This window comes from Lampetra planeri, chromosome 31, assembly GCF_965212315.1.
Source record: "Lampetra planeri chromosome 31, kcLamPlan1.2.h2, whole genome shotgun sequence".
NCBI classification, from domain to species: domain Eukaryota; kingdom Metazoa; phylum Chordata; class Hyperoartia; order Petromyzontiformes; family Petromyzontidae; genus Lampetra; species Lampetra planeri.
In genome coordinates, this window is record NC_136137.1 from 1,741,127 (window position 1) to 1,882,619 (window position 141,493).

The window sequence follows — 141,493 nt, forward strand, 5'->3', positions numbered from 1 at the left end:
CGAGGCGTGATCGGCTTCAAGAGACGGCACGGGGCTGGCAGAACGCGAGTGCCGCGGATCACCCCTCTGCACGTGCACAACGCCGGCGTGCGTGTCTCGCTGCGTTCCTGCTGTTTCCCGTGCGCACCTATATATTCTAATTAATTGTATTGATCATGTATAGTGCAGGCTTCCCCACACTCCAATCCTCGCGACCACGCTTGCTTCGTCTCTCCGCGTTCACCGATTCACTCCCCATTCAAATCACAAATTAACTCGTTCCACGCTGCACGCGCCTGACGATTTACGCCGGCTGCGTCCCGTGTGTGCACGCGTTGGACACGCGTTGGACACGTGTACACACGGAACCCTGAGATCTCACTTTGAATCGTCTCTTATTCACACAGATAACACGCGAGGGGGTGGCCAGCACCACGCCAGGCCGCCTTTGTCTCCCTAGCGGTGATGTCAACACACCGCAGCGGGTACTAATTTGAGGCTGAGTCGACCCAGAGGAAGCCCAATACAGTACCGATTCATATAATCGTCACTAATGTTGGCCGTGAACGAGAATCGATATCGGCTCCCCACAAAGACCCCCCGTATAGCCTTAACAGACTGTTGGGGCAAGTGCTGTTAGCGAGCACCTATGAAGGCCGGCACGGTACACGAGGGGGTGGGTAACCAGCACCACGCCCGGCCGCCTTTGTCTCCTTAGTGGCGATGTCAACACACCGCACCAGGTACTCATTTGAGGCTGAGTATACCTAGGGGAAGCCCAGGACCGGTTCAAATAATCGCCACTGATGTTGGCCGTGAGCGAGAATTGAACTCGGATCCACACGTGCATACGGAAATGTATGAATCATCATTCACAAAAAAAAAACCACACACAAATTTCCCCCCTGCAGCCAAACAAAGTGCTATTAGCGAGCGCCTATTAAGATGAGATTCATCTGTTATATAACTACAGATACAAAGACATTCACACACTTAACACGCACGAGGGAATGCCACGGGACAGGTAAGGCGAGTTGCGTCGTGGCGGCGGATCGGATTACCAATCGCTTCGCTCCGACGCGGGGGGTTCACCAGTGACTCTCTGTGTGTGAATTGAGTCAGTGCCTCTCTCTCCGTGTGTGTGTGTGCGCATTCACTCGTACATTATTTTATTTCTCCTTTTCACTCGATAGCCACTACGCGCCGCGTTCACACACGCACACTCAACAAGGACTAAGATTGTCCACCCAACCACCCACACGAGGGGGTGGGTGGCCAGCTCCACGCCCGGCCGCTTTCGCTTCCCGTGGGGCGATGTTCACGTACCGCACCAGCTACTCATTTGAAGCCGAGTCAAACTCCGGTAGGCCCGGGACCGGTTCAGATACTCGTCACCGGTGTTGGCCGTGAGCGGGAATCGAACCCGGGTCGCCAGGTTCGTAGCGCAGCGCGCTACCAACTGCGCCACCAACTGCGCCACCACTCCCCCCACACACGCGCCGGTTCGCGCTGCGCTACGAACCTGGCGACCCGAGTTCGATTCCCGCTCACGGCCAACACCGGTGACGATTATCTGAACCGGTGCTGGGTCTCCCCTAGGTCTACCCGGCCTCAAGTACCTGGTGCGGTGTGTAAACATCGCCACTCGGGAGACAAAGGCGGCCGGGCGTCGTGCTGGCAACCCACCCCCTCGTGTGTCGTTCCTGCCTTCATAGGTGCTCGCTGTTGGCACTCGCCCCACCAGTCTGTTATGACTATATGGGGAGGGGGGGGTCTTTGTCTTTGCTGTCGTTGTCATAACAACGTTAGAACGACGCCTTAATTTACCCCCTAAAGCCCGAGTCTCGAGACGCCCTTCCAGGGAGGCGCTGGGATGTTTTGGCCAATTCCATTCATTCACGAAATTTTGACTTCGCGTGCGAGCAGACCAGAGAACCCGGAGACAACCCATCACGCACCGGGGGGGAGGTGACGCTCAGTCCCGCCATCTGTGGACCCACGCGACGCAGCCTCGTGCCGACAGCACCTGGCAGGTCGTCACCTGGCAAGTCGTCACCCATCCAGGGACCAGGCTCAAACCTGCTGCGCTTAACCCGAGACGAGCTCTGACGTGTTCAGGGTGACTTGGTTGCACATTTGCGCGAATGGTATTGGTGGTGGTGGTGATGATGAGAGAGATGTAAATGATGATGATGATTGATGATGATGATGGTAGTGGTGGTGCCAGTGGTGATGAGCTCACATCGTCACCGCGATCAAACGAGACGGGGATCTGCCGCTCAGGGAGTCCGTGACGCTCCGTTAGGAGCGACCCCCTAACCCCTTCCACCGGCTTCGTCTCCCCCAGGGACGTTCGCGGTAATTCAATTACGCGGACACGGCATCGCCCGCTCGTGTCTTCACGCGCTTGCTTCAACCTCTTGTTGTTTGCGGGTTATAGAGATATCGAGGCTTATGTTTGTGCTGCTCCAGCAAACGTTTCGCTATCGTCATCACCGGCAGCAGTGGTCTATCCACTGCTGGATGAAGGCCTCCCCAAGTCGCCGTCATCTCGCACGTGATGCGATGATCCAACTCGCTCCTGCACGCGAGCCGGTGTCGTCGCTTTATCTTAGCTTTGTTCGACGAGATTTAAACAGCGCCTTAGTCCAATGCGCTTTACAACAACTACAATAGTTAAATTTCGATTTAAAGCTTTCGTGACTGCAGGGATTCATCTTCTTGGTTCTTTCGGTAAAGTCACGTAGAATGGAAACAATAAAAATAATAAAATAAAACATAATAAAATAATTCTCACGACGTTTCGGCCACAACGCAAGCAGCCGTCATCAGGTGAAGACCGGGTCTGTCGGGGAGACGGCGTCTATAATAGTCTACGTGAGATGATAGTGGTCGATGTTAAGAGTGGGGTTAGAGAGTAGGTTACATCCACGCGATGATTCTTCTCTCGGACGCGTTCCCTTTCTTTATTCTGGAGGAGGAATCCGATGAGCTATAACGCTCTTTGTAACACGTCCAGGAGGGGGCGGGTCAGAAAGTTGCAACAACGAACAATACAAAGACACGAAAGGAGTGCAAATTATACGAGAGGCAAGGACATCTCTAGCACAATTAAAATAAACTATCTTCAGCCTACCAGGAAAAGCCCTCTGAGCTATTGGCTTGTTTTTCATAAGCGAACTGGCTATCAAAAACCATAGCCAAACAGTCAAGTTTCAAGTTTAATTTATTAGGTATAGCCCTGTGAGCCATGCAGCTCTTGAGTCGGGTGCAACCGCAACAAACAAAATATGAACGGAGAACATCTTAAAGCGACGACGCGCAACAGAAACATCCTGGATAAACCAGCAAATCTTCCGAAAAAAAACCCCGCTGTGTGCAAAAATCCCAGTGTGATGCAAGTCAAACAATAACAACCATACTACAATTTAGATTACCCATATGGTTTCGAAATCACCAAAATAACGCCATGAAAACAATGTGACAACAGTAATCATAGGGACAAGGTGGTGATGTCTCCACCTTGGTGCGCTCTCTAATCCGTGTGTTCTACTGTCTCTCTCGGTTGAATGTATAAATGTTTAGACAATTATTGTTTATCCCACCGCCCGTTACTAAAACGCCGACGTACATGTTGTGCACACAGAGACAAAGTTCGCCCGTATAGTCTCCACAGGCTGCTGGGGCAAGTGCTTGTCAGTAAGCTGCTATGAGCGCGCACGAAGTGGTGGTGTGGCCATGCTGCCTTTGTCTCCCCACTGCTGATGTTTACACGACATACCGGATGCTCATTTTCAGGTGAATCGATCTGGGAGAGAGGCCCAGTGCCGTTCACATGTCGCTCGCCACTGATGTTCGCCGTGTCAGGAAATCAAACTCGGGCTCGACGGGTTCGTAGCAGAACGCGCTAACGACTGAGACACACAAACTGATACAAACACATAACCCCAGTGTAGCCTTTTATACGATATTGGAGCAAGTGCTCAGACGGAGACAAAAGTCCCCCGTATTGCCTTGACAGGCTGATGGGGCAAGTACTGTTAGCGAGCGCCTATGAAGGCCGACACGGCGCACGACGAGGCCAGCACCACGCCCGGTCGCATTTGTTTCCCCAGTGGCGGTGTTTACACATCGCACAAGGTACTAATTTGAGGCTGAGTCGACTTAAGGGAGGCGTAGGACCGGTTCAGATACTCGTCATTGGTGTTGGCCGTGAGCGGGAATCGATCTGGGTCTCTACCCAGATTCGTAGTGCAGCGCGCTAACCGTTGCGCAATCGCTCAGACACACACACAAAGACAAAGATCCCCCGTATAGTCTAAACAGACTATAGGAGCAAGTGCTGTTAATGAAGGCCGGCACACACAGAGACACACACACACAGGCAGACAACAGCAGACCACGTCACAGACACGCATACACGCAGACAGTGATCCAAGCTCTCGCTGGGATTGGGGATAAACTCCCCCTAATCCGAAGATTGCCTCCCCGCCCCGGACCCACAGACCCCGCGCCCTTCGTGTCCCTCCTCGGCTCCTTGCCCCGGGCTACAAGAAGAGCGGCTCCTGCATGGAACACGACGGCAACATTCTGGCTGATATGCGTTCGTGCATTCATTCATTCATTCAATAATTCGCGGTCATTCGCTCACTCGTTAATTAGTTAACTATGTAAAGACCAATTCATTTACTAATCGATTGGCTAATTTGTCAACAGTTTATTCGCGCATTCATTAATTCATTCATTTAAACTCTCATTCACTCTTCATTAGTTAACCATTTAATCGTCCATTTATTTTAAACAATTCACTAATTCATTCATTAAACGTGTATCCGTCGATGTGTGCAATCGTTCAGGCTAATTCACCCACTGATTAAACAACCATCCATGCATCATTTCGCGAATTCACACACACGCGATAATTCACTATTTATTCACGACTTCATTATTTCCATAATCCATTGGCTCAGTCGCACACCCTCGCCGCTGGGAACAGGACTCAGGAAGCCGGGTTCGAAGCGCAGTTTTCTGAACCGTCATTCATTCAGCAGTATATTCAAGTCTTTGTTTGTCCACTGCTGGATGAAGCCCCTCCCCCCCACGTCGTCGGTCATGGGGGTGGTACCACCATACCTCACCACTTCGTCAATGCCGGTTGGTGACCGATCAGTGTTCGCCGCGGACGGGAAGAGAACTCGGGTTACCGAGGTCAACAGCGCAGTCCGCTAACCACTGCACCGCCACTCCATCCCACCCAGTTGAATGTCACTTGTGTGTTTGTGTATATGTGGTTGACGATTATCTGAACCGGTCCTGGGCCTCCCCTAGGTCGACTCAGCCTCAAATGCGTACCTGGTGCGGTGTGTAAACATCGCCATTGGGGAGACAAAGGCGGCCGGGCGTGATGCTGGTCACCCACCCCCTCGTGTGCCGTGCCGGCCTTCATAGGTGCTCGCTAACAGCACTTGCCCCTAAAGTCTGTTAGAGGTTATACAGGGGATCTTTGTAATTGTGTGTGTGTGAAAACCGTGAATGCATACTGGGTTGCAGTGACGTGCAGAGCTATCCGTGTGCAGAGTGAGCGTTATATTCAACCAGGGCTGCTAGAGGGATACATTCACAGAGGTAAATAATGTCTAATACACACATACACACATACACCCTTTAGCTGTCGTGTTCATCTCGCTAGCCTCATGACGCGTGTAATGCGAAGGCATTGCACGCATACATACATACATACATGCATACACTCACACTTGCATTTACATATATATGTACAAAAACAAATAATCCCCGTATAGCCTTAACATACTTTTGGGGCAAGTGCTGTTCGCCAGCACCCATAAAGGCCGGCACGGCACACGAGGTTGTGGGTTACATTTATCTCCCGAGTGGCGATGTTTACACACCGCATCAGCTACTTGTTAATGTGAGCCTGAGTTGACCTAGGGGAGGCCCAGGACATGATGATGATGGTGATATTCGTGATCGTGTTGATGATGGTACCGTGTGGTCACGCGTTTTTTTCTGTTCAAACGAGCAAATGGGGCAACGCCAGTCGCCAGTGGAGGTCTTGAGCAATTCGCGACAATTCCACATTACTTTGTCGGCAGGCGAGTCTCTGTACGGAGAGGATGAGCACTGTTGATTCTCCACAAAAGCGGTGCTCAATTTATTGACTGTTGCCCACGAAGTAGCCGACGGCTTTTAAAAAAAAAACACCAATTTGTTAGACCGCACTTCTATGCTCCCGGGTCCGTAGTCTACTTCATCACGTTGGTCAGTGCCGCTTTGGTGAAGGGACTCGTCACCGGTTGAGCTGCAGTAGCATTCGCCACTGATGCTAGCCGTGACCGGGAATCCAAGTCAGGCGCTTTATTCGGTCTGACAACACAGTGCCCCCAAATGCTGCGCCACCGCTCCCCGCCTCGCATCAGGAAACACGATGGCTCTGTCGTACGCATGCATTGCATGCGTACGACCCAGCCGCCCAAGTTCGATTCCAAGCCACGGCCACCAACACACCACTGACGATATTTTCAACAAGTCGTGGGCTTCCTCTAGGTAGACTCAGCCTCTTAATTAGTAACCTTTGTGGTGTGTAAACATCAACACTGGGGGAGACAAAGGCGGCCTTGCTTCACGGGTGTTTGCCAAGCGGTGCTTGCCCCCCCCACAGCCCGTGACGCAGGGCTGCACGACGCGGGTGGTGTCCTTGCGGATGAACGCGAACACGTGGCGACGTAAAATGAGATTTATTGGACGCGTGGGGGGAGCCGAGTCAATTGCACCGGCGGCGGAGGAGCGCGCCCGGCGGCTTTTAGGAGTAAAAACCCCGCTGCAAATAATGACAACAACAACAACAGCAGCAACAACAACAGAGACACCGCTACGACGATCACCACGTGCGCGTGCGCCGCCGATCTGGAAGCGACGGCCGATGGTGATGATGGTGGCACGCGCGATTGTGGCACCTCGTGGCGTGAGGTTTCATCGCCTTGTAGCAAAACCGCGGTGAGAGCCGCAGCATCGCAGCGACGGCGATGTTCGAGATGCTCGAACGCGGCAGTCGCTTTTGCTCTTTTGTTTTGGCTTGCCACGAACCACACGGGTTTGTTCTGACAGTCTTCCTGATGTCGGGGCTGACCGTCCACGGATCTTCCGCGCTTGCATTGTGCGTGCGTCTGGAATGCAGCCATATAGGTTAATGCGAGGACAAAGATCCCCGTGTAGCCAGATTGTTGGGGCAAGTGCTGTGAGCCAGCACCTACGAAGGGCGTTACGGCACACGAAGAGGGTGGGTGGCCAGCACCACGCCCGGCCGCCTTTGTCTTCCTCGTGGCGATGTTTACACACCGCACTAGGTACGCATTTGAGGCTGAGCCGACCTAGGGGTGGCCCAGAACCGGTTCCGTTAAGCGTCATTGGTGTTGGCGGGTCACTCGCTGCACTCTCGCTCCCCGTAAACACACGTACACACACACGTACACACACACGTACACACGTACACACGTACACACGTACACACAGACACACCTGTGCAAAGTGAAATAACCTTGGTATAGCCACACATTAATACGTGCTTGCTGCTAGCGAGCACGCATTAATGCATCCATATCACCACACACCTGCATGCATACATACCCATGTGTGTGATTACATGCTCATAGATATGTACATATAGAAGCACACACATTCATACGTATCTGTGTGTATTAATCCACTAAGACAAAGATCCCCAATATTGTGTAGGCATAACGGACGTTTTACGGCAACTACCGCCTTTGTCTCCCTTGTGGGGTTGTTTACACACCGCACCAGGTACTCATTTGAGGCTGAGTCAACCTCGGGGAGGGCCGGGACTGGTTCAGATAAACGTCACTGGTGCTGGCCGTGAGCGGGAATCGGACGAGCACAGACACACACACAGATACGTATCAGCAAATATGTAGGCAATGCACACACCTTTATATATAGACATATACGTATAAATGTATTCCTACACGGACAATACCATCACACATATACAAAAGCATACACAATACACCCACATACTGTTAATACACACACACATACATATACAACTTACAAATGCAGTGCATACTCACTTGCCATAAATATATAGACTTACACAATACAACACAAACACATACATATATGTGTGTATATATATATGTGTGTTATGTGGGATTATTGCGTGCACAATATGTATTAAAACATAAACATACAGACAAAGACCCCCCGTATAGCCTTAACAGACTGTTGGGACAAGTGCTGTTAGCGAGCACCTATGAAGGCCGGCACGGCTCACGAGGGGGTGGGTGGCCAGAACCACACTCGACCGCCTTTGTCTCCCCAGTGGCGATGTTTACACATGTTACCAGGTACTCATTTGAGGCTGAGTCGACTTAGGGGAGGCCTAAGGCCGATCTTGGTGTCAAGACCGCTACACACGCACATGCACACCCACGCACATGCACGCACGCACACACGCACATGCACACGCACATCCACACACGCGCACGCACACACACGCACACACGTGTCGTCATTCTGTAAAGGCACGTGAGGGTTAACACCTATTTAATTTGCCCGACCAGAGAGGAAAAAATAAATCAACCTTAATCGCATAAAAAATATATAATACTGTACAAAACAATCAGGGAGACTGCATGGGGCATCATGCACACACACACGCACACACATGCACACACACACGCGCACACGCACACACACGCGCACACGCACACACGCACGCACACGCACACACACGCGCACTCGCGCCTACACAAGAGGGACTGCAATGTCACCAACAGTATCAACGTTCGAGTCAAAGTCAATAGGTAGAATTCGTCTTGCAATCGTTTACGTGATAAAACTAAGTTTGAGTTGGATCCACATTAACAATATGTATATACACAGTTTGGACACAACCACAATTCATTTTGTAGAAGTAAATGGCTCTCCTGGCGTATTGAAGTTTGGCTTTGATATATGTTGATAGATGGTTCTCGCTATTAGCCAAGCCTGTATTTAATGTATACACTTGTGTATAATAGAGACGAAATAATCATCATCAGGATAACTCACTGTCATTTCTCAATCCATTGCTGGCTATGGAGTTTGTTTGACCATACTTCACCACGCCGGTCAGTGCAGGTCTTGTCATGCTACTACAATAATTCATGATGAGTTACAGTCTGTTGTTAATCCACTGCTGGATGAAGGCATCACACCACGCTGCGTGGGTCATGTTTGGCCATACTTCACTACGCTAGACGGCATGGTTGGATTGGTCTAGGAATCTGGACAGATATTACTCACCGAGATTGTTAGTTCGTGTCGGGAATCGAACCAGTTCATAACGCAGTGCGCTCATAATCACAGTTCCATCGCTCTGCGTGATTAAATATATTGCATCCATACTGACACACAAAGACAAATATCCCCGTATAGCCATGAGCAGACTGTTGGAGCAAGTGCTGTTAGCGAGCACCTAATGAAGGCTGGCACGTCACGCGAGTGTGTGGGTAGCCACCACCACGCCCTGCCGCCTTTGTCTCCCCAACGCTGATGCCTACACGCCGCGACAGGTACTCGTGTAAGGCTGAGTCGACCTCGGGAAGACCCGGGGCTGGTTCAGCCACGTGCCACCTGTGTTGGCCGTGAGCGGGAATCGAACTCGGGTCGCCGGGTTTCGTAAGCGCAGTGCGCTCACCACAGCGCCACCGCTCCCCGTGTTGACACACACGCACGCGCACACGCACCTGTGTGTACGCTCGTGCACTCGCGCAGTGGAGGCGCGAGCGGTGGGGTAGAACCCCGTGGATTTATCGACGCCCGCGTCGCGTTTTTTGAGTCTCGGTATCATTTGTAATTCAAATGTAATAAGCGAATAGGAGAGCGTCTCTTTCTCTCTCTTTCCGAGACCATCATTTCCCTTCCATTTCTCGCGCTCTCTCTCTCTCGCCTACTCCCATCTCCATCCTTCTCTCTCGCTCTCTCCGCGCATTTAATATGAACCGCGGGACAAATGCGATCTCGCATTTTTGTTGTTGTTGTTGTTGTAAATGTACCGGACCTGCTCGTTCCGTGCGCGAGTGTGGGTTGCTCTTCAGCGCAGAAGTGGGCGAGCGGGTGGCGTGCGGGATCAGCGCACTGGCGCCACCAACCCCCTGGCGACACTCCAGTTGTATTCCCGCTCACGGCTATAGCGTCACATCTGCACCGGTCCCGGGCCTCCCATAGGTTGACTCAGCCCTAAATAATTACCTGCCGCGGTGTGCGAGCGTTGGGGGAAGACGGAGGCGACCGGGCGTGAATTCTCTTCTGTCGTGCGCCGTTGCTGTCTTGATAGGCGCTCGCCAACACCGCCACTTGGCCCAACAGTTTACACGCACGCCCCAAGGATCTTTGTGTTTGCCTTGATTTAGTACACGTGCAATGACAGTGTGACACCTGCTGGCCTGGGAGGGGAATCGCGGGTACGGGCACGGTTAAGTAACAACCAATCAGAGAAGGAAATGTATCCTGGGGCAAAGGTAAAAGGCGGGGCTAGCCGAGGTACTCCGGGGACCTGCTCGAAGGTTCTACGAGAGGACGTGGCCGGAGGCGGGGCCTAGCCTGGGGGGATATAAGGGGGAGCGGACCCGGAGCTCGGGGCTGGTGTGGGGTCGTGGGTCCTGGCGGCGTCGCTGCTCGCCGCCATCTCTCTCCGTCGTCTGACCACGTGGGAGATATCCTGCGTGGCTTCCATTGCCGTCATCGTCACGCCAGCCAGTCAGCGGCGTGGCCGAGTGCGGGCGGTGGGACCACGTCGAGTGATGGGCTGTGTGTAGCCAGTAGAGGCGTTAACATCTCGTGTTGTACTCCGTGTGAGAAGGAATAAGTGTTGGCCTGTGCTGTGCCTAGTGTGAGTAATAAAGAAGAAGTACCCTCGACACGACGTGTCGCGGAAGTCGCTCGTTACACACGTATGCACACGCCTATATAAGTCCTGTATACACACCACATGTTCTCGTGTGTTCTCTCAGTACACACACACACACAGATTTTAAATTTGTAAACGGTCCAATCGTCGTCGGTCATGCTCAGTTCACTGCTAGATTAAGGCCTACCTCCAATCAGTGGCCATCATCTTCGATGCGAAAATCCACCGTATAGCTCGTGCACATGCGCTGACTGCGTCGCTCCATCTCCTCATAGTCGTGGTGAGTCTCAACCACAGAGCTCCACCCTCGTAGTCGTGGTGAGTCTCAACCACAGAGCTCCATCCCTCATAGTCGTGGTGAGTCTCAACTACAGAGCTCCATCCCTCATAGTCGTGGTGAGTCTCAACTACAGAGCTCCATCCCTCATAGTCGTGGTGAGTCTCAACCACAAAGCTCCACCTTCATAGCCGTGGTGCGTCTCAACCACAGAGCTCCATCGCTCATAGTCGTGGTGAGTCTCAACCACAAAGCTCCATCCCTCATAGCCGTGGTGAGTCTCAACCAGAGAGCTCCATCTCCTCATAGTCGTGGTGAGTCTCAACCACAGAGCTCCATCTCCTCATAGTCGTGGTGAGTCTCAACCACAGAGCTCCACCCTCATAGTCGTGGTGAGTCTCAACCACAGAGCTCCATCCCTCATAGTCGTGGTGAGTCTCAACCACAAAGCTCCACCCTCATAGCCGTGGTGCGTCTCAACCACAGAGCTCCATCTCCTCAGTCGTGGTGAGTCTCAACCACAGAGCTCCATCCCTCATAGTCGTGGTGAGTCTCAACCACAGAGCTCCATCCTCATAGTCGTGGTGAGTCTCAATCACAGAGCTCCATCTCCTCGTAGCCGTGCTGAGTCTCAACCACAGAGGGCTCCATCTCTCATAGTCGTGGTGAGTCTCAACCACAGAGCTCCATCCCTCAGTCGTGGTGAGTCTCAACCACAGAGGGCTCCATCTCTCATCGCCGTGGTGAGTCTCGAACAGAGGGCACAAATCCCTTTAGCCGTGACGCTTCCTGCCCAAGCCCCACTCCACTCGTCATGTTGATCTGTAGTTTATTATGAATAACAAGATGGGGTTCATGTCATTAATATTTTTCAGAATCCAGTTGGCATAAACGTGCGCCTCTGTATAGATGATGATGATGTGGGAGCGGCGGCCTACGAACACACCGATGTGAGCTCGATTCGCCCTGGCCACAGCCACCACGATATCTGAACCGGTCCTGGGCTCTCCCCTCCTCCTACACGCACTGACCGGCGTGGTGAAGTATGGTTAAAGAAAAACGCACGCCACACATGGCGTGGAGTAGCCCTTCAACCAGTAGTGTATAATTATCAAAGGACTACTCTGCACACACACACACACCAAATAATGCATTTATTTTAAATGTCTATTGATTCAAGTGGGCTGGGCAGATGACGTACGCGTTCTTAATTAGGGTTGGGATTATTAATCGGCAACACGATGGATATGTTTCATAATCAACGTTTTTGGGTTTAGATCGCGTTATTTATAAATGTGTCGTAACCCTCCACCACCCGACACGGCTAATCAGTAAAAAGTGTCACGTTGACAAAAGACAAATAGTTCACTGCTTTAGCCCACCGGTGTGTTGAAGCGTGAAACCACAACATTTACATTTTTTGAGTTGTACGACGTTTCGCTGGTAATTGCATCCAGCATCATCGGGCAATTCGCCAGAATTCAAAAATTGTAAATGTTGTGGTTTCACGCTTCAACACACCGGTAAGTTAAAGCAGTGAACTATGTGTCTTTTGTCAACGTGACACTTTTTTACTGATTGGACGTGTCGGGTGGTGGAGGGTTACGACACATTTATAAATAACGCGATCTAACCCAAAAAAACGTTGATTATGAATAATATTGGTCGCAAAAGCCTACGTGTTAAACGATGGATATGTGTTTGTTTAAGACGTGTTTAAACGCGATACAATACAGCGACAAACAAAACGAACCCCGACGGGCTCCGTTGTTCAATATCAATGTTAAATATCACAACTCGAGACGTTCATGGCGCTGCGCGATGTTCACGGCGAGGGACGTGGCTCACGAGCCGCTCGTTCCGTCTGTGCCACGTGGTGCCACGTCTCAATTTACATGTCAACCAACACACACGACGCGCTAGCGAGCGAGTGACAATGCCCCTTGTTGCGTCTCTGGTAAATGCACCACCACCACCACCACTTTATATTCATGCTCTCACTGCGGCGCTATCCCCATCACCCGGAGTGGTCCACATCACGTGCGCAATTAACACACACACACACACACGCACGTGAGCATACATAGATTCATATCTTATATCTAAATGTGTGTGTGTCTGTTGATTGTGTCATGTTTTTGTTGTATGGCGTGCACATGTTTCGTGTTTATTGGTGCTCGTGTTAATGACGTTGGCTTTCGTGTGTCCATTGTATACAGTCTATCCATTGATGTCAGAGTGTTTATGACTTCTCCGATACATTTGTGTAAATCCGTGAAAATGACCGCTTCAGATTTACGGGGGGCACCGAGGACCATGGTCCAATGTCCCTCGGCAGGCACGCGAGCCGTGGCCAGGACACGAGAGTGATTACCCACGGAGACAACTAGGGCACCCAGCAAAGGAACGTGGAATTGACACGACTCGCTCCGGGTAGGTGTTCGTCTAAGAACTGGTGCTGAGCGGGGCTCCGCCTTGACTGTTACAAGCAATAACTAGACGCACGCCAACGCACTGACCAGAGTGGGGAAGTATGGCCAAATAACGTCCACGACCCGTCCAGCGTGGAGTGGGGAGAGTGTGGGAGAGTGGTACGTGTGTGGGTATCATCGGAGAGTGAGAGAGTGGTACGTGTGTGGGTATCATCGGCGCGTGTGAGTGAGAGAGTGGTACGTGTGTGGGTATCATCGGAGCGTGTGAGTGAGAGAGTGGTACGTGTGTGGGTATCATCGGAGAGTGAGAGTGTGGTACGTGTGTGTGTGGGTATCATCGGAGCGTGTGAGTGAGAGAGTGGTACGTGTGTGGGTATCATCGGAGAATGTGAGTGAGAGAGTGGTACGTGTGTGTGTGGGTATCATGGGAGAGTGTGAGTGAGAGTGAGAGAGTGGTACGTGTGTGGGTATCATCGGAGAGTGTGAGTGAGAGAGTGGTACGTGTGTGGGTATCATCGGCGCGTGTGAGTGAGAGAGTGGTACGTGTGTGGGTATCATCGGAGAGTGAGAGTGAGAGAGTGGTACGTGTGTGGGTATCATCGGAGAGTGAGAGTGAGAGAGTGGTACGTGTGTGGGTATCATCAGAGAGTGTGAGTGGGAGAGTGGTACGTGTGTGTGTGGGTATCATCGGAGAGTGTGAGTGAGAGAGTGGTACGTGTGTAGGTATCATCGGAGAGTGTGAGTGGGAGAGTGGTACGTGTGTGCGTATTATCAAGTGTTCGTAAAAAAACGTCTGTATGTTTCACCATTACGTGTGTATATAAATACGAGCTTTATACATTAACGGTATGTATTATCAGCTTGCATTCACAGTATGTATATGTACGTTTGGATAGTATGTGTGGACAGTACGTGTGTGTGTGTATTACGCACGTGTGAACAGTGTGTCTATAGGAATGAGGGCACGTGTATGCATCTGTGAAAAGTACGTGCCTATGAAATGCATACGCGTGAGAATGATGTGGCTCTTAACCGCGTGTGTGCATGGACATTCTGTACAAATAACAGTAACAGGTGTGATATAAACGTGTTGTGTGCACGCATACGTGAACAGCACGTGTCGTGAACATTGTTTCGTATTGTACATAGTGAACATGCGGACATTGCGAATGTGTAGGCACCGTGTGTCTCATAATCGCGCGTGTGTGGAAATAATGTGTGCAAAAAATGCTGCGAGTGTTTAAATATAGCCAAGGAAACAAGCCATACTCACTGTGTACTATGAAGAAGGGCCATCGCCCGAAACGTCGCCTGTACGTGTGTGTGTGTGTGTGAGCAATACAGACGTGCTACCGGCATGCGAGTGCATGTACTTAAACGTGCAGTGTGTGTGTGCGAAGCCTTTTGCTGTTTCTGTGTCGTTTCATGTCTGAATTATATACATTTTATATATATACACACACACACACGTACTTTACACGTGCACAAGCGTGAGCAGTGGGGCATTCCACTGAGTTCGACTCCTGACCACGTGCTAGAAGCATGCCGGTGCTCATCGACGGCCCTCAGCAAAATGCACTACTGACCAGCGTGGTGAAGTATGGTCAACCAGGCCCCCGTGACCGACACGGCGTGGGGAAGGCCTTCATCCAGCAGTGCATAGACAAAAGGGCTATTACATGATGACGACGATGATGATTATTGTCATACCATGCACACATGTACTGTATGAACAGTATGTATTTTAAATGTATGCACGCATATACCAGCTGCATGTCAAATGTGTACGCACGCGATTGTACGAACGCGCCTCTGTGCGTGTAGGTGCAACGGTGCACACGCAGTCAGCCGCGTGCGCGCGTGCGAACGTGCACGCGCGCTGAACGCAGGTAAACATGTTGGTCCAGGTGCACGCTTAAGCGCTGTCGATGCAACGTGTTTGTGCGGCGTGTGCACGCTTGTGTCTGCACGCACCTTCGCCTTCGTGTACCGCCCGCTCGTGCAGTGTGCCCTACCTGGCCGCTGCTGCGTGTGTCGCTGGCGTCTGTCGCGACACGGTGGCGCACGGGACGAGGGAGCGACGCCCGATTCCGGCTCATCCACCGAAACTGCCCGGGCGCGTGAGGACGCGGGGCAGAGCATGAAATCGGCGTGACGCCACGGTCACCACCACCACCACCACGGTCACCACCACCACGGTTACCACCACCACCACCACGGTCACCACCACCACCACCACGGTCACCACCACCACCAGCAGCGGCTGCTGCTGCTGCTGACAACTCCATGCACCCGCCTTTGTCTCCGATGCGATGACAATTTACAGTTGTGCACATCGCCTTGCACATGTCTATCTTTGCATGCAGGTATGTAGAAACAGGCTCTCTTCTTTATCGATACGACGGGGGGAGGGAGGAGGGGGAGGGGAGGAGGTTGTTGTCGTAATGTGAAAGGTGTTGCGGAATGTATTGAACAAAGTTGACTGCTGATGAGACTCAGAATGTCGAAACCGCTCCAGCGTCTTCTTGCTTCAACAAATGCGTGACCACGTTGGCCTGCGTCTCACTGCCAGCAGTCAGGTCTGGAAATGTTGCTCTTTCAGCAAAATCAACATTAGTTTAACATTCAATGTATAAACAGGTAAAAATTACGTGGTTTATTTATGTATTAATAATATACAGCACTTTGTCACTCCACTGCTGGACGAAGCTACTGAAATCCTGGGGAAGGATATTGGCCCGAAACGTTGATGTGTTTTTTTTCTCCTGTAGATTTGGACAAAATAACTTACGCAAGGAGTTGTTTTGCTTAAATTACATTTGTGCCTTTGAACATCATAGTTAACACCGTATTGCCTGGACTATAAGACGCTCCGAATTGTAAGATGGACCCCAAACTTGTGCCCGGTGTCAATAAAGTGTTGTACAAGTCTGCTCGTTCCACACACACACACAACTACCGGATGATAAGACGTACTCCCAACATTTGTTGTAAACTGAAGGGGGAAATCGTGCGTCTTATAAACATAATCCGCAGAATACGGCATTACATTATCTATTATTTATTACATTATTTATTAATGTAATAGTGAACCGGGGCAAAACACGAGATGCATCTAAAAATAATATATGGCATGAATAATAAACGAATATTATTTTTCATCGAGAAACTAATCAACAATAAAATGAAATAACAACTTTGGCTCTTTGGACTTCCAGACCAAATGTTATTCCAGTCGGCTTTGTTACTGGATCTACATACCCCACGGATCGGTTTCGACTACGCAGTCTCATCAGCAAGGCGATGGCCTGTTTTGTCTGACGCCACAGCCGAGAATCCTTCACGAAGAAAGGCGCCAAGAGGCACCGGTGGTGCCTTTAAAGGTGGGCGTAACAAACAAAGAATAGCATTAGCCAATGGGACAAGCTGTACTTGTCACTGTGTGCTATGAAGAAGGACCTTTGCCCGAAACGTCGCCTAATTATATGTTTATTTTATTACGTTAATTGTGCTCGTGCACTTTTGCCAACGCAGCAGCGTCACCAAATATTGTGTCCACTTCGCTTGAATCGCTCACACACAATACCCACGTATCATCATCATCATCATCATCGTAAGCCATGCTCTATCCACTGCTGGCTGAAGGTTTCCTTACTCAAACCGTCGCCGTTCTTCACCCTTACATACACATCCATGCAAATAAATGCATACGCAATCCATACATACACAGATATACATGTATCATTAACGTGTAAACGAATATATATATACACACACGCACGCAAAGATCAACACGTTTTGCCGTAAAATCTGTAGGAGCGAGTGTGTCCGCGAGCACCTATTAAGGCCCGCAGAGCACCAGGTGTGTGAAAGGTGGAACGTGACGGTATTGTGCGAAGGGATGGTGTGCGCTACGAACCCGGCGACCAGAGTTCGATTCCCGCTCACGGCCAACACCAGTGACGATTATCTGAACCGGTCCTACACCCTCCCGGGATTAGGTCGACTCAGCCTCAAATGAGTACCTGGTGCGGTGTGTAAACATCGCCATTCAGGAGACAAAGGCGGCCGGGCGTGGTGCTGGCCACCCATTCAAACGTGTGCCGTGCGGGCGTTCATAGGTGCTCGCTAACAGCACTTGCGCCAACAGTCTGTTAAGGCTATACGGGGGGTCTTTGTCTTTGAGAGGATGATTTTAACTGTTTTGTTTATGGAGCACGGCTCTCGTCAGTGGCTCCCAGGAACGCAATGCTGCTCAATAAACCGGCTCGATCAGCGCAGTAACCACGTGTTAATCCCTCCACTGCCGCGCGTGAGTGTGAGAGACATCGCGTGCACGCGTGTGTGTGCTGTGTGTCTAACGTGCACGCGTGTGTGTGCTGTGTGTCTAACGTGCACGCGTGTGTGTGCTGTGTATCTAACGTGCACGCGCGTGTGTGCTGTGTGTCTAACGTGCGCGCGTGTGTGTGCTGTGTGTCTAACGTGCACGCGCGTGTGTGCTGTGTGTCTAACGTGCGCGCGCACGTGTGTGCGCAAACGCACCCGCTTCATTGCAAACGCAACGCAGAAGGCACGCGCACAGCGCCACGCGTTCGCAGACAAACACAAATACACGCACGGACACAACCACGCAGAGGCACACCGCCACACACGCACAGACGGCACAACAAGGACGCACACGCGCACACGACAACACGCACGGCCAGCTCGACGCTGGGTTGCTGCTATCAGCCAAGTTTAAGTTGCATCGACCCCACGCATCGATTTGTTTTAACACTGACGGAGTGGGACCATGGGCAGTCGTGCTGGGGCGGGGGGGGATCTTCGCAACACAACGACAAAGATCCCCCTTATAGCCTTTAACAGGTGTTCGGGGCAAGTGCTCCCAGCGAGCACATATTAAGATCGGAAAGGCACGCTGTAGCCAGCACCACGTCGCGGTCGCGTGCTCGTTAAGGAAAGGCCGAGTTAACCTAGGGGAGTCCCAGGACCGGTGCGCTCGCCGCCTACGATGTTGCCGTGACCGAGTGTCGAACCCATGATTGCCGGCTACGTAGCGCCGTACGCTAACCACTGCCCCACCGCTCCCTACTCACGATAAATAACCCAGCCTCTGCGCTCTCTCCTGACCACCGCGGTCGTGCTGCCCCCCCCCCCACCTTCGAGCCCCTGATCCCCGCTGATGGATGTCTCGTTAGGGGAAGGCGCCTCTTTAATTACTGGTCTCGCATTAGAGCCTTATCGTGTCATCATTTGTCACGCTTTTATGTCATGAAACCAGAGTTTTAATTTCCCACTCGATATTTTCCGGAAAGCTGCTAGGCTGGCTTGGAGCAGAGAATAACGGTATAAGGCACTACAACTAGAATACAAGGCATGACTATACATCATAATCCTATATTAATGTACCCTATATTTGTATAATCCTATTAAGAGGTTTATAATATATACACTGTATTCGGTAAAAAATAATGTGAGATGGATGTGGCATGCCAATATTATCCCAGGAACAGCGTTCCAGACGGACTGTTCCAGCCTAAATAAAGCTCTGGGCGTTAGTGCCGATAAGCGGGGTATCTGTGTGGTCACCCGAGTATGTGCACATAGCCTGGCACAAACGCCGTGGTGACGTCACAGCCACTTAGTGGCGAACGGCGGTTGTTTTGTGTGAGTAATTTGGGAGTGGTAACGTAGAGGTTTAGCGCACCGTGCTACGAACCTGGCGACCCGAGTTCTATTCCCGATCACAGTTAACATCAGAAGCGAATATCTGAACCGGCTCTTGGCCTCCCCTAGGTCAACTCGGCCTTAAACGATTGTGTATCCATTAGCACTGGGGAGACAAAGGTGGTCGGGCGTAGTTCTGGCCACACCACCCCTCTCCAGTGCAGTGGCGGCCTTCATCGGTGCTGGCGAAGAACATGTTCCCCAAAAGCTTATACAGGATACACGGAAAATCTTTGTCCAGTATTTAGACATCAGTCAGTTCATGTGTGTAAAGTGTAACAGTAAAATAGTGGATTCCTGAATCATCTATCTGTGCGGAGCTGTGAGCTTAGTGTGCGTGGTGGATTTTCTCTGGACTCCACAGGCACCCGCATTCTTTGTTAACCGTCGCGCCAGGCATTTCAATATCGCAGGACTCGCCTAAACTTGGCCAGATGATACTCGGTGAGGCTATTGTGGGTTATGGGCATATTGTCATGATTTTTGCCTTCCTAAAAACAAGTATATCATTTTAAAAGATGATGCGTGTGTTTTCTGAATGAATTAGCCCAAGATGCAGTGAACGAGGATTCCATTTTTTGTTTGCATCATTTGACCATGCATTTGATGTGGACAATTGTAGAAATTATGCGCGAGAGCTTTCCTTCACCCAGACAAAATTATTCAACTCGGCACGTTCGTCACTATTATAGAAATTCTTTATTATATATAATAGGTGACGTTTCGGGCAATGGTTTTTCTTCACAGCACGTAAACACAGGGACTAGAGCAGGGGTCGGCAACCTGCGGGTCGGAAGCCGCATGCGGCTCTTTAATGACTGCTGCTTCGTGGCATCATTCACGTGCATTGCGCATCTTGAATACGGAGTTTATTTTTTTACCGAATAAAAAAAAATGCCTCTTTGCTCTTTTGGTTGCGTATTCCTGGTCTAGAGGGTTAGAGTGGAGCCCAGTGCAGGATTCTCCTAGAGGCAAAAGTCGCTACAAATGTAGCCACGGGCCCCGCACTTTCAAGGGCCCCGCGCGCTAAATGCTTTCAAGCTATCAATTCCGGTTCAGTGATTCTGCACTTGCTCTATTACCATAGTACTATACTGCCTTCAACTTTAATGAACGACTGGGTGTTTAAGGCTGTGTAGCAAATGAAAAAATACAATTATTTTACTATGCAAGTTAAAAATGTGTTTCTTTTTTATTCAGGGCTCCTTCATAACATATGCCACAGGCACCACACGAGCTTAATCCGGCACTGGTGGAGACGAGTTGGAGACTGTCCTTTACACAATAGGGCCCGAGAAGAATTACATTTAAAACATGTTTGCTGATAAACATTTTTTTTCATCTGCCTAGGAACAGTTACCACCTATTAGTCCCTGGTGAGTTCAGTAGACAGACCGTGGCTGACTGTTAGTCGAGCGCGGTGGCTTGCGTCAGCGATCCCGCGATTTGGAGGCGAGGGTTTGTGCCTCGGACTTTTGAAGAATCGCCGCACCTTGCTGGCGCTGCGCTACGAATCTGGCGACCCGAGTTCGATTCCCGCTCACGGCCAACGCCAGTGACCATTATTTGAACCGGTCCTGGACCTCCTCAAATGAATACCTGGTGCGTAAGAAAACATCGCCACTGGGGAGACAAAGGCGACTGGGCGTGGCGCTGGCCACCCACCCCCTCGTGTGCCGTGCCGGCCTTCTTAGGTGCTCGCTAACAACACTTGCCCCAACAGTCTGTTAAGGCTATACGGGGGATCTTTGTCTTTGCCCTCCCCCCCCACGTGAAATTAGGCAATCGTCCCAATATCGGTATCAGAATCTTTGTTGAGACTGGAGGGGAAATCCGATGACCTATGAAGCTCTTTTTCACAGAGATAGAGAGACGCAAACTCCAAATCTACAGCAGCAGGCGTCAGGGTCGGGATCGAACCCACGACCTCCTGCACACCAGGCGAGGTAGTTAACATCTCCCAGCCACCGCGATGATGATGATGAGAGAGAGACGCAAACTCCAAATCTACAGCAGCAGACATCGTCAGGGTCGGGATCGAACCCACGACCTCCTGCACACCAGGCGAAGTAGTTAACATCTCCTAGCCACTGTGATGATGATGAGAGAGAGAGACACGCAAACTCCAAATATACAGCAGCAGGCGTCTGGGTCGGGATCGAACCCACGACCTCCTGCACACCAGGCGAGGTAGTTAACATTTCATAGCCACTGTGATGATGATGATGAGAGATACACGTAAACTCCAAATACACAGCAGCAGGCGTCAGGGTCTGGATCCAACCCACGACCTCCTGCACATCAGGCGAGGTAGTTAACATCTCACAGCCACCGCAGTGGCGTGGCACGCGACAAGCAGTTGCAGAGCTGCGCCTTTGGCTGGGAGCACGTGGCGCAAACCCCACGTGGCCGCCACCGTTGCCACCGCCCCCTTTGCAAACGCGCCCGCGACGTCACCGCGCGTCACACCCCCCCCCCCTGCCGGTCACGTGTCCCTCCAGCAGCGCGCATCAGAGGGCTCCGGGCACCCGCAGGTATTGGAGCGGCTTCCCCGCGTCTCCTCGGGTACCTCCCGGGCCCCCCTCGGGTCCCCCCTCGGGCCCCCGTTGCTCCAGCTGGGTTCCCTTGACCCCCCCCCCTCCACTACGGCCCAAGGGTCGGCGTGGGGCCTCCCCCTTGCTCGCCCGTGGTGTGCCGGACGGGGCGGCGAGGCCTTGCTAGTCGAGCGGGGAGTGAGGGCACGTGGGCGTATGGTGGCCTTTATTTAACCATTGGGGATGCGTGCTTTATTTAGCCATTCATTGAAAGTGTCTTTTATTTAGCAAATTCATTGATGGTGTCTGTTATTTAGCCCAGCGTTGATAATGTCCTTTATTCAACCATTTCTTCGGAGTGTCCTTTATTTAACCATTCATTGCGTGTGTCATTTAGCCATTCATTGATAGCGGCCTTTATATAACCATTGATGTATTCCTTGGCCGCCTTTATTTAACCAATATGGTGTGGTGTACTTAAACCATTGACATGATTTATTCAAGCATGTATTCAAAGTGGCCTTTATTTAACCATGCATTGGCAGTGTTCCTTTTTATTAAACCATGCATTCAGTGTCAATGTAACTATTCATTGCTCGTGCCATTTAGTCATTCATTGAAAGCGTCCTTTATATGACCACGATTTGACAATTTCCTTTATTTAACAACGCATCCCAAGTCTCCGTTAAGAATGCATTGGTAGTCTTACAGCGTTCATTGGCCGTACCCTTTAACCATTCATTGACGGTGCCTTTTAAACCATTGGCACTGTCCTTTATTTAACCATTGGCAGTGTCATTTAGCCATTTATTAATATTGCTAATATAAGCCAAGAATGTGTATCCCGCGCGTGACGTACCACCAAATGCCGCACCCCTCATTAATAATCATTAGCGGGTGACGTCACTCCACATGGGGCACCCCCCTCATCAATAATTATGGTGTGATGACGTCACTCGTGTGGACCCGGCCCCCACCCCTCATTAATAATCATGAGCGGGTAATTATTTTCGATTGAATATTTCAGATTAATTGCAATATATACACCCGTCCTTAGACGTGCTATTGGCTAGTTGCTAATAATGTAACCATTTATGTATGAAGTGGTGCCACTTTAATTAACCATTGAGGTGTCCAGTGATTTCCTTTATTTAACAAACAATTTATAGCCTTTATTTAATCATTGAGAATGTGCGGTAGTGTCTGTTATTTAACTATTGATGTATGCAGTTATGTACTTTATTTAACCATTGAAGTGGCACATGGACATTCACGGTACAGACAGAATCCTGTAACCATTGCCATGTAGGAAAGTGGAATTTATTTTGATGTGTCAGGAAACCTGCACACACATAAGGGGTTAACATTTGAATGTCCACGCAGTTGGGTGAGAAACTCAAGTGCTCTACTGTCGTTTAAATGGGGCACCTTTCAGCCCAAGCAGATCTTGAGAATCTCAGGGCACAGATGAAACCATGAAAATGGTGTGATCCCCACCATCCTTTTACGTACAAATCTCTGGTCTGCATGCACATGCCAATCGAGTCAGTGTTCTAGTTAGATTATGCTTGGTGATTATTGTTTTTTTCTCAACAGAATTGTTTACAGAATCGATTATTGTAACCAAACGCCATGAAATTGACAATCAAATCCGGTTAAATTTTAGTAACGGAACTCGATTGCAACGCAAACGTTCAAACCACAAGGAAACGTTCAGATGTGGTGGTTTGTCGCGCAACGACCCTTTGCGCACAAGATAGGGTAACAACCGACAGATCATTCATTGTCAGTCCGTTGCAAGATGAAGTTCTCAACAAAGATGTGTCGGTCATGGATCTTGTTTGACCTTACTTCACCACGCTGGTCAGTGCAGGTTGGTGAAGTTTGGTTTAATGATTACACTGTGTAACACAATTTTTGTTCCAAATTATCAAATGTTCATAACTTTTTAACACGTGATTATCGACGACACTCAAACCCATTAGCAGCAACCCTAAGAAGGATATTAAACACTTGATACTGCGTTGGCACTGGTGGTCCACACAAACTCAACACATACATCAATAACACTGCCCTAAAAGGAAAAATTTACATATATAACAGGTGATGTTTCAGGCAATAGCCCTTCTTGATAGTAGAGATTGAGGCCAGAGTAGTTGAGTGGTTAATAGTTGTAGACTGCACTTTGCACCATATACACCGTGGGTTCCTGATAGAAGTAGAATGTTTCTCAATCGGCATTGGAAAAAAAAAGTCAACTTGTTTTCCTGCTTAAATGAGCATTGACGCAGCATCATTCATCTACTGTGGTGGAAACTCCGCATCCCTATGGTTGAAAATTACAAATGTCTATCTATACATATGCTAACCGCTTCGGACTTGCCCACAAGGTGATCCTGATTTATTGACCCCAGAGAAGAGATGGGCTGAACAATTACCCATTGGTAGATGTTGCACACGCTAAATTTGCCGGTTCTGTTGATTTACGGTCGTTTGCGTTCTTTCAGAGACCATGGCACCAAAGAAAGCTGAAGACAAACCCATGCCCATCATCGGGCGCTTTGGGACGTCGCTAAAGATCGGAATCGTCGGCTTGCCGAACGTCGGGTAAATACTCATTTGTTCTACATTTTTGTTGTTTTGTTATGAAATAAAAAAGACCGTCTTCCATTGAAATTTGCGTTTGTGACTAAGCGATATTTGATTTGAATTTCCAGCTGACCTAGTTGTACGATATTTGTATGACATCATATGCAGTTGTCAACAGCATACGGCTGACTATAAAAACTTGTGTGAATATATTAGGCTTGCAACTATTGATAATTCTATTAAAATCACCTATTATGCTCACAATACATGCATGGAATTTGTTTCTCTAAGCGTCAGCTATTTACACTGAATGCAAATGATGGGTGCATCATTGGTGCATTGGGTTAGCATTCTATGCAATGAACCCGGGCAACCTGAGTTTAATTCCCGGCCACTTCACTCACCCAAAATGACCAGCATGGTGAACTATGGTTAACTCAACCCGCTCAACCAACCTGGCGAGGGGAGGTGTTCATCCATTTGTGGATTAGCATGGTTGGCTACGTACGGTGCGAAATAAGTTCTATATACATACATTGGCAAAGGACTGTAAATTGTTATTTGAATTATATTCTTTAATTTCACTCAAGGCTGATATATCAAATGAGACTGAAAAATGAGACGTATACCTTATTCCCTACGTTATAAGATGCACTTTTTGCCACTGTATTTTAAAGCCAAAGTTGGCGATGTGTCCTAAATTCCAGAGAATGTATTATCTTCTGAAATACTTGTTTTAATACAATTTTTACGAGTCCACTTGTGGGAAATGACTCTCCATCGCCATGCCATCAGCCGTGCAGAATCATCTTCCAGAAGGCACCGTTCCCCATTGGAAAGCAGCGCGTCCATAGCCATCTTCTGGAAGATGGCTCTCCCTCGCTCCGCATTCTCCAGATTTATCAAACACATTTTTTCAAAAATGACCCCAGAGTTTGGGGTGCGTTTTAATTTTCTGAGCATCTTATAATCCGAAGTATACGATCACACAAATGTGAGAGGTGTGAACGAGATAAAAGTAAAGCTCTTAAGCTCCAAATGAACCTTGTGGCGGGACCCTGGGGTCCCGAATAAACGGAAGTCATAATCGTAATTAATTTATTTTTGGCAACTGTCCCACCGCGCACATAATCGCCGCGACCCACCTGGCGCGGATCATTCTGTTTTCATGTCATCCAAGCGCAGCGAGGACGAATGCGCAGAAGAAACAAAACTTTGAAACTCTTATTAGCGCATCGTGTAGAGCTCGTCTAGAAGGATAGATTGCCGTATCGTTCGCCTTTAACAGACGTAAAATGACGTCGCAACGCAGTTTCTGCGAGAGCCGGGGGCTTATGGGACCCCGGGGTCCCGCCATGAGGTTCAAATCATAATATGCCTACGATGCACCACTTTATCACGAATGTAAGAATAAATCGATGGCAATGCATATATATTTTTTATACTATATTAATGTGAATGAAAATTCTTCCAGTGTAATGAGCACGGGTGGAAATGCTTGACTTTATTTATTTTGGGCGAGCCATGGTGATGCCTTGGGGTGGGGCAGTACCCAAAAGGAAGCTCTGTGTAGGACTGCAAAGTTCGCTGTAAAAAAAAGTGGGAAGCTATTTATACAAACAGCTGCTGCTGCTCCACACGTTTGGCCCAGTGCGCTCTAGTATTGCTCATAAGACCTCCGTTGTGCTCATTTATAGCGACGGTGTATTTAAAGCGCAGCGTCCCGAGACCGTCACTCAAAGTGACGATGGCTGGTGGCCGCGACGAACAACGGAGTGGCAGTCAAAGGAGGCAACAGGGTCGAGATAATTCCCACCACGGATATGGAGCATATACATCGTATCAAATGTAGGAGCTCGGCAATATTGTTGCAACGCCAGACTTTTGGGGATGGCCACAGCTTCGGGGAGGCCTTCATCCAGGAATGGTTAGAGCATGGCTGATAATGTCCATTTTTCACATGTGACTTCATTGAACATTTTCGTGTCTTACAGTGATTACGGCATCTGAACTTGCTTTCCTGCTGGCAGTAACGTGCAATAAATGCACATACAAACACTTCTGAGTGTCGTTATTGGCCAATTAATTTAGTTGTATGAGTCGATGCAATTGACCCGGCCTATTATCTATCTGGGGTGGATAAAATGGCAAACATTTTGTGGGAAGGCAATGGGAATTTATAATTTCCACCAATGACTGGGCGGCCAATGCAAGTAAGTGGCACAACAATGCCCATTGGAGCAAGGAGCCGAGTGCTTGAATGTGGCAGTTCTCACGTCGTGATGTATTATACTAGACTGCATTTTATCACTCCACCGCTAGATGGTCTCCCCACATCTATTGGTCATAGCAGTTGTTTGGCCATACTTCATCACGCTGCTCAGCGCAGTTTGGCGAAGGGGGGCATGCCCAGGACCGGTTCAAATATCTCTCGCCGTGGCCAGGGGTGCCAGGTTTACAGCACGACACGCTAACCACTACCGCGCTGGTCCACCCCCTCTCGGTGCCCTTCGCTGAATCAAATTAAATGTATTTAATTAAATGGCTGATGGGTTTTTTTTCCTTCCGCAGCAAGTCGACGTTCTTCAACGTGCTGACGAAGAGCCAAGCGTCGGCCGAGAACTTTCCGTTCTGCACCATCGACCCAAACGAGAGCCGCGTGCCGATTCCCGACCCGAGATACGACTTCCTGTGCCAGTACCACAAGCCGCTCAGGTGAGCCCTCGCGTACGGGTGGTACGCACGCTCACCGGTAACACTCGCCCTTAACACTCGCCGTTAACACTTAACCGTTAACACTGACCGTTAATACTAATTGTTAACACTGACCATTAACACTGACCGTTAAGACTCACCCTGAACACGAACCGTTAACACTCACCCTGAACACTAACTGTTAACATTAACCCTTAACACTGTTAACACTCACCATTAACACTAACTGTTAACACTCGCCGTCACGATGTGAAAGACGAACCATTATCACCCCCCTCCCGCCAACGCCTCCCTCCCCCGCACAATGGAGTATTATTTAATTTTATTATTAGTCACCCCCCCCTGCTGTCGGCGTGCCCACTGGCCGTCTGGCGTCACGTGACGGCTGCAGAGCCGGGTCGCTTCTGAGAAATAAAGTGAAAGCCCAGTGGGCTTGAGCTGGTGAAAACACATTCCTGCGGAGGGAGCTGGTAGGAACGTTGGGTTGCTCGGTCAATGGCTAGGGTCAACGGCGGCGTGGTGTATTCCGCAAATATGGTCGACTGTGAGGGCGGGCACAAGCCGGCGTGAGTAGGTTAAACGTTGAGTTTTATAAGGGCACCACGGGGTGACCAGCCCCTCCCCACCCAGCTCCACCCCTCCCACCCCCCACCCAGCCCCACGCTCCCCACCCAGCCCCTCCCCACCCTCTCCACCCAGCCCCTCCCCTCTCCATCCAGCCCGACCCGTCCCATTTTTGGAAGCACGACGGACGGACACAATAATCCCCTGTGGGCTTGTGGAACCAGGTGGTTCCTACCAGTATAAACGTAGATTTGTTTTATTTGTATGTTTACTGATTTGTTTACCTTTCCTGTACTTGCACTCCTATCGTGTGTTTTTGTATTGTTTGTTGTTGTAACGTTATGACCCCGTGCCCCTCCTGGACATCTGTGAAAAAGAGCTTTGTGGCTCATCGGATTCCTCCAGAAAAAAATCTAGATTCTGATTCTGCGTGTCGAACGATGGGAGTGTAATGGGGAGGGACGTACGGTGGCGTGGCGTGATGTAGCCTAATGCGAAGTGATTTAGGGTAATGTGTGCTGTAGTGTGATGTAGTGTAATGTCGTGTGATGGGATGAAGTGTGGTTGATTGTGGTGGAGTGTAATTCACGGTGATGGAACATGATGGTGCATGCTGTGGCATCATAGAACATGATGCAGATGATATAATGTGATGTGGGGTGGTGTGGAGGTGACGTAGCATGATGCAGAGTAATGCAGCATGCTGATAAAGGGTGCAGTAGAGACTGGTGGCCTGTAATTCAGGCTAGTTGAACAGGATTGCTCCTTGTAGCGTGAAACTGCATGATGTAGTGTAACAAGGTGTGGTACCCTGTGATGTAGTGTGGCGTGGTAATGAAGTGTAATGCAGTGTGCAATAGTGTAATGCAGTGTAATGTAGCGTGGTGGAGCATGGCGCAAGGTAATTGAATGTGACGGTGCGTGATAGTGCGCCGTAACGTGCGATGTGCCCTGATGTAACGTAATGCACTGTGACGGATTGTGATAGATCATGATCGTCTGTGATGTCACGTGGTGCCCCGTGATTGAGTGTGACGGATCGCGATGGAGTGCGACTGTCGCGTGATGTCGCTTGATGTCGCGTGATGTCGCTTGATGCCGTGTGATGGAGCGTGATGGATCGTGGCGGAGCAGCGCGGAGCATGCCGGAGCACGTGGCTCTCGCTCTGCATCCCGCCAGCCGCCCGTGCCGCCGGCGCGCTGCTGATTAGCGTGACCCGCCGAGACGTCCGCCCCGTGTAATTAGAGCCGGGCCGTACGCATCCATCTCCGCTAATTTAATCTTCTCCCGCCTGGGCCATCTCCAGCGTCACCGCCCGGCGGCGGGGAGTGGCCGCGGCCGTTAAAGCAAACCTTTGTTCCGCACTCGAGTAGGAAAACAAATAAACAAACACCGGGTTTGTGTGTGTGTGTGTTTACCTGCCTGTCTGTGTGGAGAGCGGTAGTGTAGCGGTTAGCGCTCTGTGCTACAAACCCGGGGACCCGAGTGCGATTCCCGCTCACGGCCAACACAAGTGACGGTTATCTGCACCGGTCCTGGGCCTCTCCCAGGTCGACTCGGCCTGAAATGAGTACTTGGTGCGGTGTGTAAATATCACCACTTGGGAGACAAAGGCTGCCAGGCGTGGTGTTGGTCACCCACCCCCGCTTACAGCACTTACTCCAACAGTCCGTTAAGGTTATACAGGGGATTTATTTGTTCATGTTATTTTCTCTGTGCGTGTACACAGTAAGGTGCCGGCGTTCCTGAACGTGGTGGACATCGCGGGGCTGGTGAAGGGTGCCCACGCCGGCCAGGGCCTCGGCAACGCCTTCTTGTCCCACATCAGCGCCTGCGACAGCATCTTCCACATGACACGTGCGTATGCGCCGTGGGGACACACGGACACGCGCACGCACATGGACACAGTTTGCCAGAGCCCTTGAGCCGAGGGGATTGGTTGATTACCACCTGGGGTGGCAAATGCTACCAATGTGCACCATGGGCAGTGTCCACCGTGGACGGAAAGCTTATACGTATTTGTCATCTAGAGATTAAATGCTTCAAGAAAATCATTGTTCATATTTGCCACTCTGGGTGGTACCGATAAGCCAGTTTTAGGCCAATAGCTCACGGAGCACGGGGTTGGCGGGGATCTCAGCAGTTGTGTTTAAAAAATAATGCACAATTCTACACAAGCGGCAGGTCTGCCGACGGCGACTGCTGAGCGCGAGACGTGCGTTGCCATGATGACGCGCTTCCTTCTCACGTCTCGTCCGTCGCTCGTTTGGCGGACTGTGCAAGCGATAATTTGGAGCGTAGCTGCTGTGACGGATGGTTAATGGCATCGGAACGGGTCGACAGAGGGCGAAACAAACGCAATCGCCAAATATAGAATCAGAATCTTTATTTAGACTCCAGAAGGAATCCGATGAGCTTCGAAGCGTTTTTTAACAGATGTCAAGTATGAGCGGGTCAGTAAGTTACAGCAACAACACAACGTCGCCGTTCAGCTACCGAGCGAGCTTGATACAAACGCGGACCCCAAGCAACTCGCCGCAATTGCCTTCCGGCTCATTGTTCGTGCAACCTCCGCCTCTGCCAACGCGAGTCCATTACATTTCACGCACAGTTCAAATGATTTAATCGCTCGGTGCCGTCGCGAGCAAAGACCGTCGCACGCGCGCGAGGCCGGTGCCGTGCAATCGATGAAGCGGCGTTCCCGCGCGCAATTTGTTTGCCGCGGCAAAATCTCGGTGAGCGGCTGCGGCGGCAACGGCGGCTCCCAATTAGGAGGCGAGCGCGACCCTGGCGGGCTCGAGCCGGGTTCGTTAAACAGGGGGAGCGTAATTTGTTTGCGAACGGGACCCGCTCACCCTGTCACAATCAATCAGCGCCGATAAAAAGCCCTGAATTTAATCTTCCCCCGCTCGGTGTTATTGTGGCGGACGAGTTGCCAATCAGGCCGGCACCCAGCCACCCACCCCGGTTAAACCGCACCTCCCCCCCCCCCCACTCCACCTCCTCCACCGGTGCTCTTCCCCTGGCCGCTCGCCCGTTCGTCCTCGTGGTTGCACGCACGCTTGTGCGTGTGTGTGTGCGTGTGCGCCGACCACCTCCCGATTGTTCCGATTGACTTGTTTTCCATTGGAGATTCGTGCACGGAGCCCGCGACCGATAAGGCGAGAGTGCAAGGCAACGGGATCGATGCGGAGACGCGGAGGATAAAGCAGGCAGCACAAAAACACCCACACACCAACCCCCCCCTGCTGCTGCGCGCCAACGCACACACACACGTGGACACACAAAGACAAAGATCCCCCGTATTGCCTGTAACAGACTGTTGGGGCAGGTGCTGTTAGCGAGCACCTATTGAGGACTGGCACGGTACACGAGGGGGTGGGTGGCCAACACCGTGCCTCGCCGCGTTTGTCTCCCCAGTGGCGATATTTACACACTGTACTAGGTACTCATTTGTGCCTGAGTCGACCTAGGGGAGTCCCAGGACTTGTTCAGATAATTGTTGCTGGTTAGTCGTGACTGGGAATCGAACTCGTGTCGCCAGATTTGTAGCGCAGCGCACTAACCGCTATACTACCTCTCACCATCACAGACAAAGACACGCACACACACGCACACTGAGAGGAGGGGGGGGGTGGCTGAGAGGAGGCAAGCGAGAGAGAGAGAGATGGGCATGCGAGCAGGCAGGGCCAGAGGGGGGAAGTGTGGGGAATTAATACAAACTGCCTTTAAACGGCTGCTTTGTTTAACAAATCCTGATTGCCGCCCGGGCTCATTAAAACAGCGAACCAGTTAATTACTTCTGCCTGATTCGCTGCGGCCCGATTGAGACACTTGGAGGGGGACTTAATGAACGCTAAGCGGCAGGCTGCTCAATAGTGCCGTTTTAATTGGCGCAGAAGCGGGGTTGATGGGACTGGTTAAAAAAAAAAAAATGTTGGGGCGCGTGCCCGGGGCTTTTAAACACGTGGCAGGTTTGTCACTTTCACTAAAAAGCGCTGCCAGGCCTCGAGCCTTCCCAAACCCCGAGCACCAGCGAGCCTTGCGTGACAGCTGGCGAAATAAAGAGCGCCAATCTCCGAGCGAACTGCTGCAATTTGTAAACGCCGTGACGGCTTCGACGGACAGCGCTGGATCTCGCGCCCTGTGTGTAATCGTCACTTTTTATCGAGCTGGAAAAAGCTGAAGAACTCCACCCAACCCAATCGGGCGCTCGCTAGGACTGCAATCGTAAATGACGGCAAAAACAGCTGTCGTGCAGTTGGTTTGCTGGTCCGTCCGAACTATAAATCCGGTGGCCGTGGCGTGAGTTTTAATTGCCGTACTTGGCTGCTCACGCATTCAATTTGGACTTTTCCAGCCTGCGCATCGTCCGACAACCTTCGGTGCCTGAACAGCGCGCGGCGTTCTCGAATGTTGCCTCGATCCTCCGTTCCGCAATTTTCTTAAACGCTAATATTAATGTCGTGGTGCAGTTGACGTAAAAAAAACTTTTGAAAAAGGACACATTTCACGTAATAACGACGCCGACGTTACCAAATTGCCGCTATTACGTGATGGACGGCCAGTGGGCGGGTGACTGCAGAAGGCGAGTTTTAATAAAAGTAGTTTTTATTTCTTCTTGTTTTCTCGTGCACGTTCGCGGGCTGACGCTGCCAGGTCGCCAGCCCGTTGAACGATTCCGTGATTTACACCGAAGAAGTGAGGTTCCTCCTCCTCTTCCTCTGCCCTCCCCTCTCTTGACGTAACAATGTTGCAGAGTTACAGCTCGTCCTGGAGGGGGGGGGGCTGAGAAATATGATTACTTTAAGGAAATGACTGCACGGAGTGAGTGATGTTAATGGGCTTAGCGTTTGTCACGAGTTATGCAACTTAGCAGACGTTAATAAGAGTGACACTGATGGTGCAGGAATGTGATCCTGATGTAATTTAAACGAGAAACTTAGCTCCGAGGGTTCGTCTTAATTAAATCTGCGAGTCCGATCTAATTATTTTGATGTTGTTTTAAGAGTAATAAACCGATAATGATTTCGCTTGCAGTTAATTTCAGTGTAATTTGAAATTTCATTGTACCGCATTTAGCCAGCGAATGATTTGCCTAATGATAATAATAAGTGCTCTAAATTGGAACAAATATTCCAAAGTACCAAAGTATATAACGACGTATTAATCTTTTTAACGGTCTTGTTTTAACGGCTTTGCTGAAGTGTACGTGTGAGTGTAGTCAGGTGACGCTCGTGCGCTTATAGAGCCGGCCCCTGCCATAGGTCCACTATGGTGGCGAGATATACAGGAGGTCGTGGGGTCGATCCCGACTCTGACGCCTGTATATTTGGAGTTTGCATGTTCTCCCTGTAATCGTGTGGATTTTTCTCAAGGTCCTCCGGTTTCTGCTTCCACAATTAGAAAGATGTGCGTTCGAGTATTTGTCTCTAAACACATTTCCGCGTGATAAGCCACTTAATTTGTGGCCAAGTCGCTTCTGAAAAAGAGCCATGTAGCTCAGTTGGCTTTACCTGGTAAAATAAAAATAGTTTAAAATAGTTTTATAATTAATAACGTTGACGTTTGTGCTGTAAGGCTCACCCACGTATTCTCGCGTTGCACCGCGTGCCGCTCGGCACGAAGCTCCCTTCACGGGTCGCGAAATGTCGGACATCGTTCCACGCAACACGCGCTACGACCTCTAAACCACGCCAGAAAGAGCGATCGTATTATGCACGGATGATCGCGCGCAAGGAGGGGTGAGGTGGGGGAGAGCGGGGGAGGTGCGCCCGAAGTTTCCTCTCGTAATCGCTCGTTAGGCCTGCCGCCCGCGCCGGCCCCCCTTTGCGTGGGGGTCTTCGTCGCGGGATTTAGCCGCTGTCCGCTCGGCCGAGCATCGGCGCGAGCCGCGTCTCCGGCGCGACCTCGCGTCGCAATTACCGCCACCGGAGGCCATCGCGCGCCGCCAACGCTCGCGCGGGGGTCACGCGGGGGGAGGGGCCGGCGGCTCGGTGAGGCGCGGTGCGAAGGTTGGGACGAGCGCGCGTGGAGGGCGCGACGTGACACCATGGTGCGGCGGGGGTAGGTGGGAGGTGTGATGGGGGGGGGGTTGGTGGCTTCACACGCCCAGCGCATGTTCCTTTTAATCGGAGCTGAGCTGATTTCCCCTGCGACCGTCCGCGCCAGATAACGCGAGCTGGTGCTTTTGTCGGGGACGCTGCGGCTTGGAGCGGAGTGGGGGGTGGCAGCCGTAGTGGTGGTGGTGGTGGCGGTTGTGGGAGAAAGGAGGTTGGGGGTTGGCGGGGCCGACTCCCGGAGGGCCGCTCGCTTGGGAGAGAGCGAGGGGGGAAGTGAGTGCCTGCGCTTGGGGTGAAGCCACGGGGGGATGTTCCCCCATCTGCCCCTCGCTCTCTCTCTCTGCGTCTGGACGACGTCGAGGGTGGAGAGCGCAGCAGCGTCCGGCTCCCACAAGCGCTCGCCCTTGTCTCTCCATTCAGGGGCGGGGGGGGTCGTGATTCCGGAGTCGTGATTCCATTCAAGATTAAAATACTTTTGTTTGTTTGTTATGATACATTGTAGTGCCTTTATTGGCTGCAGGGGTCACAATAGCTAATTACTTACAACATATCATCGTTCACGTACGAATCAACAAAACATTGATTACATTGTAGTAATTTCAATGGAAGGCATCAAAGAAATCCACTACACATCAGCTAATGCCATTCCCTGACTAAGCTCATCTGGACAAAGACAAAGATCTCCCGTGTAGCCTGAACAGACTTTTGAAGTAAGTGCTTTCGCGAGCACTGATGAAGGCCGATACGGCACACGAGAGGGTGGGTGGCCAGCACCACGCCTTTGTCCCTTGCTAGTGGCGATGTTTACACACCGCACCAGGTATTCATTTGAGGCCGAGTCGACCTAGGGGAGACCTTGTACCGCTTCAAATAATCGTCACTGGGGTCGCACGGCTCGTCGCGCAGCGTGCTAACCGCTGCACCTCCGCTCTCCCTGGACACCCACACACCTATAGACGCTGCTCTTTATTCAGCCACGTGCAAGGAGGGGGGGGGGGGGTGTCTCCCGCATGGGCGTGGCGCAGCGAGGGGGAGAGTTGTACCTGGCGCCCTCCGCCCCATCTGTCTCACCGACACGTCACCCGCGAGCGGTTTGACTCTCGCCGCGATTACGCGGCGGCTCATGCTCGTTCGCAAGTAAATTGGCGGATGGGTGTGCTTGTGGACGTGTGTGTTCGCATTTTGAGCCTCTTTCGCGCCGTACGTAGCCAACCGTGCTGAGCGGAGGTGTGGGGGAAGGACATCAAACTAAATATAAAAAGCAGTTCTAAAGATATTAGTTTTCACTCCAGATTTAAAAATGCATAGCTCCAGTGGCTTCCTAATATCGGTAGGAAGAGCATTCCAGATGACTGCAGAAGTGCATCTAAATGTATGCCATGCACTGACCATCTTTGTTCGATGGCTCGCCAACAGCCTCTGGGATAGTCGTGTGCAAAGCGCCGCTCGTTTTACAATACGACCGAGAGCTTCGTTATTTTTTATTGACACAGAAAAAAGTTGAGCGAGCCTCAACTTATAAGTAATTTTTATGCCACCACTGTGTAAAGTGTAGTTTCAACGGCCTTGATTTATTAACTGCTGGGTGAAGGTTTCCCCAAGCCTTCGCCACATCTCAACATATTATTGGTTCTTTCGGTAAAGTCACGTAGAAGGGAAATAATAAGAATCTATTTTCGCGGTGGGACGTCATCCCGGGCACGTTCTCTTCCTTGGGCTCCCACCTCCGTCGGTCGTCTTGACACCGTGGCCTATCGCCGGCTCTCCTAGCCCATGCCCCACTTGTATTAACGGTCGCCTTGATGTCTCTCGCTTGCAGTGCATGCTCTCGAATTCATGGGTCTTGTCTTCATTCTGGCTCGTGAGTTGACATTTTCAATTTGAAGATTTCTTCAGCCCACTATGGATACGCACGTGTCCGGACTAGTGCTGTCAGCCAGTGCCTATGAAGGCCGACAAGGCACACGTGTTGCATTTAGACGCTATATATATATCCACATTGCATTGTAATGCAATGTGCTAATCGCACCTACAATTAGCACAGTTGGCTACGTGCGTAAGGGGGATTTGGCAAGAGGTCAGTGTCGAGGCTGCCGCAGATTTCTAGCAGCTGCAGAAGCCGGGGTGGCAGTTTCATTTGGAGAGGCGTCTGGCCACTCGCTGGATTTACAGACAAGCTCTCCGATAAGGCCAGGGTCCCCTTTACAAGCTGCCAGTCCTTCGGTCGCACGCGAGAAAAAGAGGAAGGGGTTGGGGGGGGGGGCGGCGGCGGTGTGTCGGTGGTAAAAAGAAAAAAAGCCCGCGGACGGTTCATCAATAGTGGCCGATAAGGAGTCGCCGTCGCCGAGTGTGCGGTGAGAGATCCGGCGCTGTCCGCTGGACGTAGCCGTCCGTGAGAATTCCCCCCCGCGAATTCTCGCGGTCACCAAAAATGCCTCGAGTTGTATCCGTCCAAATGGGCACGATGGCCAGACTACTCCGCACCTCGTGGGGTTGATGATTGGCAAACTCGCTACACGACTCGGGGTGATCTCGTGAGTTCCAGTCCCCATTTGGGGGTTGTAACATATAACAATTGAGAGATTGACCTCTGCCGGACATTGACGCTCCCCACGCTGAGATTGTGGGATTTCTACCTTTGGCTCCGGGCCACCATGGCGCTGTGATGTGTTCGATTAAGCAGGGAGATGATTTCGTTGTCAATTTTACAAACATTAAGCGCGTAGTTAACACGCTCGGTCACGCTGCTCGACACAATTCAACGTGGACTTGCGTATCGTCGAAATGGAAACGCATCTGTAGATCCTGCACAGATCGTTGTCAGAGAGGAAGGGGAATCCGGTCATAGGCAGAAGACAAAAGGGAAGGGTCTCAACGTGGACTTGAACATGGGGAAGGAAGACGGCCGCACAGATGGTTGGGAAAGGGAGTTCTAGACAATGAGGGCAACAGAGGAGAACGAGCGACCTCCCGCTGAGCGAAGGTCGACTGGGTGCTCCGACAGAGAGCCTTCATTGCTGGAGCGGAGAGTGCTTGGAGGGGGGAGGGGAGTTGAGTGAGGGGAGAGGTAGGAGAGTGTGCAAGAAGGATCTAGAGTGAGGTGGGAGAGGTAGGCAGGGGCGAGTCCACAGAGGAACTTGAAGACGGGGTGAGTGTGATCTTGCAATTAATTTTGGATCCGATCGGGAGCCGGTGGGGCGATTGGGGTGTTGGGATGGTGTGGTCTCGTGCGCGCACGTGTTGCCGATGAGACACCAAAGCTAATCGAGTCAAACATGAAAAATCTTCTCCTTTTACCCCCTCTCATTGGCAGAGTCAAGCCGTAGATGCCCGGCCGGATTTAATGTTCTCAGGCGGTGAGCGGAGCGCGCGAGGGTTTGTGTGGAGGTGCACACCGTATTGGGGAGGACGAGGAAGGAGGTTTCCTGTGCCCCACAACACCCCCTGTGTTACATCGGAACGCTCCACTGTGATCGATGCCTCTCCTGTGTAACTTGGAGCGGCCCACTGCGCGGACAGGTGGAGTTGGTTGGGCGGTGCTTGTCCCTTTAACAAACGCGTGCATAACACCGCCGTGCTTTCGTAATTGAGTCAATTTTGAAAATTTATGTCCGAGTCAGGGGCTCCATAATTGGTTAATTCTAGCGTAGATTTTTTTTCCCCGCACGGCATATTTAACGTCTCATTGGCAGCACAGTTACTGATTAAACGGAAGTGCGTTTGGGTTCCTAGTTGTCCTCCCCGCAAAAACGTATGCCTTTACAAAAATATTTGCCGATGTTATGGGGACAAATTATATCGATGCACCTTAAGGTTTGGGATAACGTGAAGATCAGCCAATCCTTCGTGACTAAATCAAAATGCAAATGCTTCGGTGAGATGTCTTTTTACCGAAAAAAAAGTTTCGTCTCAATTTTAGGAACGAATACATTTTGAGCTCTCTGCCGAAGAATGGTTCTGTTTGCAGTGGCTGCCGGTTGGCTCGAGGGGTCAAAGCGCCGAGCCGGCAGCCGCCGAGAATCCCGAGTTCGAGTCCAGGTCTCGGCCACTGCCTGCGATTTAATCCGGGTTCTCGAGTGTAACCAGTTGATCTTCTCAGCCCGATATCCAGTGACTGCACAGATAATTAATTATTTTGCCGCTGCACTTAATTTGATAACGAGCTTGAACCAATAATTGGCCAAGCTCTGCAATCCTCTATATATGTTAAGGTGTTATTAGCCAATTAATGAGTAGCTACATTAGAGAATGAGGGTTTCTAATGTGTAAATGGTGAATTAGTGGACCCAACGGGTTAGGAATTTGAGTTCTCGCCCTTTTGTCTGCGTGTCGAGCGCTATATAACTAGGGCTCAAGTTGAACCGGGCGTGTCCAGGTCGGTGAGCCGGTGAAACATTCCTACACCAGGGCGCACAGCGTCCACTATGCCTCTCACTATATGGCTGTAGCCGCTCCCATGGCGGTCCTATTCCTGAGGCCCACTCCAATCCACCAGCGATTCTCAAATACGGTGGTGACATTCTTCCTCGTCTCTTGAACCCACAGCGTTCAGCGGTACCCCCCCCCCCCCCCGCTCCCAGCAGAGGTAACGATGTAGAGAGTACAATTTATTTTTTTCAAGGTAGGTAAGCATAGTCGGGCCAATTCACCGAAATCGCCAAATTGTTACGGTCGAAGATAAAACAAATGATAAGAATGTTGACCACCTTTATATACATATGAGCTGCATATCACGAGCTTTCAAATTTCACTTTAAATTTGCGGCGGAGCTGGACAAACACGCGCACAGAGTCACCGCTCATTATGCAGATGCGAATGCGTTGACGTTGTTAACGATGCAAGGAGGTTAACGCACGAGGGAGCTCTGTAGCATCTGAGTGAACGTCACGATGATATTGGTCGAACACTGAACACCTGTGAATGTGCCAAAGTTCCCCGTGCGGCAGACCGTGTGGGGGACTTTGGCTCTCTCGCGCATGCATTGCCCTGCAGTGGCGGCGTGTGTCACCTGCGTCGCTTTAACAGCGACATAACAAAATGTTAAGCTCCAACACGAGCCCACTACGGAGCACAAATTGCAGCGAAGAAAATCCGGAGGAGGGGGGAGGGGCTGGTGGGGCAACATATACCAAACAGAGCGATAGATTTAACATTTTAATTCACTTACACGGCTACCCCAGAGCTCCCCCGTCGACCTGATTGATTGCGAAATAGCTTTAGTGATTATATTCGTTTATTCCGTCATAAAAAATTAAGCGTTGGGGAACTCCCCCCCCCACTCCTTCATCAATCTCTTTAGCTGCAGCATCATTTGTTTGGCGTTCGAACGGGGATTAAAACGATGGCCGAGCAGACAAAGGGGGAAGGATTTGTTATTTTACTGTGACGTTCGACTGCCGTAAGGCACGTGGAAATTACTCACATTGCTAATGATGAAATGCACACCTTGTGTGTTAGTCCACTGCTGGATGCAGGCCTCCATTCGTGCGCCACCTTGAAGTGGTAACCCCGTCACTGACGTTGATTCCCTCCTGCGCTCTGCGGTTTCCTCCCACACGAAGCCAAACACTTTGTGAATGAAACTGGCCGAACGTCCCAATGCAAGCAGGACCCTCCGGAGAGTCTCAAGACCCAGACTTTTCCGGGATCAATAAAGGACATCGGTGTCAGTGTAGCACCCACAATGTTCAGCACCGGGGCTGACGGACGAGAGGCCCGGGCGCCAGCCTATGAAGTGGGGGGGGGGGGAATTGTATGGGGGGGGGGGGGGAGCCCATTTAATTCCTTACACCAGGACCCATGCCAAGCATCCTGCCCCACTGGGTCACCATAGCATTGGGCTCGTGATCAAAGGATCCCGAGTAGAAATCCTGGCCAGGGTTGACTTAGTCCCATCCCCCCAGCAGCACTGCCATCATCATAACTGTAGCTGGGATTGGTGGATCAGCGATGGAGTAAAGTTTGGCTTTCTGCTCGGCAGCGGAGGTTATATTAGCGGCGGCCGCCGGCTTATTAAATTGAAATATTCTCCCCAACTTTGCGCTTTCACGGCATTTATCATTTACATCACAAAGCCGTCCCCAGCGGGAGTGCGACGAGTAACTAAATAATTAAATTAACAGCTGAGCGGCACACATTTTGTAAAAAAAGACTCGCAGGAAATCTTTCTAAATCCCGCTCGCTCGCTCGGCGCTGCGGCAGCTTCGGGGTTCAGTTACTGGGGACCCTTGTGTGGAAGCGGTGCTGGCTCAGTGAACACAAAGGGCTTTTCGATTGATTCCCTTTGATCAGTCGCCAGTAACCGGATAAGTACTTGTTAAAGCATTACACACTTACTCGACGACAGTCTGTTCACGCATACGCATGCGCGCATACGCGTGCACGCGCGGGTACTCGCACGCGCACGTGTACGCGCGAACACACGCAGCGACCGCCATCTGCCCAAAGACTCTCATCCTCTCCGTGCGTGCCGGCGTTGTCCATGTGTCTGTGTGTATGTCCGTCCGTCCGTGCGTGCGTCCGTGTGTTCGTGTGCCACCGATTATCAAAGCCAATGGCGCGTGGCTTGCCGCATTAGCGGGAGCGTTTGGTGCCCGTTGTGTGACGAACAAACGAGAGGGAAAGTTTGATCCGGCCTAGTCCGAGGGCGACGGCAGGATTTTATATCCGGAGTATCGCTCACCGGCCAGGCTCTGTGGGGTGAATGATTTGATTAATGTTTTGTATAAATTAGATGCGCGTAAGTCAGTGCAGCTTAACGGCTTTCATTTCTGAGATTTATACTTTACGAGGAAATACGTCTCAATAAAGCAAGGGAGGCCTGGAATAAATACGCGTTTAAAATAACCATTTAGAATATTGTTCTTTATGCACATTTGTGGCTATCTCGAATACAAGAAAATTATAAATAAATAAAAACCCAGTATGACTCCGACTTAGGATACTGTTCCACACATCGCTTGTCAACAAATTAGAAAACAATCGGAGGTTAGTTTAACACTTTGGCTTTCGCGACCAATATCTATAATACAGGTTTTTTTTGGGTTAGATCGCAATTTCTAATTGGCTGTGTCGTGTGGTGGCGGGTTTAACGAGACATTTATATTTACGCGATCTAACCCAAAAAGAACCTGTATTATGGACAATTGGAGGTTACCAGGTCAGAGGTCAGAGCATTGTGCTGCCAACCGCTGAGATGCTCGGTTTGATTAAACCGTGTACCCAAGTGTAGCAAGTTAATGGTCTCAGCCCGGTCAGTAATGCCCACAGAAAAAAAAACGTTTGTCTCAGTTTCTTTTTTTATTTGGCTGAATTACACCTGAAGAATTACAAATTGGAGGCTCAAAATCAGGAGCACACGTGAAATCGCAGCGCCCCCTCAGAGATCGCTCGTAGAGGTCTCGGGAGTAGTTGCGCGATGCCGCCTTCCGCGGACCGTCGTTCTATAACACGAAGGCCGAACAATGCGTCCGTCACCACCGCCGTCACCGCCATCACCACAACAACAACCACCACCGTCACCGCGCGAGAGTTCCCAACAGACGCTTATCTCGGTGCGCGACGCCGATCGCGCAATTGGAATAAAATTGAGCAGGAGATGCAATTTTTTCTTTCTTGAAAAACGAGCCCTATTTTATCTCCCTTTAAAAGTTTCCATTCCCCCCCCCCGTCTCTGTGTGTATCCGTCTCTCTTACACCCGTCGCCAAGCGCAGAGATGCCCCCCCCCCCCCATTTCTCATGCCGAGAGGACGACCATTATCCCCCAATCCCCCCCCCCCCCCCCGTTTTTGTTCTTCTCACAGCCGTGATTGAATGCAGAATGCGGAGGAAATTGGGAAGCAAATTGCGACAGATTGTGCTTTGTGGGGCCCGCGAGGCAAATTGTGGGTTTGTGGCGGTTGCCGGGTGAAGGGCGTTCATGCGTCCCCGGGGCTCACACGCCGCGTTGGCTCTTAATAGGCGCTCGCTAACAGCGCTTGCCGTGATAGTCTGTGTGGACTAAGCTCGGAGGGGGACGGGTGGGCTTTTGGTGTTGTTTTGTGTGTACACGTGTGTGTGTGTAGCGGTTAGCACGCTGCGGATCCGCCGACCCGAGTTCGATTCCCGCACGTGGCCAACACCAGTGTCGATTATCTGAACCGGTCCTGGGCCTCCCCTAAGTCGACTCAGCCTCAAATGAGTACCTAGTACGGTGTGTAAACATCAACACGAGAGAGACAAAGGCGGCCGGGCGTGGTGTGCCGTGCTGGCCTTCATAGGTGCTTGCTAGTAGCACTTGCCCCAACAATCTGTTAAGGCTATGCGGTGGATCTTTTTCTTTGTGTGCAATAGGGGAGCGGTAGTGTAGTGGTTAACGTGCTGCGCTACGAACCTGGCGACCCGAGTTCGATTCCCGCTCACGACCAATAACCGTGGGGAAAATCTAAACTGGTCATGGGCCTCCCCTAGGTCGACTCAGCCTTAAATTACCAACTGGTGTGGTGTTTATTATCAGCACCAGGGGGACAAATGCAGCTAGGCGTGGTGTTGGCCCCCCCACCCCCTCCTTGTGTGCTGTCCCGGTGCTCGCTAACGCCACACACATTTTACTTGTTCTTCACTGCATGTTTTGTTGAATTGTCATGGGCAGGACTCCTAATCCCAGCGGGGTTTCTGTCGAGGGGGTAACAATTTGCCTTCATGTGTGTGATCGGTCCCGTTTGTACCGTCTCGTTTGTGTTGCGTCGCGTATGTTCAGTTTGTCTATTGTAACGCAAGCATGAATATGGAAGAGGCGTGTGGCGATTAACGATTCACCCCCTCGTTTCGTTTTTCCCGTCTCGCTCGTATTGTTCCTCTTTTGCTTTGTGCCATCCGAACGCTTTCACTTTTATCCAATGTCTGACGTGAGCATGTCATCATGATTATAACCGTATAAAATAAGTCGCACGGGTTTTTCTAAGATTCAGTCTTTGCGCGCACATTTCGCGGGAACGTATCGTCGCGAGCGTCAGCACGCGACGCACCTCACGGAGCCCAACCGGCCCGGCAGTCGGAAAGGTTGCGAGTTCAAATCCTGGTTCGGAGGTTCGATTCGGCTCCTCATCCCTCGCATCGATCCACGCTGGGCCAGCATGGTCACGTATGCTCAAACAACTCCCCGCCCCCACCCCAACGACCTGCACTGCGTTTGGGGGCTTCGTCTGTGCCGTGGCTGTGGTGTGGCCGTTGTGGCGAACAGGACCCCGCCGTGTCAGCCCTTTACCGTGACCTTGTATAAAGTGGGAGGCCATACACCATACAAAACCCTCGGGATGGGGCGAGGGGTACGACACGATGTGAAATAAAGTGTCAACAAAAGTGAAACTCTCGTTTGGGAATGCTACCGCATGGCGCTCTAACACTGGTGTGTTAAACATCGCGTCAATGTTGTTGCCTCGATGATAAGAAATCATAAGCGGGGGGGGGGAGAGGGGGGCGGGTGCTCAGCATTCAGCCCAGGTATGAGGTTGCGGGAGGTGCGAGTTCAGGTCGCCCGACGCTTCGGTACCTGAGCAGCGCGTGCGTGCAGCCTGCGGTGCCATCGCCACCGTCGCTACCCCACGACCGTCGTCACCGCCGTTCGCCTCGGGCGCGGGGCGCACGCACGCGCAAGCGGTTCACTCGATTGGAGACGGCGCCTGCGCCTCCACCTTCCGCATAAGCTCGCCGAAGATGAGGTGTCATTGCGGCGGCCAGGTTTAAATTTACGGCTGAGATCGATATCGCGGCGGCGATCGGATCTACATTTGTAAGTACTTTACACGGCGCGCGCTGACACGGGGCGGGTGCCGCGCTTCGCCGGGACCCCCGCGCCCGTGCCGCTAAACGGCCGAGATTCATGGCCGAAGCCAAAGGTTACGCCGCTTTGAGAAATTACTTGGCCCCCCGTGTCTGTTCTGCTGTCGCCGCCGCCGCCGTGCGCACGTGGAATTACGTCCGCACGGCAGCCCCCGCTCCACCTGCGGCAGCCGCGAGCTTCGCCCGTTTAAGGTTAAGCCCCAATGGCCGTTTGAATCGCGTCGCTCTCGCTGATGGCCGCCCACGGAATTTATTCGTGTTTCGTTTGCCCGTCGGCTTGGCGACGGAGCGGACAACTTTGCGGCGCTTCTCCGCCAGCACGCGCACGCTGAATGCTGCTGAATACCGCCCGGAGAGAGGTTATGTGTTGAGTTGTGGATCCCTCCTGCGTAGATGCGGTTCTTTGGGAAGCCTGCATATTGAAAAATGCTTTATTAAAGCATCGGCTATTTCTCATGATGTTCTGGTCAAACCTAACCCACGGTAGAGACAAGCGACAGGGTGGCTTCGGAGAGAGGGTGTCCGCTGCGGAGATTGAGCAATGAAATCGGCTTGTGCGCGGCAAGTGCTCGGTGGTTTGAGATGGTGAGGAATTGGCGTGGTGGTTCGGGGGGGGGGGGGCGTGCCTAATCCAGCAGCGGATTGATCACGGCTGATGATGATGATGATGAAGTCTCCTCTAACAGCAGAGCCTGCAAACGCTCTCAACTGTCTCCCTAATCCCCTCCACTCTGCCACCAGAGCCTTAGGGTGGAAGTGGGTCCTTAAGCTGCTCGGGTCTCCTTCTCTCCCTTCTCGCCCCCCGCCCATCCGCCTCCCAGCCCATGCCCCTTGTTGGCGGTTGTTGCGGTGCTCGTGCTTGATAGGGGTTTTGTGGGTAATTATTGTGATTGTCACGAGAGTGGGCGCGTGCGGGCGGAGGGGGGGTGTGCCTTGGGCTGTTTGTATTTTTTGTGCTCTGGTGGAAAAGTGGTGGCTTGTCTCTTAGGCCTTGGGGAGTGTGTGATGGTGGTGCTGGTGGAGTTGCGGCGCAGTGGTTAACGCGCTGATACGAACCCGCGCTTCCGACCGCGGCGAACATCAGTGCCGGTGATGCCCTTATGATGATAATTACGACACTGATAATGACGTCCGTATATAGGTATTGATGGTCGTCGTAACAGTTGTGACGATAATGATAATAATCATGATGACAATTATAACGTCAATGATGACAATGCTCATGTGGATGATGGTGGTCAGGAATGTAATGTCTGCGATAATGATGACAATTTTTATGATGCTGGTGCCGGTTGTGACGAGTGGAGGCTGCTATTGACATTTGACACCGTGTCATTTTGTTCCCTGCCCCATCACCACCGCTGCTTCCACTACTACTCCTACTTGTGCTGCTTTTGCGCCTACTGCTGCTTCTCATGTTCCCGCTGCTGCTACTTAATTCACTGCACTTGTTGCTGTTACTACTACTCCTGCTGCTTTTGCTACCTTTTGCTCCTCCTGGTTCACTTCCTGCTTCTACTGTTATTACATCTGTTGCTGCTTGTGCTGTTGCTAATGTTGTTGCTGATGCTGCACCACTTGCTACTATTGTTGCTTTTGCTCTTTTGCCGCTTCGGCTACGGATGCGACTGTTTCTGCTGCCCCCCCACCAACCCCCGTTGCACCCCCTGCTGCACACGTTTCTGCAACCCCTGCTGCAACTCCCTGTTGCACTTCCTGCCGCAATTCCCACGGCACACGCATGATGCTCGGGGCCTGCTGCACACGCTCTTGCTTCTTCTGTCCCCCTCTTGTACCTACTGCTGCACACGCCGCTGCAACCCCTGCTGCAACTCCCTGTTGCACTTCCTGCCGCTTCTTCTGTCCCCCTCTTGTACCTACTGCTGCACGCGCCGCCGCGGGCCGCGCAGGGGCGTTTGACGACGACGACATCGTGCACGTGGAGGGCTCGGTGGACCCCGTGCGCGACATCGAGATCATCCACGACGAGCTGCGGCTCAAGGACGAGGAGCTCATCGCGCCCATCCTCGACAAGCTGGAGAAGATGGCCGTGCGGGGCAACGACAAGAAGCTGAAGCCCGAATACGTGAGTCTCGCACCGCGGGGAGAGCGAGAGAGGGAAGAGCCTCTTTTGTTCAATCGAAAGTAAACCACTGTTGAACTTTATTTTTATTTTACCAAGGCTAGGATGACCACTGAGCTATATAGGTAATTTTCATAAGCGACCTGACTTAAAATTATTAGCTCAACGAAGTGGCTTATCGCGTGAAGGTTTGTAGCAGCCAAATACGCTAAAACGCACATTGATTCTCAATGTGGAGGGAAAAACCGGAGGACCCGGACAAAAATCAATGCGACTACCCCGTGGGGAGAGAGAGACACGCAAACCCCAAATATACAGGCACCAGGGTCAGGATCGAACCCACGATTTTCTCTACACCGGGCGAGGTAGTTAACATTTCACCACCGTGGGGTCAGCACATTTTCCAACATGGCCTGGGTCACCGCAATGAGACGACGGCAACAAGAAGGGAAGAAAAACCACGCCTACGCAGCGCGACGCTTTGTCGTTTTGTTGACGGTAGTCTGAGCACAGGCCCAAAGGCCTATAAATGCCCAATGGCCAGCAACAAGCACCACCCTCGAAGTTGCAGTAGAAGAGAGTTAACGCGTTTTTCTTGACCCGACCAAAGTTGTAAGTACTTGGGGAAATAGACCATGGGAGGGATTCCAAAGTGGGTGCAGCACATTGGCAGACACAGAAAAATAAGTGTCGTGACCTGCCGAGTCAGTGGTTGTGGTTGAACACTGGAGTCAGCGCAACGGTCAGTCTGGTGATGTGAGCTCCCCGTGGGAACGGTGACTTTCCACCACCGGTTCAAATCCGACCAAAGGAGGTTGTTACAATGAATGTGAACGATAAGAATAAGGGTAACAGTGTCATCCTCGTAGGCTCACGCTCAACCCTGCTTAGCTGCAGACCTCAGGAGCCAAGCAGGATTCACCCTCGACACTGATTTGGCTACGTGTGGCAGGAGAGTGCGGTGTAGCAAAATACATTGCTATACTCTACTATGCTGTGACGTCCGTGCTGCCCCGCCTTAATCAATCCGCACGAACCAGCACGGTGAAGTATGGTAAATGAACTTCCGTGACCGAGCATGGCATAGGGAGGCCTTCGTCCAGTGGTGAATTGACACAAGGGGGTGGTGCGGGTGGGTGTGGGGGGCGTGCGATGATGATCGTGGCGAATTGAGCGAAGTTGTTGGCACGTCCTAATCTAATCTGAACTAATCTGCCGCTGTGTTTCCGAACGGCAACGGGGCTCGCATTCGTTTTGAGGTGACAGAAAAATAATGTTTACCAACATATCGGGGGGAAGGTGGGGAGAGCGGCGAAGAGAATTTGCATTTAATGTTTACGCGTTTATGCCACTGCCGTTGTGTGTGACAAATCCAAACACAATCAGCCTCGCACGGCAACAAAGGACGTTGATGGGTCTGCGTGCGGAAGCTACCTCGGCCACTCTTTATTTTTACGTTCATCATTTTTTTTCTTTCCTCCCCCCCCCCCAGTCGCTTCGGCGTTGCTTTTAAATTGCCGTATATTTTGGTTTTAATTACGCTTTTGATTTGAGTGTAACCGCAAAATTGGCGGCGATCTGCACGCGCCGTCAATTTGTGTGCACGCGCGGCGGCGCGCCACGTAATTAGGGCCTTGCGGTCGTCCCGGCAGCTGCACCATTATTTACCCGGATCGGACGCCCCCCGTTGCACCTCCCCACCCCATCCCCCGCTCGCGCTACCCAAACACGGCAGTTTCAGCCGCCGCTGCCATCACCGCTGCCATCGCCGGTTTCGCCGCCGCCGCCACCACCACCTCCACCACAAATCACTGCGGTCTCCGCCACCGCAACCATTGCCCCCACCACCGAGTTTTGGCGAGCGCGCCTTCTCGTACGCTGGGCCCAAGGCTTGAAACTCACTTCCCAGAAAACTGCGTGCCGAGAAAAAAATCTATTATCTTTAGGAAACTTTGAAAATCTTTTCGAACTAGCTTTTAATTATAAAAGCACAGAAATTAATTACATGATGTACTTCTAGTCAATATTGTAAGCGGCTCAATCAAAGTAACGTTTGTTTTTAGTTTTTCACTTCCACTGCAAAGCACCCCACCTGTCACTGCCAACATCACCTCTACCACCATCATCACCAACCACGGCCATCACCACCCCCCACCACGTCAAACACTGCGTTCTCCACTGCCGCCACCACCACCTCCACCACTGCCACCACCAGTACTCGACCCACCACCACCACCACCATATCCCACGATGCCCCCCAATGCCTGGGGCCGATCGTCCATTTCCAGAGAGCTTGGCTGAACTTTGAACCGATGTGAAATAACAGCAAGGAAATAGGAAGGCAGAGAAATCAAAAGTGCAGCGTATTTCGGGAGCATTCCCAGGGGGCAGTGTGGCGGGCACTTACACGTGCTCGTGTTTACACGTTCTACCAAATACTGGCGGCTCACTCGGCCTAGGGGAGGCCCAGGACCAGTTCGGATATTAATTGCCGCTGAGAATTGAACTGAGGTTACACGGTTCGTAGTGCAGTACACTTGCCAGTGCGTCACCGCTTCCCAACACTCACTGTGATCACCTGGTGTAGTACTTATTTTAGTTCGAGTCAACCTAGGGGATGCCCAGTTTAGAATCCCATTCCATTTGTTACTGGGGTGGGTTTTGCGTCTTGGCCGGCAAGTAACCTCGCGATTTTGTGGTCGTAGTGCAATGCGTGAACCATCACAACAACCACCGTCGTCTATAGACATACAAACTCACGGCGGAACTTAGTTTGGCTTGAAAAGCGAGCTAAAGAGACTAATTCCTAGCGCTCGCAAACCGCCCGAATAAACAACAATGAGCCAAGTCAGTCGCTCAAAGAACACCTCGAGGAAAAAGCCTTTGGAAGGCTTTCGCTTTTTGACGTAAATTCTGCGAAGGAAAGTGCAGCTGCGAATGGTGCGTGTGGCTGTCTTGAGAGCATGTGTGAGCTGGGAAGGTTGTGTGTGTGTGCAGTGGGGGGAGGGGGAGTGGATTTGTGTCCGGGTTGGCGCATTAGTACGCATCATTACCTCCTTTTCCGCGGCAGGAGTTAGGGCAAGGGTTCCTAACTGCACGTAAAGCATCGCACAAAGAGAATAGGTTATTTTTTTTCCACCACCGTTTTTTGTGTCTCTTTTTTTTTGTGTGTGTCATCTGTCCGAAAAGTGGCAGATCAGCCAAAAACACCAGCTGTTCGGTAAAGGGCGCAAAAAAAATAATTTGCATCATAATGAGCGATTCCCACCCTGCACGTTACATCGTTATGCGTTCTGCTAATTAATATAAATCGCGCAGTATCAAAGCGTGTGTCGGCCCTTATCAGAAGCTCGGGATAAACACAATTGTCCATGAGCAAGTCCGCATCGCCTACATGCTGTGCCGCATCAAAAGCACAACATCACACTGTTGTGAACACGTTTTTTTCTCCTTATACGTAAAAACGGAGTTACAGCTATTTAGAAAATGTTGACGGTCATACTCAAGCCACGGCGCTTTAATTATCGAGCCGTTTTTTACTTGCAGAAGTGAGACGGAAACGTGGCATGTATTGACGTTTATTACGTCGGCTTGTCTGGAAGAAAAGAAAGGGGTGTAATACTCTTAGGTTTTTTCGGTAAAGTCACGTAGGTAAAAAATAAAATAAAAAATTACTAAAAGTAATAATAGAAATAAAATAATAAATCACGACGTTTCGGAGGCAACACAAGTCTCCGTCATCAGGTGGGACCGTATCTTGGAATCTTTGCCTCACTTGATACAGCAAATCTAGCTGTGACGGTCCCACCTGATTACGGAGACTTGTGTTGCCTCCGAAACGTCGTGATTTATTATTTTATTTTATTTCTATTATTACTTTTAGTAATTTTTAATTTTATTTTTACCTACGTGACTTTACCGAAAAAACCTAAGAGTATGAATCCTTGCAGTCACGAAAGCTTCAAATCTAGAATTAAAGGGGTGTAAAACCGAGTGAAGAGTCGCCGACTGATTTGCTTGGCGTTGCGTGTGGTAGTGGTGGTCACGGAAGCGCCGCATCCTGGACGTGCTCCGAGCGGTGCTGGGACACCACAGTCGTCATTCCGGTTATGAGAACCCCAAAAAAAACTCGCCTAAGTATGTACGTATGTTGACCTTCTTTCACACCGTACGTAGCCAACCGTGCTCATCGGAGTTGCGTTGGAAGGATAAACCTCTCAACGAAGTCGACTATGTGCTCATTCCGCTCGACACATTTGCATCGCTGTGCCTCTCCGCGGCACCGTCATGCTCTTGAAAAATAAAACAAACTTAAATTCACGCAATGAACACAAACCGGAGAGAGAGAGAGAGAGACTGTCGCATGTGACCTGAGGCAGTGAAGCCCCCTCTGTTGAGTTGTAATTAGTGGCTGCCGCATGCAAGGCGAGTTGCGAGCAATTTTTTTTAATTCTTTGTTTAACCCCTTTCCGTTTTTTTTGGCGTTGGCCTCGCGGTCCCTGCGGTGCCTTGTGCTGCCAGACAGAACTCCGTTCCCGGCGAGACATTAATTCAAAGGCAGAAGCGCTGTGCCGCGTTTGATTAAAATGTATTTTTTTTTGCAGGCATATTCCGAGCTGCGAGCGTGGATTACGCACTCTCCAGCTAATTAAAAACTTTCCAGGGACCCGTCTTGTCCGAGGCAGTCCCGTCTGCGTTAACCCGTGGCTGATAATCTGCGTGAAGTGTGCGCGTTTATATTTTCTGTTCATGTTGTTTAATTTCGAGCCCAAGTCTACTACTTGGCATGTCCAGCGCCAAGCGAACATGTGGTGGCGGGCGGCAGCGTTTGTACGTTCTTGGAACAAAAGTCCCGGCGCCGGCCTTGTGAACGTTCGATAAATGTAACCCCATTAGCCGCACTTGGTTAATTCATGGCTGGATTATTCTCCGGGCAAGGATTGGAACGCCGTGTTGTCGGCGGTTAGAATTCTCCGTGCGTCTGTCAGGGGCATGAAGATCACCCCTCCCCTGTGATTGGATTCAATTCATTAATCGATTAGTTATTTTTTGTGTCGAGGACTGTACTGTATGTTTTTACCATTTGCCGCATTCTCTCGCTTGCTTTGCTGTGTTAGTTCTGCGCTATTTGCTTTAGGTTGCATTCCATAGTAACAAGAATAATAATTATATACGGCCCTTTGTCAAACTACTGCTGGGTGAAGGCCTCCCCACTCCGTGTTGTTTCATGACCACGCTGGTCGGTGTAGGTTGGTGATGGTGGGTGGGTGGGTAGGGATGTCCAAGACCGGTTCGTCTCTCCACTCATGTCACAGTAGCCGGGAATCAAACTCGGATCGCCGGGTTCCATAGCAGGATACATGAATCACTGCTCCGCCATTCTCCTTGGTACAGCGGTTGGCGGGCCACTCCAAGAACTTAGTTCAAATCCCCGCCAAGTCTTAAGTAATGTCCTGCAGCAAAGACCAACGATGGTAGACTTTGACAGGTTCTGGACCGTAGAGATAAAGGTTCAGACCTGCGGTTACTTGCTCACGGCACCACTGCTGGCATCTTGACATGAGACTGCTCAGTGACACAACCCCCAACGGTCATTGCGAGGGGAGTTTTCATTTAAATACAGAACCTGCAGATTTCACTCCTTCACGATGATGGTGAAACTGTCGCCGAGCTGTACCTGAGAAGCGCAGGCTCTGGGCCTACGCCAGGCCAGAGGTCGCAAACGGGTTTTGATTCCTTACCCCTACCCGTAGCCGGCCGCACCAGGGTCGCAAACGGCTACCCGTACCCGGCCGGGTCCCTTTTCCCACCCACACGAGTTTCCGCACCGATTCCGTGTGGCCGTCGCCAGTGAGGCTCGGTGTGCCGCCGTCAAACCCCTCCCCCCGGACCCTCGCCGTAACCTCGGGGGCGCGGCGCGTGTGAAGTGGGGTGGCTCGCCACGCCGGCGCTCCGACCACGCCTCCGCTTGTGCGCTATCGCAGCGCCCCTACTCACTGGATCGTGGCGCGCGGCGGATGTCGCTGCCGAGACGCCGCAGCAACCTCTCGTCCCTCGCTGTGCTGATTTACCCCCCCCCCCCAACAGCCGTCCCGCCCCAGTGTCACGAATTACAAAATTATCGCAATTCCGCGGTCTCAATTGGATTCGAGAATCGACTTTATTTGTTATATCGTTGTAGATGTAGCCAGTAAGCATCACATACGCTAACTGTACATAATGTATAAATATAACATACGAGTTCACAAAGTCTGTCTTCGCCAGGCAAAATGTTTCAATAAATATAATAATTGAGCTGATATGATTTTTTACAATTTTTATCTACGATCAGACACTAACAACTACTCCAAAAATGTGTATTTTTCCAACAAAAAACTCAGTTGACAAGTTGATTCAACTTATATTTAAAGACATATCCATCGAAAACTGCTCCATTTGAAGATACCGTTCTTTTTTTTTATTCGAAAGAACAAAAATGTATCAACTTAATACTCTCTGAGGGGAAGCTCTTATCTTTTACCGTTTAATAATTTTTCAGATTTGAAAATCCTAAAATGCATATTTTTTATGCAAAACTGCTTGAATCTGAAATATCTGAAAAACAATAAAAGCTAGAACAATGATTCAATCTTAATTTGGAGCTTTCGTGACAGCAGGAATTACTCTTTGGTTCTTTCGGTAAAGTCACGTATAAATAATCAATTTTAATTTATTATTTTATCTTTACACGTGACTTTACCGAAAGAACCAAAGAGATAGAACAATGGTTCTCGCTTTAATTTTATTTGATGTTTAAAGCTCTATCAAACGAAAAAAACCGCAATCTTATAATCTGAACAGTTTCTGAATGACACCACGCACAAACGTATTTATGGGGCACTTAAAAACGAGATTTGGGGGTCTTGAAATGAAAAAATCTGGGATTTTCAGATTTTTCCTGTTGTTCGTGTCCTAAAAGCTGCCTATATACCAAATTTCAGTTTTCTGTCTTGTCGGGAAGTACCCTAGAGGTTTTTAAGACATACAGATTAAGATCTTTATTTATCTTGTCAGTTCATCGGTGGATGAACGCTACCCAATACCTTGTTGGTCATGGGGGTTGTTTGACCATACTTCACCGTGTTGGGCAGTGCGAGTTAAAGGAGGGGCGGGTGGGAGAGGCCCAGGGTCTGGGCCAGATTTCACTCGCCACTGACGTTGGCCCTGGCCAAGAATCGAACTCGAGTTGCCGGGTTGATCGCGCGGCATGCGAACCATGTGCCACCACTCAGCCCACGCGACATACGAATCAACAAATAACCGATTTCTCATTGGCCCTTTGACGCACGGCGTGGTAAGCAAAATAATCAGCGTCCGTTAATATTTACTTATTCAGGAAAATCCACACTGAGTGGTAGAACTCCTCTTCAGGAGGGTCTAGCGGTGAGTTTTTATTGAAAATTTTTTTCAGCCAATTAGTGATGCGCGTTTATTGTACAAGTGGTAGAAAAAACGAAAACCGATGTGCGTGAGGTGCCAGCAACTCTCTCCCCTCCACACACATGGAAACAGATGGAGATGAGTCCACTTGCTCTACTGCCTTCTGGCGAGTTATGACACCTCGACGTCCCACAGGAAGGGAGGTTCACAACACACGTGTGTGTGTGTGATCCGCAATCCCTTGCCTCCACAGTGCTGGATCGCAGGCAGCCACGTGCGTGGCCCCTGCAGCTCGCTTATTTAAATGCCTTTAAAGGCGGTGGTAGCGAATGTGGCCGCGTAGCTGGGGTGGGGAGACGGAGCGCTTGGATGAGTAGGGATGTGCTCTCGCGTGCGGCAAACTCCCCCGATTTTTGGCAGGAGCTCATCTTACAAACTTTTTTTGTCATGAACTGAAATCCTTCCGTGTCCGCTGTGCGGGCCGCGCTGCTGAGAGTGATGGGGGAAGCGATCATTTTACCCTTCTTCTTTAGCAATATAGGAGAACAACTCTCAAGTGGTTTCTGTCTTTCTGCTCGATCACAATTGAGTGTTAAGGTCCGTTCCTAAATGAAGTAAATTTTTTCAGGTATTTTGACGTGGGCCTGGCTGCAGTGTCATGTTTCAAACATTTTTAGTTTTTCCTTTTTGTTCTTTTTATCTGCGAAGCCTCCCTTGCGTCTCAAGACTCTTGTTCACGAATGTTTAACACGGAGGCTTTCGCAACCAATATTAACCCTAATAGAGGTTATTGGGTTTAGATCGCGGAAATATAAATGTGTCGTTAAACTCGCCACCACCTAGTAACGAATTAAACTAGTAACGAATTGGCACGTTTTGTTTACGTGGAAAACCTTACTAATTGGCTGTTGTCGGGTGGTGACGGCTTTAACGACACACATCTATAATTACGCGATCTAACCCAAAAACCTCGACTATGCATGTTCAGGAATGTTTTGTGCTGGAGTGTTTGCCAAAATTCCGTCTGTGCGTATGCCTCCGCGTGGGAGGACATGAGAGTGCCCGGAGAACAGCCCACGCGCATTTCTTGAGCCAGGTTCAACAAATGCTTAGCTTCAGAGATCCCGACGAGATTGGGCATGTTTAGGTTGCTTTTATCTTTGCACGAATAGAAACCAAAGTGGCGAGAGAAACCCACGCTTATCTGGGGATAGCGTTTCAAAAATCCGTACAGATGGGTCCGCAACCCGACTCGCTGTACTGCCATCTGCCGGCCACCTGCGATTTGTGCGTTTCACACGTGCGATGCACCTTCCATCTGCTGGCATAACGGCGCATGCCCATCACACGGACGACAATGACCGTGACAATAATGGTGATGAATACGTGGATAATGATGATGGTGGTGGTGGTAGCGATTATGATGATGACAACGATGATGATGATGATGATAACGGTGATGTACCAAAGCCTTGGTCTAGAGCAGCGATGATGACAGACGTGCACCGCTTCGAGGTGACAGGCAGCTGGTGTCGGAAGCCGCCACAGTGCCGTGAGCGCGGTGCGCGACGCAGAGTTAAAAGTGACACGGCAGACGGGAGTTTCTCCAAGCAAGTAACGCGCGGAATTACTGTGTCGCTCGCATGCCTTGTTAGACGTGTGCGTTTATGGGGAGCGGTGGCGCAGTGGTTATTGTGTTGCGCTACGAACCCGGCGAATCGAGTTCAATTCCCGCTCATGGCCAACGCCAGTGACGATTGTCTGAACCGGTCCTGGGCCTACCCTAGATCGACTCGGCCTCAAATGAGTACCTGGTGCGATGAGTAAACATTGCCACTGGGGAGTCAAAGGTGGCCGGGCGTGGTGTTGCCGCCACCCACAACACCTCATCGTGCGCCGTGTCGGCCTTCGTCGGTGCTCGCGAACGGCACTTGCCCCAGCAGCGCGTGTCGACTGCTCAGGGGATTTGTGGCTGTCTGTCAGGGGGGCGGTTTGGTTTGGCTCTGCGGTCCCCGCGTTTATTTTCCTGCTCGTGCCGCCCTTTTTTCGGGGGTGGGGGGGGGACGGGAGGGGGAAACCCAGCGGCCTGCCAGGAGGACTCGGACTCGCTTGCCCTCGTTATACCGTTTCATCCACATTTATTTATTTACTTTACCCCCTGCTCTACTCATCCCCCCCTCCCCCAACACAGCCAACTAGAATCCCCCCCCCCCTCTTATTTTGTCGCCGAGCGCACTGCGCTTTTGAAAGGACTCTGCGGTGGAGCCCTAATGCCTTATCTCTGCCCACAGGACATCATGTGCAAGATAAAGAGCTGGGTGGTGGATGAAAAGAAGCACATCCGATTCCACCCCGATTGGAATGATAAGGAGGTGAGACCGCTCTGATATCCCCCGGTTTTTCTCATTAGCAGCCGACACCGCTGCTACTCGCCGACCTCCCCCTCGGCCCCTGCCGCGCCACAACCACCGTGGCCCCCACCACTCCGCACCCCCCCACCCCCCCCCCCCCCCCCCGCTGCTGCTGCTGCTGATGGTGGGAGGGCGGCAGGCAGCGTTCGAGGAGGAAAACCAGCAGGCGCTTGTGGTTGTGGTGGTTGTGACTGCGGTTCTGGCAGCAGCGTCGGTGATCGTAACGGCAGTGGTGGTAATGACGGTGTGGTGGCGGTTAATGGTGGCGGAGGCGGTAGTGGAAGTGGTATTAATGACGGTGTTGGTGGGAGTGGTGTTAATGAACAGTGGCGATAGTGAGAATGATGGCGTTTGTGGTTGATGGTGGTGGTGATGGTGGAATTCGTGGTAATGACCAGTGTTGGTGGTGGTGGTGATGGTGGTAATCATGTTGGTGGTGGTGGCTGTGGTGGCGGTGTGGTGCTGGGAAGAGGGAGCGAGAGAGAGAGCGGTGCGCACGGTTGTTTAATCTTCTTCCACATCCACCGCCTTGATACGCAGCCTGTAATGCAAATGAGGACAACAGTGGGATGCGTTTGATACGCGCGTGGGAGTTCATGAGAGTGCGCGTATGTTTGAGCGAGCGTGTGTGCGTGCGTACATGCACACACGGACTTTAATCTGCCTTTAAACTGTCGCTGCACTCGTGTTCCAATCAGTCCGGATCTTATTTTTATCCGTTTTCTCCTCCCGATATTTTTTCACACGTGTTACACTATATATACAGTGTATGAGCGTGTGCGCGTAGCTGCAGCGTAAAGCGGTTAGAGCACCGCGCTACGAACCTGACTGCCCGGGTTTGATTCCCGCTCACGGCCCACTTCAGGGACGATCCCTCAGCCTCCTCTGGCTCAACCCGACCTTGAATGAGTACCTGGCGCCATGTGTGTATACATCAGCACTGGGGGAGACAAAGGCGGCCCTACCTCCTACTTGTGCACCATGCTGGCCTTAATAGGTGCTCGCTAATCAACACTCGCCCCAACAGCCTGTGTAGGCTACATGGGAAGAAGGTGGGGGTGGGGGGGAGAAATCTTCCATCTACTTATTTGATTCTAGACGTACAACGCTCCTGCAAGACATGGCGCCTCCAGCCGAGCGCGAGCGAGTCAGTCTCCAGCGTGTTCCTCGAGAGACAGTGCCGGCTCGGGAGCTGAACACCGACGTGAGCGGTCCAAGGCCCAGGCACGAAGCGCAACCCGTCCACTTGGGCGCGACCACGCTAGGCCCGGCGCCCTTCACAAGGTGGCTGCTTCGCCATGGGGTGCAGGTGACACAGCTGGTAGGACGTCGGCTCCCGCTATCTCCTACTCGGCGGCAGAGGTACTGCGCACCAGGCTGGAGTCGGCTCTTCACGCGCCGAGTTCGACGATGCGCACCATCGTCGCGGGAACTCTTCGACCGGCCCCTCTACCGTCCTGAGCACACATTGCTCCCCCTTCACATCCGACGGAAAGTTGCAACAGCTAACAAGCGACTGGGGAAGATCGACGCCGGGCCGGGCTAACCCTGCCGCTGCACAGAAGATCTCCGGCGTCCACCTGCGCCGCACGTCTTCCGTCACCACGACGCGCGCCGCGGTCCAAACGCCCGCGCCAAGGCTGCTTGGCGGAGAGCAGCTGGCGGGAGGGACGGAGGTCAACATCGTCACCAAACCGGTTCGTTACCGAGGATCCTGCAGTCTGTCCACCTGGATCCAACCTACCCACGCCATCAATGTTCCGGACAGGGCAAGGTCTCTGTGCAGCCAACCTCCACCGCTGGGGTCTCCGTGACAACGAGGACTACACGTGGCCACCGAGGACGCTGTTGCATGGCTCGGCGATTGTGCACACGCCGAATGAACGAATGCACACACTGTAAAGTTTACATCGAGGTATTGGTACCGATTGGTTCACATTTCCCCCGAGAAAAGCACGTTTGGCATGCCGGACAAATGGGTTGACGGTGCTCGACTAGAATTCGGCCCAATATTAATAACAACAATGACAAATCCTACGTATCATTGTTTTTTTTGGGTTAGACCGTGAAGGTATAATGCCATTGTCTATAACCTGCCACCACCCCACAGAGCTGATGAAACCAAGTTGTCACGTGGTCAAATGTGGCCAACTGATTTGGTTTTTCAGCGAAGCGGAATTTTAAGGCAAGCGAAATGTTGACAATTTCGCGCGGTGTTTTGCCGGAGGAGATTATTGCGGCGTGTCGCGGCGGAGCCATTACACAGGCGCTGACGTCCGACCCCCAGCGTCCGCCCCCAAGGCGTTAAGAGGCGAACGAATTCCTGTGAAATAAAACAACCGCGTGATTGTTCCAGCGGGAGCGTGCGTGCGTGTGTGCGTCTCATCCCACTCGCTGTTAATGCTCATAACATTTTTATCCTCTGACGGTCGGCGCTCTCGATTATCCGGGGGTAACGGGATCGGGGAGGGTGGGGGGGGTGGTGGTGGCTCGGATAAAACAAACATGGAGTACTTGATGAATAGTGTATATATTATAACGAGCGTGAATCCACATTTTTACTTTTAATCCTGAAGACAATTCGACATCTCACACGCTGCGCTTGTATTTTCACGCGCTCGCCGATTTTGCGAACGTTCCACGGACTTTTGGGAACCCTTGCCACCTACGTTGAAGCATCGCAGTGGGGTCAGTCTTCCGCGTGTAATAAAGAACGCACACCCCTCTCGCACACTTTACGTGCAACTTGTCGTCGTTGTCGACGTGAATGTGCCTGTTGGCATTATGTTTCTGTTGTTGTGATTGCCGTTTCAGAGTATTTGTAAAATCTTAACGCGACAAGCCACTTCGTCGGGCGATCAATTGTAATAGCCGGGTCACTGTATGGCCCAGTGGGCCTTACCTGGTAAAATAAGCATAGTAAAAATTTTATTTGAAAAATAAAATGAAAATTGTTAGAATAGAATTCGTCCTTCAAATTGACTTGGATGAAGCCACAGCGGCAGGCCTGGGTCACTCGTAGAGGCGTGACGGCACGTGGAGTTGTCGGGATGAGGGCTCGCGCTCCAACTGGAACGCCGACGACTTTCCGCCTCTCGTGTTTCACGTCCCGTTGTATCGCTCATCCTTTGTTCCGTCTCCCTTGTGGAGTTTTGTTCGCTCCATTAGCCCACGTGTAACCTACCGTATAATTTATTGTGCATGTAATCAGCATGCATTTGTGTTAATGCATTAGCCGAGCACGTAATTTGCACGTATTGTACATATGTCGTAAATATGATTCATATGCAATCACACCTGATCGATATACACATTGTGAGATTAATAATAATAATAATAATACTTTAAACAATGATAGTCGATATTCTTGAGGGGGTGCTGCCATGGTGTTAATGGTTAACGCTGCGGTCCAGAGGTCGTCAATTTGATTTGACCTCCTGGCGAGACGGTTGAAACAATGGGGCAAGTTTCTTAAATCTCCCCGTCTCTGCCCGCCCAGAGGTTGTAAACGGGTTCACCACAGTTAGCCAATCGGCAGGTCACGTTGTTGTTTGTATGTTGAACTTCTTTTGTACTGTACATAGCCAATCGTGCTTGTCGGAGGTGCAGGGGAAGGACAGCAACAAACTAAACGCAAAAAAGCAGTTTGTTGTTCTTCCCTCGCACCTCCGATTAGCACGGTCAGCTACGTAAGGTGCGAAAGAAGTTTAACATACATATGTGCGTTATAAAGTGTGGGTAACTGCGGTCGGAATGCAAACAAAAAACACAACTCTGATAATGTATGCACTGTCCTTGAAATTGATTGGTCCACACCCGAGACAGCTTTTCCTAGAGGCTAGTCTCACACGGTGTTGGACCAGATGCCGCCAAAAGGCGCAAAACTCAAAGACAATGCACCATCAGAGTGAGAGCTCGGGGTAAGCATTTACACCATTGGAACCTCCTTTGCCAGTAGCAAACTATGATAATTAATTTTTTACCCTTTTATCTGGAAACAGTTTTGTTGCCAGATAAAAGGGTAACTCTCAAGTCTTCCAAGAGGTCTGGCGAGTGTAGAAGAGTAGGCCAAATTCCCTGTTGAGTCCCCTCCCGTGGAGTCCGTTACACCAGCAGTGTCACCAGCAAGCGATCACCGAGGCACAGGGGCGCAGGGGTTTCACGTGGCGGTTTAGGCCTGCCGCGTGTGCCTCAGCATGGCTGCCGGGGATCCATCAAGAGTCGCGCGAGCCACGCGGCTCGAAGGTTCGCACGTGCCAGTCGGTGCATTCGTTTGGAACATTCCATTGTGATTCAAACAATGAACGATTCCTGACTTGGGTGAAGTCACGTAGGTGAAAAAGAAAACAACTGAATTAAATCACGACGTTTCGGAAGCAACACAAGCAACCGTCATTAGGTGTTGCCTGCTTCAGAAAAATTACTGCTTCAGCAAAATTACTGCTTCAGTTATTTTGCTGGAGCAGTCAACGCGTGATGACGGTTGCTTGTGTTGCTGGCCCCGAGGGTTGCGACGTTGTCAGGGCGGAGGAGGCTTCACCGTGTCCGCCGTCTCGCCCGTGTGCCCGCAGATCGAGGTTCTAAACAAGCACCTGCTCCTCACCTCCAAGCCCATGGTCTACCTGGTGAACCTGTCCGAGAAAGACTACATCCGCAAGAAGAACAAGTGGTGAGCCTCGGCGGAGACATCGGCTTGAAATTCAGTGTTTATTACAATTAAAATAATTAACGTGCTCGGGCCCACATGTGAGAGAGAGGGAGGAGGGCCCTTGCCTATGGGCACCTGGCATCCGGTGCCGAGTATGCCCGTGTCGAACCAATGTTGCTGAATTTATACTCTCCCGGAAGGCCGTGTGGCTGATGGGGGTGTGCATGAGGTGATTTTATTTTTGATGTGGAGGTGACAGATTTGGGAAGTGGGGAGGGGGGGCGACGTAATATCTGCTTCTTTGTTTTGTTACGCTCAAGTTGAAATCGGTGCTGTCCCGCTTACGTGAACGCAGGGCGGGGAACCCCTCTTGTGTTTGCAGCTACGAGCCATTGGTGGGAATGCCACATTCCGATGGCAGGCGGCGAGTCTATCCGTAGGACAACCACTGCCGACTGCCCTCAAATTGGTACTCATTTTGTCGATGCTTGAACTGTGAAGGGCCGAGCCAATCCCTGACCGGGGTGCGAACCCACGACCCCACGGTTTTGAAGGAGCGCATTCTCCAACTCGGCAGAAAAGCCTCCTCTGAGTCTCAGGGCTCCTTGGCAGGAGGGGGTCATCCTGCCTGGGAGTCATCAATGAGTGTTGTTGACTTGTAAGGTTTCTCCGGGATCCTTTGGTTTTCTGCTAGCACTTGTCAAATATCAAGTTACACGCTCTCACGAAATTCAGACTCGCCGAAGCTTTTCTGGATAATGTATTATGAATTTGGATGAAGTGTAAACATGTCCTCTTTGGCCTTATGGACTCCGGGGGACAAAAGTGCCTATCGCGAATGTCTATTAAGGCGAACAGCGCACGGAGGGATGGCGTGGCTGGTATACACTCACGAGTCATGAGTACACACCCATGCGTGGAAGACCTTGATTTGATTGAACACGGCACTTTGACTGTCAAATGTTGAGCAATTAGAATAACGATGTGACTTTACCACATACAGTGTTCGCCTACTTCTGTAAGCCATGCTTTGTCTCCTTAGTGCTGATGTTTGCACACCACACGGCCTGCTGCACCTGCCATGCACACACTACCACATGCACCCTGACACAAAAAAGACAAAGATCCCCCCTTATAGCCTTAACAGACTGTAGGGGCAAGTGCTGTTATGGAGCACCTATGAAGGCCGGAACGGTACACAAGGGGGTGGGTGGCCAGCACCACGCCCGACCGCCTTTGTCTCCCCAGTGGCGATGCTAACACATCGCACAAGTTACTCATTTGAGGCTGAGTCGACCTAGGGGATGGCCAGGACCGGTTCATATAATCGTCACTGGTGTTGGCCGTGAGCGGGAATCGAACCCGGGTCGTCGGGTTCAATGCGCAGCGCGCTAACCGCTACATTACCGCTCCCCACCCTGACATACGCACACTACCACACGCACCCTGCCACAGGCACTCTGCCACCACACTCCACCCTGTGATAGGCATGGCGAGACCGCGTCGGCGCCTCTGTCCCCTGTGGCGTTGTCTCGCTGCCGCCGCCGCACTCCTCGCCCCGTCGTGAGTCCCCTCTCAGTGCCCAGGCGGCGAAGGGGGTGCGCAGAGGTGGGGGGGGCGACGGCGGGGGGGGGGGGGTGAGAGTGGGGGTTGAAGTTGGGGCGGAGGGGCGGGCGGTGGCAGACAAAATTACATCTGTGCTCTCCCCTCCCTCCTGCCGTCACTCTCACCTTTCTCATTTCTCCCCCCTACACTCGGCAATTACCTGGGCGATTCACACTCTTTGTTTGTGGGGCCACACCACCCCCTCGTGCGCCGTGCTCGCCTTAACAGGTCCTTGCTAACAGCCCAACAATTTCTTCAAGGCCACACTGCCTTTTGTGTTTAGTTTGTTGTCTTTCCCCCGAACCTCCGATTAGCACGGTTGGCTAAGTACGGTGCGAAAGAAGTTCAATGTACATACGCACGTACATCGCGTTATGTGCACAAAAAACACTTGGTCGTAATTCTAATGATGATCATCATCGTCGTCTTAATCGTCAGCGTCGGTGAAGTTCATACCACGTGTGTGACGGCTGCACGACTTTGCGAACGGAAGCCGAACGCAGTGGCCCCTTGTGTGTTGGGCCCCCGGGGCAGCTTGACCTTAAGCATCGTCTGGCGTGGGGAGGCGGGCATGGAGCGATGCGGCCGCCCTTTGGCGCTCGCCGCCCGTGATTGTAGTCGCGGAGGCGCTTCCGAGACCAGAATTCATCATTGTTCCCGCTACGAGTGTGGTCGGAGTAGCCGCAGTTGTGCTTCCTGCCTTTAATCAGATGAGTGTGTGTGTCCCCCCCCCTTTCGATTTGCCGACATGGCGAGCTGACATTTTGATGATGAGCCGAGGAAAGGCCCATGTAGTGTGCCCCGCAACCACTACCGCTCGTGCCCTGCCACGCACACACTGCCACACGCGCCCTGCCACAACAACAACAACCGCCATATGCCACGAAGTGGCGGTGACATCACCACGACGCTTGTGCCAGGCAATGTGCACCTTGAGGCCACATGAAGTGTCGAATGCCCGCTGGCAGAAGGTCACGGGGCAGACCCAGATGGCACAGGTCGACTGACTGAGACGACTGGCTGATGCACCACCTGTGCCCCCTACTGTGCCAACTTGCTGTGCTTTAGCCAGCCGGCGCTCCGCTTGTTGTTGTGAGCGTCGCTCCTCCGTTGTTGTTGGAGGGTGACTGCCTCCAACTGCCCAGTAGCGTCCTTCACGAGCCTCCTCCACTGACGCCGATCTTGACACCGCTGGTACCAGTCATCGGCAAGTCCACTCAGCTCCACGTCCTCCTGTACCACATCACTCCATCTCTTCTCTAGCCCGTACCACACCCGTCTAGCCCCCTCGATCCGGCTGAACTGTTTAGGCATGCGGTGGCTGGGGATGCGGGCTACATGGCCCAGCCGACCCATCCTTGCCTGCTAGAGGAGCTCACCGATGGGACTTTGTTCAGATTTTTCAAGGATTTGTGAGCTCCTCACACAATCCAGCCTGGTTAAACCCAGGACTGATCGTAGGCAGGACAGCCTAAATGTTTCTAACTGGCGAAGATGTTCCATTAGGGGGGGGGTCCACGTTTCGCAAGCGTAGAGAAGGGAGGGAATGACTGTGGCCGAGAAAACCTGAAGCTTCATGCCGAGTGACAGACCAGGTAGCTTCCACACAGCGTTACGCAACAAGAATGTTTTTTGGCGCCTTCGTGGATTCCTCCGACAATATAATGGCAGGTCATCTCATGCCCCAAGAACGGCGTTGCCGATGTAAGCGAGATTTCCGCGTCTTGTCTGCGTGTGTGTCGAGGGAGCGCTCGGGAATAAATCCGAGAACCGACGGGGCCAGTGGACAGGCAGGTGTGCCTCCACGAGGCGGACACGTTTGCACTCTTGGCCGCGTTTCACCGCAAACAGTCACCATCAAATCATCGCCTTCCATTGCCGCCGCTTCCTCGTAAACGTTTTTGCTCGCGCGCGTGCCCCGGGTCCCGGGTCCTGGCTGCTTTGCGTTGGAGCCATGTCTGTCGCAGGAACGGCCCTTTATGAGCGCTTGTCCAAAAAAAAACATTTCGAATTCCACTGCAAGATTATGATTTTTTTTATCTGTAACCCGGGCAAATGGCCACGGTCTCAACACACCCCACGTTTCAGCTGTACATAAAAAAAATAACAAAACAAAAACAAGCTTGTTGATTTGACAAGTTGGCCTTTTTCGTGTTAGCTTTCATACGATTGGATGTTTGAAAATCCACATTGTCAAATATTGAGGTTGCCACCACCATCATGATTTGCCCGGATCAATCGATCTACTGCTGGATGAAGTCCTCCCCACCGCGACCATCCCTCAGTCTCGCTATGCGAAATCCACCGATTGCCTTTGCACGAGCGGATATTAATCGTTCCATCGCTTGCGCGGTGGACGTCCCCTCGGGCGTGTCCCCCCTCCTGGCCGTCACTGCGTCGTCGTGCCGGACCCGCACGCTGCTCGTCCTGCCCGAGCGCGGCCGACGCCACTCTCGTGTAAACGACCTGCGCACTACAAGGTGGACAATTTTCGTGTTCGTGTCAATCCGGTTGCGTGTTTTAAACATCACAAGTGTCAAGAAGTAAGGTCCGCCGCCGCCCCCCGCCCCCCCATTTAACAAAAGAACAGGATGAACATTTGGAAATTTAAAAATAAGGTTTTATTTTAATCAGCTTTTGTTCGTTGACGTTCAAGCGCTCACTCTGAAGAGCACGCTGCTGCCCCCCCCATCCTCCCCCTCCTGGCACTCGCAATTTGTTTGCCGTTGTTGACGACAAAAGACGCGCGTTTGGTCCCCGTCATTCAGACGGCCAAATTGCTGCCAATAATCGTCGTTAATTCCATTGCCCCTCGGGCAGAGCCCACGGTTCGGCCAAGTTGCACAATCTCCACAAGGAGCAGCCCTCGCCGCTATACCCCGCTCCTCCCCACTCCTCCCCGCTCCACCCCACTTTACCCCATTCCACCCCGCTCCACCCCGCTCCACCCCGCTCTACCCCACTCCACCCTGCTCCACCCCGCTCCACCCTAGTTCAGTCCTCCTCCCCCCCCCCTTCCATCACGGCAGCTTACGGGCGTTATGAGTGCCCCGCATGATTACTGTTTTCGCCCGGGCGGCGACAGGATTTGGCGCCGTACGCAGTGAGGGGGCGGAGGGGAGGATAGCGAGTGGAGGAAGGGGGGGGGTCTGGAGGAATGTTGCTGTGGCGAGGCGGCTCGCTGGACGCATAGCTGCGTGTCTGCGCGTCGGCGGTGGCGGCGGTGGCGCCACCGTAAAGTCGCGGTCGGCACTCCTCACGTAAATTACGCGCCGGGCTGCGGTTTCTAGAGGCCTCTGTTGCGAGCGACCGAGCCTGGCGCTTTGACGTTGACAAATCAATTGCGCCGAGTTTGTGTGAGCCGAGGTTGCGAGTGCGTGCGTGCGTGGGGAAGTTGTATCCGGAGTGTTTAGGGCGCTGTGCTGTACCACCACTAATCTGGGTTAGATTCCTGGCTGTGATGCTTACTGCCTGCAGATATCGGGAACGGGAGTCTGTGTTCTCAGGTCTCCGCTAATATGCGAGAGGCTTTGGTTCAGCAGTAGATAGACCATGGCTCATACCGATGGTCAATGAGCAGTGTGGCAAAACTCGGCCGCAAACTTCCAAGCTGTTGACAAATGTATTGATAATTACAATGTCCACGTGAATGAAGCCTGATCCTGATATTGGCACTGTCGTTTGCAGATGTGTAAAATCAATTAATTATCAAATTAATGAATGATTACATTTTTAAAAATACGAATAGCAAAGAAACTAATTTATAATATACAATAACTTTAATAATATGCATTTGCATGTATTATTGATTAAGTTCTTGGTGCACAAAATCTAACAGTCTTAAGATAACAGGGTAATGTTCGTATTCTGAAGCTATTACCAAATATTACAGAAGTTTTACAGCGTAACAGATAACAGCAGTAATCGTAAAATGCAGGTCAATCGAAATCACATTCAGCGTTGGGAATAATTACGAAGGTTGCCTGTGAATCACCCTCTAAAACAATTACCATCGCGCCAGAATCGATCGACAAAATACACACTTATATTCCCACACTTGTCTCGCTCATAAAAGACAAACTGCGAAATCGATGATGCGGCGACGATGCGGTGATAGCACGCGCAAGAAAAACCCCGACGCCCTCACCGCGTCTCGGGGCGCAACTTAAACAAATTATATCGAAAAAAATATAACAACGTGGACGGGGGGGGGGGATATAAAAGGATTCTCTTTAACTCGGGGTCACGGGACATGAATCCACAGCCTGGCAGGTTCATCTCTTAAAGGACCCATCGGGGTTTCGCGCGAAGTGTAAACGTAATTCGCTAATATAAATTCTCCCACCGCGCGCTCGCCGTAAAACGGCTCACGTGCTGGCTAACAGCCGTGTAATCACCGTGCTGTTCCCACGCTTCCCGCTCCCCCATCGGTCGCTCCCCACTCTCTCCCCACGCTGACGGCCGCGCTCGCTCGCTCGCTCGCTCTCGGAGCACCGGGGCCCCGGGTGACGACGGGCGCCGGAACGAGACTCCGTCCTCCGCGCGCTGCGGTCGTGTTCCGTTCCGCCCGAGCCGTTGCGTGTTGGGATTGATTTGATTTTGTTTTGTAATTGCTCGTGGGGCTTCGGTCCTTCGGTCCTTGGGGTTGTTGGATATCGCGTTTATAGGGAGCCATCGTTCCGTGTTCGTGCGAGACACCGGTGGAGCAGTGGTTAGCATACAAGGCTGTGAGCCCGGTGATCATTGTTCAATTCCCGCTCGCGGCCAATATCAGTGGCAAACGGAACCGGTCCTGCGACTCGTGTAGGTCAACTCACCATGAAATTAGTACCCGGTACGATGTGGAAACTGGCCAGATGTGGTGTTGGCCATCCACCCCCTCGTGTGCCATGCCAGCCGTCATAGGTACTCAATAAGAGCATTTGCCCCAACAGTCCTTTGTAGCCGATACGGGGGTGGGGGGGGGGGTCTTTGTCTTTGAGACGCCTATAAACGGGAGCATATTAAATGGTGTGTGCATGAGGCAGCACAGCAAGTAGGTGATCTTGTATTTAAAGGTTACCTCTGTGGAATTTGAACATTCCCCTTCGTTTATGGGGTTTTCTCACAAGCGCTCCAGTTTTTCGTCCACACACACAAGAATACCGAAGTAGCGATCGACCGAACGTCTTAAAGGCAGGGCCCTCGCTAAAACAGACCCCCGGCGGTGTGTGTGGTGAAGCTGTCGCTCTGCGAGGGTAGATCCGCTGCTGTTGTCATTACACAGATCGGCGTCGCGATGACGCGCTCGCCCCTCCGTGCGCGCGCCCCTTGATGGCGGCTTTTGTGACGGCCCCCCCGGATCTCTTTGTCAATTTCTTTCCCAAAAGAACCTTGCTCTTGGCGAGGGCTGTGTTGTAAAATACACGTGGTGTTTTTCGCCGTGGAAATAAACCTTTTTGAGCCACTATTAAGGGACGGGCCCAGGTGTCTAAGCCCGTGGATTGACAGCGAGTTAGGGCTGTGCTTCAAACAAAAACAGTATTAGCCAGCTGCCGCATCAACAAGGTTTTTTTTTTAAAGTAAAAATACTCGCGAGCAGGGACGGGACGAGGGGGCGGCTGAGAGAAACGCACGTCCGTCCACTTTGCGGGTAATAACCCTCGTAATATTTTGTGCGTTAATGCCAAACAACTGACATTTTTTGGGATAGAATTTAAGGTGTGTGTGTGCGCAGTGCACGGTCAGTGTTATTTACACGTCACATTGAAAGTAAATTAGAAGCGTTTTTAATGCGAGGTGCGTACGTTTACAAGCGTCCGACATTTTATGAATGCAGTCGATGCAACCCGCGTCCTTCAGCGGTGGAATATAACTTTTGCTCAGTTTAACATGTAGGCTTTCGCGACCAATATCTCCCATAGTCCAGGTTTTTTTAGTTGGATCGCGTAAATATAAATGTGTCGTTAAACCCGCCACCACCCGACACAGCCAATTGGTAAGGTTTGTCACGTAAACAGAACATGCCCATTCGTTACTTGAACAGCACACCAGTATGTTGGAGAGCAAATTTATTGTAAATGTTGTGGATTTGCTCTCTAACACGTGACAAACCTTACTAATTGCCTGTGTCGGGTGGTGGCGGGTTTGCGTGATCTAACCCAAAAATCCTCGATTATGAACTTTTGCTCAAGGAAGATGAATTTAAAGCTCTTAACTTGTCGCTACACAACCGAGGCTGTGAGTCCCAGGTTGCGCGATTTTATTCGTAAGATTTATTGACGTTGAACGAGGTTTTAACTTTTCTTTTAGGACATCACGAGGACGCTCGCGAACGTCAATTGAAAGTCTTTGTTTTTCATTCACGAAGCTTCAAACTCACGTGCGCCACGCACCCTCCGTACGTAGCTGCAATTCAATAGCCGTTTGCTCTTTGGACTGCGTCCCCCTTTGCTAGTAGTTTAACTCTTCATGAATGCATCACGTCAATTAAAAGTTGACGCGTTCAGAACCAGTGGTGTAACGACGCATCGGTCCATCGATTTAATATCAGCTCACGAAACGCGCATCGTAGCATGTGTGTGGGAGCCGGCGCGTGTCGATTCCTACACACGGCGTACTTGAGGGGGGTTCACATGATGGCCCCCTCTTCTGGAGCCGCTACAGTGTAAAACGAATAATAATAATAATAGATTGTTAAATGAAATTGCGACCCGGGATCACGGATATTCATTGAAAGGCGAAAGTGGCGTGCGGGGGGGGGGGGTGAGATTATTACACCGCTCTTTAAAATGACCTTGGACATGTGAAGGAACGAGAACGAGCGAAACTTACGCAGCCAGGGCAGCTGCTAAACCGATAGATTCATGGCATTGCTGATTACTGCTGGGCTCGACTCGGTGGCAAAAATTATATTAGCGATGGGCTTTACCCCTAACTTACTTCACAGCGACAAACGTCCTCCTTTTAGCCGTTTTCAGACTGTTGGGGGCACGTGCTGTTAGTGAGCACACGGAGGGGGGGGCGGTGGTGTGACCGCCTTTGTCTTCCCAGTGCTGACGATTACACACGCACAAATTTAAGGGGGCAGGCCCCAGCACCGGTTCAGGATATCACTCGCCACTGACGTTGGCCGTGGCCAGGAATCTACGAGTGCACACACACACACGCGCGCACACGCACACACGTACACACGTACACACGTACACACATACACACGCACACGCGCACACGCACACACGTACACACGTACACACGAGGTTGTGCGTGCACGTGCAACGGTGGCTTAGCCATGTGTCGGCTGCACCGCCCCCCTCCCTTCACCTTGCCCCCTCCCCCTTTCCCGTTTTAATTTTAAATATTTTTTGTTTATCCCCACGGGGAATGTGCCGTGCGGAACGCAGAGCCCTTCCAGGTGAGCCCTTCAAAGAGGGGGGGGGGGGGGGGGGCACGCGCGTTCCGTCCTCCCAGAATTCCCGGCTGATCCCACCTGCTGACCCCGGAGAAGCCCCGTCCACCCCCTTTCCTCCAAAGCGTTTCCTAAAAAACGCGCGGCTGTGGTGGGCTGGCCCCGGCTGACGGCCGCCCCTGACATGTTTTCCCTCCGGCCTCTCCGGCCTGCACCTTCCGCGGGGACCGTCTGCCCCCCTCCCCCCCCTCCGTGCGCGCTCGCCGGCTCGCTCGTTGAACCGCGAGCCTGATGCTCGTGGGAAAAAAATTCGCGGATCGCGGAGAACGATTCTCGCTCGGAATGCCCCGGCCGCACAGAAGAAAAGGGTTTTGTTGTCTGAGGTCCCCTGCACTTATTTTCATCCGTCACACGCTTAATTCGCCGCAACAGTCATATTAAAATCACATTTGTGTGCCGCATTTAAATGTCGGCTTGTCTGCCAGATTTCAATTGCACGTTAAGCGCTTTTGGGTTTGTATTTTTTTTTTCTTTTGAGTACGCGCAATTTTTCTCCCCCTATTACAATAAAAAACACGATTTCTTTTAAGTTTTTTTTTCGCCGAGCAAAAGTTTAATGCACTACACTTGCGGCAAAGACTTTTAAACATAACAGCTTGTGGGCAAGTAGAAATCCACTCACTCCAATCGCCGCGGTTACTCTTCATGTCGGCTGCTTTTTCATCTCACCGCCGAGGCTCATCTAACAAGTGATCGCGTTATTTAGCGGCGCGCAAAATAATAACGGCGCCTTTGGTGCAACATGAGACGGCCCCCGTGCGCGCGGTGCCTCAGTTGTAACCGCGGGGAGGCCGCGCCGCTCGTAATTAAGCTCGCGAGATGAATGGCGCGAGATGAAGAGCCCCCCGGACGGGTCGCGGCAGCGCCACGAGGGTGCCGCGGTGGTGTGCGACCTGTTCGCTGCGCGAGCGGTGGTGGTGGTGTCGTAGTCTTCGTCGTAGTCTTCGTCGTAGTCTTCTTCGTCGTCTTCGTCGTCCGTGCATTTGTTTGTTGTGGCCGTTGTGGGGGCCCCGTGCAGATCGTCAGCTTTTTGGAGGAGGGATGGGCGGACGGGCCTGGAGGGAGGGCCGCAGGAATTTTATGAGCAGGAAACCGCCGTCGTTGAAGCGGAATTCGCTGTCACCAGCGGGCGCCTAGGGGGCCACTGGCGACGGCCAGTGTGTGTGTGTGTGCGTGTGTTCGCTCGGTTATTATTATTAAGGCATTCAAGCGTCTCTAACTTGCCATCTTACATTCACCCCAGTCCTGTGTTGTTCATGCCCCTTAATTGTTTTATGATTGTCATTGATTTTTCTTTTAATCTGTATTGTCAGAAAATGTGTCAACACTGTTTAAGAAATTGAACCTGCATGCAAAAGCCGGAAGGCCCACAATGCATCGTGAGACGACAAAGAACATCGTGTAGGCAAAGTTATTTGCCCTCAAAAGGCCAATGGCTGATCCTCTGCATGATCACATTTGGAATCCCAGAGTCCCCCTTGAGCGATTGAATAATTTTTATTTTTGTCATCACGCTTGACGACTCCGTAGTTGGTAGCATTTCTAGGAATGCGCTCGGGGTATCGTGTAAGCGTCTCGTTTCTCCAATGTAACCCAGCACTACAGCCATGTTGGCTCGGCGCTCCAACGTAGGCATTATGCACCAAGCACACCCTGGCTTTACAGCTTTGTCTGAACTGCTGTCACTTGAAAAAATATGGCGCTTAGAGCCCGGCTCTCTTTAATTGAACAACAAAGCTCCCGGCAATCTTGGTTTTTTACTGCGTGTCGCAAATTATTGAGCTATTTATGACATAAAATTTAATCAAAGCCCTTTGCCGTTTTCAAGGTGAGACACATGATCCTTTTAGCAAGCTACATTCTGTTTTCAAATTCAACTTTTATTTTTTTTGCAAGTTGCGCACAATTCTGGCGGTTTGCGCGACGCCGCGTCTGCGTAACGCGCCACCGAGTCACAAGGCCTCTCCGTCGCAGCCTGGCGCCGGGGCAGATTTCAAGATTTATTCAAGTTTTTTTTGGCGCGTTTCCGCCAAAAACACCACTCCGCTTCTCGCACTGCCGCCGCCACTGCCGCCACTGCCGCCACTGCCGCCGCCGCCTCACGAGGATGAGGAGCTCATCTCGGAGCACGCTCACGCCCATTAGAATTATGACCCTGGCCTGCTCGCGGTACTTTGTCACGCGCCTAATTACAGGCGACATTTGAAGTTTCGGTATGTCCCCTGCCGCCAACCCCCCCTCCCCAATCGTGCCCGCGCACGCTGCCTGCGCTTCTCCTTCCCCGCTGCGTCGCTCCCTCCCCGCGTTCATTAGGAGGGCCTGGCGGCGACGGTGGCAGCGTTAGCACCGCAGAACTTTACATCATAATAGCGGCGCGACCAAGCGTGTGTGTGTGCGTGCGAGTGTGCGCGTGCATGTGCGCGTGCGTACGTGCGTGGGCAACGGGGCTCAGACGGTCGGGGTTCGGTGTCGCGTCACTCCGAGTGAAGCCCCTCTACCCGCGGGCGAAGCCTAATTTGTAGGTAGGGAATGTAAAGGAGACCCGTTTTGCGCGGTCGAGATGTGATGCACGGGACGCGCGGAGGCTTTTGTTTGCGCTTTATTGAGGTGGGGACGCCGTAGGCTGTCGGCAGTCGAGAATCCCCCCACCCCGAGCTGACGGACGGACAGGCGATTTGAATCGCTAAACGTGGGGCGAGCCTGGTGGCATTGGCAGCGTCAAAACAACCCATTGTTGCATTCGAACGGCAAGCACTTGAAAGAATAGGAATTATAAATATACCACGCGCACTCACACACACTGCTGCTGTGATGAAGGGCCCGTGCCCATAATGAAGGCAGGTGTTGATTCAAGTCTCGGTCGGGGTTTTTGTTTATTGATTCATGGGGCGGCGTGCGAACCACTGTGACACTGACGCCACGTTCTGGCATTCACACACGCACATACGCACACTCGAGCGCGTGCGGTGTGTCTCATCGCGAGCGTCCGCTGCGCTGGGGCGGAGTGGCGACTCCGCACGACGCGTGGAGCTGCGGGTCCCTGAACCCCTGCCACTCCCTCCCACCGGCCCCCACCATCATCATCGCTCCTCCGCGCGCCCCCTTAGCTGTGGCCGCGGCCGTGGAGAGATAAGTGCGGCCCATGTGGGCCGAGCCGCGCGCGCCGAGAGGGCAGACCCAGGGGCGGCATCGCCCACGGAGAGGATAGCTCCGCAAGCCCCATCGATCCGTGGAGCCTTTTTTAATTTGCCGCTGTTTTCTATCCCCCCCCCAAACCCCCCCCAAACTCCCCTCTCGCTCTCGCGCTCTCTCGCTCTCTTTCTGTTGTGCCGCTCGGCCCAGTGATATCGTGCAAAGTGATGTATTTTTGGGTGGCGGCAGGAGAGAAGTGGAGTGAAAAATGAAGAAAAAAACACCACCACCCCATGTCTGCTAGCGAGGCCCTGGGACTGTGCGGGTTGGCGGGACGTGCTACAGAATCACAACGAGCGCGGCTGTGCACATCCTGTAATGCCTGGTGCGCTAACATGAAATCATTTCTGACGCCAAGCCTCGGACTGCGTCGAAAAGACTTCTGCTTAATTTGGCACGTGGCATTTTGAGCAAAATTGCCTTTTGAATGACAATCGCTATTGCAAAAGTTGAGCAGTAAAATTACTTGAGGATTTTTTAAAATAAATGATATATTTTTACTTGCCAAAGCTCAAGTGCGTAATTGTATATTTGATGCATGAGGGGGGTGGGGGGGGCGCAGATGTTGGCACACTTAAAATGTATTTACATTTGTTCTGTTGCCAGTGTAATGATTTGGCGGTCATTACCACAATCTCCTTCTTCATCATCGTTGTTGACTAATTTTACCAAGAGTTTATACAACCAGCGTCCCACACAGCACTGACGATCACACACACAACTAATTGTGATTCATGAGCCAACGTCTATGCTGCCCGCCTTCACCAACCGGCACTTTCCGGCATGGTGATGTAAGGTCAAAATAACTCCCATGACCCGCACGGTGTGGGCAGTCCCTCATCCAGCAGTGGATTGGCAAAAGGGCTGTACATGTATGAGAATTGAAATCTGTCAAAACGAATACCGATGAGGAACCTGGTCAAAGCTGACTGGGGACCACTATAATGAGGCTGTAGAAAGATTGGCGAGTCGAATTCCCGCGATACCAGACTTTTGTTGTCACCGTTTTGTTGGCCTCTTTACTGCAGCCGCCATGAAGAGCATCCCCAAAGGCTTCCGGAAATAATCCACTCCCTGCTGGACAAAAGGAACCCAGGACCTGCTCCAACAGGACAACCAGTTGTAAATGTCCTGCTAGAGTCTTTAGACTCAGCTAGACGTCAGCGGTGGATTGAGTGAATTGAAGGGCCTGGACTTCACAGACTCCAGCTGCCGTGCCTGGGCCCCACTCCAACCTATCTCGGAATGAAGCTGGGCCGCACGCGAACCTTCACCTGAAAAACGTAGCGTCAAGACCAAAACAAGGAACAACCTTATCCAAAAACTGCAAAGCACGAGCTGGGGAGCATCAGCACTGGTGCTACGCACATCAACGATGGCCCTCGTGTTCTCTGTAGCCGAGTACTGTGCACCGCTATGGACCAGAAGTAGTCGCCCACTCGACTTGTTGATGTCCAATTGAACACTGCAATGCGGTGTTTCACTTGAACCCTCAAGTCGACCCCAACACTCTTTCCACCCACCCATCCGCCACAACTCTGCAACCCTCCGGGAAGTCGTGCGAATCGAGAAAAACTGTCGCCCCTTCCCATTAATCAGGACCTTGGTAACGTCCCTCGTCAGCGCTTGAAGTGACACAGCAAGGCCCTTTTGCATTCGTGCCACTTAACCTTCAAAGTGCGCGTTCAATCCCAATGAAGCTTGGAAAGCTGTAGGGAGTAAAAAATAACTCCCTACAACAGAAGATACCTGATTTTGATCTTCCGCGAAGCTCATGGTCCACCTTAAACCACAGACGCACAAACCATGGCAGATGCAAATACCTGATGCACAAATGGAAAAGAAAAATCTGCAGTGTGCGACTGTAGTCATCCAGAACAGATCGTACAATATATATATATATAATGGTGAAATTCCCGATCCACAAATCCGAGAGAGACAAAGCGATACTCTGCTGCTCCTGACACGGTTGTCTGGCTTGACCACCTGAATGTGAAATTGGCATTGTTACTCTGCATCAGCTGTACGAAAGAAGAAGTGATGCAGTCCAACTACAACTCCGGTTTGAAAAGAATTAGGAGCACCGGCCGACTTAATTCTTAACGTCGGTGTATTCGCAAACAACAGCGGGACCAGTTACGCTTCGCATTGCCAAAAATGTGCTATTAAAGACCGGTCTAACAAGCCAACGAGTTTTCTGGCCTGTGATTTCCAATATTTCCCGTTCCAATTCATCTAAATAATACGCCGCCACTCTGTGGACACATCCACCGTCGAGCGAGCGGTGTCGCCTGCCAAGCAGCGCGGACCACTAAAGGTCCCACGGCATCGCTTGCAATTGTAGGCCATTATGTATCTGGGGCACGGCCAAATTTGAAGAATTACCGGCAATTACTAAATTGTGCCTTGCCGAGTGCTATAGCTGCGGCTCTACGCCACCCCCCACCTCCCACCCTGCACTGGGAAGGGGGGTGTCCCCTGCGCGGGTGAGAGCGACGATGATGACCGTTTATTTTATTTGTGGAACGTCTGGTGGATAATGGATGAAGGCGTGAGGTCACTCGCGCCGCAGCTCCACGCTTTGCGTGGGGTTAGACTCGTAAATTGACCTGCGGTAGCGGCGGTGGTAAGGACAACAATGCGCAGCCGGGGAGCGAGTCCGTTAGCGAGCGTGTAAATGAACTGTCTGCCGTTAAATGGATTTCCAGCACAAACTTCCTGGCCACTTCGCATTATTGCCGTATAAAACACTGCTCTCTGCTACTTTAACTGATCATGAGCGCAGAAGTGCAAAGGGTCCGAATTTTTTAATTAAAGTGGCTCGCCATGTTTACATGGCGATAAGTCCTGACGGAGCCAAAATATTGACTCAGCGCCCCCATCTGTTTTCCTGAGCATCTATTTTATTTCCTTCTCAATGAGCTAACCATTACGGCAATAAAAAAAAAAGACCTACACTAAAAACCTGACTTGTGACGCAGGGAATAGGCCTCCTGTGGGTTTAAATAAAGTGCGGAGGTGGCGCTCAGTGGGCTAATGTTATTGCCCATGTCATAGACACTGAACCAGCATCACTTATGAATCCAGGTCTTAGTCACCCGTGACTCGACCTTGTTTTTAAGTGGAGTGATTTTCATTTCAGGGTTGCATTGGAGACTGCCTGGAAATACCAGGTGGTCGTTGGCTTGGACTGCAAGGCAGCCAGAAGATTATAGCACAGCGATGGATTCTTGAATTTCTGACTATAACTGGGTTGTCCGGTTTTCTCCCACATTAAATCAAAGACTCATTTATGGAATCCCAATGCAGGATCTCGGTGAGACTTTGTTATTAATTGTGTCATCCCAGATACTAAAACTAAACAAAACTAGTTTTAATTTTACCAGGTAAGGCCCCCCAGTGAGCTTTATAGCTCTTTTTCAGAAGCGACCTGGCCACAAATGATAGCTCAACGAAGTAGCTCATGTGGAAATGTATAGCAGCCAAATACCCTTCAATACCTGTTAATTATAAATGTAGAATGAAAAAGCGGAGGACCCAGAGAAAAATCCAGTTGACAGGGAGAATGAACATGCAACTCCAAATATACAACAGGCGTCAGGGTCGAGATCAAACCCACAACCCCTTGTATACGAGGCGAGGTAGTTAACATCTCGCCACCATGGCGCCACTAATGACTGCCCAGGAAAATATCTTCTGCTATTTAAAGTGTTTCGAGTTAAATTTGTCGAAACTATAGACACGTGGCACAGTGTGAAGGGAACGTTATTCATGGTGTGGGTTGGGAGGCCTGCTGTTGAAGTGGTTCTGCGGCTTCTCTTCCGGGGTAGTTCCCTCCCGTGACGTTCCGATGCTTTTCTCAAAAGGCCGTGCTGAGTCTTTGTGCGCGTAAAAGTGATGAAGTGTGACACACACTTTTGGCTTGAAAAGTGCTGATATATAACGTCATGAAAGTGAGGAAACTTCCCGTGACATCAAATTCTTTCGCTAAGCCTGATACAGAACGTTTTTGACGGATGATGGGAAATTTCCTTCCGATTTTCCTGATTCATCCGAAAATCGGTCGACGCGTGTCATCCCTGGTGCATGCATCTTTACGATGCTGTCGTCCTCAACGAATGCGTAATATAATTTTTATTCCCCCGACCCCCCCACGAGCCCAGACGCGTCTCTCTGTGAAAGTAAACGTTTTTGCGAGGCGAGCATCATTAGCGCTCCCCCCACCCGCCACCCGGCGGTCCCCGGGAGAAATTGGCGAGCGCGGCGGTGGCAGGAGGTGATGGCGGTGGCGGCGGCGGCAGAGCGATGGGCCCTCCTCGCGGACGCGTGATGGATTGCGCAGAGACATGGAGGGTCTCTCAACTCTGACTCTATCCTATTAATCGTCCGCCTCGCTCGCTCGCGTGCGTGCCGCTCGCCCGCTCTCCGCCCGGCCTCTCTCTCTCTCTCCGGCTAGAGCCATCCTCTCGGACATTGTTGGCTGGGGGGGGTGGGGAGGAGAAAGAAATGCGACCACGGTTATGGATTAAATTTCGACCACCCGGTCTCTTCTTCACTGCCGAGGATCTTTACTTATTAAATCAAAATTAGTTTTTGCTCTCGCCGTTTGTTACTGCTGCTGTTGCTGCTCTCGGCTCTCAGAGAACTGCCGCGCGGTTCTAGATGCGGTTAACTCTTGATTATTTGTGCACGGATTATACGGATAACCGGTTAACCGTGCTTGGGATATAATAAATACACTGTCCGCATGCGCGCCTGTTGAATAATTAGTTGCACCTCGGCCGTAGTGGGTCAGTGGTTCAGACTGCAAACGTAGTAAACTTTGGTGGGGCAATGGGTTGTCACGGTGGTTGTGTGGCGGACCAAGGAGTTGTGGTAGCTTGTTGTTGCGTCAGAATATGGTTTCCTGCGCAGTGTTGTCTTCGTGGCCTTGAATCGGCACGTTGTGATTGCTGCTTCCGTGCCGGCGAGTCCGTGTGTTGCTGCACAATGTCGCGGGGGTCACCGTGCCATTATTGGGACCGCGTCACTTGGGCACGGACCCTCCGGTCCAACCCCGCGTCGGCAGCTTTTCAATCACCCACGCGTGTACGAGGCAGAGCACTAATTACTAACTAGGACCCCGCGCCAACTTAATCAGCGCGAGCGCCCGTGATTGAGCATCCAGACCACTTGCCGAGGAGTGAGTAAAACGTGCGTGTGCTAAGACACACACGCACACATGCACAGAGGGTTTATTTTTAAGATTTATAATACGACGCACAATTCGGATTTTATTTTTGTAACCATCTACCCGTGACTGCCTGTTACACCACATCATCACCCGGGATTCGCCGGAACTCGTGTGATCTGGATGGGTAATCACCGTGCACAAAGAGGTTGTTCTAGGCCGTGTGGCTACGCTCTGGGTAACAGAGGGCCGTGCAGCTTAAACACATCGTCGTCTCTGCTCGCACGACTACTTGGGATCCTTGCATGAAATGCGCCTTACAAATGTAAATTATAATATCACTGCGCTCCTCTATCCACTAATCCTCGATGATCAGCGTAGTGAAGTATCGCCAAACAATCACCTCCACAACTCGCAGGGTGTGGCCGAGGCTTTCATCCGGCGGCGGATTGACAAATGCGACCACAATTCACGATGCTCTTTCGATAGGTGAGCGTGCACGTCCAGTTCATTTGAGGAAGAGGGATTTTTCACGTGTCTGCGTGCGTGCGTGACTCATTTCAATGTCTATCGCAGCATATTGCTCGGGCATTTAAAAGATAAATACAAACATGCCTGAGTATTTACGTATGTTGATGTTTCCACATTGGTCCAACTCTGTGCGCTTGAACCGACTGCTGCACCAGCCACTATTATCACAAAAACAAACAAGGGTGCAAGTAAATCAATACCAATTTACAACCACAAATCTTCGTGCAAAAGCCACGGTTTGAAACCCAACAGAGCCTCGGTCCCATGATTGATCGCGGCTTCATGAACCAAATTATAAATATAAATGAATAACTCATGATTACTCTCGACATTTCCTTCCTTCTACTTACGATTAACTATCAGTTATTTCAGGTAATAGGGGGGGGGGCAGGGGGGAGCTGAATTAAACAAAATCACAGATAACGCAAAACACACGTCTGGCTGTAGACACATTGGTTTTCTTGCATAGACTGGGAGTAGAATTGGAGTAAAGATGTAGAATCGTATTATTCCTTCTTAAAATAATGAGTTCACTTGCAATTGTCTGTTACAAGAGTAATGGACTAAAAGTTAAAAGTGTTTAACAACTAAACGAGCATGCACCCATATTTTTTTTTCTCGCAAGCATTGTTAATCCGCAACCTGTGCAAGCCGCCCACGGATAATGGAGAGTGAACCGCATTCCCTGGTCTCCCTTGCAAAAGAGACATCTCATCACGACCGTTTTTCTGCTTCTGAAGAGGCGAAATTGAATTTAACGCAATATCTGGAAAGCATCTACAAATAAACCCGCTGCTCTTTGTGCGCCTGCCGTCAAGAGCGCTACAGCCCACGGCCCGACTGGGGCTTATCGGCCCGCCCGGCTGGCTCGCGAAATTTAAAGGGACAGCCGTGCCCCTCAGCCGGTGGGATCCGCGACCTCGTCCCCTGGGTGCCGAGGCTTTGAACGTCCGTCCCAGGCGGCCGTTTGCGCGTCGTCGTCGCGGTGGTCTCGGCAGCGTGAAAAAAACGAAAAGCCCGTCACTCCCGCGGGCGAAGGCACAGATGTTAGGCCCTGCTGTCCCTCACGCTTGCTCGTGCGCGTGTGTGCATGCGTCATGCACGACCACCCCTCTTCTTTTTGTTGTCGTTTCCCCGGAGTCAACAGCTTTGTGCCGGTGCCGCGTCCAATTAGAGACTCGCAGTTGCTGCTGGTGGCGCCGGTTGCTTCTCCACGTCCTGCTGAGAAGGCAACTCCAGCAGCAGCAGCAGCATCACCGGGCCATCGGTGGTTGAGTGGACACGTGTGTGAGAGAGTTTGAAGTGTGAGAGTGGGTGGTGTGAGAGTGTGTGTGTGAGGGACGTGGGGAGCGTTAGTGTAGCAGTTAGTGCATGACGCTCACAGTCACCAACATTGGTGCAAAACTTCTGAACTGGTCCTGGGCCTCCCCTAGGTGGACTCAGCCTCAAATTAGTATCTGGTGCGATGTGTGAAATATCGCCATTGAGGAGACATAGGCGGCCGGGCGTAGTGCTGGCCACCCGACCCCTCATGTACCGTGCCGGCCTTCATAGGTGTCCTCTAACAGCACTTGCCCCAACAGTCGGATGAGGCTATATTGGGGATCTTTCTCTTTGTTTGTTTTGTGAGATAGTACTCTGTGTGAGCTTGTGGTGTCGTAGTAAGTAGGCGCTTGCTAAAGTAGGTGCTCACCATAAGGTTTAATGGGGCATCGTGGCTTTTGTGTGTGTGCTTGTGTACGGTGTCTTGTTGTGAACAAGTGTTTGCAGGCATAGAACTGCTGGGGCTCATCTACATTCATGGAGGGCCCTCGTTTTTTGTTTACTCAAGGCAGCCTCGGTGAGCCCGACCGAGTCTGTGAACACAGCAATTACTTTGTTTATCCATTTGCAAACTAAGTTTCACTGTCGGCGCCCCTCGTTTAGAGCCAGCCGCTCACGCGATAAACCGAGAGCATCTCATCGCACGGGGGACAAACAAAAGTTTTCGAAAAAAATGTCGTGATAAAAGACGATGGGAAAAAAAGGAGCAAGTTTGAGAGCAGTAACAACCATAGCAGTGGCAGCAGCGGCAAATAACCGGCGATTCCATCTGAAATGACAATGCTGGGCTTGTGTTGCAGGGCATGAAAATGATGTACAGCACTTGCTTGACACGAAACGCACACACACAAAAAAGGCTCCTTTCATTGAGCACAGGGAGCGGGGGGGAACATTTTCAGACTCCGCTGAAAGATGACGTGCCGAGAAATTGGGCACGCCGAGCGCTATATCGCATCTGTGCACACGATTCCCCCCGTGTGCGTGCGTCGCGTTTGGGGGAAACAAACGGAGGAGGAAGAGGAGGGTGAAGCCAGGGAGGGAGTGCAGGGACACCTTTGCATTTATCAGGCGGCAAAGTTTGAAGGGTCCTCCTCTCGAGTTGTGGGTGCGCCGCTTTTTTATTTGCGGAAATTGCGAGGCGGTTCTCTGCGCGCCCCTCACATCTCGGCGTGCGCGGGGGAGATACTTTGGGTGGGATTTATGTCGGGGGCGTCCCTCCACCACCCCCCCCCTTCCCCGTCATTTGTGGCAGCTGAGCGGTGCGGTCGAACGTAACGGAAGCGTTCCCGAACGATCACAGCAGCGGCGCTGACGAACGCCTGGGACTCTGAAATCTCGATGCGACGAGTCTCGCCAATGCCACGTCGCACAAGTGCAGGTTTCATCATCATCGTCATGATGATCATCATCATCATCCGCTGTAAGCCATCCACTGCTGGATGAAGGCCAGATTCGTGTATGCTGTATTGTGCAAGTTTAAAGGGATAAAAGCGTCTTCCAAGTGGGTTTGTATAATTTAATTAGCCTAGCTCAAACTGCTAATTATAATAATTCTACAATGGAAACCCTGTAGAATGATGTAAATGAGCTTCCGTCGGGACTCTGACTAAAGCCATAGCATTTTTTCAATCACATTTTATATCATAGGGCCCTTGAGACAGATTCACGTTTCCTGCATTCATATTTAATGTTAGACTAATCAAAGTGAGATGTGATCTGAATATGCCTACGGTTTCTCTACAGGTTCGTGACATGTGGCTTAATTTAAAAGCTTGATTAATCAAATTGTATTGGGTTGTACGCAGAATTGAGAATGGGCAACAAAAAGCCAGTTTACCCTGTACGCAAACTCGTACATCTATGGATGTACAAATGCTAGTAGGAAATGCTCTTGTATGGTAAATGTTGTGGGTTTACTCTCCAACACACTGGTGTGCTGTACTAGTAACGAATTGGCATCTTCTGTTTACGTGACGCAATTTAATAATTGGCTGTGTCGGGTGGTGGCGGGTTTAACGACACATATTTACGCGATCTATCCCCAAAAACCTCTTATGGAGGACATCTCATCGTTAGTCCTGCTCTTTTTACATCCAGGTCTACAATCATGCAATTTAGTTCCCGATTTCCCCATGTAAATGTAGTTCACGGCAGCAGCAGCAGCAGCAGGGAATCCAACCGCCGTTTCTGCGCTAACTGGCGAACGCGCCGACAGTCGGCTCCGCCCCGCCGTTGGAGGGTCCACGACACATACTCCCAGCCGCTACTTGGCCGTTACAAGCAAGCGGACGTTACGAGCGAGCGGACGTTCCGGCAGGGAAATCGGCAACACGTCGGCCTGTGGCGCGACCCGCGTCCCTCACCGCAACGGGAGCGGGAGCCCAGTCAATAAACGGCATCGTGGGGGGGGCGGTGAGTGGGTGGGGGGGCAGTGGGGGGTGGGTGTGGGGGAGGCGGGTGGGCTGAGCCACTCATTTGGGTTGAAGGCGTACGGGTGGATGAGGAAGGTGGAGGGGGCTCCAGTGGTGGGGTGGGGGGGGTGTTCAGCAGGGGTGGGGGCAGCAGTTTGGGGTGATTATATGAGGAGCCGTCAGCGGAGGAGACGTGGAGAGAGGAAGGGCACGTCAGGGCGATAAGAGTGATGGGACCGTCGCACTCCTCACAATCTCTCCGCTGATGAATGAACAGCCGAGGCCCAACGGGAGTCCGGGCAGATGTTAGATCATGTGATCTGTAACCCTGGCTGTGCTGCACCGCCACCACGCCTTGCGGGGGAGAGAGGACGCGTGGGGTTGTCGCGCACGCACGCGCGTGTGCACAAGTCGACAAATTTTCCTTCATTGTCTCTCTTTGTCTCTCGCTCTCTTAGCGTGCCGCTCGTCCTCCCTCTGTCTTGCAAAGTGGCTCCTTTGTTTTGTCAATATCGTCCCTTCTGTTGAGTGCGCTTGGGGAAAAAAATCATTCAGACAAGTGCACGCGCGGGGTAATATAGTCTTAACGCACTCGCTCGCTTAACGCTATAGATTTCTGTCGCCGAGTTTGTGCCTTTTCCAGTAATTGAACTTGACGCCCGGCAAAAACTCTTTGTAAGTTGTTGTGCACCGAAGCCGTTGCCACTCAGGCTTTTGAAATACGGCGCTGCATATGATCCTCGACACATCGCCACACCGCCGCTGACTTCGGGCCCAGTTCACGAATTTCACGAGAACGCGTAGACAAAATGGACAAATGCCCGATGGCAGATACTAACACGTAATAACGTGATCGTGTTCTACCGTTGCTTTTCTTAATTTGAATAACCTTAACTAAGTTACCAAGAATCTTTCCGAATAATGGCGTGCGTTTAAACAAACTTAAGACGGCACGTCAATTTATTGGGGCTGCTTTTCCAACCGAGTGGATGGATCCGGGGACTGGCTGTCTGTGCCGTCGGATGGAAAACGGTTAACCAACAAAACAGAAAGCGCACTTGTTTTTTGTTCTTTTTTTGTCTCCCGCCGCTCCCTATCATCTAGCGGTTGTTTCAGCAAAGCCACGCTCGTGTGGGTCAGTGCTCCCCGCTGATGGATACTCCAGATGAAGCTTCATTATCGGTAGCCGCTTTATTACCCGGGGCTCTAATCCCCTTCCCTCCCCGCTGCCCGTCCCAGTGAGACAATAACCCGCGGCTCCCTAAATGAACTGCCCAAAACAAACCCAAATTACAAGCCGCACTTAAATGGATTGGAAGAGGCTACTTAAGGCTCAATATTTTTCACCGGCGGAATTCCTGCACAAGAGCCGAGGAGGGTGGGGAGACTGATTATTAGCGCGCTCGTTTGTCGCATGGCTGTCGTGTTGACGCTGTGGCGCAGGTGTGCCGAGTGCCGGGCTTGATGATTAAATTTTAACGGTTTGGGGGGGGCGGCGGAGGAGGAGGTGGTTGGAGCTAATGGCTCTGTTTGCGCCGTGTCGTCGAACGAGGGGGGGTTTGGGGCGGCGCGCACGCGTGACGAGCGGAGGGTACTTCCGCGGCAGTGGGGACGCAGCCGGAGGTCGGGCGGATCGGCGCTGTCCTTCGCCGCTATCATCAGTGGCAGCACTGTTAGTAATTTACCGTTTGGCCATTAGCATTGGTGTAAATTAAAGCCCGGCTTCGTCGTTCTAACAATTACACCTTTTGCAACTTGTTAACTGTGCCAATTTGCACAACCGCTGTTTGTTACAATTGACGTCCGTCTGCGTCCCCGCTATTAATGCAGTAGTCGCGACGATAACGGCGAAGTAACACGATGCAGTTTGGAGATAAAGAGCGTGTAAATGTAACCGCATCTCCAGACGCTGTGAGCACCAACATCATGTACTCGTTTAAGGCTCGGTCAACCCATGGGAATTGAATTCAGGTCACCGGGCTCACAGTCCAGCGCACTAACCACTACGACCGTGCCACTTTCACCAGCCTACACCGACCAGTGTGGTGAAGTATGATCAAACAGTTTCCTTGACGGACACGACATGGGGAGGTCTTCATCCCGCAGTTTATTGAAAAAGGCTTGAATAATTATTACCATCATCGTGATCAGGATAGATTTATTTTTTGTTTGCTATCGTCAGGAGTCGAACCTAGGCAATCGAGATCGTAGTGTAATGTCCTAGCCACTGTGCCACCACACTGCATTTTTTTTTTTGCTAGATTAATACTTTGTCACCTTGAAAGAAAAAAAGATCAGAACAATTTGCCCAAGAGGCCTTTGACTTGAATAAGGCCAGTCAGCTGAATATTGATATATTCCTTATTGTTCCTCAGCGTTATTTTAAAAATAAAACAATTTCCTTTTTTATTTTTGTATCTAACCTTGTTATTTATCACGTTAGTTCACTGAAGCGGTGACATTTTACCACCACTCTCCTGGTTAAGGTCAGTCGAGACAAATAAACGAGGAGCCCTGCTTAGCAGGGGAGCTTGCGGTGATGAAACGGCCGCTTGGCGGTGCTGCCCCTCCCCGTGCCTCGTCACGCGCCTGCCGTTCGAATGCCAAGCGCCCTTTTGGCCCCCCGTGACCTCACAATGAGAACCGGGGTGCAGAGGTCTCTCTTCATTTCGCTTATAAATCGATTCCGCTCGCCAGAGCAAGCTGTTGGTCGGTGTCACGCCTGCGCTGCACACCTCGTAAATCTCTACGGGGACGAGGAAGTGAGCCAGCGAGCCAGCGAGCCAGCGAGCGCGTGAATGAATGTATGAGTGAGCTTCCAGGTGAGCGAGCTAGTGTGAGTGAAGCGAGTGTGCGAGCGAACGAGCGTGTTGAGTGAATGCGTGAGTGAAGTGAATACGCTCAAGTGATTGGGCGAGCGAGTGTGCGGGCGAGCGAGTGTGTTAATGTCGGGATGAGCGAGGGTGTGAGTGCGTTTGCAGGTGATAGTGAGTGTGCGGGCGGATGTTTTTTTCCACCTTTTGTGAACCGTCGTGCGGTGTTAGAAGGGAGTTTAACAGCTCGTGAGTGTTGGGTTGGGAATTGAGTAGTCGGGCCAGAGGCGCCCAGCCACCAGGCTAAATTGGATAGTGGGCCCCATTTCATTTTTTGCACCAGGGCCCATGCCATCTAGATTAGGGCATGAGATTATATTTGCAAGCTGTGTGATTTTACTTGAATCGGCGTGCATAAACATTAAGTCTTATTTAGATTATTGTTGTATACGTACTGTGTGTGTAACAACAACGGCAACAACAGCAATAGCTGCCATTTGTCACAAAGTGGCGGTGATGTCAGCACAGCGCTTGTGCCAGGTTAGGTGTACTTGAGGCCACGTGAAGTGTCGAAGGCTCGCTGACAAGAGGTCATGGAACAGACCCAGGTGTGATAGGCTGACGGACCGAAATTATTGGTATACAAACACACACACACACTGTGAACGTGTGCTTGAATGTGACCATTCACTCTTGAGAGTTTCGAGTCAAAGTGCTCAACGGATTCCCCCGTACGCTTGGTGCCACCTGCAGGTGGCCGCTGTCACTGCAGCGGCTAATCGAGTGAGCCTCGCCGAGAGCGGATGGGAGATCCACGGCAGAGGTCGCAACCGGGTACCCGATACCCGTACCCTACCCGATACCCGGCTACCCGGCCAGGTACGGGTACGGGTACCCGTTTGCGACCCTGGTGCGGCCGGGTACGGGTAGGCCGTGAGTCACTGGTGAGTAACCGTTTGTCACTCATTTCAGGTAGGGTACGGGTACGGGTAGGGAATGGTTACCCGTACCCGGCCGGGTACGGGTACCCATTTGCGACCCTGGTGCGGCCGGGTACAGGTACGGGTAAGGAATCAAAACCCGTTTGCGACCTCTGATCCACGGCCACTTGATCTCTAGCACCCATGGTGGCACACTCGATCGCAATGTACACTTATGACCGCTAGTGCCTATGTGTGTTCACTGTCTGGATATATTTACGTAATTTTGGCATGCTATACATGAAATGTATAACTGTATATTGTTATTTTTGTTCATGTATTACTTTCAGTAACATCACAATTGTGCAACGATCAGTCGTGATGTAATTTTGGAGTGGCTGGATTATTTCCGACGACGACCCCTTCCTCTTGCTCGTTGTCCAGCCTGTACCGTGTAGCTGTGTGTGTGTGTACAGATGATTATCACTGGTGTGTGTGGAGTTGGGGAGTGGTAGTACAACGGTTAACATGCTGCGCTATGAATCTGGCGCCCTGAGTTCGATTCCCGCCCACAGCCAACACTAGTGACGATTATCTGAACCGACTCAGCCTCAAATGAGTACCTGGTGCGATGTGTAAACATTTCCACTGGGGAGGCAAATGCGGCCAGGTGTGGTGTTAGCCACCCACACCCTCATGTGCCATGCCAACCTTCATAGTTGCTCACTATAACAGCACTTGTCGCAATAGTCTGTTAAGGCTATTTGAGGGATCTTTGTCTTTGAGCATATGTGTGTGTGTATTTGTGTCGGTAAGCCTCCGACACTTCACGTGGCCTCAGTGCACCTGGCCTGGGCACAGGCGCCGTGGTGACGTCACCGTCACGCAATGGCGAATGGCGGGTATTGGCATATGTGTTTGTGTGGGGAGAGGTATGGGGAGTGGTAGTGTCGTGGTTAGCGCACTGCATTGCTAACCCGGTGACTCATGACTTTCCAAACTAAGGTTTTAAATGTTTACGTGTTACCTCTGTCCATCCATCGACGATAAGTCTCGTCAACATGGTCCAGTATGAACGAACCTGTATTGTAAATGCGTGTCGCTGATCTAGGTACTTTCTTTCTTGAAAACTGGGCAAATTAACCAAAGATTTGCCCAAAGCTTGGAGAGACACACTGGGTCAAGAGGATTGTTTTAAAATAGTCAAATTAATTTGGCTTCACAGCTACCCATTAGCTTCCATGCTGCTAATTAAAAGACACGCGCAGTCGCGGGATTTCCTAATTATTGCGTGCGCGTGCTTGCTTGCTTGTCCATCTCGCTTACGCCGCAGGTTGATCAAAATCAAGGAGTGGGTGGACAAGAACGACCCCGGTGCCGTGCTCATCCCCTTCAGCGGCGCGCTTGAGCTCAAACTCCAGGAGATGACGGACGAGGAGAAGGAGAAATACCTGAGCGAGGTCAAGACCACCAGGTGCGATCCCTGGCCCCCAGGAGTGGAACTGTGTGTCTGGCACCAGCAGGGGGCTGGGCATCCAGTGATTTATATCACGGTTGCAAAGCACAAGCCTGAAGGCCCCCAAAAACGCCAGCAGCAACCAGCACTATTAAAGTTGGAATAGATAACAGTTAATACGTTTCTTGAATTGAGTAAGGTTATAGGAACTTCAGAAAAGTGACGTCGGGAGTGAATTCTAAAATGGAGCAGTGTGAGGGAAGAGGCAGAAAGAAAAGTGTTGTGAGCTGCAGTGTATTGGTTGAATATTGAGGGGGAGCCTTCATCTATGACTGATGATAAAAGTACTATGTCTCCCTTTTAATCCCTGTTTACAAACGAATCTGAAGCGAACACGCTCCAGGGATGGCTTTGACATTGATGCCTGTGCTGTTGGCGTAGCGTCACGTCGTGTTTACAAATCTGCTCACTCTTCTCCTCCCATGTGTGCCCAGCGCTCTGACAAAGATCATCAAGACGGGATACGCGGCCCTGCAGCTCGAGTACTTCTTCACGGCGGGGCCCGACGAGGTCAGGGCGTGGACCATACGGGTGAGTCAGCCGTGCCTGGCCAAAGAGAGTGGTACAACAACAACGACCACAGTTAGAATTGGTGTAGCGTCTAAAATGCAGTCGTGTCTCAAGACGCAGCTGTGAACATAAAGAATAGAAGCCAGTTTGGGTGTCAGGGCAGGGAAACATGGGAGAGAGGGCAGCACTGCAGCACAACCCAGGTCCAAACAACAATGACGCCAAGCTCCAGTGACAGCCGGGACAGCACCCAATAAGGTCCTGGGGTATCCTTGGGGGGCCAAAGATCTACAATGGGTCCCAGGGCATCCTTGGGGGGGAGGGGAGGGTGGGAGGGGTCCCGGGCCCATTCACCAACGAGTCCCAAAGGAGATCTCATGGGGATTCATTGATTAAAATTGATTCCTGCACTGACCATGCACGCATTGAATTGTACGTGTAAGAATCGATTGTTTTAGAATCACGCTTTTTTTTGTAAATAGTTTACCTTATGCTCTTAATTTTTTTTTTATAAAACAACCGAGACGTGGTGTTAAAGAGAGGGTACAAATGATACATTATGAAGGCAAAACAAACAAGACGGTTTTGCCCAGATACAGAGTACAAGGAATTACATACAAGACCGTACAAACAAATCAGTACAAACGAGACAGATGGTAATCCATACATTACAAAGGGGACACATGACACAGACAGTACAAAGAGATGGGTTTACACAAGACAGTGTGGACAAAACAGTGTACAGGGAGTTGAGACTAATCGCACTTCCAATTAGCACAATTGGCTACGTGCGGTATGAAGGAAGTTCAACATAAATAGATGAGGCTGTGCATACATGGCAGTTGAAAATACTCCACAGTCGATACAGATGTTGAGCGATCGTACAAATGAGATGGTACAAGCAACAGAAATATTTTATTCGTAATTATAATCGTTATCTTAAATTATGACAACGCATGCAGTCGCTTCGTGTGGGGGTTGGGCCGCTGCATGCTTGGTGAGGGAATTATGAAGGCCATATGGGAGAGAACTGTGGTGAAGTTGATGATGATGATGATCATGTTCGCTTCCTTCCGCTTGCAGAAGGGAACCAAGGGTCCTCAAGCGGCCGGAAAAATCCACACGGACTTTGAGAAGGGATTCATCATGGCCGAAGTCATGAAGTATGACGACTTTAAAGAGGAAGGCTCAGAAAATGCTGTCAAGGTGGGGTTACCTTTTCATCTGGAATATTTAAATATAAGTAACTAACTTTACTACCCGGCTTCGCCTGAGACTTGGATTCTTGTCTTGGATTAATTCACGGCCTACGCGGAGGGTTGGGGGGGGGGGCATGACGTCAGCAGGCACACTGCGTGACGCTGCCGCATGCGGGTGACATCACAGATGTGACATCACAGATGTGATGTCACCGCTCACTTGCCGTGCAAAATATATCCATTATTGCGCCCCCCCACCGCCCCAAATTACAAAAGTCTATTTTTATACTTTTTGCATTGTGTACAGTCTGGACGCTACCCACATGCCAAATTTAAAGTTTGTTGCATTTTGGGAAGTATGCTAAACATTTGGGACACACACTCACAAATGTCCCTTTTATATATATAGATAATGTGTCATCCCGAATGCGGGGGTTGACAGTTATGGATCTCCATATTTTCTTGTCCTTTGTAGCATGTTGCACTTCATCTGTCCTTGAGAAGCAAACAACTTCAGTGTTGTTCAGACACTGATTTATTTGTCTCCATTTTTATATTTTTTCCTCAAATGTTTCCAGCAATGCTCGAGTTCGCCAAATCCAATGGCCTTGCTTCCTAACAGAGAAAAGCCTCTCTCGGTTGTGAAGAATGCCCATACACGAAACGTCACCTATTACATACATTTTCCTCTTTACAGCAGCGTTATTGACGAATGTTTTGAGTTTTTTTTTTATGATTTGTGCTTGTGCACCATCGCCAACGCTGTACTACGTATTTTTTTAATTGGCAAAAGAGTGGCATCCAATTATAGTGCCTCAAGTATTGTACAACGATCAGAGAGCACAGCATCAATGCGACTCTTACCGCTCTCTTAATTTTGATATCGCACAATATATGCATGACGACACAGTATTTTTTGTTGTAATTTCCCCCCAGTTTTATCCCGATTGTCCTATTACAACTGTTCATGTTAGAAAACGGTCCATGGAAGCAGACATCACAGAGCTACCTCTGAGATCCCTTCAAGTGACTTCCGTCGTGACGCAGTCACAATCCAAATGTTCACCGGTGCTTGCGGTCTCAGATCTCCAACACCATGACAACGCTGCTCTGCAATGCTTTGCGCACTGCTGCGCGTGCAGGGGGCTGGCAAGTACAGGCAGCAGGGACGCAACTACGTCGTCGAGGATGGAGACATCATCTTCTTCAAGTTCAACACGCCGTCGCAGCCTAAGAAGAAGTAACGCGAAGCGGTTCCGCGTGCAGGCCCCGGCGCTCGTGCTCACGAAAGCCCCTGCTTGATCGCTCCAGCTCGCCCGTGCTCACATCCGGCCCTCCGTGACACTAACTTCATGGATTTCAAACTTCACGGACTCAAAATGTGCACGCAAAGCATTTTTTTCGACGCTCGGCAGCGTTTTTAAAGGAAATTGCGTGAAACGAGTGTACGCGGTTTTTTTTGTTTGCGTCGTTTACATCGTTGCCAAATTAGTGGCCGATATACTAGTCACAGGTTTTATTTTGTGAGGGTATATAATTGGTGACAACTTGTCGGCTTGGCTTAAAGGAACACTTTCCTGTGTTTCTCAGTCCGGCATTGGTACAGCCATGATACATAATGAGCGTTTAATTACTAAACCTGACGGTCTACAAAGCATTTCTTAACAAATCTAACAGTCACCCTGGCCATCCTCCCAATTGGCTGCAGTTGCCACTGCTGTTATGGGATTTTATTTGTCTTGCAAAAGGGACCTCCAAATGCTATCTCTCTGGGTACACCGAGCAGCGCACAGTGGCTGTAACAATCCGTTGAGCAGCTGAAATGACCCGATTGGCTCGGAGATTGGGCATCCTTGCATGTGTTGTGGAGATTTGGGGTGTTTGACGAGGCTTGCTGCGAATGTGGGTCAAGATCCGATCGAGGGGAGCCTCGACTTAAAAGATCAGCCGATCTTTTACGCTGGTATATTCACGTGAGCTTCATGCACCTACATCTCACTCACATTTAACAAAAATGAGACTTTATTCATCATGCCTGCCCCCGAAAGTAATGACATAAATATTGTGTGACATGTCAAAAAATGATGTCAGAAAACGTTTGAAATATACCTTGAGAACTGCAATAAAAAAGACGATGCTTTCAGAGAATCTGCAGACTGGAATGGTGCCAACAGGCAAGCAGCGTACATACAATTTGACGATAACGCTGTCAAGCTGTGCATTCTTGGAGCCCTCATCTTGAGGGGGCCCATCGAGACAGGGATGACCGCGTCTGGAAATAAAACAGCGATGGAAGTGCGTGCTGTGTCTTGTGCTCATTACATTACTCTGACCTCGATCGTAAAGTGGAGTTGCCACTCGACATGTAACGATTCAATGTCCCTCCGACCCCACAGAGATTCAATCAGTTGTCATGGTTCGTGGTTGCAAATCAGATTCAGCTGTTTATTATTTTGTTATCTCCTTTTTACCATTTCATTGGGAGTTTTAAATTTGATATTATTTCAGTACTGTCTCCTTCCCTCTACCTAATTATAATATTGCCCCATCATTGTCATAATTCGCAGAAATTGTATATCATTATCGAGATCTAGATAACATGCACATAGCATAGTGTAATAATGGATTTTTCATGACATGCATAGTTGCTACTAGATAACCTCCATGCGCCTTTTGGCGTCATCTGGTCCAACACCATGTGAGACTAGGCTCTAAGAAAAGCTGTCTCGGGTGTGGACCAATCAATTTCAAGGACAGTGCATACATTATCAGTTTTCTTTTTGTTTGCATTTTGACCGCAAGTGTTGTGCTTAATGCAAACATGATCCCTTGTATAAAGGTGTCAGTTTTGTTGCCAGATAAATAAAAGGGTAAAAACCTATTACTAAACCTCCATAAAGACAATGTAAAAACTTAGGGAATAATCCTCAGTTTATTTCAGTTGGGCATAAAAGGTACAGAAGGCGTTCTTGATTTGGATCGCAAAAGCCCATTTGTCAAGCCACGTAAGAGCATTAATCACTGTTAAAGCTGCCTTTGTGAAACTAATCTCTTAAATGTTTAATTCCGCACGGCTTAAGCGTGCAGTTAAGTAACAGTTCTGACGATTAAGTCCGCTCTCTGGAGCAGCGATTAAAGGAGAATATGAACTCTTAAATGCACTGCTTCTCATGCCTCAAGTGGAGCCAGTTTTAATCAACCTCTGCATCTTCAGTGAATGTGCCGAATGTGCAGTGGCCTAGAGTTTTAATGCGCTGCTAAACACGACATTGAGCCGTCCGCATAGACCGTGTTCTTTGCGGCGTACTTAATGTGTTTTTTTTCATATAAATAGCGACCGGCAAATCTTAAAACCCCTGTCTGTTTGCGGGCTCATTCTATGTGACCATGAGGTCTGTCTTGACTGCCATTAGGGTGACTGTCGGGAGCTTAGTGTCACGGTTTTTTAACTGGACAAGCCAATATGAAAGATCTTTTTGGGTAACCTCTGTAATGAAATTGATGACAAGCCAGAAGTGGCTGCACAATGAACTAAATAATAATCGTCAGATCTCTGAAGCTAAGCAGGGCTAAGCCTGGGTTAGTGCATGCCTGTGAGAGACCGCTTTTAATCCCTTTAATTTGCTCCATAGTATTGGGGATAAAGGAGTCTAATTTTTGCAGGTGTCTGTGTGCCTGAGACCATTGGGAGGGACACGTGGGTGCTTGTGTGGGGTTTCGCTCTTTAGCAGCTTCAAGGCTGGGACAATCCATCATCAGGTCCACAATGTCTCAGCCCATGGCTCCTGAAGAGCACTCATCAAAGACGTGCACTTAGCCAATTGGACTCACTGGACCAGAACGGAGCATACATATGGATATGCAATTTAGTGCGCGTTTGTGCAAAACGGGCTCCCTCTTTCTGGCTGTTTCCACTGGAATGATACGAGTGAATGTGATGTTCTGCAATGTTTTGCATTACACTTTGCAGAAACGTTCATTTGCATTGGATAGCGAATCGACATTTCCGAATTGTGGTCAAGCGGATTTTGTAGAGTTGCACAACTAAAATGTATCTGAATTACACACGTTTGCATTGGACTTTATTGTCACTTGTTATACAGAGAATTAGTGATGTTTGTTGCTGACCGCTTGAGGTTTTGGACCTTTGTTCAGCAACCATAATTTAAAATATAGGATTAAGCATTAGCAATGTCTGTAGGCAATTACACTAAATCGGTCAAACTGAGATCCAGTGGTCAAGTGGAAAAACAAATGTAATTGATTTGAAAATAAAAAAATAAATTAGATTGTATAAGCGTATAAAGTAATTCGGCTGAACGATTACTTAATGCCCGGAGATGGTGAATTTGTATGCATTGTACTGTAAATGGACGTTTGTAAAAAAAAATGTGCGGTTTTATTGTATTTAATATTAATCCGTCGGGGAGTGTGGCAACTTTGAGCATTTAAAGCACAAAGTTATGGTGAATGTAACGTGGTGTTTCTAGTTCCCCCTTAGCGTGAACATGGAATAGGGGATATTATTATTATGTTGTATTGCTTCAGTCGCTGAAGGGCATTTGCGGGCCAAGGGCACCACTCGTCATCATCGGCCACGATCAATCCGCTGCTGTAAGGAAGACGTCACCAAGCAGCCGTCACTCCTCCATCGTGATACAACGATCCACCCAACACTACGATTCTTGGTTAAACAAAAATATAATCTAAATCTTGAAACGATGGAAATCTCGGTTACACGCCGATATGCATCTCTCGTGTCAGACGCCAGTTAACGTTGAGCGCGCCGCCCCGCCCCCCCGTCAATCATCGCTCGCGTCACGTGACCCCCCCTTCATTCGGAAATCCCCTCCCCCCCGCTCAAGGTCACGTGGTATCCAGCCCGTGCCTCCTTCAGCCCCTCTCCCCCCGGTCACGTGGTCGGAACCACGCCCGGTTATGATCGCGCTCCTCCCCCCCCGACCCACGCGAGCTTCCGGCGGTGACGTCACATCTCCAGAACCGGATGTCCGGCCATAGATCACGTGAGACTCTAGGCTAATCCTCGTCCGCTAGGCCCGTGTGTAACGCGCGCTTCGGGAGTCCTCCGCGGTCACGTGCTCTTCTAGGCCAAGCCTCCGTCGCCTAGACCCGATCCGCGCGGGTTTGTTCGGCTTACGCCTCGCGCGCAGACCTCACGCGGTAAGCCGGTGCGGCGTGGAAGGTTAGTCCACCCCCCACAACCGAGCTCTCCGGGGCGAGCGTTACCGGACTTTACCAGCTCCGCCCCGCGCGCGCGATCACGTGGCTGCTGACACTCTAGGGGCTACGGGCCTTCGTCGCGAGCGCGCATCTCTACAGAGTACAGTATTAGAGCCCCCCCCCCACACTACCGCCCCCTCCCCAGCCCCGCCCTCTGGTGGTCACGTGGTGCCCTGGTCGAAGCCTGGTCACTAGGCCCGTGGTTCTTCTCCAAGCTCCGCCTCCTCTCTCTCGGTCACGTGACGAGACCAGTCACGGCGGTCACGTGGTGCAGGCTCAAATTCAAATCTGACCCCAACTCCCCCCGCCCCCCCCCCCGGTCACGTGGTCGTAACGACTTTTCGCCCGCCTCCAACCTTTGTGGTTCGTTAGGGGCTCTTAAAGTGTACAGATTAGATTTTTAAAAATCGTACAAATTACGGGGGGGGGGGGGGGTGTTGCATGCCACTACGTGAACCGGTGCAAATACACATTAATCATACGCGCTTTATATGTAACGTAAATCGATTAATCGGTAATGCTATTGAGTCAATATATACACACTTTGGTTCTTTCGGTAAAGTCACGTTGGTATAAAATGAAATATATACACAATTCAGCCCTGACCCACGTAGCGTGTAACCCTGCTACCGTATATTTCGGATAAGTTGCTCCAAAAGGCAGGATTTTGGGTGTATTGATGAAGTTATAAAAATATGTTGCACACTTTCACACAACCGGATAATTAAAATTCAAGTCACTAACACTGCCTTTAAAAAACACGTGCGACGTTTCGAACAACGGGCCTTCACAGCAAATAGGTACTGTATTATAAACTTTAAAAAAGTGTGGGGGGGGAGGGCATGTGCGCTTTTTTTACGGAGACTACGGTACCGCCCCCCCTCCTCGCGGGTCACGTGGTGCCGTCAGCAGCGTTCCAGCCGAAGCCTGCGCAGCCAGGCCGCGCCCCTCCCGCGAGCTTCCCGCCCAAACCCCCCCCACCCGCGTGGTGACGTCAGCAACCGAAGCCTGCGCAGCAAGGCAGCCCCCTCCCCCCTCTCGCCAGCTTCCCGCCCAAACCCCCCCATCCCCTCCTCGCGGTCACGTGGTGACGTCAGCAACCGAAGCCTGCGCAGCAAGGCCGCGCCCCTCCCCCCTCTCGCGAGCTTCCCGCCCAAACCCCCCACCACCCCCCCCGCGCGGTCACGTGGTGCACCAGGCGAGGCCCGCGTCGCTAGGCCCGGGCGCGGGCGGTATGAGCGGTAGGCGAACCCCCCTCCTCCTCTCCCCTCCCTCGGACCGGGGAGACGCGGCGGCGGCGGAGAGCTTCGCGGCGCGCACACTCCTCACTCACTCGCTTATATACACAACACCGACAACACGAGCAGCACCATCACCAGCAAGCAACCACTACCAAGCACGCACGCGCCTAACAACGCACGCCCAAATAAAACACCAATCGTCGCGCCGGGTTTGAGGTAAACGTTTTGTTTAATAATAATACTAATACACGCGTATAAAGCCGCGAGGTGCATTTTAGAAGTGGTGATGGGGATGATATAATATCGGCGGCGAAATAGAGAGAGCGCGAGAAAGAGAGATAGATTAAGTGGCGGGTATCGTGCGCGTCGCGCCAAAATAACAACGGCGGAGGCGGCGGCGGCGCGAATTTAATAAATAAACGAGTCGGAGGCGAAGGCCATTTTCCCTCGCAGGCAGCGCGACGCAGCCGCGTTGTCGTTTCTCGTCGCGCTTTCGCCCCACGAATTCGGGCCGTCGGCGACGGCTTTCGGCTTGGTCAAGTCGTCGGTAACGTGTCGTGATCGCGGCGGCGTCGTCGGCGTTTTGTCGTGTCGCGTAGAGCCGGAAAAGAGCGAGCAAACCACGACGACCACGACGACGACTACTACTACTACACCCAGTGCCGCGGCCGACGGAGAGACGCTGCAGCAGTCGAACCCCGCAGCGAATAGCCAGGTGAGCGAAATCGCGATCCGTTCGCGCGAGGTAAACTGCAACAACCGAGGGGTAAATTTAGTGACGGCGGTGATGTCGATGCGACGGCGACTGCGGCGGAAGAGTAAAGCGGAGGTCGCGGGGCTGAGGGGAAACCTCTCCCGTCGATGGCCGTCCCGGCTCTCGGGCCCGGCCCCTCAGCACTCCTCCCTCGCCGCCGTCTCTCCTCCCTCTCGGCCTCTCCTCCCTCCCGCTCGCCCGCCCACCCACTCACCCGTCCCGTGTGTCTCTCCTCCCTCTCTCCTTTCTCTCCTCTCCTCTCTCATCCATGCCTGCCCTGAACACCGCCCCCCTCGGCCGCACCGCCCCCCCTCGCACCGCCCCCCTATTCCCGAAAAACCGCCCCCCACGACCTCGCGTGGCCCTGCGATGATCCATGCCCCTCCGCCTGAAATCCCATGTGGGCCCGCGCCTTTTCCTTCTCAATCTTCCTCCTCCGTCGTCTTCTTCCCCCCCCCCCTCCTGGCAGCCCCAGGACACGCAGGCCTCGCCTCTGGCACTCCTCGCGGCCACGTGCAGCAGGATCGAGACGCCCCCGAGTGAGGCGCAAGCGGCCCAGGCGCAGGTGCAGCAGGTGCAGCCGGGAGCTCTGAGGATTGTGGCCGGCCCAGGCCAAACGCTTCTGCACGCGCTGGAGCTCACTCAGCTCGCCGCGACGCCCAATGGGTGGCAGATCATTGCCTCCCCGACCTCGGCCGGGACGGCTCCTGCGTCGTCGTCGTCGGCGGTGGCGGACAGCGGCAGCACCACTGACGTGCAGGCCTCGTCCGGCGTGGTGCAGGTAGCGTCGGGCCAGAGCGGCACCGAATCAATGCTCAAAATCGGCCCGAGCGGGCAGCTGGTGGCGGTGACGCAGCAGCAGTCCCAGCAGCAGGCGCAACAGCAGGCGCAACAGCAACAACAGCCACAGTTCGTGCAGTATCAGGTCCTGCCACAGCTGCAGACAATAGATGGCCAGCAGATTCAGATAATGCAGCAAGATAGTCAGATACAGCTCGTGCCGGTGAGCCAGACACAGACCCAATCGACCCAAGGCGGCTCTGGTCAGCAGCCTGTGCAAATCAGGCCGGCAGGAACGAGCTCCGCGGGTGGTACGGCCACCACGGCCACCTTTCCCGTGCAGATCCAGGGCCAGATTGGCCATGGCTCGCAGCAGATGCAGCTCATCAACTTGCCGGTCGGCGGTAGCAACAACCTGACTTTCACGTTGCCGCTGTCACTGGGCGGAGGCCCCGCGCAGAACGTGACGGTCGTCACTGGGGCCACTTCGGAGCAACAGGCAGGTGGCGATGCTGGCGTCAGCAGCAGCGCCGCTACCTCGGAGGGTGGCAGCTCGTCGGCCATCTACACCACGGCTTCGGGCACCTCGCCGCACGTCACCATCTCGTCCATTGACTGCGTGACGCCCATTTCGACCGCCTCGCAGGGCCAGCAGCAGGTGCAGTTGCAGAACCAGTATCATCTGCAGCAGCCCTTCCAGCAGCAGCAAGTGCAGATGGTGAGCGGGTTGAGTCCACAGATGCTTCAGGCCGCGCTGCAGGCCGCCTCGCTGTCTGCGCAGTCGCAAGATCAGGGCCAGCAGCCGTCCACATTCCTGATCCGCACCCCCACCATTTTGCCATCGGGGCAGATCGGCTGGCAGACCATCCAAGTGCAGAATATACAGGTGAGCTGAAGCAAGCTGCTATTATTATTATGGTGCAGCGCTGGCTGAATGATAGGGGTGTTGGTGAGGAAATATGCACACAACGTGGTATGTAACCACTTTCTTGCTTCCTGATGCAGACCAGTTGGCACACCAACTCATGCCACGCAAGCAGTAGTCACTTAAGTTTCCAGTTTTCTCTTTGTATTTAATAATTTATTCAAGTTAAAAAGACTTGGAAAGCAATTGCATGGATAAGATATCCATTACAAAAAATTTCCATGAGACTAGGCACATTTACACCGTTTTCATTTATAATTACTCTTTGGTTATTTCGGTAAAGTCACGTAGAAGGAAAGTAAATTAAATTTATAGAGTACAACGTTTCGATTGCAACACAAGCAATCGTCGTCAGGTAGACATATATTTGAGAGAGAGACAAAACACAGACACATACGCAGACAGAGACAACACACAGACTCAAATTTAGTTCTACCTAATGACGATTGCTTGTGTTGCAATCAAAACTTCGTATTCTGTTATTTAATTTATTTTCTTTCTACGTGACTTTACCGAAAAAAACAAAGTAATTCCTGCAGTCACGAAAGCTTTAAATCAAATTTATAATTAATTGAACAAAATTTGGAATAATTTGAGTAACGTCTACTTAAGAACCCAGAAGGTGTCGGTTGTTTACTTGGTTGATCAGGCTACAGCACCAATTTAAAAGTGTGATTAGGGGAGTTTGTGTGTCTGTAAGCCTGCAAGTACCCTGGCATATTTAACTACAGGAAAGCGTATCTGGTAGCACATTGTGTTCTTATAGTAAGCAGTTTGGTGTGCTCACTGCCTGGTAAACATCACCACAGCGAATGCTTCAACGTTTTACCAACAAGCATTGCTCACCTGAGCAGGATTCACCCAACCCTGACACCCCCTAACCCTTCATCCACCCATCATACCATCGCATTGTGTGGTTGACCGTTATCGCCATGGTAACTTGCACACCATTGGCTGGGAGGCACAGCTGGGCCCTCAGGTGTTGGGGTTGGTGAGGATTTGAAGAGCGGGTGGCCAATGAGGGTGTGAGGGTCTGGCGGCACAGCTGCACCCCGAACTGCATGCTTACTCCAGAACGAGGCTTGGGCAGGAAGGGCGGGAAGGCGCTTTGAAGTTGAGAGTTGCAGCCCCCCACTCGCCCCCAATGCTGCTTGACCCAAGTTAGAAAACAAGCATATGACCCAATAGTGACCTCTGCACCCCCAGGGCCACATGCAGGAAATGAGCAGGACTTGTTGAAACGCTTGGGGACCGTGGGGGGAGGGTCACACTGCAAAGATGTCCAAAGTTACTGCATATGTTTTATTCACTTAGGTTTTTTTGGCAAATGTTTAAAATGACAAAATGTCGGCTTGGGGTGAATTATTATAAAGTATTTCCATCGCTTCCTCATAGTTTAACTTAATACATTTAAATTAGTTTTTTCTTCCCAAATGCAATTTTGTGCTTTTATGGAAATGTGTACACATCATTATTTGGGCAGATAATTGCGAGTTCTTGGGGAAAAAATACTTCCAACTCTTAGTTTACCAAGTAATAAACAGGGCTTTCTTGCGCCCATTTTTTTCACTATCGGCAAACTTTTTATGAGAGCAGCACTGCCTTGGTATGTGACCTTTGCAAGTTTTTTTCTCACGTCTTTAGTCAGTGGTCGTACTTATCAAGCACAAACATGCCAAGGCAAATAGCCTTCTTCTGCTTCAGCATAACAAGGATGACCTATGCATGCAGTGACTGGAGGTTCATTGCCGATGACTGATAATAAAATATTTGTGCAACTCTGCATTGTGTAAGACCAAACAGAGGCTTTCAGTTTGAACTTGTGAAATGGATCCAGTTTAATTGTGCCGCTTTGGGCCATTGCCTTAATTGATGGGTCTGTTTTAGAAGGTCACGTGACATGAAATGTTGATGTTTCTTCTCTGATGTTGTTTGGCTAATGAAGCATACTTCTTTCACTTTAATGTGCTATACTTTTTAATGAAGTTTGTCGAGCTTAAATTACTAGGAAAAAAAGTTTCCACTCAATTTGGAAGTGCAGCATTAGTTAAAATGTAATGTATTATCCATGAATGTGTGCATGTTTCCTTACATTTTAGCTTTTAAGGCAAACTTTTGTTTAAAAAAAATTGCACAAGACCTCATTGTAAACCTGTGTGTGTGGACTTTGGCTCATCCCTTTTATACACGCAAGTGTACTGTTACTTTAAACCAAGGTTATTTTGAGACTTTTGCAGAAGAATTCACAAGAATAAATTAAATAGGTCATTGCTTCGAATCCACCACGATTATAGAATGCATTATCCAGCTTTGCCATTCAGGGTTCTGTTTACCCATCCTTTGTTCCAAATCAATTATAATTGCCCAATACAAGCAATGTAAAGATTCATCAATTATCATTAATGATTGTGGCTCATGAGAATGCATTCAGTCATAAATAATTTATTCTTCCCAATTCATATACTTTTCACCCTAAAATATGGCTGTATATGTTAATACAATAAAAGATTATACACGTACCACAATAGAAAAAAACATGTATTTGTTACCACAGTTGAAGACCTCAAGTTGTGAGAGTTAATTTCACTTTTTACCCTACTACATGTAGCCCAATATATCTTGTCCTGTTAAAATGCAGTGTCAATGAAGATGGTGTTGTGGATTTTCTATTTGTGACTCCATAGACCCGTTCATCAGTAGTAGCTGCTTTGCGAGCAAGCAGCAATTCCATTGTCTGGCATGTGCGTGCATTTATGTCTTGTCCCACAGGGCCTCCCCATTAGTGGTGGTGGTGGGCAGGCCATTGCACTGGCGCCCGTTCAGGCCACAGCCCAGACTGGCGCCGGTACAGCTCAGCAGCAGAAGTTTGTGCAGACGGTGGTGCCTGTCGGTGGGGCCACCACCACCACGGGTACGTCACAAGCATTGGTGAACTCGCTGGGCACTGTCGGGATCCAACTGCAGGGGACGCAAGTGTCTACTGCTACAGGTATTTTATCACCTGTGGGTGTTTTAATTGCATAGAACTCTAGGAAATGCTGTGCATATGGTCAATGCAGTGCAGGAATTTATGGTGTTAACATTGTAAAGTACAGTTTGATGTAAGCGTGTGCATGGAACTGTATTGTTCACGCAGCACCATGATCCCGGTTATCTATTTTTTATGGCCGTGATGCACCCGCGCACCATTGGCTTTTGGTATCTGGACTTAGCCTTCAACTACTATAGGTTGGACTTGGCCTTAAACAAGTCTCTGGTGCAGTGTCAAAATCAGCGATGGAGTGACAAAGGTGGCAAGGCACTGCTGACTAACCTCACCCTTTATGTAAATTGTCATAAACTATACATAAAACATGTTTTAAGGGCTCATTTATGCAATTTAGGTTTTAAATTGTAAGAGGCTTTCTGAAAAGATAATGCCATTGATGCGCACACACTTTTTTGTAATTCACAACAGCAGCCCACAGTTTTGGCAACGGTAATTTTTGTCGACTTTCCCAAAAATGCCTGCATGAACAAGCACGTGAAATTTGGTCTACGCCACGCAGGCCAGACGCTGACCCAGGACGGCGGCTATCCCAAGTGGCAGTTGAGCTCGCAGCCTGTGACCATATCCGGCGGACAAGGCGGGACCAGCATTTTTGCGCTGGACGCCTCCCAGCTGGGGCAGCTGGCGCTGGCAGACGAGAGCGGCGGCGGCGGAGGTGGTGTCAGCGGAGATGCGGTTGAGGGAGAGGGAAAGCGGCTGCGGCGGGTGCCTTGCATGTGCCCAAACTGCAGGGACAGCGAGGGCAAGTGAGTTTGGGGGGGGGGGAAGTTGGAGGGCGTGGTTGCTTAAACATTACGGCTCACATTTCCACCACACCAATCGTTGAAGGAGAACTCCAAGGTGCCCTCCCCACCCTCACTTTAACAAAATGCAGTTTTCTATCTCATTCTTGCTCGCTTTAACTGCTGATAGCGATGATGACGGTGGTTCCTTGTTTGTGCCTTTTGAGAATGCCACTGTCTTGCTTTGTTCCAGGACAAAACATTCTTGAGCATTTGCTGTCTATCCTGTCTTGTGGCTTTGTACTGTTCTTCCAGTGCTCGTGGCTGCCACTGTTTGCGCCGTGTCCTGCCTACAACATTTTCTTAATTGTCAATATGTCTAATGTGCATTCCTCATTCTGTTTAATGCAATTCAAAGCGTGCGTCTTTTTACACACTTTAAGCTTTTCCATTTTCTTTGGCATTCATGGTTTTGATCTATGTCAACGGCAGGTAATGTCCACTTGTCTTTAGGCACATTTGTATGTTGCTTTTCATTATCAAAACACTTCCAATTCATCTGTCTGCCTCTTTATCATCATTTTGATCTTGATTCACCTTTAAAAACTGATCTAGATATACATATTCTGCTATTTTCTAGTTGTAACTTGTTTAGCTCATTAACCTTTCACCCAACTTTGCAAACAGTTAAGTTAAATAATTTCCTTTTCAAAAATTGCCATTGGTTATAATGAATATTAGATGGTTAATACACAATTTAAATACTTCAATAGTGAATAATTCCTGAATATATAAAAAATGGAGAAAATACAAATTTGAATACTTGGCCTGTAAACATGTGCGTATAATCTATTTACGAAAATTTGAGAACAGAGTGATGGTTAATTATAATAACGACCACGAGAGGAAAGATATTTTTAGAAAAGGCCTTTGCCATTGACCACTGCTATCAGATCAGATTCTATCAAAGACATGCATTTGAAAAAACTTCTGTAGACTATAAAAAGCTTTTGTAGACTCTGAAATGGCATTTGGTTCAGCGGAGATTGATGGAGTCTTCCAAACTCTTGCAAACCAAGGCACTGTTAAACCATATACATTGTGAAAAGGCAAAATAGTTTTGAGACTGTGATTGCATGAAGTAGCAAAATACAATTCGAAGAAAGTTTGGCATGCAGGCTGTCATAAATGGCAACGCTAAAGTTACCGTTTCAAAGCTGGATTTCAATATATTTGTGCCATCTTCTGCTGTATAAACGTGTTTTGCTCACAATTTTAATTGTAGGGTCACCGGAGAAGCCGGACAGAAAAAGCAGCACATCTGCCACATCACAGGCTGTAGCAAGGTGTATGGCAAGACGTCGCACCTGCGTGCTCATCTGCGCTGGCACTCGGGCGAACGACCTTTCGTGTGCACCTGGTTACACTGTGGCAAGCGTTTCACGCGCTCCGATGAGCTGCAGCGGCACAAGAGGACGCACACAGGTGAGGTGTCGTGCTGCTGGGCTGTGTGGTGTAGCAGAGCGAGCATGGCCACTACCTTATGCTACTTTTGTTTATTCATTTTTACAAATATCACACGAAAGCAAAAAGTATAGGCTTATCCATTTAATGATACCCCCACAAGCATGTGGAGGAAGAAAATAAAACATTTAATTTCTGAACCTCCACATGTCTGCCACCAATGTGACTGTACAGTAATCTCTATAATCAACTAGTCCCTTCCGAGGGCTGTCCCGCAGGCGGTACACCGCCACCACCACACTCGAGGCATTAAGCAGTGACATGGCTGAGCGATAGCCTATTATTCACCACTTGTTGCAGAGGTTCTTGGCTTGAATCTAACGGCCACCCTGATTAATTATTGCTGCAGGTGTAATAACCGTAACAAGGGCTGTCTGCTGAGCAGTGAACATACAAATATCCCCTCATGTCATTCACAAGTGGACCATTGTGTGCCAGTGACAGGGTGTACAATTTTTATTTTTCATAATTACTATTTTTAGCATTTGGCAACCCCTACTGGCAGACTAGTATTCCAGGTCACTTGCAAATGAGAATATCCTGGTCTCTTTGAGTTCCCACCTGGTTGAAGACATGAAACCTCAAACACGACTTCTTCCTCCCCACACCACCACTTTTCTCCTCAGGCGAGAAGAAGTTCATCTGCTCCGAGTGCTCGAAGCGCTTCATGCGGAGCGACCACCTATCCAAGCACATGAAGACCCACTCGGCCAAGCGCGTCGGCATCTCCGGTGACGCCGACTTGGACCCCGAGGCCAAAGGCGACACGGAGGTGGAGGGCGACGACGGCAGCCGCCCCACGACCGTCGGCGACATCCTGGCGGCCGCCGGGCTGGTGACGCTCACGACCGTGCCGGCCGAGCTCATGATCGCCACCTCCGTGGCCACCACGCCCGAGTCGAGTCACGACCCCACCAATGGCGGCGGCATGTCGGGCACGGACGGCTGAGTTGGGGAGGGGGGCGGGGGAGCGGGTGGGCGGGCAGCGCGCGATGCCACGGGGCTGGCGGGGGGCAGGCAGGGGAAGGGGGTTGGGGGGGTCTGCGGAGGCGCGAGGAGCGATTGGGTTCAAACGATAGTCGGTGCTCGCTCACTCGCTGGCAACATACGTCCGTCAGTACAGATCGGTATGTGAAAAGTTAACGAACATTCCCACGGCGACACGTCCTGTTCGTGGCGAGTGCGCAGCACAAGCTGCCCAGTTTAACCCTACTCCGGTAAAAATAAATCGGTCAATAAGTTACACCTTTAGTAGTTCACCTCCGCTGTTTGCGCACAGTAACAACACGTGCAGGTTATGACATTCGGAGACAATGTTCTGAAATACTCTGCAGTGGTTGCGTTACGGTTGGCCTCGGTTGTGTTGTGTGTTTTGGAGATGGGTTATAGCCGTAAGATGCATTTTGCAGGAGCAGTCCCTCCAATTTCCAAAAACACTTCGCCGTGTTTTTCAAACTAGAGTTGTTAACTCTTAAATGTATCTTGCATTTAGATAAATTGTTCAGTAATAAGAGCCCCTTGTCAGTTTTGAACCTGAGCGCACATTGGCCCTCCGTAATTCTAGCAGCGACTCCAAAACCCAAGGAAGTTTTGTGCTCAGAAGTTTGTGCTTCCTATGCCGTCTCGCCAGGTGTCAGGGTGTCACTCTCGTGGTCCCTGAACAGGTTGATTTTTGCATTAATATTGTTAGTTTAAGTTCCCTTTTGTGTTTTATTTACCTTTTTTAGTATAATTTTGTTAAGTTGCTGTATTTTATTTCATTGGTATCTTTAATCACAAAACCCCCTGTTGCTCTCAAATTGCCCACACTTCCACAGTAGACGTGTAACGAATATTTTTCTGTCTCCGTAGGTTGTCACGACCATATGTGCAGTCCTTTTCACTTGTAGTCGACGCTTTATGACCATTCATATTGGATAAAACAAGCAAACACGTAATATGTCATGAAACTGCTACTTTAGTGAGCTTATTCATAAAATAAAAAGTTTAAAAGATGTGTTTTTATGCTCTCGCTGAGAGTCCAGGAAGATCTTGACATTTCAGTTGACTGGCCTTATTCAGCAAATACTGAGGTTTACATCGTCATATTTATCATTAGTGATGTTCGGTGGTAGGGTGGTATTAGATTACGGACCCCTGGGCTTCAAAAAGTCGTTATGTTTTGATAAGTGTGTAAAATACATTCTAGAAGTAAATATGCCGATTGCAGTGTAATGAGCTCTCATGTTAACTTAAATTGACTGACGTGCATTGATTTTGCCACGTACCCACGTCTCCACATTTGGCATTTTAAAACAATTGCATTCCACAGCATCATTCACACACGTGTAGGATGCACGGATACACTCACTATGCAGGACTGCTTTTAAAAAAGCACATTCACATTGACAGTCATAAAATACAACAGGTTTAATTAGTCACATTTTGCCAACTTTTCAGATGTCCACACAATGTATAACTAAAGTGTAATTATTTTCTGAATCTGCAAATTTACCTACAGAATACATTCAAACGGCTTTCAAATTCTGATGACTAAATGCACCCCAGTCAGTAGGTTAATTCATCAGCTGACACCCGCCCCCCACCCAACTTCAACTATCAGGACTATCTTGATTTGAAGCTTTCGTGACTGCAGGAATCCATACTCTTTGGTTCTTTCTGTAAAGTCACGTAGATATAAAATAAATCATGACGTTTCGGTCGCAACACAAGCGGTTGTCTTCAGGCAGAAAAAATATAATCCAGCAAAGGAACTGCTGAACAGGACTTAAAATTTTGTAAAACTGAGTATTTACCAAAGGACAGTCGACTGAACACCCAATAAAAACCTGATACAATTCGACTCGTAAGACGTATAACATTCCGCATCTGTGTGCGGAATGCACCGTGCTCAGCAGGGTATGAATCCGATGCGCTGCGTACGTTACTGGCAAAGTAGTGGGTTTGCTTTTTTTTACTTTGGTTTTGGTAAATTCCATGGTTCTGTTTATATGTATGTACTGTCAGGCATGGTGTTTGGGTAGGCTTGTTAAGTCCGGGAGCAATCGCGATGCCTCCTCTGCATGTTGTGGGATGTTGGGATTTTCACCCGTCTTACACCTTGGCGCGTCGGTTCCTGCTCACAAGCTACAGAGTGATAGCTTCTCCTACGTGCATTACCACTGCGGTAGCGAGATCTCCACGTGTAATTTAGCGACTGACATAGCATAATGCGCCATCACCCAGGATTTTAAAATAAAAGTGGCAACGGCAAAGGTGTAAATTAAGAAATTCTGACTGAAAAGTAAGCCTTAACCAAACGTAACGTAACATTTTAAATGCTGTTCAATAATGGTTATTTTGTAATAATGAAAGTGCGCAAGGCCTTAAAGTATAACTTTATATATCTCCATGAGGATTCTCTTGCAGGATACGTAGTGTAGTGTTCCATTAGTTTTAAAATTGATTGGGATGTTGGAATGCTTTTTTTAAATGTCGCTTTATATCAAGTTTGACGGCTCAGTGTATTTTCTATCGAAATAATTGTCGTGACCTGTTTCCCCACTGAGCAAAGTACTAAGCCTGGATGGGACGTTGGGTTTTACACTTGTGCAGCGGCATTTCAAGTAATTGTTTTGGATTTGTAAAGGCTTAAGTCATGATGTTTTAAAACCATTCTCTGTAAATGTGCCCTGTTTTATTAACTCTTCGCATATGTACCTTTACGTATAATGTATGCCCTCTTTTTTTAAGAAAAAAAAGTTTTTTGTATAAGGTGTGAGCATTTGAAATTCAGAACATTGCTTGTACTTTTAAATTATATACAAGATTCTGTAATTTTATGTTTTTGGGACAATTCAATTTATATTCTGCCAAAAAAGGATTATGCAAAGAAAATAATTAGAAAAACATACTCCAGCCGTTGTAATTTTGACATTTTTCTTTGTTTTGGGGATAAAGCAAATTTAATCTGACCCTAAAGCAGCCGAAAGGCAGCGTTCATTCTTCTATGCGTCCCATCCCACAGCCTCATGCTGCGCTCTGCAGCGGGCTCAGCTACAGCATTTTATTGGAACCCGATTTTGTTTTATTGATCTCATAATGGGAATGAATGTACCCCATGCGTTTATTTGGTTTGACATGGTTTGGGGGGGTGTGTGCCAGATGCACTGGAGCTGTTGTTTTGCCAAATAGCAAACTCTGGAAGGAGCTTTGCTTGGATGATTTGTGTACAGCACATCACAAGTCGTCCTGGAGCCCATGTACTCGTGGACGGGTCTAGATCAATGTCCTGGGATCGCCACCAGTGCACACACATACCTATCACATGGCCAAATCCGGCCAGGTAGTTCAGAATATTGCCATTTTATATCCTGGTTGGAGGTTGACTTGGTCCCTCATCCATCTGGAGTTGATCAAATAAGTACCACTGTGGGGAATTCAACAGTTGATGGACTTTCCCCTGTCATACGTATATGGAATTCCCACCACTTAAGGGCTGTGAACAGGAGATGGGTACCGCCTCAATGTTCATTTGAGCAGGTAATTATTTTCAGCCAGGCCTCACGCTCAAGAAAAAATACCTCTTGAACCACTATCAAGTTTATCTTCAGCTAGATTCCATCACCTGCCCCCTCCATTTCCACTGGCTTCCCATCGTCAGCAGAGTCTGCTGCAAGATTGCGGGGCCTTCTCTGGTGGTCAACTCTCTTCACGCATGTCGCCCTGCACTGCAGCTTGTGAGAGTACGCCCCACCGTGCAATTCAACCTCCACTCTACACCAAGGACCAGGGCCGTTACTGACTTGCATCATTTCTCTGTGGCAGCTTCCACTTTTGGAACCACCGTCCCACTTCACATTTATCCAACCTACATCTACTTTTAGCAGACACTTAAAGGGGCCCACCTTTCATCCGGCTTTCGAGTGACACTGAGCTTGGCGCCGTGGCTCAGTCACGTTCATTTGTATGACATTTTGCGTGTTATAAATTGATTATCATAAGGCTATAGAAACCAGTGGTGTATGAATTCTGCAAATGCGGAGCTGAAATGGCTGGATAATGGAAACAATCAGAAAAGGGAAGTTGAGTTTTAAAACAAATAAAATTACCTCGACTCGCATTACTTTAATCCATGTCAGATGAAGTCCTAGACAATCGGTGGTGTTTGGTAAGAGTTTTGGAAGTGGAGCTGAAATGGCAGGTAAGTGTTTCAGACTTAATCATAAATATTATTTTGAGATGGATTGGACGCATGCCAGACAGGGCAGGTTTCCCCGAGATGCATTGAGCCGCCCTGAGGTCACGGCGACCGGGAAGAAAACCTGAACGTGCAAGGCGCCATGGAGCTGCAAGCAGACCCAGCAAGTCTTGACCAGACGGGTGACGTGAAACTTGGGATCAAACCCCTCGGGGAGGTCGGGTGCCGCCTGCAACATTTTCCGGTGGAGGTAGAAACAGGCGGTGAGGGTGCGGTGGCAAAGGACGCATTGACCCTCGACAACCACGGTGTGAGCGGCGGGGGGTGTCTGGAAATGGACGCGGTGGCGATCGGATGGCGAGCGTCTCTGCAGTATCGGGGTTTTTTTTGTCACCGTCCAACCGTGAGCCGGCGCCTTACATTGCGAAAAGTCTCCACTGCAGGAGGAACGTTAAGAGTTTTATGAAGGTCGTGCCACGTGTAGGTTTGTGAAGCTGCCGGAATGGGACTTATGATAATTTCGGCCAAATTCTAATTCTTGCCATTTACTTAACCAGGTGACACCATTGAGGGTTAAATCATTACCCTGAGATTTTACGAAATGTCTGCATGCTATTCAGTTCAACAATGGGTACTTTTATCAACATTTTTCCGTACACTAGTGTCTCAAGGCTGCAGAAGTGACTAATCCTACAACAGCGGGATGTTCTTGCACAATTTGATGCGTGGGCCATGAAATTAAGAATCTTATGAATCTGGCAGTCCACCCATACTCCCCATTAAGATTATTTGAGCTGGAGAGATGAAAACCGCAGTTACAATGGGGACCTTTTTTTACAGGAACGATCACTTTCACAAGATTCTTGCGACGGTATACTCAAAACGTACACACGAACGCGTACTAATTGTTTTAACAAAGGAATTTTAAGTAATTCGTTTTATTTGTTTAACCACTGATGGATGAATGTCTTCCCCACGCTGCTTCGGTCTGGAAAGTTTATTTGACTTCACATGTCACGGTTGTCAGTGTGGGGTTGGCGAACGGATACCAAATGCAGTGTTCATTCGTTTTATTTCTCAAATTAGCGATTTGAGTAAAAACAAGTTTGCAACGTTACGGTTTTGTTTTTATATTACTCAAGACTAGCACAAATTCCCGTTTTGTTTTAATGCATTTATTACTGAATGAGAATTAAGGGTAAGTACTTTTATAATTTGCAAAACTTAAGTCCATTTTCCCACTTTCCACTGTAAAATCCGACATGGGCAGGTCTCTGCAGCTCGACAAGAGAAGCACGAGCACTCGCCCGTAAGCCAGACGAATATTCAATACCCTCAAAACCTGCCCATAAGATGCCGCGGTGGCTAGGAGATGTTACCGTCCTCGCCTGACATACAATAAGTCGTGGGTTCGATCCCGACCCTAACGCCTGTATATTTGGAGTTGGCGTGTTCTCCCCCAGGTCGCGTGGATTTCACTCCGGGTGCTCCGATTTTTTTCCTCCACGCTTCGAATCAACATCACGCGTTTAGACTATTTGGCCGTCATACATTTCCACATGATATGCCACTTCGTTGAGCCATTATTTATGGCCAGGTGATTTCTGAAAACGCTATATAGCTCAGTGGGTCTTACCTGGTAAATTAAAAATAGTTCGTTCAATTACAGATGCACTTGCTAATACATTAAATACATATGCCTTCCCACAAGACGCAGTTTCTTACCAACACGACATACCTGGATCGAACCCTAAACACTCACTTTCTTACAATATGGTATACGCCATAGGTCTAAGTTTCTTGTGGAAGAAGCTGGGAGGCAGACACCCTCGCATGCTCAGGAGCCCATTTAGTGGCTGTCATAGCTCATGTGGCTTCAGGCAGAGAGGGTGTGGGGGATTGGGGGTGGGGTCGCAGGGAGACCTGGGAACCCTGATTGATGGCCCTGCCGATCTTTGCCAAATGGAGACTCGTGGAGGATGGATGTGAGCCTCGTGCCCACAGTGCTTTGTCACGCCGAGAATATCCAGCACATCGAAATCGACGGTCGTTTATTTCATGCCTTCCAGTTCGGTTATTTATTTACTGCCTCCGTGTTATTTATCTGCGAGCTTATTTATGTGCGTCCCTTGCAGCTGCGATCGCTCGTTAATTCCCTAACTTTGTTGTGTTTATGTAGCGTCTGTATTATTCCCCGCAGCTTGAGTATCTGTAAAGCGGATTGATGTGTGTAGTCCAAAGCGTTACTGCCGCATGTTGTGCTAACTAATGCATTTGTCTTTGTGTTAATGCTTATCATCCACAAGCACTCTGGAGGAGCAGCATTGCACCCATTTCACGGCCAAAGCATCCTGCATTTCACTCGGCCTCATTGGATCTCGGAAGCTAAGCGGAATTTAGCCCGTTAATTGCATCTACGAGTGGCCACCAGTACATGCCAGGCGTTGGAGGCAAGGGGCTGCAAAGGTAGCAGGGAGATGGGTTGAGTCATATAAGAGTCACTTTTTTTGGATCTGTGAATTAAATCTACAGGGCGGTCCAGATGTCTTGTGACCCCCAATTAATTGACCCCATAAAACATGTTTTTCTCAGTTTAATACGTCGTAGGCTTTCACGACCACTATTATCCATAGAGTGTGTTGGGTTAGATCGCGTAAATATAAATGTGTTGTTAACCCCACCACCACCCAACAGCCAATAGAAAATATTTGTCACTTAAAACGTACCAATTCGTTACCAGTTCAGCAAACCGGTGTGCATATTCATTTCTGTTTTAAGTAAACCCATGATTTTTTTAGAGAATGAAATGGGGGTGACGAGACATCTGGACCTCCCTGTACAAAAATGTGAATGTTACATCTGGTTTGCGTGCGTTCCTGCAAGTACACTGGTCCCTCCCACGTGAATCCCAACACTCGTTAAAGTCATTGGCCAAACATCTCAATTCAGGGCCCTCCACAATATGACGAGATGTGTGTCTATGCTTCCCTGCGTAGAGGGAATTATTATTCACCAATACTAGCACGGGGTGGAACGGTAGAGCATTGGTTTGTGCACTACGCTACAAAACCCGGCAACCTGCTTTAAATTCCCAGCTACGACTAACATCAATGGCAAGTGACTCGGATTAGCACGGTTGGCTATGTACGGCGCGAAAGAAGTTAAACATATGGCATACCTCGACTTACGACCACAATTCATTCCGGTGCCTCGTAAGTCTACCGGTTCGTAAGTCGGAACACAATGTGCCCATTTTAATGGCCACACACACAGAAGCACTCACTCCCAGCACGAGGCTGACTCATTACATCTCGCCGAGGATCGCTCAGCTGAACAAAATACTTCCACGGTTCAATTTGCAAATGCGACTTCGCTTTTAAGTCGAAGTTAGAAGAAAATAGTTCGTGGAAGCTGGTTCCTAAGTGCGGGTGTTCGTAAGTCGGGTCTCCCTGCACATATCTGAACTGCTCCTGGGCGTTCCCTGACCAGCGTGAGATTGTAGTAAAGCAACCCCATTGACCAAGAGCGTGAGGGGGCCTTGACCAACCAGAGGGCCGTAAAAAGTTGCCGCTGTTACTTCAGCAGGAGCTGGTCAGAGGTCCCAGGTGTAGTGGCACTATTACAATCAAGAGACTTGTGTGTGGGCAGGTTTGGTTCATCACGCAGGCACCCAATGTGCGGGAGATTCCCACCGGCATACAAACAAAGATGCAGCAAAGAAGAAGATTGCTGGCCTGCTTTGTTCAGAACTTTGAGTGTCGCTCGGTGCCAGTGTATTTTTGAACCAGATGCGAATTCGGGCGACCAGGATAGTATCATTGGCATGCGACGGCACAAAGCTTGCTTGTGATCAAGGAACTTTAGTTTCCTCCCACAAACAAATAATGAGGAACCGGACAAACGGGGAAAGCGAGTTGTCCCAAAAGCAGAGCCAAGCTGGACCTGCTCGTTCCTGGCTCTCTTCACTAGGACTCCGTGCGACTACTATGGGGGGTAAGCAATTGAAGTTTTTTTTAAGTTGAGAAACTTAAGTACCGTTAGCTGGATCGTGAAATAAAACTGCTCAGTTACTGTAACCATGGTTGGGCTGAATGTCTGTCTTGGACAGCTGTTTGTGCACTATAAGTCATAGGCATGTCTACGGAATATATGAGAGAGCTCCTCTTGAGTTGGCTAGGTCCGACTCATTGGGTGTTGCTTGTGGTTGACAGTGGTGGGGAGTAGAAGAGTCTGTACTTATTTCTCCCAATTACGGCGTCATGTCAACAGATAAACGGCCTTAGAAGCTGCTGTAAATGCCAGAAAACTGCTGAAGCTGCTAAAAGCCTACGCATCTACACTAGGAGCACACCCTTATACATCATGCAGAGTGCGTGCGGTGTGTGAATCTTACCTTGTTTAATGATCAAAGCTGGAATAAGCTGAATGGCGTAAAAAATGAATCGTTTACTTTGATGGGTCTTTGTTGTGCAGTCAACAGTAACTGGCGACTCATCAATGCTCTACACTTGAGAACCTGGGTTCGACTCCAGGTCTCAACAGTGGCGGTTCAGAATCAAAGCCAGGCTCCTGCCTGTGATCGTTGTGTGTGGACCACTCTCACACCCACACGTGCTTGGAAATCCTTCTAGACACTCGGGGCAAGTGCCGTGAGCAAGCCTCCTAGGGTGGGGGTGGCGAGGCAAGCAGCAGGCTACGCGCTTCAACCTGCCCTGGGAAGGTCCATGGGAGGTTCGGTTTTTATCCGTGACTGGGAGGCTAACCCATGTCGCGGTGTTTGTAGTAAAGTACGGCAACTACTTTGACCACCGCTCCCATTAAGGACACAGTATCTCCCGTAGAGACGACACAGGCTGTTGGTGTAAGTGCGGTTAACGAACACCAACTGAGGTCAGCATGGCGCAGAAATGGGGGTGGTGCGATCAGTGTGACACCAAGCCACATGTGATTCACACATTTGCGCCGCGCGTGTGTCTTTTAAGGCTTATTCGACCTCGGTGGCAGCGCCCTGAACCGGTGACGATATTCCACACTGATGTTGACTGCGAATCAAACCCTGGTCGCCGGGTTCAAAGTGCAGTGCACTAACTGGTACACATACATGCACACACACACGGGGTACACACAGCACACATACACATCGACAAAGCACATGCCTGGCACACATACAAACAGCACACGTGCATGCACAGCAAACATTCACAATACAGTACGCACATACCGACACGCACTCACACCCAGCACACACACGGACAGGACACATACGAACCCCAGGCAAGGGATTCCCATGCATGTGTCGCCTGCACGGCCACCCCGCCCGGTCTGCCAGTGAATAATTGTCCCAGAGAGGGGAGCTCATTCTACGCCTCGCACCCCGCTCGCGTATAAATCACCGCGCCTCCTTAGCTCCGTGACAAGTGACTTGACCGCATTCGGAATATTTTTTCCCACTCCAAAGCGATGCTTCATGCTTTGTCACCTACAGCGCCGTGCAAAGTGTAGGGGCTCGTATTTTACCAACTTTCTGTTACGCATTGTATCAGACGTGTTTGTGTCTGTGTGTGTGTGTGTTTTTATCAGCTGTTTTGCGCGCTGCGCTATAAAGTCGGCGACCCGAGTTCGATTCACACTCTTGGCCAACACCCGTGACGAATATCTGAACCCGTCCTGGGCCTCCCCTAGGTCGACTTAGCCTCGAATGAGTAACTGGTGCGGTGTTTAAACATCGCGGTAGGACGTGATCCCGGTCACCCACCCCCTCGTGTGCTGTGCCGACCTTAATAGGCGCTCGCTTGCCCCAACAGTCTGTTAAGGCTGTACGGGGGATCTTTGTATTTGTTTCATCACCTCCCGTTGTAACTGTCCTTGCAAATTTACCCAGGTGACTCAGCGGTGGAGCGAGCGGCTTGTAATTTGAATGGTTGTGAGTTTGATTCATGGTAGACAGGTAATCTCACCCCTTCCATCACTCGAGGCTCGAGACAATGAGTAGCACTTTCTGGGGAAGTCAACAATGGTGGTTGTCCTATAGATATATACGTTACTCGGCCCCGCCACAGAAAGGTGGATTTACCACCACTGGCTCAAGGCTGTGAACCAGGGATATAATCACCAACTCAATTCTCATTTGAGCTGTCAATCACTGACTTTTAACATTTTAAGCGCCGCAATATAGTGACTGTGTACCGTCAATATTGATTGCAGCTCTTTATGAGAGCATTTAGACAACACTAATTTCCTATTTACAGCGCTGCTAGTGGTGGAAATTCCACATTCCTATAATTGGGGCGGGAGGGGGAGCGAGTCTATCCCAGAGGTCGCAAACGGCTTTTGATTCCTTACCCGTACCCGTACCCGGCCGCAACAGGGTCGCAAACGGGTACCCGTACCCGGCCGGGTACGGGTAGCTGGGTATCGGGTAGGGTACGGGTATCGGGTACCCGGTTGCGACCTCTGGTTTATCCAAAATGCATTTACCGATTACAAATCCCTCCAAAGTGGTCCTCATTTTATCGACCCTGGAGAGGTAATCGGCCGAGTCAACCCCAAACAGGATTTGAACTCATTTGCAGCTATCCGACCGCGAGCCTCTCGCTCTGCCGCCACTGAAGCCACCGCGCCGGATTCAGAGGCGCCATCGTTGCAGCCGTAATCCCAGCGGGGGTGTTCTACTCACGCATCGCGTGTCATCTTGTTGTAGAATTGTAGGATATTGGGGAAGAACGGGCGCACCTCCCGAGTTTTGTGATTGGAAAAAAACCAGAGCTCCGCCCTAACGCGCAATCCCACGTGCCGGTGAGCGCAATGCGGGCTCCGGGACAATTGGGGGATTGGTGGCGGTGAGTCGAGGTGAGTGGTGATTTAGACAATTTATTTTTAAACCTTTTTATTTTATTTTACCAGGTAAGGCCCACTAAGCTACTATATAGCTCTTTTTCAGAAGCGACCTGGCAACAAATGATAGCTCAACGAAGTGGCTTGTCACGTTGAAATGTACAATAAGCAAAATGGTCTAAACGCATGCTGCTAAATGTGGAAGAGGGGATAAAAACCAGAGGACCCGGAGAAAAATCCACGGAACCACAGGGAGAGAGACACCGCAAACTCCACATATACAGCAGCAGGCGTAAGGGTCGAGATCGCACCCACGACTTCCTGCATACCAGGCGAGGTAGTTAACATCTCTTATCCACATGCAAACTCCAAATATACAGCAGCAGGCATCAGGGTGGGGATCGAACCCACGACCTCCTGCACACCAGGCGAGGTAGTTAACATCTCTTATCCACATGCAAACTCCAAATATACAGCAGCAGGCATCAGGGTCGAGATCGCACCCACGACTTCCTGCATACCAGGCGAGGTAGTTAACATCTCTTATCCACATGCAAACTCCAAATATACAGCAGCAGGCATCAGGGTGGGGATCGAACCCACGACCTCCTGCACACCAGGCGAGGTAGTTAACATCTCCTGAGGACGGGGACGTCTCGAGGCCACTCTCCGTCTCGCCGTGGAACCCTCGCAGACGAGGCTAGTCGGTAGAGCGATTCCGCCTCCCTCCATCTCCCTGCCTGTTCACCCCCCCCCCCCACCATCTCGATTCTCCGGCCGCTTTCAATTTTTTTTCTCTCCTTCCCCAAAAACTTTTCCCCTTAAGTGGAAAGTGAAGGGGCCTGGATTGACAGCTGTCCGGGGGAGGGGGGGGGGCGACTCCGTTGTTCGCGAGGCGGGCAGTGTGGCCAAATTGTTGGACTGCACTATGTATGCTACGCTCCAACGTCTGTGCTTGCCGCCTTCGCCAAACCCGCACTGACCAGCGCGGAGAAGCAAAGTCGAACCACTCGCATGACCCGCAGCAAAGCGTGGGGAGGCCCACATGCAGCAGCAGAATAGATGTTTAGTCGTATGTTAACCAAGGTGGCGAGTTAATGGCTCTCATCCAAATCCACTCTCTTCACGTTGTTATTTGTCTCATTCAAACCATCTCTAATTTCCCATGCAATGTCCCCGTCACTTACTCCACTGCGAGTACTCTCCTTGCTCGGCCTACTCTCCTCTCTGCTTGACGTGTTCCATTCCTTCTGTGCTCCTTGCTCCATCTCGCTCGCGTTGCCAAAACTCTCTCTCTCGGCCATTTTATTCCTCGCAACGCTCTTCCCACTCACACACTCATCCCTCCAAACTTGACCTATTGTTTTGCTCTCCCTCCACTCGCCAAACTATCTCTCTCCCCCCACCCCTGCCTTATTTTCTCGCTCTCTCTCTCTCCACTTCTCGGCACCATCGCTCATTCATTCCTCTTAGATTTTTTTTTTGGGGATTCTCGTTTCCCCCTCCCACGCGCAATTCTTTTACGCTCTGCCGAGCATGACATTGCGCCTCTGTATCGCGGGCGCCGTCTCTCAGGAATTAATAACGCGCCCAGTAAATTACCGTCGCCTCCCCCTCCTCCCTCCTCATCCTCCTTCTTCCATCGGCCGAGGGTGATATGGGAGGGAGGCACCCCGAGGGAATGACGATGATGATGATGCACCACCTCGCACCTGTAATCTCGGCCGGCGGCTTGGAGGCGAGGTTGGTGGATCACACAGAGATGGGAACCGTCAGGCGATCGGGACACCCGCTAAGCAGGAGGTCCGTCCTGTGACCTTCCAGTGAATATTTGACCTGAAAAGTGCACCGTGCCTGGCACGAGCACCGACCGCGTGGTGACGTCGATAATTCCTGGCGCGCGCGAGTGTCAGCTGCTGTTGTTGTTGGGCGATGAGTCGGTGCTCTCTAGGCCAGATCCAGTGCAGCAGGTAGATTTTCGACAAGTTATTATCTGTAATACCTTTATACTTCTTCTTGGTTCTTTCGGTAAAGTCACGTAGAATGGAAATAATAAAATAATTAAAATTCAACATAATAAAATTATTCTCACGACTTTACCGAAATAACCAAGAAGACGAATCCCTGCAGTCACGAAAGCTTTAAATCGAAATTTAGCTGTATAGTTGGTTTGAAGTATCGCCTCTGGGTTTACAGAGGGAATAATTGGACAACATTAGCCCATTCTTTTTTAGGGACACTATTCAAATCAAGAATTTATTCTTTATTTTTACCGCCTGCCGTCGTATGTTGTTCTAGATTTGAAGCTTTCGTGACTGCAAGGATTCATACTCTTAGGTTTTTTCGGTAAAGGCACGTAGGTTGTCTTGTTTGTTCCTTTATATTTGTTCTAGTAGCGTACATGAACATAATTGCTTTCGTTATATATATATGTGTGTCTTAGAAGGACCATGGTAATCGGAATCAAAGTTAATCGGTGCATCGTTTATAACGCTACCAGTATGATCCCCCTGAAATAGCCACGACGCTGAACGGCATCGCACAGTGGTTTTGTGTGCGGCGTTGGGGTCCCGCATTGTACACGGAGCCCTCTTGCCAATATCATCTGGCAGTCGAGCAGCATTTGTTGAACAAGCGCGACTCCACTGACGAACCCCAGCATTGCGAAACTCGTCCATTGTTTTGCTTGTTGATATAAATTCTCCTTTATGGTATTGCCCTGGAAAGCGAATACGTTGATTGACACGGAAATGCGTTCTTCTTGTATCATCTCTTACTCGTGGCATAGCGCTGAGACGTGTTTCATCTTGATTGGGTAATTCCTGGAGTATAAGTTGATTAATTTACCGGATTACATTGTGATCTTCATAAGCCGAATGGAATACCATTGTAAGATAAGCTTAGTGCCAAGGCTCTATAAGGAACTTATTGCATGTGCATGAGTTTAAAGTACTCTGGAATTTAATTGAATTCTAACCAGGATAATATCTTACACGTAACAGTATGTTCAGGTAATTGATGTGTTGATTAAAAGAAGGGCAATTGTCATCATACCTAATGCCATGATGCCACCACGCTTCGCTGTCACCTCCTTCCGCTAGACCCTGCAATCGTCAAGGTTGACATCTGACCTTCAACGTCCCCTCTCACGATACCACACCAGGTTGGCTTAGCCATTGAGTGTGCAGGCGGTGCAACTGCATCGCCTGCACACACGAGCCTCAGGGAGCCAGCCCCAAGTTCCGGGCTCTGAAGAAAGGAGAACATTGGATGGGTGGCCCAATTTTATTCCTGGTCCCAGGCCTCGTGTTCACCACGATTTGCCACTGATCCCACCGTCTGTCGATTGATCTTCCCCGAAGTAACTGACCTCTGGGTGCCACTCCAATGCCCGTCTTGGTAAGCTGCCCTCCTCCATCCTGCGCATGTGTTCCATCTACCACCACCCCCTCTTCTCCAGTCAGTCTACAATGCTCGCTTGCCACGTTCTATCCCCAACCTCCAAGTTGCTTACCCGGTGCTCAAACATTCCCTGCGTCCTTCATACGCATTTGTGTACTAACACCAGAGGTTTATTTAGCAGATAAAGCCCAACACTCTGACCTGCACAGTGAAAAACAGACAGTACTTCTGCCTCAACCACGCATCTCATGAAACTAAACGAGGCATCCCGAATTCTCTACCCTTCCAAAGTGGTTTTGTGCAGTAATTTTTTTAAAAGAGCAACACTCGTTAAAATATAACACACAGATTTGGGCTCAAGGAGGTACTCGTTAACCGTATTTAATATCCTCTGCTGGTTTTAACTAAGCCGCCACAATCTCTCACAGCCCTGCGATGTAACAGTCCACCTGGCACCTTCACACCAGATGAGTGCATCGCTCCTCTGTCCTCTGTGGTCGACGTCATCTTGGGTGTCTCCCTCCTTCGACTGCCACTCGTTCAATCGTCTTGCTCTTAAGTCGTCACTAGCTTGTGCTGGCAATTTATTTAGAAGTGTTTTTTTTTAAAGCTCTTTGGAAACAATATAACAAAATAAATGTGGGAAACAATCATTTTCGCCTTTGTTTTTTTTTTCTACGTGCCATTTTAAACAGTAATTCAATTTCAATAATTTCTGCTGAAGCAGCAAACATGACTGCGCATTTAACAGATTGATCCCGGTAGCCCCCAAGAGGGTGATTTCCTCACGCACGGTATAGGCCATTGATTCAATCGTGTTAATAACTTCCAACAAAATATTGCTCGAAAATGTCCAGCGGAGAGGAATGTGGGAGAATTAAACTTCCGCAATGAATCTAATTTTTCCACAGTAAATTTTCTTAGACATAAATACAATCCAATGGTTTAGCGGCGCACCAACACCCCCCGCCCCGCTCCGAATGTTAATTCAAAAAAAAAACATCATCGGATCCATCTATGACAGGGGAAGCGATGGCTTTTCATTTAATCCTTGCGTAAATATCAATAAATTTAATCAACGAGCGCGCGTTGAACTGTGTGTCTGTGTGTGTCTGTGTGTGTGTGTGCGCGCGCATGTGATGGTTAGTGCACGTGTGCACACCTGCGTGTCTGCGCTTGTGAGTGAACGAGTGTATAGGGTTCGATCTGCGTGTGAGATATGTAAGCCGAGGAGGGGGTGGAGCAGTGGCACAGTGATTTGTGCCCTCACCTGCCCACATGAGTTTGAGTCCCAGTCACGGACAGCTTCAGTGCCGAGTGATATCTGACACGGCCTAGCACAGATGCTGCCAACCTTTCAAGGTAGAAGAAGGAGAGACATTTATTTTGTTGATTTTATCTGCTTTGTTGTTGTCGACTCGTATACAAAGACACAGCGGGTACACATGAGATGACAACACATTCTGACTTAAACAAAATAGTTTTTTGTTTCTCCCCGTAGTTATTATTAAACAATACAATGTGGCTGTTGTACATTTTTGCTGTCACTAAGACATTCCATAGTGACCCCATTCCCTGTCATATTTAATCAATTGTCTTTACGTTAATTTTGTTTTAAGATTCAAGTTGTTTCCGTTTTTTGTTAACGGCTGCTCATACGGGGCAGCAGCTAAAATAGCCGCAAGGAGCCGCAGGGTGCAGACCGGTACTCCAACAGCATCACGTTCGCCGATGTTCACGGTTCGAATCCAGCGGACCGCCCTGGTTAATACTGCGGTGTGTAATAGCTGTAATAATGTTTCGTCCGCTTTGCAGTGGAATGCTAAAGAACACCCTGGCGTCAATCGCGAGAGGAGGTCATTGTTTGCCGGCGTTTTCCATATTCGAAAATTACCGTTTTAGATTAATCAACTGGGACTATTGATAGCAGTCATCGCCCGCCCTACCGAAAGAATAATTCTCCGGGTCACTCTTGCAAATGAGACATTCTGGTCTCTTTAGTTGTCACCTGGTTCAACAGAATCAACTTGAACTTGATCTAATCAGGTCCAGGATTGTTCCCTGTCACCAACATACACTGAGTAGTGTGCTAAAGTATGGCCCGTGATCACTACGGCGTGGGGAGCGATTAACCCAGCAGCAAATGGTTCGGTGTGTGTGTAACGAAGGGTGTGTGTATGTGTGGTTACGAGTGTAGATTTCATTTTTTGACGCGTGATGTGCAAACACGGGTTTGTGTGTGTGTGTGGTTAAACTAGTTACATCTGTAGGTGTGCGAGTGTGTGTTTGGGTGGGTAGCGGTGGCGCTACGAACCTTGCGACCCGAGTTTGATTCTCACTCACGGCCATCACCGGTGAAGATTATCTGGGCCTCCCCTAGATTGACTCAACCTCAAATGAGTAGCTGGCACAATGTGTAAAACATCCGCTATGGGGAGACAAAGGCGTCCCAGCGTGGTGCTGGCCACCCAGCCCTTCGTGTTCCGTCCCGACCTTCATGGGTGCTCTCAAACAGCACTTGCCCCAAAAGGATGTTAAGGCTATACGGGGGATCTTTGTCTTTGATTAACTCAATATGTGTGTGTGATCAACTCAACGTGTGTCTGTATGTATGTCTGTCTGTGTGTGTGATCAACTGAATGTGTGTCTGTATGTATGCATGTCTGTGTGTGTGTGACGAACTGTCTGTGTGATTAACTCAATGTGTGTATGTCTGTGTATGTTATTAACTCAATGTGTGTCTGTCTGTATGCATGTCTGTGTGTGATTAACTCAATGTGTGTCTGTATGTCTGTGTGTGTGTGATTAACTCAATATGTGTGTGTGATTAACTGAATGTGTGTCTGTCTGTATGTGTGTGTGATTAACTGAATGTGTGTCTGTCTGTATGTCTGTGTGTGTGATTAACTGAATGTGTGTTTGTCTGTATGTCTGTGTGTGTGATTAACTGAATGTGTGTCTGTCTGTATGTCTGTGTGTGTGATTAACTCAATGTGTGTCTGTCTGTATGTCTGTGTGTGATTAACTGAATGTCTGTCTGTCTGTATGTGTGTGTGTGATTAACTCAATGTGTGTATGTCTGTATGTCTGTGTGTGTGATTAACTGAATGTGTGCCTGTCTGTATATCTGTATGTGTGTGTGATTAACTCAATGTGTGTCTGTCTGTACGTCTGTGTGTGTGTGTGATTAACTGAATGTGTGTCTGTCTGTATGTCTGTGTGTGTGATTAACTGAATGTGTGTCTGTCTGTATGTCTGTGTGTGTGTGATGAACTGAATGTGTGTCTGTCTTTATGTCTGTGTGATTAACTCAATGTGTGTCTGTCTGTATGTCTGTGTGTGTGATTAACTGAATGTGTGTCTGTCTGTACGTCTGTGTGTGTGTGTGATTAACTCAATGTGTGTCTGTCTGTACGTCTGTGTGTGTATGATTAACTGAATGTGTGTCTGTCTGTCTGTATGTGTGTGTGATTAAATGAATGTGTGTCTGTATGTCTGTGTGTGTGATTAACTGAATGTCTGTTTGTCTGTATGTCTGTGTGTGTGTGATTAACTCAATGTGTGTCTGTCTGTACGTCTGTGTGTGTGTGTGTGTGATTAACTCAATGTGCGTCTGTCTGTACGTCTGTGTGTGTGTGTGTGAGACGGTGGTGGATATCGGCGTGTCGAGGTGGCGGCTTCCCCATCTCGAGGTGTGTCCGAGCCCGTCTCGTTTCGCCGTGTCAATGCGCGTAATTCGCGCCGCGCTATGATGGATCGCGCCGTCTGCCAATAGCCGCGGCGCGAGCGGCGTTTCCCAGCCCCAGTGCCGATCTCCAAATCGGCGGAATCCATAGAGCAGAGCAGCGGCGTCGTACATCACGCGCGCCACGCACCGCATGGTCTTGCGCTCGCTCCACCGTGTCTGGGTGCATGGGCACCTACTGACTATAGGGATGAGTTTCTGTTTTTTTTGGGGTGGCTTATTAGGGTTTTTTGTTGTTGTCGTTTAAAGTTTCGTATCATTTACAATGTGCGGTGATTTAATGTTTGAATTATTTAATGTGTCTCCCCTTGCTCACGAAGGTGCAACGTCATAACCCAGTCTTGTTTTGGAACGAAAAATCACAACAGTGATGTACGGCAATTAACCCCGCCTTGACGTCGGGAATGCGTTCCTGAAAGGTGCGACGACGTACATCGAAACGACGTCAAATCGAAGCGGTGTACAGGGGTCGGTGCTGGTGGCGACGGATAACGGGGAATGGACGGACTGTGCTGGTCAGCGACGTGAGCGCGTGGAGTTGAAGCGACGCAAATCGGGTCGTAGCCATGTTCATCATCAAAGTGACGACGCATTTGCGAAACTTCGTTAAAGGGGGAAGACGCGAATCGGGGTATGTCTGCACAATAATGGGGGTCGCATCACGCGACGTCAAACTTTCGGATAATCCCAAATGTGACATCCAGGAGTACATACCGAGTAAACACGAGCCAGACCGTGGTGTCATTGTACATCCATGACCATGGTGCTAGACTTTAAAGCTGTCGCGTGTGTTTGTCTTGTTGCCTTCGCCGAAAGGAACACGGGCATATCATTAGTGTAATTATAATTGTGTACATAATCGATGGTCTTGATGAATGTATGCGAGCGCAATAATCGCTTGAAATCGATGACTCGTGACGTGCCTGGTACTGATAGACCACGGTGACATTCTAATAATCTAATCGGACGTAATTATTCACCGTCTCGTCACCATTCACTCGAAGAAATTGTCACCGTTTGAATACATTTATCTTTTCCCCATTTCATTTGGAATTTATCTTTTTTTTGTCTCATTTGTACAATTTTGTTCAGCCTTTGAGCAAACGGTTAACATTTAACTTGTTTAAATCGTAACAGATGATTACACGCACGACCCAAATCATGCATTATGAGCCGAATATTCGAGTTTAATCAGCGCATGGTAACGTGCCCGAGTGAATATGTACATACACCACATGGTGTTGGTGTACACCCATGACGACACAGCAGTGTGCTTTACTCATTTCAAGAGGGGGGGGGGCACTGTCGCCGATAAGACATCATCAGTGTGAGGGCCGCCACACATTTTCAAGCATTGGAGGTTTGACAGCAGCCTGATGATGATGACGGAGCGGTGTTTTCACTCTTTGTTTATTGTCGGGGGCCGCACTAAAGGCCACCAGGGGCCGCCAGTGGTCGGTGGGCCTTGCACTGAAGAACGCTGCGCTATGCAGTCGACGATAGTCAATCCACTGCTGGATGATGTCCGCCCTACGCCGCGCGGATTGCCAGGGTTATCTGACCACGTTGGTCAGTGGGGGATGGTGAAGGAATACATTGTGGACGTGGGAGCATAGAAGTACATTCCAAGAATGGATTTTGCGGCAATGCCCTCTGCTGACCACCACGTAATGGCACAAACACGTGACGACCTGTTTACACGTATTGATGCTTGACCCCGAGCTCTCAATACTCCGATAGTGCGCTGTTTTTGAGTTGTACGCCTTTTGGCGTCATCTGGTCCAACACGAATGGAGACTAGGCTCTAAGAAAAGCTGTCTCGGGTGTGGACCAATCAACTTCAAGGACAGTGCATATCATTACCATTATCAGAGTTGTTCATTTTTGTTTGCATTTTGACTGCTTGTGTTGCGGTTATTGCAAACATGATGCCTTGTATAAAGGTGTCAGTTTTGTACCAGTTTAAAGGGTAAAAACCTACTACTACGTATTGATGACCCATCCAAAGCATCATCATCCAGACTCTTGATGATTGGGAGATTATGGGTGATTTAATCATAGCCCCATGAATATATCCAATACTTCCAAAAATTGGTCAGAACTCATAGGGCTGTGCCACGAATAAATCCTCAACTCGTCCAAATTTACCCGCAGGGCATTAACTCTGCTCGGTCCTTTCCCAGCACACCACCACTCACTCGTTAATAAGCCTACCACTATTTGGGTCACCGGCCGTCAACCGCAATTACTTTATTCTCTGGGATGAATGAAGCGTAGGCCTGGATTGAAAGCCACCAGGCAGTTGAGCCTTTTACATTTTTAATTTGTATTATTTTTCTTCCACCCCCATCAAACTCGGCGAAAAACGCCCACCGCGCCAAGGTTTTCCCGAACGCGCTCCACTGAGCCAGCCCGCGTTACACCAGCAGCAGCAGCAGTAGAAGCAGCACAACCTCCAACAAATCGCGCCCGTTATTTATTATCATTAAATATCAAAACAAGCGTCGAAAGACGGGCACCCTTGTTAAACGGCACGCGGGGCGACGTCAATCTATCATAAAGGCTTTTTAATTAAATCCTTTGCGCCGTCGCGCGCCAATTTGTCATCGCCGCCCATTGATTGCGCGGCCAGGCCTCGCCTCGCGTCGCCGAATCCATCACTGTCCTGCGCGCAGCAGCAGCTTCGGGGAAAAACTAAAAACATGGGAGGGGAGGGGAGGGTGGGGTGGGGAGGAAAGTCGCCCCCTTTTGGTTACCGCGAACTCCTCCAATTCACTCCACTCGCGACGCGGTCCGGGCAGCTTCGCGTGGTGGCTGGACCCGCTCCCCTTGGGCGAGATGCCGCGTGTCGCGCCCGTTGCGTCTCTCGCTTGCGATGTCTCCCACGAGGCTTCGTCCTCGGAGTTGACGGCACTCGCGAGCGTTCCAGGCTGAAGTTTCCCCCTTCAGGAAGACCGTCCTTTGGTGTCTTCCCACTTGTGGAATGGCATCTCCGGTTTTTAATTTCAGCCGAGATATTTTGGCCACATCCATCTCACCTCATTTCATCCTCATACATTTGTCCATGATTATAGCATTGTAAAGAATACTAAGAATCAATTATGGATAGGTACACCTTGTACTGGAGTGATATCTTCAGCCGTTGTTCCACAAGTCATCTTTAAATTAACACTTGCGATATTGGAGGAATTTCTCTTTTACAATGCTTTCAGTGTATTCTCACCTGTATTTGTGACCATTCTGTACATGACTGGGAGTCGTTGAATCGTTAAAATCCCTTTTTAGTTGAACAAATGTCATCCTAGCAGAACCTTTTTCCAAAGGGAAAAAATGTAAAGCAAAGAACCGCTTAAGAAACTTTATTCGTAAAATAAGACTGCTCTTGCAATCACAGTACAAGCATTGTATAAACACCAAGCAATAAAACGGAACCGTGCAACAGAACAAGCAGAAAGATACCCGAAACCCGTGGAAAATGTACACACAACAATTACAGGAAAGGCACCCTGCCTAGTCGAGCAAGAAAATGTAACCACTCGAATCAGTCGGCATTTTCCTTATCAAATCCTTTCAATTCCAGACAGTCACAAGCCATCAACTGAATTTTTTAGGTTATAAACATCGCAAAAATGTTTACCAGAATGATATACATCTATATTACAGGTCATAGCTGGTGTTTTAGGCCAATTGTTTTGGTATGTTAACAGTAGCAATTCAGTACGTGCCATTAATACAACTCAAGTGTGTGACCAGTTTCAAGTTTTCAGAAATTGGTCCAAGAAAATCTAGTAAAGTGTGAGTGCTGTGTTAAATTTTGAACGTGACATTAACTTCAAGGAAATGAACGACGCAAAAAAAATCGGTTACTTTTGAATAAGACAAGCAGGTTAACATAACCTGGTGTAAGTATCCAGTTTATGTTACCAGAAGCAAAAATATATATTTGAGAAATTCAAAAGCTTTATATGTAAATTGATGCGTGGTGATGAAACAACAGTTGACCACACTAGCTTCCCCGTGAGTCAAGATGAGACCTCCACAAGTAAAATGAAAGCAACACACCAACCCTAGAAAAACGATATTATGCCTTTGCCCACTGAACAACTCGGTGCTTGGCTGAGCAGAACAAAGAGCTCAAAAAGTGTATTGCCCAAGTGCCAAAAGAGTGATGCATTGTTTACGTGCAAATTTTGTTTTAGAATTCTATAAAAGATCACAGCAAAAAAAATCTACCGAATGAGTTGGCGATGTTTTTAATTAGGAACTGCTGTTTTTGTATCAAGTTCTGTGATTTCAGCACTTGTGCAAAATTTCAAGTAAGTCGTGTTCCGTAATAAAACCAACAGTTGACGTTTTAAAATCTTAAACGGCACGCAAGCGATCTTTAAAATACTCAAAAGGTTTTGCTCAGAAGATGAGAATAGGAATTTACAAATACCCATCGGCCTTGTCAATATATTTAGAGGATTTTAACGGTACAAAAGTCACGCAACAATAAACAAGTTTTTTTTCAGGGTTTCTTTAGGCGGCCCTGCAAAAGCAACAATGTTAACAACTGCGTTTTAGATGGCGAGACGGCACCAAAATCGCCTTGGGCCGAGGGGTTCTTGCGCCCAGAAGTGTCAGCAACTCCAAGCCACCTCAGTCCTCATCGTCAATCTCCTTCTGAAGGCTGAGAACGAGACGCCACAGCACAGCGAAGGATGATAATGTTATGCAGTGTCACCAAATCAACGTTCTGTCATTAATAACCAGGGAAGAACCGATTAGAAATGCGACTGTTGAAATTATGAATCTGATCCATCGACTCGTCAACTACGTGATCAAATTAGCTCATCATTTTAATACCTCGTGCGTTCGTTGTATGCTGGAAACCGTGTCCACCATTTTAAAATGGCCATTGGCCAAACGATGACACGTATATTTTTAACAATTAAGAAATGTTATCCATCTTTTCAGGAAGTCTGGAGTAAAATACAAGGAAGCAACTTTCCAGGGAGAAACAAGTGAAGCTTGCAGAAGCAACAGAGCAAAGGAGGAATAAAATAAAAATTCTATAAAATATGTATCTTGTCCACTGGATTGCTTTATTTACATAAGCTCTCTCTTGGCAAATACTATGCATCCCCACATGATTGAACATAAAGCATTCAGCTGACCGACAATCCACAGTCGAGGGATTATTTGCCAGGCAAGGCAACTGATATTAATCATAGCTAGGACATTCTGGAGGACACCACTTGCCCAATGCTCCCACCTGCTGGTGAGGCCTGGTGACACACCGCCATTGGAAGCTCAGCGTTATAACCTTGGCGACCAGGACTCTGGCCTGCAGCACTGAAAACCAACCCATCTGTGGCGGTGATGGCGACGACACACGCCTGCAATCCAGCGCGCTTTGACGGCAAGTTTCGGTGGATCTCTTAGAAATTATTAAACTCCTAAACCTGTTGATCTGCCAAGTGGCCAGTAGATATGCGCAATTAAGCAGGTCCGAGAATCCATTTGTGCCCGTATTTGATTGTCATTCCCTGATGTGTTGGTGGGTTTTCCCCCCTCCCCCGCCAATCGGCAATAAACCTGGTCAATATTTGAATACGCACGCCTTGCCTTGCTCCCAAGGAGGGTGTGCCTATTCATCAGCTACTGCGTTCACGTTTGGCCACCCACCTCTCCAGGTAGGCCTGCGCGTTGTTGTAGCCGTGGTACTTGGCCAGGTGGATGAGGATGCCCGTGGCACAGCGGCCCTCCCGGCGGCGGCAGAAGCTGCAGTTGCAGATCCCGCGGCATATGGGGCAATGCCAAGCCTGGATGTAGGGGTAGAAAGGGTGCGGTCAAGCACAGCGAGCAACAGTATTCACCAATTATTGACTTCCGCTCTCGTACTTGGATAGATTAATAATCACTATTCATGGGCAACGATTCGATCCGAGAACCAATCGATTTCTGCCTCTCCACCGCTGTGTCGGTCGTGAGGGGTTATTTGCCCAGACTCAAGTGTAGTTTTACGCCAACCATCACAACCCCAGGTGTAACCTTGCTAAATTCCCCCCCATTAAACTTTCAACAGGCTCCCTTCTGGTTCAATCACGAACTGGCACGTGCACTCTGTGCGATTGGCTAGTGGGAGTGGTGCAGACAGGGTCGTACGGGGTCAAGCAGGGCGGCGCGAACGTCCTCGCCGTAGCGGTTGCGCAGACAGGGCCCGCAGAACTGTCCGCGCACGCCCCAGCATTCGGGGTTCCGGCAGCAAGTCTTCGTGTCGGATGTCTTCTGACGGCACTGGTGGCACGTGCTGCCCTGTTGACACAATTTTCAAATGTTACATTTTTCCATGAAACTTGACGAATAGCCACAGGGACAATCTGTTACGAGAAAAAGCTGAAGTGGCACTGCTGAGGGCTTGCGCATCGTTACCACGAACGGTGAAAACCGGCGGCTCGATTGGTTCGGCAGCGGAGCAGGACTTGCCGAGGAACTGAGATCAGCGAATACCCCCCCCACCCACCCCGTATCTTCTCCGCCCACATTTTCCAACAAGCACTCACGTTGACTTTGTCGTAACCCTTGTCAGAGGTGGAGGCGGCGATGAGAGTCAGCTCGTCCTGGGTGATCTCGTCCACACTCCGTACGACATGCAGGATGGCAGAGGTGCTGCAGAATCCGCCGCGTCTCCTATGGGGTCGATACTGACACACGAGCAGACAAAGACCGCCACCCACGTAGCATTTAGTAGACCGCTGGGGGAACGTGTTGGTAGCGAATAACTGATCAACCAAAGTCCGAACAAACCCAAGTTTCCATTTATGAACTCGTTCGTGCATTTAACTATGTACCACTCAGATGGGAGCCCTAATAAAGAGTCCAACTCCCAGCCCCGTATGTCATCAGGCAAACCACTCCCCTCCCTCACCTCATCGTCACCGTCATCGTCGCTGTCCGAGCTCTTGCGCTTGTAGCGGAGTCGCTCCTCCAGCGAGCGGTGGGGCGAGGACGGTGGTGACGACGACGCGCGGAGGCCCAGCGAGCGTGTGTTTGTCCTCGTGCTCCGCTCCGGGTTGCGCCGTACGGGACCGTCTGATAACCCGGGCATCATTGCCTTTGGGGGCCTTCGGGCCTTCTGCCGAGGGAAACAAAATTCAGAGAGGAGGGTTAATTGTGGCTTCTGTATTGTTGACCACTCATTGCGATGTGTGCACTTCTCTCCAGCTGCATAACTTCCATGCATAGAAATATCTCGACATCTATTGAATAATTCATGGGCACGAATGTGATTACCGGCATCTCTACCATGAAGCGAAACCACGGCCAAGTTGAGGAACTTGATGGAATAAAGACAAAACCTGATAAGCACTGAAACACCAGGGTGGAGGATGAGCGGCCCGCTTAGAAAGAGGAAGTTGTGAATACGGACATGAAAGACTATGAGCATACGTGGAGATGGCCCAGGACGGAGACAGAGGATCAGCGTCTATGGGGGACTGGGCTGTTGCCTGCATGGCCCCTCGACTCTGGAACGCTTTTTTGCCAAAAGTCTCGACTTAAAACATTTTTATTCAAGGATTTCACCTAATTTCATCTTTAGCCTTGAGCTCTTCCTTTTACTATTATTAATAGTTTTTATGCTGTTTATTTTTTATGGAAATTGTGTACAGCGCTCTGCGATCCATGGATGGAGAACGCTACATAAGTCTAATTTATGATTATTAAGGGGAAAATGTAAGGAAGAAAAGACTGATGTGTGAGAGTGGTACAGTGGCAGTTTTTTGATGGGCGACTGCATTGACCCCGACACCGTGGCAGTCTTCCTCTTCTCTCGAATGGCTGATGTAGTAGATGCAGAGCGACAACTACAATTTTATATCCATGTGGTCTAACCAGATAACAGCGTCAGGAGCAGCGCGGAGTAGTGTATCGCCGTGACATCTCCTTTGTATTTGTGGATTGGGCAGCATTGCGTCGTTACACGTATGGTTACCGTGGCAGTGCTCGTCTTATCATACGCACCGAGGGGGTTGACGATTGGACGGAAAACTTTCCCATCAGCCCCGGCATGGTCTTCAGGTCCGCCATGAGTCGAGCCAGCTGCAGCAGAGACGGCAGTATAACAGCGTTGTTAAGAGCGCACCACCAACATACATGGCTGAAAGTTTTTGTTTGTACGAAAATACCGCACCTGTTAATCCACTTATCTGTAACAACATTTAAAGTTCCATCGATTCCATTTGCAATGGAACTGAAGTACAACCTATAATTACATCAGTACGATTGAGGGGATTTTTAATGCAGCATCCTAAAGGCAGCAGACACGACCCAAAACATACAGCTATATATATATACACACATATACTGTATACACCTATGCCATGTGACCTGGGCTGTCTGGCACGAGTTTAAAAATCTAAATAACGTCTATGCCAAGGCCCTTTAAGCAAACAACAGTGACGATCAGTTAAAATGTATGGCAGTCACACAGACATTTTTTTGGGTGTTTTTCAGACATCTGTGAAAATGAGCTTCATAGCCCATCGGAATTCTCCAAGACAAACAATGATTCTGATTGACAAGTCACATGACTACAGAGGGGCACAACGGAAAGGCACTTCAGAGATCTTTTCTCATTCACCAAGCTTAAAACTCCCACCAATTCCACCGTCGCTTCACTGCTCACCATGGCCTTGTTCTCCTTGATGTTGAGCGCTCGCCGCGTCAGGAAATCCATCTTCTGCTCCAGCTCGGCCTCGCCTTCCGAATCGGAGCCCTCATCCATCGGATCCACCTTTTCTGTCGCCCGTGCGCCGTCCCTTTCATCTCGCACTTGCTCCTCCACCTCGTCGTCGACGCTGCTGTTGTTTTTGTCGCCTTGGGCGACGCTTGGCTCGGGTCGCAACTCGTTCTTGCACGTGCGTCTCTGCGATCGCCACGTCGGGTTATCCTGGGCGAGCTCAGTAAGCACAACCACTGGGAAAACCGGAACGGCGATGGCTGCAGCCTTGCACGGCCTTCCCCGCTTGCGCGGCGTTACCGAAGAGTTTGAGCTTGCAATGACGGTGGTGGCAGGCGGCGAGGACTTGTGGTTGTCGTTTTTGGTTGGGCTGTTGCCGGTTGCTCGCTTGCCTGCCACCGGGAACTTGAGCATGACGCGGAGGCTGAATGGGCGGCCCCTGCCTGGCGTGCTCTCGCCCGGTGCTGCCTTGTCCAGCTGCGGGACCTCTATCGAGTCACCCAAGTCCGACTCGGACTCCATCGACTGTGAAAGGAATTACACAGTATGGTCACTCAATTACCACGTCAGTTTATAAATTTGCCGAAACCAATGTTTTATATGCCCGACTCGATGCACGTAACACGGGTGTGTTGATCAAATTCACTCACGATTCATTTTACCATGGCAGCTCACCGGGAAGTAACGACGTTAAGATGCAGTCGCGACTCCCGCTTACTCACATCGCTCCCGTCTCGTTACGTCAATCATACCGGACCCCCCACCACTGTACGTACCATGGTGCCAATCATGTTGCTGAGGTTAACGTCGCTGTCGGTGAAGCCGTGGAAGGTGTCATTCTCGGCATCGGAGTCGTCCTGGAAGAGCTTGGCCAGCTCCCGCATGCACGCCGTCTCCTCGGGGCTGCGTACCTAGCGACATTGCACGTGCGCCCAAACCGCGTTACACGATCGCATTTCACTCCCGTGGTCGGGTCCCATCTAGAGATGCCACACCAAGCCATTGGGGTTCCACTAAAGTAAAAGATAAGAACTAATTCGGTTGAATTAACCAACGTGTACTCCTAACTAACGGATTTCCAAAACAGAATAGTTTAACTTCAATAATCCGCCATTGACGTCTCGTGCTGGCAATTTGTGTGTTCATTTTACAGGAGCGACCGATTATAACCATATGTAATTTTGTAGAATGTATCATAGGTTAAATACGTAATTGTTCTTTGCCGAATAGCTAGCTATCCTCCATACCACCTCCTAATTGATGTTGTGTTTATGGTTGGGCAGACAGCCTGTGCTGGGACTTTTATGTCCAAGTAGCAGAAGCATGGATTGGAGTAACTTTGACTTGAAGACTGGGTCGGGAGAACAGTTGCAGGAAGGTTAGTTGCATTTTGGGTGCCACGGTGGCGAGATCTTTACTACCTTGCCTGGTATACAGGAGGTCGTAGGTTCGATCCCGACGCCTGTATATTTGGAGTTTGAATGGTCTCCCTGTGGTCGCGTAAATTTTACTCTAAACATGCGTTTAGAGTATTTGGCTGCTACACATTTCCACGAGATCAGCCACCTCATTGAGCTATCATTTATGGCCAGGTCGCTTCTTAAAAAGAGCTATACAGCTCAGTGGGCCTTACCTGGTAAGATAAATAAAAAAGTGTTTTAGTTTTTTGTTCTCACCTGCCCAACGCTGCTGCTGCTGCTGAAGTGGTCGGAGGACGTGCAACTGTCCGAGCTGTCCTCCGATGTGGTCTCCATTGGGACCAGCTCGGTCTCACGGAAACCGCTGAACTCTTCTTCGTTGCTGGGGCAGCCGAAGGGAGAAGCCAGCTTCCGTGTTCGTAAGGGAGAACAAAATGTGCACAGGTGTGACGAGAGGTGAGGTGGAGAGATGAACACCAGCAGGGGCATTTTGTTATAACTTTACAAGAGTTGTGTCTGAAAGAACCATGGATTCCTGCAGTCACGAAAGCTTCAAATCAAGATTATGTCTCCGTCTGGACGGACCTTGGATTTCCACCCCTTCGTATGCCGGGTGGCTTTCACACGAACCACTTCGATTTCCTACCAGACAAGTGAAAACCTTAAAAATAAATGGACCAACCATCTTAAAAATTATGGACGCTCCTCCAAATCCGAATCTTTATGGCAATGCTGCTTTCCTATACAAATAAATTGTACAATGATCCAGCAGTGGATTGACCATGTCCGATGATGACTTGGAATCATAAATTGGAACCTTAAAAGAGACTTAGATTGTTGCAAAGTTCAAGGAAGAATCACGCAAGCCACTCCCCCACCGCGGTGTTTATGAATTAATGGAATGCGGTGGTGACGTAGTTTTCCCGCCACCAGATTTCCCGCGCTAATATGCGAGCGACCTTTAATGTTCGCCCTAAAAACACACGACAATGTCAAGTTGCTAACTCAAAAACTTCGTGATTTTTTAGTTATCCACTTAAAACTACAACGTACGTGCGAGACCGCTCGTTTAGAATTCTAAATTCGCACTTCGTGCGCGTTCATTAAGTTCGTCAATTACCATGTGGTGGTTACAAACTACGCGTGGTGGTGGGCACGAAAGCCGTGGCTTGTAAAACTTTGAATGAACTGAAGCACTTCATACACACGGGACGTAAACCGCACTGCACACAGTACCATTGCACTAAACAATACAGGGCAATCAATATACTGCATTGTATGTTCTTACAGTACTGTATATCGCAACGCTTTGAGATGCAAATGTACACACTTGATGCAAATCTAGCCCGTTGTGCTACAATCAAAGAGTATGATAATGTAGTCCCCTCTTCACGAAACCACCGCTGAAGGCCCCCTCACGCCGTGTTGGGATAATTGTACCATACTTCACCACTTTGGTCAGTGCGGATTGTCGATAAGAAGTAATCGAATGAGTACAACCATCACTCAATGGGCTAAAAACACAACTTTGCAACTTCAGTACAACGGATCGTAGCTAAACAACCAATATAAAGCTCGCACTGATACAAGTAATTTTATTTGAAAAAATGAATGCGTTACACGCCACGTGTTTACAGCGAACACACATCACTACGGCACATTTAAACACGATTAATATACACACCTCTACCGTCGCAGACATGACGCCTTCGTACTTGTTTCTCTTGCTTCTTGCAACGAACGTAAAAAGTTTAAGTTGCTTAATTGAAGTAGCGACGATAATTGCAAACCACACTCCAACCACGCGCGCAGCTGAAGAGAGCGGCCGGACCTCGCTTCAAGTAAACTTTAACTAAGGACCGTACCACTTTTAAAATGGGGTCCACGCTTTAGCCTATAAAATCACATCTATGTTACAATTCGACGAGCTTAAGCCAAGAGCCACCCTTTAAATAATTAAACATAATACCTATTACAACTAATAGTAAATCATATGTTATATCGTTTAATGGTTATTGACCATGCAGTGTCCGTAATAAAACACCCCCGCCGCTGTAATGGTGTCGTCCGTAACGATCAATCATTGCGGTTGAAAGACCCCGAATTTTCGCGGGTAAATTCTTTAGGTGCCTAGTGCGGCGGAGTGCCTGACTCCCTAGCACGAATTTAAATTACTTTACTCATTGGTTCTTTCGGTAAAGTCAGGTATAAAGAGAAAATAATAAATAAAATAATATTTTCTTTATACATGACTTTGATTCTTTCGGTAAAGTCACGTACAAAGAAAAAATAATAAATTAAATCATATTTTCTTTCGGTAAAATCACGTTTAAAGAGAAAATAATACATTTAATAATATTATCTTTCGGTAAAGTCAAGTATAAAGAGAAAAAAATAAATTCAATAATATTTTCTTTTGGTAAAGTCACGTATAAAGATAAAATAATAAATTAAATCATATTTTCTTTCGGTAAATTCACGTATAAAGAGAAAATAATAAAATAAATAATATTTTCTTTCGGTAAATTCACGTATAAAGAGAAAATAATAAATTAAATAATATTTTCTTTCGGTAAAGTCACGTATAAAGAGAAAAATAATAAATAAGTTTAAAAAAATGCCATTTAGATTTATTATTTTATTTATTACTTTCTCTTTATACGTGACTTTACCGAAAGAACCAAAGAGTAATTCCTGCAGTCACGAAAGCTCCAAATTAAGTTTAAATTACTTTGCCCGTGCACGAATTTTAACTGTTAATACTTTGCGTCCCTTTACATAAACACACTGCTGCACGAACCGCATCTTCAACTACAAAATCATTCTCTTAGTTATTTTGGTAAAGTCACGTAGGTAAAAAATTAAATTAAAATTAATAAAAAATAAAATAATAAAAATCACGACGTTTCGGAGGCAACACAAGCTTCCGTCTTCAGGTGAAACCGTCACAGCAAAATATCTGTATCAAGTGAAGAGAACAGGTCTGTCGAGGAGACAGAGTCTGAATGACAAGCCCCAGGCTTGGAGCGACTATTTAAGCTAGGATGGAGGGGCTACTATACACTACACACTACTATACACTACACTATTATAATACACTATACACTACTATAATACACTATACACTACTATACACTACAAATTACACTCTACTATAAAATGTGCCTGTATTGAAACGGCTGTACGCCGTATGGACCTGAAAACTCAATTTGCCTGTACAAGAATACGGGGCAATAAACCGATTGGGTTGACAGCTATGAAGTATCAATTCTATTTTTGCCATTGGGGTCATAACGGCCTCAAGTGGCTGCAGTGTTTACACGAACTGATCTCATATAAAATAGATAATCAGGAGGTTCCTACCAGTATAATCCCAATACACGTACAATGCCGTACGTAGCCAACACAAACCCTCGTATGTTCTACTCAAACGGGACATTAAGATGTTGCTCATCTCCTGCTCACAGCCACGAGACGGGCGGAAATTCCACATTCCTATGGCGGGGCGAGGTGGACACGTCCACGGGCCAACCTCTGTTGACTTATCCCACAGTGTGGTGGCTCAAAACACTGGGAAAGCTCGTTTCAGTCGCAGGGTGCGTGGACATCTGGTGCCTGCAATGTGATGCCACGTCTTGTGTTAGTGTCGCTGGAGCCACAACGCGGGTGCCTGACCTCTGACCTGCCATCGAACCTTCAAAGCTTCACGCGACCTCAAGAGCGCAAATTTTGGCCCGAGCGCAAGCGTCCATGGCGTTGTGCCCGAGATTTGTAATCTCTAACGTCTCCCACGACTCTGTGCCCCACCGCAGATAAGGTGAAACGTTTCTGTGCCACATCTTGAACCGTGAAATTTCATAGACATGGACATTTTCGAGGACGTACGTAGTGCAGTAGATTGGACGTGTTATGTTTATTGGTGTAATTCCATTGCTTAACTAGACTCTTGCCCTCCACCCGAAATCCTGTTTGCCTCTGGGACTCTTCAATGCTTCCACGCCTGTTCCCCACATTCACACCACCCTACTCAGACAAGCAGAGTGAAGTATGGTTAAACAAAAAAAACCTCATTCAGCAGTGGATAAACAAGGGTCTCACGTGTACCATTATGCTTCGAGGCAAATAATGTTCACAAATGATGTTGTGTTATGTTTACACTGTATATAGTTTCGTGTCGAACTAGGACCTATTTTTAACAGAAGGGGTACATTGCCCATACACATCAGGCAGTTCACCAGCATTGATTGAAGCAAGCCCGAATCTACTGATGCGACAATGAATATCGAAACCAGTCCAGAGTTGGCTCGAGTTGAACGATTGCTGCCGAAAAGACGTGCTCCCAGAAGGCCGTGTGGCCGAGGGGATGTGTACTAAATACTTCAAATTTGTTATAAAGTAGAGAGACAAATATGGGAAGGGGAGGCGTTAAGTCTGCTTATTTATCTAATTACCTACGTGATCCACAGCGAGACTCGATGATGGTTATTATTGTTGTGTGTTACAATGACAAAACAGCCACTACACCCACAGTTGCATGCATTAAACAAGGCCCTGTAGACGCCGTGTCTTTGTGACAACATTCGGAAAGTAACGGGGGTGGGAGGGGGGTAAATATTTGCACGAGGATGTGGAGCGATGGCGTGGCCGTTTGCAAACAGCGATAAAATCAGCAAACACGCAGTTCGATACCTGACCACAAGACCCCGCCCCGGGGTGCCAGGGTATCGAGGGGTCTTTGTCCCCCTTAAAATTTTATATGGTAGTTTAATGTCATTAACCGTGTTTTTTTGAGAGTTTTCATGAATGTCAAATTATAAATACATCTTCTTGATGTATATTTCATTTCGTACTAGAAATACAATTAGACCTCTCATAAATGTCGAGCTGGGACTACCACTTCCTGAACAGTGCCCGTTGCATGCATGGGTGGCTTATCTGATGGGCTTCCACTAGGTCAGTTCAGTCTAAAACGAGGCTGGTGTACTGGCTTATGATGGGATTCTCAGTTTTCCTTCGTTGTATAAAAACGTATGTTAACATTACTTGGGCTCTGCTCTGCTGAGTAAAGTTAAGTAACTTAATAGACTTTCCCCTGGGAACAAAAACAACGCAGTGAAATGAGTCGTTTATTTTATTGCTTCGGATATTTTTTGAGAGTCGCTGCCACCACTCCTCCCTCAGCAGCGAAACATGAGTCTGTCACGCTCGGCAATCATGTCAGATGTGTTAGTGCCCACGTTCAATAGACGCGCGACGAAAATACTGTAGTTCTGCAAGTGGTCAAAATGAAACAATCGATAACAGGATTCTCCCAGGGGTATGCTTACAAAGCTCACCGCCTTTAAATAACGTTCTGCATCCTCTTTGAACAACGCGAAGCACCCCATTTCCCCCCCCCCATCAAAAGCAAACGGAACCTTTTATCATGCAAATCCTGCAGGCCATTAGGCGATTGTCAGAGGCAAAAAACAAAGCTGCATGTAAAAAAATGTAATTTGGGGAAGGCACAAAAAATGTGCAACAGGAATGAGTAGGCCCACTTATGGCAGTCAGGGATGTTTAGCTTCACTTTGATTGCAACGCTTCGCATTTCTCAGTGGGACTCATTTACGAGCTTTTGTGTCCTGCGTGAAAAAAATGGCACGGGGCTCAGAAAATAACGCCACAGACACTGGCAAGTGCATGCGTGGACAAGACAAGCGGCAATTTCACTTGTAAATGTGGTGAAAATAACGGCAATGAAAGGCGCTGAAATTGTCATGTTTCGGGGACAGCTTAAATGGTAGATTTGACGTATGTTTTTGTTGAATTGCAATTGCACGCTGAAATGATGTGCGGCGAAGTGGGAAATTACTATGATCGTATCATATGTATGGACACACGCGCACACAAGGTAAGTGTATAAATAGCGTTCAAGTGAACTCGAAGCGTCTTCCTGTTCAAACGAGCGTGGAGCGGTGCTTCTATACATTGGCGGCCCTGAGTCAGCGGTGAATTTTCCACATTCCTAGGTTGGGGCCAAACTTTTCATGGACTGATCACTGGTGAGTTGTTCACCAAATAAGGTGCTATCCTATGAATACTCGTTTACTGCTGCTCCTGGTTGGCAGATGGTGTGCTGCTGTATCAACCCTGGTATACAAGCACATGGCGGGAATATACATCCTAATTTACACTTTTGGACTGGTTGACCATCGACGTTTTCCAGGTGCTGTAAACATTTGACTGCAAGGTGGCCAAGAATTGTCAGTGCCCGTTGTAACCTCGCCGTATGCGTGGGGTTTCTTCACCAGGTTTCGCCAGGCACTTTGGCTTCCTCCCACATGGAAGTCGATCTCTCTTTAAGGGTATTGGCCAATATCTCAATGCAAGACTCTCCTGACAAGTGGCCTTGAGACGTTTGTGAAACTTTTTTGGGGTGAATAAATGGGTTTTATGCTTTGGCTATACATTTTCACTGCCGCCTGTCGCTGCTCTAACATACATGATTATATCGTGAGAAATTGGCCAAAGCGCATCACCGTGACGGAGACATGGGAAAGGAAAGTTTGTTTTGCCAAAAATCGGATGAAAAGGGAACATCTGTCATCGCACGAATTGGTCAGCGAGAGCGCTTCGTTGCATTTTGTTGTTCGTGAGTGCCATCTACAGTCCGACTGCGCGATGCTTGCCGCTCTGCAGCACTGCCAAAAGAAACCAGACACCCCGACAAGATGTGCTTGATGGCGCCAGGAAGATTAAAATAAACGACCATAGAGAGGCTCCGCCACAAGTACCCAGCCATTGACCCCACCGACCATCTGGGCCGGGGGGACCACCCTATGAGTTGCGGTGTAACTATCGAGTGTGCAGGCGGTGCGACTGCACGGGCCCATGGGCCGAGAGGCAACGAAACCCACGAAGAGTGCGGAGATTGGACAGTGGGCCCGTGCCAAGCGTAGTGCATCGCACCATGCTCCTGTGTTTTATACACCATCACCATTGTCTATTCACTGCTGAATGAGGGCCTCTCTACGCTGTCACCATCCATCGCGGTCCAGTGCTACAACCATCCGTCTCGCTCCTGCACGTGGACTGATTTCATCGCTCCACCTCCGCAGTGCTCGGTCTCTGGGACACGTATTCTCTTTTGGCTGCCATTCCATCATTAATCCTCATTTACTTGATACAGCGAGCGTGCTGTGACGGTGCCACCTGAAGACGGAGGCTTGTGTTGCCTCCGAAACGTCGTGATTTTTATTTTATTTTAATTTTACATTTTTACCTACGTGACTTTACCGAAAAAACCCTAGAATATGAATCCTTGCAGTCACGAAAGCTTCAAATCTATAATCATTAATCTCGTTCATCAGCCATAGTTCTGGCTAGCCGTGTGTCCTGCAGTAGCCCACTTTATTTTCTTCAATGTCAATATGTCTGTGATGTGTGTTTTTTTCTCCCCTGATGCATGTGTTTCTTTGTTATATATACACACACAAAGTAATAATATAATTGCTCCAACAATCTGAAAACAAGATCACTTATGCTGTGGCTTTACTTGGCAATTACAGACAATGGCACAAATAAAATAGGATGTTTAACACGTAAATATATAAATGTGTCGTCAAACCCGCCACCACCCGACACATTTACAATGTTGCGGCTTTGCTCTCCAACACACCGATGTGCTATACTCGTAACGAATTGGCACGTTTTGTTTACGTGACAAACCTTACTTAATTGGCTGTGTCGGGTGGTGGCGGGTTTAACGACACATTTATATATTTACACAATCTAACTAAAAAAACAACAATCGAATGCATTATGGATAAAATAGGATATTTATGTGTTTTGCTGGAAAAAAATTTATCGCACTAAAAGGGAAATACTGTTCTGATGTTTCTGCTGGTTGTCCTTTTTTAGGGCATATTGTTGTTCAGAACGAGTGTTAAATTCTAACTCTACCGAAATGGAAAGGTGGGATGTAACGATTGGCTCCCCTTGCGATGTAATGAATTGTTTCTATGCATTTGCAGTAGGTTCAAGGAGACTTGGACGACGTAGTCGGAGGCACACTTATTTATTGAACTACAGTTGTATATTACAGGCGAGATATACAACACTTGAAGGGGTATCGGCCCCTTCACCCGTCTAACAGCGCCTCTAGCGGCTCCATGAGTCAAGTTAATCAGTTGCATATGGCATTCAAAACGTCATTTACACGCACAATTGTATTGTCAGTTTATGAATCGATTTTCATCGTAAAATCTATGCCTAGTGGCATTGCCTTCCAGAAAGTAATTCATTCGTGCTGCACTACATATAGACGCGCAATCTTTAAGTGGGCTTGGGCAGGCCACGTCACGAGATGGGACCATGGGCGTTGGTTCCAGACGGACTTGGAAGCCAAAGCAGGTAAATACACCGGGGATCACGTCCGTCGCAGAGATGGAGCGATGGAATTATCTCGAGTTCAGGAGCTTGATGGCTTGTTGCATTGCAGGACCGCGATATGGGTGCAGCGGTGGAGGAGGACTTGTCACGGCCGATGATGACGATGAAATGTTAAATAAAGATTTGCTAAGTAGTACATTACACTCTGTCTTTACCTAATGGGGATGGCCTATATTTCATGCCATGTCATTAATATCTTTCTAGATTTGAAGCTTTCGTGACTGCAAGGATTCATATTCTTAGGTTTTTTCGGTAAAGTCACGTAGGTAAAGAATTTAAATAAATAAAAGTAAAATAAAAAATAAAATAAAAAATCACGACGTTTCGGAGGCAACACAAGCTTCCGTCTTCAGGTGGAACCGTCACAGCACGATAGCTGTATCAAGTAAGATAAATTCCAAGAAAACAGTCCTTGTATATATACTGGTTGAGGGTGGGAGGAGTCAAGGCAGGCACCTGGATATAATTATTATTGTGAGGTTCGGTGCGGCTGAAGCACGCTGCTAGGAATGAGCCTTTGTTGTGTAGACTGGTTGAACTGGGAGGTTCCAAGAGTTGTTACGGTGCGGCTCATTAATATCTGTAGCTTAGACCCTGCCTCACAAGGGAGGGTGGGTGCCAAGTCCACTCGACGGTGTCAGTAATTGTAACGGACGAGCAGAACTGGTAGAGGACATTCAAGGGCTGAGCATC

The 141,493-nt window shown here is 49.6% G+C and overlaps 3 protein-coding genes across 8 annotated transcripts; 2 read left to right on the forward strand and 1 right to left on the reverse strand.

Annotated features, from left to right (window-relative positions):
• The first annotated feature begins 21,780 nt into the window (after positions 1-21,780).
• OLA1 (Obg like ATPase 1) lies at positions 21,781-91,126 on the forward strand. 3 transcript variants are annotated; one of them, XM_078608944.1, is made up of 11 exons: positions 21,781-21,879; positions 24,387-24,486; positions 27,040-27,183; positions 29,478-29,605; positions 45,541-45,716; positions 55,424-55,504; positions 60,115-60,212; positions 86,937-87,077; positions 87,554-87,650; positions 88,713-88,835; positions 89,971-91,126. In XM_078608944.1, exons 2-11 carry the CDS (start codon positions 24,392-24,394, stop codon positions 90,070-90,072), a joined length of 1,185 nt encoding a protein of 394 aa, XP_078465070.1. In that variant the 5' UTR covers positions 21,781-21,879; positions 24,387-24,391; the 3' UTR covers positions 90,073-91,126. The 3 variants fall into 3 exon arrangements, with proteins under 3 accessions (XP_078465070.1, XP_078465069.1, XP_078465068.1); XM_078608943.1 differs by lacking the exon at positions 21,781-21,879 and adding an exon at positions 21,890-21,910; XM_078608942.1 differs by lacking the exon at positions 21,781-21,879 and adding an exon at positions 23,476-23,752.
• A 2,692-nt stretch (positions 91,127-93,818) lies between these two features.
• On the forward strand, positions 93,819-104,029 carry LOC144729069 (transcription factor Sp1-like). 4 transcript variants are annotated; one of them, XM_078608946.1, is made up of 7 exons: positions 93,819-93,852; positions 95,910-96,025; positions 96,534-97,730; positions 100,539-100,758; positions 101,318-101,564; positions 102,826-103,025; positions 103,691-104,029. In XM_078608946.1, the coding sequence occupies exons 1-7, from the start codon at positions 93,834-93,836 to the stop codon at positions 104,011-104,013; spliced, it is 2,322 nt and encodes a 773-aa protein (XP_078465072.1). In that variant the 5' UTR covers positions 93,819-93,833; the 3' UTR covers positions 104,014-104,029. The 4 variants fall into 4 exon arrangements, with proteins under 4 accessions (XP_078465072.1, XP_078465075.1, XP_078465073.1 ...); XM_078608949.1 differs by having other exon boundaries at positions 100,539-100,680; XM_078608947.1 differs by having other exon boundaries at positions 96,540-97,730.
• A 21,539-nt stretch (positions 104,030-125,568) lies between these two features.
• CDCA7 (cell division cycle associated 7) lies at positions 125,569-134,221 on the reverse strand. The gene is made up of 10 exons (XM_078608950.1): positions 134,052-134,221; positions 132,626-132,775; positions 131,726-131,860; positions 130,896-131,474; positions 130,232-130,309; positions 129,138-129,344; positions 128,773-128,913; positions 128,375-128,524; positions 127,895-128,031; positions 125,569-126,896 (listed from the first exon to the last, which is right to left on the reverse strand). The coding sequence occupies exons 1-10, from the start codon at positions 134,067-134,069 to the stop codon at positions 126,866-126,868; spliced, it is 1,626 nt and encodes a 541-aa protein (XP_078465076.1). The 5' UTR covers positions 134,070-134,221; the 3' UTR covers positions 125,569-126,865.
• Between the last annotated feature and the right edge of the window lie 7,272 nt (positions 134,222-141,493).

What these genes read in the sequence shown, in the direction of transcription:
- CDCA7 (XM_078608950.1), bottom strand. An exon ending in AGGGTTACGACAAAGTCAAC is followed by an intron (nt 128,525 to 128,772) that starts GTGAGTGCTTGT and finishes TTGTGTCAACAG; the next exon opens with GGCAGCACGTGCCACCAGTG. An exon ending in GCGCAGGCCTACCTGGAGAG is followed by an intron (nt 126,897 to 127,894) that starts GTGGGTGGCCAA and finishes TCTCGTTCTCAG; the next exon opens with CCTTCAGAAGGAGATTGACG.
- LOC144729069 (XM_078608946.1), top strand. An exon ending in ACCCCGCAGCGAATAGCCAG is followed by an intron (nt 96,026 to 96,533) that starts GTGAGCGAAATC and finishes CCCTCCTGGCAG; the next exon opens with CCCCAGGACACGCAGGCCTC. An exon ending in GCACAAGAGGACGCACACAG is followed by an intron (nt 103,026 to 103,690) that starts GTGAGGTGTCGT and finishes TTTTCTCCTCAG; the next exon opens with GCGAGAAGAAGTTCATCTGC.
- OLA1 (XM_078608944.1), top strand. Translation starts at nt 24,392, where the DNA reads ATGGCACCAAAGAAAGCTGAAGACAAACCCATGCCCATCATCGGGCGC. An exon ending in CCGATTGGAATGATAAGGAG is followed by an intron (nt 55,505 to 60,114) that starts GTGAGACCGCTC and finishes GTGTGCCCGCAG; the next exon opens with ATCGAGGTTCTAAACAAGCA. An exon ending in ATCCGCAAGAAGAACAAGTG is followed by an intron (nt 60,213 to 86,936) that starts GTGAGCCTCGGC and finishes CTTACGCCGCAG; the next exon opens with GTTGATCAAAATCAAGGAGT.